The 144,179-nt window shown below is 34.0% G+C and overlaps 1 protein-coding gene across 3 annotated transcripts; it reads left to right on the top strand.

The window, feature by feature from the left end:
* The first annotated feature begins 60,260 nt into the window (after positions 1 to 60,260).
* LOC143232379 (cAMP-dependent protein kinase catalytic subunit 3-like) lies at positions 60,261 to 139,203 on the top strand. Of its 3 annotated transcripts, XR_013017513.1 has the most exons (9): positions 60,261 to 60,823; positions 119,689 to 119,857; positions 125,575 to 125,838; positions 127,237 to 127,356; positions 128,338 to 128,433; positions 128,887 to 128,944; positions 129,647 to 129,724; positions 134,706 to 134,888; positions 137,091 to 139,203. XR_013017513.1 is itself a non-coding variant. In XM_076467727.1 (8 exons), exons 1-8 carry the CDS (start codon positions 60,670 to 60,672, stop codon positions 137,217 to 137,219), a joined length of 1,068 nt encoding a protein of 355 aa, XP_076323842.1. In that variant the 5' UTR covers positions 60,261 to 60,669; the 3' UTR covers positions 137,220 to 139,203. The 3 variants fall into 3 exon arrangements, 2 of the variants coding, with proteins under 2 accessions (XP_076323842.1, XP_076323841.1); XM_076467727.1 differs by lacking the exon at positions 134,706 to 134,888; XM_076467726.1 differs by lacking the exon at positions 137,091 to 139,203 and having other exon boundaries at positions 134,706 to 136,439.
* The last annotated feature ends 4,976 nt before the right edge of the window (positions 139,204 to 144,179 follow it).

Genomic DNA, 144,179 nt, shown 5'->3' with positions numbered 1-144,179 from the left:
AGAGAACAGTCCGTGGAAATTTTTTATTTTGGAATTAATCAAAAAAGTAAAATAAATGTTTTATTGTTCGTATAAGGCCAGATGAAAATGACACCGAAACAAGTGTTTCTTAGATAGGATAAATGCACATTGATAAAACTGTAAGTTAAATACATTTTAACTTAGACTGTGTATTGTTAGTAAAACACTTAGTTTATTTCAAATACCTTTTTATTTTTTGATACTAATCAGACAGCTGAGCAACAGAAAAGTTACAGAAAGAAAAACGAAATACATGAAAAAATAAAAGTGAGAAACACAAACAACCGACGCACCGTTATTATACCACATCTACGCACTGTTATTATATCACACCGACGTACCGTTGTCATATCACACCGATGCACCGTTATTATATCACATCGACGCACCGTTATTATATCACACCGACGAACCGTTATTATACTACACCGACGTACCGTTATTATATCACACCAAAATACGTGTATACTGGATATTCCAAAATATTTCAAAGGAATCGCGGGAGAGACTACTGTACAAAAACAATGTATACAAATTGAATAGCATCACTTGATATTGATAATAAAATTTAGCAAAAGGTAAAGACGTTATTGTGAAAATAAAGAAAATAGAAAATCAAATTCCTGACCTCAGGTGATTCTATGGTAAGATAGCGAACTTATAAAACTAAAGTTTCTGGTTCGATGCTTGTTATAGACATAGCGCAATTAGCTTATTTTGCTGCTTTACACTTTACAACAAGCAAGCACGGAGAGTCATGAAAACGTAATTTCAGAGTAAGGAAAGAAACAAAATATAGAAAAAAAGACAAGTAAATAAAACGATGATAAATAAAATAAAAACACAAAACCAAAATAGCTTTGAAAATTTAAAAAAATGAAGCACATGGAAAGTTTAAAGGAAATAATAAAAGATGAATCAAGATCAAAGAATGCCGACAACATCTAAAGAGATGTACATGAAATGAATAGAAGGTAATAATAAATTAAGGGAAGAGAAAGTTAACAAAAATTGAACACATATGATAACTGAATAAACTCGGACGGAATTAGTAAAAGGCTTAAAAAAACCATGAAGAAGCATAATAGAAAAGCAGTTGACGTTAATAAAGGATATGGAAAGCTTAAAAGAATTCAAAACAAAAAAATTAATTTAAGATTAGTGGAAACTAAAGAAAAACAAAACTGCTAAGGAAAACTCCAATAATAATAGAAACTGAGAAAACTAGAAATAGGAACCCGATAAAAATGAACTGATTAATCACTTTATTACAATCATTCGCATAGTTAAGAAACATTCGCTTTATCTGTATGTAAAACTGGCTGATCAGCTAAGGTGTGAGGTGAAGGTGAAATGCCTATAAATACAGTTATACTCATACCATGTTCAGTTGATACAATGGATAAGAGCAAAGGAGTCTTTGGACTTCTAAGAGACATAATAATTGCTGCTCATGTAGCAAGAACTACCTCGTCAAAGATCGTTTATTTCAATAAGAAGAAAGTTGCTGCCAATCATTAGTGGCTCACCAGAAGTGAGGACAAGACTAACAACATACAACATACAAAAGATATATTCCAATTAATCAATGTTTTCAACTGTATTCAGAATTTGACTACCTTTAACCGTTACATGCATTACAGTCTTCATAAGATGGTCGATAACTGGCTCAAAGGTTGTTTATGAAAAATTGAGAAATTAACTTCACTTGTGATTGCAGCGCAAACTGTGGACAGTGAATGACTTGAAACTTGTAATGTGGACTGCCTAGTTATGTTTCATCCTCTTCTGTAGGTGAATAAGAATAAAATATACTGACAATTCCAAGAAAAGTCTGACACTATACGTGTTGTTCTGACGATGCAAATTGCAGAATATCGTGTTTGTTTGTTTAAGAATTCTCAAAAGTATTTGTTGTTTGTTATTAAGCCCAAAGCTATACAAAGGTCTATCACCATGGGCATAGAGACCTGGTTTCTAGCAGACATACTGCTGTGCCACTGGAGGAATTCCAAAACATGCACAAGGGCTACCTTTGTATAGCCATCATAAATTCAAAACCGAAAGACTAGAAACGAAGTATCAGCAAGAGCATGCACTCTCGTGTGTCCAAATAGTAGGGTTTGACAGTTAAACTTATAGCGCATCCGTAGCTCCAAAGTGCGGAGCGCGTGTCTACGGCAACTGGACAAGAACAATGAATCTTTGACTTCATTCATTTAATCACTAGGCCACGTTCGACTCACTTCAGGAGGTTTATGGCAATTTTAGTAACGTATATAAAAAAAAATTAAGCGCGAACCTACAAATAAGTTATCTGCGTTGTGCCCATCGTTAGTATCAAACCCCAAATTCTAACTTTACAAGTCGCCAAGCATATCGCTGAGTCACTCTGGAGCACACAAAAGACGAACGTGATATTAGTGGTTATGAGATCTTTGAAAATCTAAAATAACTGGAAAGAAAATCTTGATAGTGATGGAAAGCTTGGAAACGTGGAAAGTTTGCAGAGATCTGGTTAGAAGAACATGCGATGGATAGGAAGCTTACATAAAGAAACAAAGTTACATGAAACTTATAATTACTAATAAAGAGCAGAAAAGGTTGCTGAAAAGTTTATCATCGTCAACAAGAAGGTAAAATAAAAGTAAAATTTTTATAAATACATAAGATAATTATAAAACCCAGAAGAGTTGGAATGGAGCACAGAAGAATTCATGATAGCCTCACGAGAACGGAAGTTCTTCTGAAGATAACAACAACGGAAAGTCTCCAGCAACTGTGGAAAAGCACACGGACTAAATGTAAGGCTTATACTCATAAATTCTTGTAATTAGAAACACTGAAGACAGAATCACGACGAATATTGAAATTTTATTGAACCGAAAGATATCAAATACAAGAAGTGAAGAAAAGAACGCAGTAAAAACGCGAAGCTTGGAAGGGCAGTAAAGAAAGACATGAAGCTAACGGAGCGGTTATATTACCTCATGGAGTAGGTAACTCCAAACATTGTACAGTTGTTAGCACATACGATATATGTAGGACCATATGTAGCAGTTCACAATAAAATATGTTATGGTTTTGTTCTTTATATAACATACAAACTGAAAGAAAAATCTTTTGATTATTACACGAAAAATAACATTGAATACGACTAAACTTTTAGCAACAAACAGTCATATATTTGTACATATACAAAAGTCCCCTAGTGGCACAGCGGCATGAGTGCGGACTCACGCCGCTAGAAACCGCGTTTAGATACCCGTGGTGGGTAGAACACAGACAGCTCATTGTGTAGTTTTGTGCTTAATTCTAAACAAACAAACAAATACATAAAACATTAATATTAACTAAACAGAACACATTGTGAATGTTTTATATTTAAAAAGAAATGTTTATCACTTTAAAAAGGAATAAAGAAAATATTGTTGAATAGTAAGAACACCCTGAGCCAAGGATGACCAGGTATTTAAAGCACTCGACTTGTAATCTGAGGGTCGCGAGTTCAAATCCCCGTCACACCAGCTGTGAGGGGGTTATAATGTGACGGTCAATCCCCCTATTCGTTGGTAAAATAGTAGCCCAAGAGTTGACGGTGGGTGGTGTTGACTAGCTGCCTTCGTCTCACACTGTTAACTTAGGGACGACTACCGCAGATAACTCTCGTGTAGCTTTGCGCGAAATTCAAAATAACCGGCTCTTACATATCATTGTCGACCTCTGAATATTTATTGTGTGAAATCTATAACGTAATCCTAATTCTCAAGTAATTTAATAAGTCTTCTCCATATAACAGCAATAAAAACAGTAAGGCCGATGCTGACAAGATAAAAAAATACAAATATTATGAAATTAAAAAGTGCATACAAGTATAATAAATTAATATTCATTTCATTAAAGCTTAAAATAGCAGATGCTTTTATATCATATGCTGATCTTACGTTTGAAGCTGTGCTGCAGATTTTAGTTAAAACAACATCATTTGATTTTTCATGTTCACGTACCACATCTACCACTAGATTTAGGCTTAGAAACCTTCAAATAAAGCATTATATATATTTATGTCAATTTGTCCATACGACTACCTCTCTGATGATTTGAGGACTTCTTTCTTTCATTCTTTTTTGTCTGCCTATTTTTGTATGAGTAAGACGAGATATTTTATAGCGACAGAATTCTGTTCTGTTAGTATTTTACCTTATGGAACCTTACCTTCTGCTAAATTAGGGATGGCTAGCACAGATAGCCCTTGTGTAGTTTTGCGTTAAATTCAAACCAAACAAACAAACACTTCGTGCTATTGCGTTTCATAATTTGTCGTATCGTTTTCTTTTACTGAATATTGCGCTAGCCGTCTCTAATTTTGAAGTGACACACTAGTGACTAGAGGGAAGACAGCTAGTGGCCATCACCCAACTCCAACTCTTCGATTACTCTTTAACTAACGAATAACGGGTTTGACCGCTACATTGTAACAACGCCGTAGCTTAAAAGGCTAACATGTTCGGTGAGGGGATTCGAGCCTGTAACCCGCAGATTGCAAGTCGAGTGCTTTAAACACTAGGCTGCTAAGTAAGGCTGATTGTTATTTGAAATTAAAATATGTGTTTACGGATAAAATGTAAGGAAAACGAGAAAGAATTAAACTGCTTAAAAATTATTTTCTAGTAATGTTTTTTAATATTAACATGATTAACCGCTTCGTGTTATGACACCTGTTTGTTTTATTTTATTGTAAACTTACACATTGGGCTAGCTGTACGCCATCTTTCGCGGAAGGACAACAACATTGTAAAACTTTGAACTTAACGAGATACAAATATAGTTTAAGAATTTAGGATTTTTTGTTAAGTATGAAAAGCTACAGGATGATTTGTTAACACTGTGCTAACTGCTCATATCGATACCCAGTTTTTAGTATTATAAACTGTCAGACTTAGCAGCTTACCATCGATAGGTGAAACTATTATGATGTAATCTCAGAAACAATGATATGGAAAATAAATAAAACATTAGCTTAAGAAAAAGTATCCGACAGACACTAAACATTCCATTCTTATTTTTTTAATTTTGAGATTTAAAATAAACGGAAGGTTAATTTACTGTTGTGTACTTACTTGTTCGATATTTCAGAAGATAGGTGGAGTTAATGTTGAGGAATTATCTGATAATTTGAGTAGAAAACTTGACTTTTCTTTGGTGACGTGAAACCTCAATCATAGAACACTTGCATAGAAAAAGTTAAAGTTGTCCGTGATACTTATAGTTAAAATCTGTTTTGGGTTCGATATATTTTAAAAATCTGTTAACTAAGTTAAAAACAGATGTTTGCATCTTTCAAATCGCACAAGAATTGAGAATTCTATTTTTGCTGGTAGAACTGTTTGTACGATAATGTGTTCACGCAAATCGAGATGAAACTATTATTTTTACACTATGTTAAAACTCGCGGCTACTATCAATTCGTCTTTACAGTACGGAATCGCATGTAGTTCTGATGCACAAGCCTACGTAGGAAAATCATAGGCACGCGCCTCCTTGCGAAGAATAAAAGATCAATGACGACGTTCGTCTGTTCATGGCTGCATATGGTTCTTCAGCTTTTACCTTTCAAAGCAGATGCAAAAACAAGGTTTAGTACGAGAATACGTTGATAGCAAACATTTAAATTAAGTATATTAATAAAACAGCAGTATTAATTTCAATTTAACTTCCAAATTTCTGGCGCTCTTTTTAATTTGTTGCTTGTTTGTTTTTGAATTTTGCGCAAAGCTACTCGAGGGCTAGCCGTCTCTAATTTAGCAGTGTAAGACTAGAGGGAAGGCACTATCTAGTCATCACCACCAACCACCAGCTCTTGGGCTACTCTTTTACTAACGAATAGTGAGATTGACCGTAACATTATAACGCCCACACAGCTGAAAGGGCGAGCATGTTTGGTGCGACCGGGATTCGAACCCGCGACCCTCGGATTACGAGTCGAACGTTTTAACACGCTTGGCCATGCCAAGCCGCGCTATTTTTAAATCAGAAAGAAAAAGCTCATAATGGTTCCTTGCTAGCAGCTGATTTGATTTGTTGTAACAATTACCTGATGCAATTTTTTATTATTATTTGTATTAAGATTTGCACTTTGATTTCATCTGTGCCTTCTTATTTTATGCATACCTGTACATGAAGTATAAAATAATAAAATTAGGTTTTGACAGAGTGAATGGTTTTATAACACATATCTTAGACTGTTGATAAGTGAAATGAAATTTACTTAAAAAAATTCATAGATATTATTGAAAGGAAGTAACTTTCTGAATACATAATGTAGATCAAAGACCAAAGAGTGATGAAGTAAGTTGGTGAATACTTATCTTTCATCTTCGATTCATGAAATTTATGCGCATATCTATTAGATATATTCTAAAGCTCATCTGTTCTCATTAGTTAATAAAACTCAAAGCACAGGACTGGATTTTCCAACAGTTTTGTAAGCGTAGGTTATCTAAAAAGTTGGAATGATTAAGATAAAATACAATAAGAAGAAAACGTACTATTTTTTATCACGTGGATTGAAGACGCCGAGCCTAAACTGATATTTATTGGTTTTATAGCGCACTATCGCGTTAAAAAACAACAACTGATCAGTTGCTCTGGTCTTTGTTATTAGTAAAAAATGAACACAAACAAAAACCACTGTTTGAAAATTCATGTCATTGTCGAATAACTTTGATTTTAAGATTAGTGAAAAGTAAAAATAAAATATTTTCATATTTTGTTTCAAGCTACGAATAAATTAAATATATTTGTTACGTCATGTTATTCATAATAAATTTATGAAACTAGAAATAATTATATTCTTTATTTACATTTTAACTGTTACTGAAATGGTTATTAATGCACACGTATTCACATTTCAATTGCTACAAAACTAACTGATATTATAATACACGTTACACGCTAGTTAAAATAATCTTAATATAAATACGCACACGATAGTTATTTCTAATCAACATAAAACTGCTTATTCTTAGACAATACATTCATCTTTCAACTAACACAACATAAAACTGGTTATGATTGTGATTAACTAACATCTGTCAGTTAACACAAAACTGGTTATGATTATTCTTAAAATACATCTGACAGCTAAAAAAAACTGGTTATTATTATTTTAATATACATCTGGCAGTTTACATAAAACTGTTTATGATAAAAGGAAAACGTGACAGTTTATATAAAACTAATTAGAGTATAGCGAGCACTTAGCAGCTTACATAAAACTGATTATGCTACAATGGACACTTGGTAGTTAACATAAAACTGGTTCATGACACAATGAAAATTTGACAGATTACATAGAACTGGTTACAATAAAAGGAACAACTGATAGCTTACATAAGGATAGTTATGGTACAAAAAACATCTGGTACCTAACAAAATGTTTATGATACATAGAACAACTGGCAACTTATTTAAAATTAGTTATGATAAAATAAAAATCTTGCAACTTACATAAAACTAATTATTGTACAACAAATCCCTAGCAGTTAATAAAAATGGATATTACATAACGAATACCTTGCAAATAATATACAACTGATTATGATACGCTGAACACCTGGTATTTTTTATATAACTTGCTATGACTGGCCTAATGAACAACTGGCAGTAACATAAAACTAGTTACGATTGTGCTTAAAGAACACCAGGCAGTTAACACAAAATTGGTTATTGTAAAAGGAAAACATGGCAGCTTACATAAAAGTGATTATGGTATAACAAACATCTGACATCTAATAAAAACTGTTATGATACATCGAACAATTCGCAGCTTACATAATGAACAATGAACAAGTGGCAGTTATGATAAAAGGAGCACTTCACAGCTTGCATAAAACTGGTTATCATACAAGAAACACCTGGCATCTATTAAAAATGGATATTATATAATGAATACCTCGCAGATAACTTATATCTGGTTATGATACAGAAATATAGTTGATAGCTAACATAAAAATGACTATGAACAACGAACACCTTGTATAAAACCAGTTATGAACAACTGACAGCTCACATGAAACTGGTTATAATTCTACACCACACTTACTATCAAGCTAACAAAAAGTTTTACTATTGTAAAATTATATCTTATCAAACCTTTACTAAAATAATAATAAAAATTGTATCATTATTATGATTTTTAAAATTAATTTGTGGAAAAAATCACAAAAATGTTAATTTTACGTAAACTAACAATTTGATTCATGCATCTTTCACGAGGTAGCGTTACCTCACATTCTCACTTCTGGTCACATTGAGTGGTTGGTTGGTTGTTATTGAGTACAAGGTTACACAGTAAGCTCTCTGTTCTGTATTCATCACGGGTATCGAAACTTTGTTCTTTGTGTCGTAAGCTTACAGTTTTACCGCTGAACCACTTGCTTAAGTGTGTAATATTTCTGTAACATATTAAAACGAACTAAATAAATAAGCATTTCACACTGTAACTATCTGAGTTTAAATGCACAGAATAAACTTGAAAACATATTAACTTTAAACTATACATATATAAGAATATGTTTATAAATTGATTAAGCTTCAATTTAAGCTCAAGTTCTTTAAGATATAGATTACAAATGTATTAAGGTTTTACATGCAATATGCATAGTACTTGCTATTTGGGGTTTAGAATCTGTTATCCGTAATCACCAGTTGCAATGATATACAAACTGTACACTGGAATCATATCATTTCAACACAGGTGTGTTTTGGAATTTATTTAATATGACTGCCATTGAATAATGAGTGAATAGTCTAGCGTCTGCCATTACTGTTTCCAGCTCCACCTAGTTAAAATTTAGTTATTAGAATTAAAATAGATTTGCCTTTATAGATTACAACATAATGAATGTATAGAAAACTAATGTAAAGAAGCTGATTCCTCAAACTTGTTAAAGAAGATAAAAAAAATTGTAATTTAAAGAAGGTGGATATTACATTATCTGTAGTGTACTGGGTGTAACATTCTGTCATGTTGTGAATTTCACATGGTTAGTAGTTCACCAGATGTAAAAAAATCGTGTAGTGGTTTTTTACATAGTTTATTAATTTGCTGGGTGTGCAAGATGATTTCTGTTCTTTCTATGAGTGTATAATGCCACGTTTCGAACTTTACGTGATTTAGTAATTCTGATAGATCAAGGAAAACTGATAAAGGCCTGGCACAGTCAGGTGATTAGGGCGCTCTACTCGTAATAATAGAACTGCGGGTTTGAATCTCAGTCACACCAAACATGCTCGCTCTTTCATCCGTTTACTGTGTGGAATTTTCATCATTTAGTAGCTGTATGTGATGAATAATGTTACATTGTGTACTATCTGTGATTTACTAGTTCTATAGGTGTATAATGTCACATTCTGTACTTTCTGTGATTTAGTCGTTCTGTAGGTGTATAATGGTCACATTATGCGCTTTCTATGACTTAGTAATTCTATGGGTGAATAATATCACATTCTGTACTTTCTATGATTTACTGGTTCTATAGATAGATGTATAAAGTCACATTGTGTGCTTTCTATGATTTAGTTATTTAATGGGTGAATAATGTCACATTGTAGACAAAATATCCGAGTCACAACTGCCCCAGAATGACCAGGTGGTTGGGGCGCTTGAGTGGCAAGTCATAGTGAGTTCAGATTCTCCCTCCAAATAGCGCATATTCGACTCTCGTGATGTTATAATGGGAGTATTTGTTGGTAAAGGATTAGTCCACGCTGCTCTCTCTCTAATCATTCATTACTAAAGTATTAAGTAGCGATATTCAAACCATCCACACCTTGTGTTGACTAAGTCCTTTGGTTTTTATACAGAGAACTATTTGTCATGCAGTTGTAAATTTTCCCTCTAGTATGATCAAAGATATTACTCACAGTATATTATTTTATCTGATTTCTTTTCCTTTTAACTTTTTAACTATGTAAATTTCGCGCAAAGTTACACGAGCGCTATATGCGCTAGCCGTCTTTAATTTTGCAGTATAAGACTAGAGGGAAGGCAGCTAACCATCACCATCCACCGCCAACTCTTGGGCTACTCTTTTACCAACGAATAGTGGGATTGACCGTCACATTATAACGCTCCCATAGCTGAAAAGGCAAGCATGTTTGGAGTAATGAGGATTCGAACCCGTGACCCTCAGATTGCCTTAACTACCTGGCCATGCAGGGCCATGTAAATAAGTAAATGAGGAAAGCAGAAAAGCAAAGTAGGTAATCATAGTTACTGTTTTATGACTTGCATAGTATGCTCTGGACTTTATACTTATTTCCACCAGATGGCTACTGGTACCTTTAGCTTATTTTCTATATTACTAATATAAACATACACGGCTGCTTTTAGAAGTTTACGTGTTCGTTATGATTACATTATGAGAAAAAAAAACAGAAAATAAAGGTATGAAAATTGTTTATATATCTGAAATTAGCTACTCATTGTAACCTATTCCGTATCTGATTTAGAACGTAACGTTTTTGTGAAGTAAGTGAGAATGTTTTTGAAAGCTATATATTTACCATTTACGATATCCTTACTATTTTTAATATATAAATTTTTATATGTAAACTTATTTATGCAGCTAGTGGATTCATTTAGTTACTTACTGAGGAAAAAGGAATTTTCCAATACAAGAAGAAGTAGTATTCTAAGCTATGTTTTCGGCTCAGATCATAAAATTTATCAAAGTAGTCCTGGGATATCTAGAATGCTCTATACTTGACGTAAAGATTCTAATAAATTCAAGGAGTATTGAGGAACGAGAGTATATTATAAATGCGAGAATCGGTAAACCATTGAGTCAATTGTATAAGTTTCATGTAGCAATGAATACGTTTTGTTTTCAATGGTGGAGTGCCATTGAAGTATTTAGTTTTAATGAAGTACTTGGATTAGTGTCGTAACGTATTTCAGTTTAGCCTTGAAATTGTACTAGTGAATTTATGTTTACATCAGTAGTAGTTTGAACTTTATATGTTATCTCAGGATTACAAACTACAACAATTTACAGGTGAAGGGTAGAAACGATATAGAAGAAACAAATTACTTTATTTTTATTACTGACTGGATCACAAATGTTTTCACTAAATAATTTAAAATAACCAGCTCAATTAGAAACAATCTTTCAACAATATAATGCTCTACTTTGTAGTTACATCGAAGAACCAGTTATGAGAGTTCATAGCTGGTGTTACGAATTATAATTAATCTCGGACGAGTCTCTAATATATATACTATTACGTTTGTTAAGTATTACGATTTCAAATAAACTGAAAGTGAAATTTGAATTTAGAAAGATATGAACTGCATTATTCATACATTTTATGCGTCTGTAATTTAAAATCAGACCCCACAAAAATAACTACAAAGTGTGTAACTGACTATTGAGAAAAAGACTGCAGTTTTTCCGTATGTCATCAAACTTACTAAAGAGAAGTAATTACTTATATTTGATCTTATTTTAAAAATTGGTAAGAAAACAAACAGTACGTAGGACTTTTAGGACGTTTGATCACAAATCAGCGTCTTAGAATTTAACTGCTAAAATTTCAAGAGGTGGATAATATTAACTGCAGTGGACTATATTTGTTTCTTAACTTCCATAAATTGCTTAGAGATGGCGATACCATCCAATCGTATTACTATCAGTTACATTTTCCTCCAATGCAGGAGTATTTTTGTGTCGAACGATTATCTTGTGACTAATGTTGCTTATTTAGGCTAGTTTCTCTAGTAAACGTATCATTTACATAGAACACCATCTTACGAATAAGAGACGCGTTACTACACTTCCAAATATGCAAATTTACACTTCCTATTTTTTTTCTTTCAGAGTTTTATGAACACTCGCATATAAATCCCAAACTTTTCGACAACAATGAAACATTTTTTTAATACAAGAGGCACATTCTTTTTTAATTTACCTATCTATAATATATAAAAGCGTTAGATCTTAATTTTGAGTCTCATATTCGAGACATATTCCAAACATTAGGACTGTTAACATTTTCTTTTTATCCAGTGGCATCTGGAAATTAGAAAACATCAAGAACAAGGTTGCTGTCTAAATAATTCAAGCAAATATTGAACAACAAATACTCAAAATCATTGTTATGGGGAAATATACCTTCGTGATTGTTTAATAACTATCTTGCTTTTCGAATTGTTGAAGCAATAATGAAAAAGGAAAGGGCTCAAAACACAGTTGTCAGGAAATTTGGAAACATCAGTGTTAAGAACTAGCCTGTTGTCCCAATTATTGACAAACATAACGAACAACAGGGGCATACAAACAGGTTCCTGAGGGCGCCACTAGCCATAATATCCAGTATGAAAATTTTCCATTTGTCACTACAAATTAACTATGCCGTTTTTTGTTTTACAAGTTCCCTACGTAACTAGTTTAGTAGTTCAATTATTATCGAAGACTTATGAGAGTAAATATAATATCGTTAATAATGTACCCTTATAAATAAAATGAAGCACAAACCCTATCAGAAAACTCCAAGGAGTTAGTTGGTAAGAAAAAATAAACTAATGAGAATTGTTAATTAAATCCACACTTTCCAACTGCTTTTATGAATAAACTCATTGGAACGATCAGTAGCGCCTCTGCTGGTCATGCTTTAAACTGCATACCCTTAAACGAATGGAATATTTTAAACAAATATTTCATTGAATTTGAAAGTTATATTTTTAAGAGGTCACACGATGGGACAGTAATAACTCGATGAACGAACCACGCTAAATACGGAGTTCGAGTCTCTGTGACGGTTACAGAAGATGACCTTAAAACAAATGTTTAAAGGTTATTCATATGTTAGTCTATGAAAATGTCTTGGAGAAAATGGAACATAAGATGGACAATAAGAAAGGCAGTCGGAAAGTGCAACCCTTACCCCGCAATGTTTTTGACTTTGTAATAATTAACCTAATATATACATTGAACAATGTAGATTTAGGAATAAATATCTTTTTTTTAATATATTCTAGATTTTTGCCGTTTTTCTAAAACCCAGTTGCTAACATTACAACGAAAACATTTGTGGTTGGCTTTCAGTGGGATATAGATCTTTGAACTATATTCATTCAAATGTTATCAATTGTTGCTTGAGAACACTCAACATTTGTACCAAATTTGACTAAATCCAGATGAAATATTTTAGATTTATAGTGTTTATACGAACACATACAAGAGTAGAAACAACACACCCACCGAATAGGTTTGTTTTTCGGAACTAAGCACAAAGCTACACAATATAATATTTGTGTTCTGCCAACAACAGGTATCAAAATCCGATTTCTAGCGGTGGAGTCCGCAGGTATACCGCTGTGCCACTGGGGACCCCATTCAGATAGGAGTAACTAAACTACACTTTTGATTAGCTACTGTATCTCTGTTTTTCTTTTCTTTTTAAACGAAAAATATATAACTCTGGCAGAATAAAAGACTGTATTTAAAAATCTGTCCCCACTACAATGGGTTTACCAAAAGAGGTTTTACTGTATTGTGGTTGACTGAGTCAGCGAATAAAGGTCTCCCGCTGGTACAGCGGTGAGTCTACGAATGTACAACTCTATACTCAGCCGTTCGAACTCGGTGAACTCGGTAGATAGACCGATGTGGTGTTTCTATAAGAAAACACACCCACAGTGATCAAGAAAAATTACTAATAACTTCTCTATAATTTTGGTGATTGTGTAGAATATAACATAACAGAAGGATGGAGTGTAAAAACACGTGTATGACAGCACATATACACGTGTGCTTATTTATATATATATGTTTTAGTATGATTACTCAAAGAATAGGACTTTGGGATAGAAGGAAATAAGCAACCAGAGGTGAAGGTGACATTGGCCACTTCGAAATAACACAATCAAGATATTGTTAAATGCATACTTAATTAATAATTACTCTTGATACGTAAGTGATCGTCATCTCCACGTGTTCCTATGTTATTACGTAATCCTTTGGAACACAAGGGAGGTCGTTATAACTGGTTTTTCAGGGCATGTATCTCTCTACCTTCAAACGCTTGTGACATTTATAGGACGTAGAAATAGGTGGATTTTTCTACGGCTTGGATAATCCATAAATCATCTCGTCTATCAAATATCACACTTTAACAAATTCATTGTATCAACAATCAAGGTGATAAATATTAAAACATGTATTTGTAGTCTCTCATCAACTATTACTAATTATTAAGAAATGGAAATTTGTATGTAATAGATTCCTTGGCACATTAATTTCTGCGTGTCACTTCATGTGACACTTGAATATATTCGCGTACAAGTGAAGCATGTTAAAGATGTAGGTTATGAAAATTAAAACTGCAGGTGTGTCGCCCGCACGTGATGAAAGTAACCTAGAAACGTTTAGGACGTAAATGATTCCTATTCTTCTATGTTGACACGTGGAACATTCCAGAAAATATTTCTTAGTAGTGAGTTAATATTATTACCAGATATTTCACCCCTTCTACAACAGCTTTTGGTTTGCGATTGTTGTCATTTGATTTTATGTAACACTGGAAGAAATTTGATAAGGAAAATTGTGTATTACGCCATTAGTGGTATTTTAGTAGTGTGAAACAGGCTTTCTTAAGTTTATCAACTTCGACTGACGTCATATGTGTAAATGTGCCTTTCTTAACATGACTATAACAGATATTTACACTTTAGAGTCGAAAATAATGAAATGCAACAGAAAAAATCTCACAAAAATTGTTAATGTTTCATTCTCCTCATACAGTTAATAACAAACTTGTTTCACTTTACAATTACGGCATGAAGTTATGCAGATGTTCTGCTTATTAAATACGGTAAATTATGCAGATGTTCTGTTTATTAAATAGGTAAGTAATGCAGATGGAAGTTATATTCTATAAGCATGTTTGTGTTTTTTTTTTCACATAGCAAAGCCACATCAGGCTATCTACTGAGTCCACCGAGAGGAATCGAACCACTGATTTTAGCATTGTAAATCCGTAGATTTATCGTTGTACCAACGGAAGGCTGTATTTTATACGCATGATAAGTAATACAGATAATTAATTTTCCAGTAACAGTGAACTATACGTATCTTCCATTCTACAGGAGTGGTAAGTGAACCAGATATTTAATTTTTTAATGCTTGGCAAGTAATACTTATGTTTCATACTCCACACGCGTGTGGATGAGAAGGAAAGGGGATGTTTTGGTATCCTTAAATTGCATATTCTTATATGAATAAAACGTTTATTAGAATTAATGTATCTAAATAAAGAAGTGTGGCAACATATAGATTTTTGAGTACGTCATTATCATTCCAGAAAGAAACGGAAATTTATTATTATATTGCAAAACTTTCCAGATTATTCAATATAGATCTTCAAAACTACTATCTCTTCGTTAATCTTGATTATATGGTTCTAAATCGTTTTGTGTTATTGAATAACTAATAGTTTTGATGTTTTATATGACTTTGTTTCCATGACTATGTATATGTAGTTAAATATTAATCAGAATAAAAGCAGGACGAACGTAAAATCTTAATTATCGCATGACAATTGATCGTTCCTGATAGTATATGTTTCAATCAAATACAACTACACATGCATTCAAATCCTATGTATTTTCTAAAAAGCTTTCTATCATCAAATAACACAATGTAACTTTACGTTTCATGTCATGTTAGCAATATTTACAGCTGTGTTCTTGAACATGTTTCATATTTGTAGACAGTATAAAAATCCACTCTATAGCACTACTTCAGAAGCAGTCCTTCGTTTTCAATCTCGACTTTCTGGATGTCTGTTTAAAAGCAAGGAACTTAAGTGGATACACAATTTTTATCGGTATCCAACAAATGTTGGTTTAAGCATGTTTTGTCAACTGACTGTGTCTAATGTTTTCTTCAGAAACAAGGCGATCAGAGGAAAGAAAGCTAACCCAATTCTTTCTGTTCAAGTTTATTCAGGCCGAGGTTTCTGGGAACAAGATAGCCTATACCAGTCAGCGATGTCGTCATATTAAACATCTGGAGGCGGAAATAGAGCATTAGCTAGTAGAGGAACTACACCTTTCACGAAAAAAAAAGGTTTTGTTAAAGAAGTTTTAGGTTTTTATCATTATAAACAGGCACGTTCACTCGATAAATTTATACAACTGTAGTCTTAGTTATATCTTTAAACGCAGTGCTTCCTAACTGTTATATCTCCCGTCCTGTGAAAGTCTTAGCCTTATTTAAACGTAATTAAGTTCCTCAAAGTTTACAAGTTAAGTAACTGTCAAATTAGTATAGTTTTCTAGATATTTTTAAATCATGTAACTATCTATACGATATGAGTTACTTAATAGTAAGTAGTACAGAAGTATTTAATTAATGTGAAAGTATCAAAAATAGTGAATCAATTTGAAACTAACTGTTACGTGCTACACTTTATGTTTCAAGATTTTTAGAGAGCAGTGAATTATTTTACATTATTCTCTTGACTATCAACTTTGTTTATTCATAGCTATTTGTGTTCAGATAATATTAATAGTTAACTGTATGCACAGTATTTTTCCATATTGTTAGGATTAGTTTCCACGATAAAATTTCTAGCTTATTTATTTTTCCACAACGTTTATAAAAGATCAACACAAAACAAAACACTATCTTCTCACACTGGCGGAACAATCACATAAGAGAAAGACATCTCGATATTAATTCTTACCCAAGATACACTTATTTTCAAATATGTTTCTAGTTCAACGTATCGTTCAGTTATCCGTGAATGGAATCTACAACGCATTATTGAAATTACAATGATAGTTGTTAGAGTTTCAATATATTACAATTTACATATAATGACTAAAATGATTTCCATTAAATCACACAACTATCGGCTTATTATTATATATTATTATAAAGGTATAGAAGCTTACTAGAAGTCGAGAACAAGTACCAGATTTCGAATTTGTCTTTTTTTTTTTTTTAATAATGGAAACATATGGTAGCAAGCCTGTAGAAAGAGACGCAGATACTAATCTCAAATATTTTGTTAGGCAAGTGGTGTATGAGCTGAACAAATATTGTAAGTTAGACGAATGTTTTTCTTTTTGATAACGTTCAAGTTCTGCTTCCTCAAAGTAAAAAACAAAATATTTACATTGTACTTGACTGCTTTTAGTTCTGATTGATTATTTATAAAGTACTTTTTCTAAATTTGGTAATAATACGGAAACAAAAGGCTTTTAACAACAAAAGTATCTCGTGTTTAAGTACAGAATTATCGATGTATAGATTTATCAAGTATTGTTTAAAACAGAGACATGGGTGACAAACAACTAGCAACATCTATCACTACAACAGGTTTTTAGAGAGTGATGAGTTAATCTTTTGGTTTCAAAAATTACCTGTAGTGAGACAAAAACTTCCATATGAGAAACAGTCGGTGTAAAATAGTTGTTTTGATCGAACCCATAAATCAGCACACAGAGACTGGTTTTTATAAACTAATTAATTATTTTGCTCGCAATATACAGGGCATACGATGGTTGCTGCTCAATAAGAGTTTTTCTTAACCCACTTCTTAAAACGCATTAAATGTATTTACTGAGCTCAGAAAGAAAAACGTCTGTAACGGTCGGTGTTCAAAATGTGCCTTCAGTGACCAACCTTGGAAAATAAACTATGTAAAACAGTTGATGTTCAGAACGTACTGTTATCGAGATCACAAAATTAACCATATGTGATGGTTGATGCTAAGAACCTACTGTTATCAAGCTCAGTAAATTATTTATGATCAGAGGCTTGAACATAGGATCGCAGTTCATATATAGGACAGCTACACTGTGATAGTACCAGAGCAGACTGAGTTAGCTGTGGTATCAGCTAGCTTGTTCCCGTGAATACTGACGTGACCACATACCCAGAAAGACTAATAGAAACAAAAGATAAATAAAAATTGGCTAGTCGTATTTTAATATCGACGAGAACAGGGTAAGATTTCAGAACTAGCAGAAAGCTAAGAGAGACAGTACAAATAGTACAATTGGTGTATTGCATAGTTTTTACATGATCTATGGCACAAGAAATGACATATAACTCGGCAGTGAACACAGAAACTGTAGAGGGAAACCTGTGTATAACCACTCAACCACAACAAACCATGAAAGAGCAAAAAGAGTTACCTGATTTCAAACTATTAGTATAAATGAGAATAGAAGAATGGCTGAAAGATGTTGGGAAATAGAAGACAGCACTCAGATGATTCAACGAAAAGTCACAGGTGTGGATGATAAGCTATGTTGGGATGGGATGATTAATGGAAACAGCAACATTATTCAAGAACAGATCCATTTCAGCCAGCTGTGTGTGAACACGAAGGCCAAAAGGCAGACCATCTATTCCAAAAGAGTATAAACCCACTAAGGAAGGAAAACACAACTTTAAGTGGGATGCTATAGTAAGGATCAAAATTTAGGAACATACTCTAAAGAAAGTTGCAAGCATTGGAGATTAAGAGGAGGTTCGTAAGATTCGGCAGACATACTCTGGACTGAAAAAGTGCAGAAAGCCTCCGTGCAGAGCCAAGGCCCTACATGGGTAACTGGGTCCAATATCTTCATGATCGAGGTCCTGGCAGAATCATAGACAAAAAATCCATAGTTCAATTTTAGTTGAATGAGAGTCCAATAGATCTTGAGCATAGAAGATCAATCTGCTCTTCAAGAGGTGAAAGAGAGGACACGAAGGATGTTCAGTGTCCATGTACACTTGACACAAAACTGCTTGGTGTGTGGAATAAAGGACAACTTATGCTCAAAGATAAACCCCAAGAACTTTGCCTCAGAGGCCATAGGAAGAAGAACATCACGGAGACGTAGCTCATGATCAGGGTTAATACCCCATTGGCAGCAAAAGTGCAGGCAAACGGTTTTAGAGAAAAAAAGGTAAACTATTTGCTGTGGTACACTCCAACAAACGATTGAAGCCAGTCTGAAGGTGCTGCTCAATAACCTTACAATGACAAATTTAAAATTCTTTGACATACATCCTGTTTGCAACAGCAGGAAGAAGTTGTGCAGTGATAGCATTACTTTTTGACACGACCCTGAGGACTCTATGTTCCTGTGGAAGAAAAGAGTAAAGCGTCAAGCCCACACGAACTTGGAATCCCCAGTCTATTAAAAGTTCAGGATAACACATAATAAATGGCCACACAACCCACATAAGTGGAGGTCTCCCAAAATACCATACCAGCATGTAGTGCCATAAGCTTTCTTAAAGTTAAAGAATGTGAAAACAAGATATTCTTGCTTGAAAAAGCTTTCCTAATCAATGTTTCAATTTGAATCAGGTAGCCCATTATGGAGTGCTGTCGTCGAAATCCACAACAGTTGGGTAAAAGGGGGTTGTTTGATTTGAGGAACCAAATAAGACAAGCATTAACCATCCTCTCTGAGATCGTACAGATACAGCTAGTCAAAGTAGTTGAATGATAATTTGAAGGAATCTTGGGATCCTTTTCAGGCTTAGAGAAATGAAGGACAATAACCCAGTGCAAAGTATCAGGAAAAATATTCCGCTGCCAGATCTGGTTAGAAACAACCAGACGAATAGCAATAGAGGGTGAAGAGAGGTGGGATACCATCTCATAATGAATATCATCAGGTTCGACTGATGTGCTGCTAGACCAATCAAGGAAAAATTTGAGTTCCACCAATGTAAAGAGGCAATTATAGTCAAAGAAACGATCGATTCAAAAGGAAAGAAGTGATTTATCTGCAAGAGACTTGATGGCTAAGAAGGCTTTGTTTGTTTGTTTTGGAATTTCGCACAAAGCTACTCGAGGGCTATCTGTGCTAGCCGTCCATAATTTAGCAGTGTAAGACTAGAGGGAAGGCAGCTAGTCATTACCACCCACCGCCAACTCTTGGGCTACTCTTTTGCCAACGAATAGTGGGATTGACCGTCACATTATACGCCCTCACGGCTAGGAGGGCGAGCATGTTTAGCGCGACGCGGGCGCGAACCCGCGACCCTCGGATTACGAGTCGCACGCCTTACGCGCTTGGCCATGCCAGGCCCTGCTAAGAAGGCGAGGGATGAAACAGAAGAGCTAGAGGCACGAGCAAAGCTCTCGCCAAGAGCATTGTCCTTGGCATTAGCAACTTACTGGCCATCTCAGAGAAAGATCAAAAGGGGATGGGAACTATACTGCCCGCTGACTATCCAAATCTTATCCCATATGATTTTATTACTGGTGGTAGAAAAGATGTTAGTTGTAAGCTTAATTCAAGATTTCTTCTGGCTTTGATATCTTACCTGCCGAGCATTGACATGGGTCCGCTGGAAAACAGTGTGTTTCGTAAGTGTGAGATACCTATAAAAGGCTCGTTTTTGAGCTTGCCATGCGATTTGGGATGTAGGATTCCACCACAGATGACGATACCGTGGAAAATATGTTGAGGTTTTAGGAAGATGGACAATGCAGCCAGTTACTGCTGCCACGCAATCGTCTATTGATGGTATACAGATGACAGCAGGGCAAAGTTTTGTGAGAGCAGTAGAATAAAGCCAGTTGGCTTGGTCCAGTTTCCACTGAGGCATGCAGGTCGGGTGGGATTGACCTCGGCCAGTCTCCCTCAAAGTGATAGGAAAATGACTAGATGCATGAAATTAAGAATAAGAACCAGTGCTGAAAAGAGAAAGATTGTGATGCAAGAGCATATGTTCTTTGGAACGACCCCTCCCAACAATATCAGCACCACCCTAGAAGGGATTATGTCCATTAAAGTCCCCACGATTAAAAAGGGAGACGGTAATTGTTCAATGAGAGCGTCAAGTTCTAACTCTTTATAGATCTCTCCAGGAAACAGGTAGAGAGACAAACAGCAATAGTATGATCCAGGAAAACATGGATGGCTACAGCCTCCAAGGGTGTATCGAGTGGCAAGAGAAGGCAAGTATGTGTTGGCCGACTAGCAGTGTCATTCTTCCATGCACTCTTCCATCACACATGTCATTCTGGTATAAAATCTATCAAAAGCGTGACTGTATTTGCATGTTTCAGAAAGGATTCCTAATAGAAAAGACACACAGGATGATAGGAATCAATCAAGGCTTTTATATTGTCCAGATTAGAATGAAAACCTCCGCAAATCCCTTCCATCAATGTGGAAATTTTTTATTTAGGTGAAGGAGAGCTGGGTAGCGAACCCTTCAGTTTACGACACGTCATTTTTATTTGTTATAATGAGGTCTTTAAACCTCCATGGATTTTTGCCATGGATTGAGTAGACAGGTCACTGCCAGTATATGTAGATTCTAGCGTTCTGCATCTTGGGGCCAAAGAAAATGGACCCGAGCACAAGCCAGAAGTTGGGGCTGAAGAAGTGGACCCAAGCAGTCACTGGAAGGAATGGTGAGAATAGAGACAGAAGTAGACGTGGACTTGTTAACATGCTTATCCAAAGAGGGCAAAAGACTTTGCACATGGTTTAACAACGACTCTGTTGGAGGCACGGATAGATCTGTGTGCAATCCCACTGAAGCAGTGGGTAGAAAATATTTTTGCACACAAAAAGGAACGTTTTTTACTTTTAACCTTCATATATTCTTGTTCTTATGATATAATATTTTCTTTAAATTTGGTTTAATTTATAACTCATTGAAATGACTTATTCATGACTTTTCATATTTAAAGTTACATTTCTCAGTTTTTGTACTAAAAAACTTAATTATATATCTTCAAAGTCTCAGTTTTACATGTTGTAGTGTGTTTTACCCCGAACCGATTTCATTTGAATATATTTCATAATCATCAATCAGGCCTTCAGTTTAAAAAAATCGTATAAATTGTTTATTTGTTTTCAATTTCACGCAAAGCTACACGAGGGCTATCTGCGTTCCTAATTTAACAGTGTAAGACTAGAGTGAAGGCAGATAGTCATCACCACCCACCGCCAACTCTTGGGCTACAACGAATAGTAGGATTGACCGTCACATTATAACACCACCACGGCTGAAAGGGCGAGCACGTTTGGTGCGACGGGGATTCGAACCCTTGACCCTCAGATTTTTGCTGTACAATATTTGCTGTACAATACCTATCAATGCTATAAGTGTAGCTACCAGTTTGACCACCAATGTTGATTTTATTCATTTAAAGCGTACGTTAAATCTTTTCTTGACTGCACATTTGTTCACATTTAAGGCGTTTTAAATTAGATATCATGACTTTTTGTAAATACAAACCAAAAAACCACAGCAAGTGAGAAAGTGACACTCGATAATTAACCAACATTAGCTTTCGGATCACAACTCTATTATTGGGAACAGACCCTTACTTCACAGAACCAACCAGATTCTTTAAACTATTTGTTGGTACTTTCCTCTCCAAAACTGTATTGAAAGCTTCCTTTATACTAAAGCCATAGAAAAGAAATTAACAGATTCTTGTCATTACCATCATGCAAACTGTACAGCCATATCAAGCATCTTTAGTTGTGCTAATTACTCAAGCTACGTAACTTGATGTTGAATACCCTTTAATTAGGATTATTACATAAAATTTAGTAAACTTATGCTGAAAAGTTGGTAATGAATAATCAATATTAACGGCCCACCTATATGATTATTCTGAAAACTTGAGAAAGAAACTGCTAATCTAGTTTGCTTGGCCTATCCAATACTCATACATTTGCATGTTTTAACAGAATTACTGTTGTACATTTTTATATCTATGTTTGTTTCAGTATAATACATCAAATGTATATTGCTAAATGTGTATTGCGTAAGTCCTGCCTCTTCTCTAAATTTGTAGAAGATTCTTGAGAGTAAGTATCAACAATTTTTATCAATGTATCATTAATATATAAAAGGTTTTAATTAAAAATTGCCTGATGCTAATTTTTAATTCTCTAAGGAGAGAGGTGTAACAGATTCACTGTTGTAGTTTTATTTTAGTACCTACGCTTGTTTCATTACAATTTTCTTTTTTGCTTGTGATGTATATTGTCGGCTGTGTGTTGCACAGATCCCGCCTGTTCTCAAAATTTTTAGAAGATTCTTGAGAGTAAGAATAAAAATATTTGTTTTACAAAACTCTATCCTCTTTTAGAACAGTGCTGAAAGTTTGAGAAACTCTTGTGATTCACATAAAAGCGACCCAGTATGGCCAGGTGGTTAAGGAACGTCACTCGTAATCAGAGAGTCACGGGTTCGGATATCCGTCACACCAAACATGCTTGCCCTTTCAGCCGTGAGGGCGTTACAAAGTGACGGTCAATCCTACTATTCGTTGGTAAAAGAATAGACCAAGAGTTGGCGGTGGATTGTGATAACTAGTTGCCTTCCCTCTAGTTTTACATTGCTAAATTAGGGACGGCTACCGCAGATAGCCCTCGTGTAGCTTTGCTCGAAATTCAAAACAAACCAAACCATACAAAAGCAGCTTAGAAACTGAGAGACTAGAAGAAGATTGTTATTGGACAGTTTCAGTCAGTGTGCTATAAGTCTCAGAAGCTATAGTTGGTGATTAACGCCTATTAATCGAAAGACTCTAGAATATTACCGAGAACGTTTATAGATTTCAAACATCACAAACCGTTCAACTTCAGAAAATTAACTCAGACGTTACGATAACATTAAATATTGTCGTCAGTAAAAAACTTGCGTGTGTTTCAAGCCGTCAAGACAAGAGTACCTGCATATCGACATAGAATTAATTGGCTTTCCATGAACGTCGACAAGAGATTCAGTTCCCGATCAGACAGAAGACTCAGTATTCTTTGTGAGCTTGTAAAACTGTTGTATATAAACCATTATTTGTAATAAAACCGTTATTATAAATTGTATTCTTGTTTGTGTATTGACATATATTTGTGTTAATAAAGAAAACTGTGTATCAATCTTGTTCTTAAATATCATAAACTTAATGCATGTCGACATTCAATTAACTTCTAAATTCAGAGTTCCGGTTATTTGAAATCGTAATATGTAACGCAACGGATGTAATATAATAAATTTGAAACTCGTTCGAGATAAATTATAATGCATAACAATGTGCTTCCATTCTATAGTTTTGCTGTGCCAGATCAGTTGTCTTTAATCCGAATGACAGAAAATTAAAAGCAGTTCTCTCTTTACTCTTAGATGAATTGTAGCAAACATGTTTGACCGATAGCTCTCGAGACTTTTGTATAGGCGTGAGCAAAAATTTTCCTTTAATTTCAGCGGTTTTTTTTAATAACTTTGCACGTGTGAGTTATATTTACACGAAATAAGACTTAGAAAACAAAATCCATAAAAATTAAGTATGTTTTTCTATCAAATAAAGTTTCCATATTTTTGTGATAAGGAAGAAAAGAAGAGAAAAATATTCAATCAAAATTGGAGATATTATATTACGTGTTTTTCTTAATGGATTGTCTTAAAATTTCTTATGTGTAGTAATATTACAGTAAACTACATCCATTGAAAATATGTGATAGTTTAAATTATCACAGTTACAGCTATAGAAGGTCGAATATCTCTAAACTATCACTTCTGTTAACACACAGTGTATCCAACAGGTTGTTTTATTGGCTGGAAAACACAATACCGTGTGTCTTGAAACTAATGACATGTAGTATCAATTATACCAATATCCCAGATCAAGAGGATTTATTTTACAAGTTTCCAGATGGGACAGCGGTAAGTCTTCGGATTTATAACACCGAATTCGAGGATTCGATTCCCCTCGATGGACACAGCAGATAGTCCGATGTGACTTTGCTATAAGAAAACACGCACACATATATTTTAACAAAATATACGTCTGTTAATCCGAATGATGTCTTTTTTGTCAGCATTTAATTTAAAGAACTTACTAGTTAATTCTGAATTAACCTTAGATTTTTAACATTGCTGGTTTCTTTCAATGCAAAGTGGATCTTATAAATTTAATTATAAGGAATAATTACTTCGGATTAATCAACGATATTTATCTATAAATTAATTGTACAAAGAAGGTTCCGGTGTGTCTAAATGTTTATGGAAGGTTTAGTTGAAAAACTCAATAAAATTGGAGTTATTGTCTCTTAACTTTGTTGATTATAGGCACCACTTATTTGTTTTTGGATTAGGACTATTTCATGTTTTATAAACATTATTTATTGATGCAGATATACTCCTGTATTTTACCTGTCAATCTTTATCTACAGACATAAGTTTTTATTTAGGACTATTTCATGTTTTATAAACATCATTTGTTGATGCAGATATATTCCTGTATTTTATCTGTCAATCTTTATCCACAGACATAAATTTTTGTTTTTGGATTAGGACCATTTCGTGTTTTATAAACATTATTTGTTGATGCAGATATACTCCTGTATTTTACCTGTCAATCTTTATCTACAAACATACATTTTCTGGACGTGAAAGTTATCAATAAATACTAGCTATCGTCTACTCCACTGCACACGCAGTTTAGTTCTACGAATATTCTAGCGATCTACTTTTGATGCCAGATATAAAGAGCTCGAAAGACAACTCAGTGCAAACGGCTTTTCACACTGATGTTTTAATAAAAAAAAACAACAACTCTTGCAAAGTTTCGTACTAGAGTTAAGATATTACATCCACATGTATTCTTCATACGGAGAACTGTTTTACTTTAACCGGTAACGTTTTATCCAGCTTTACCCTTTACCTCAAAATAACACGAGGCATTCAGCCATCTCTCAATCTATGAGAGGCTTTTAAGGAGGCTTAAAAATTTGACTGTGATGTCCTTTTCGTCAGCACTCAGTTTAAAGAAATTACTAGTTCATTCTGAATTATCCTTAGATTTTAACATTCCTGGTTGCTTTCAATGCAAACGTCCATGTTGTGTTTTTTTTTCAATATATACACAACTCTTGTGCGTTAAAAGTCAGCACAATGGGAGAGTGTGTTAAGATTAAACAACAAATTACGCATGCGTATATAATCTAATATACTGTCTTGCACCTCCAAGTGGTACAGTGGTAAGTCTCAAGGTTTATAACTAAAAATCGGGTTACGATACTGATGGTGGGGACAAAGCACTGTGTAGCTTTGTTTTTAAGAAGAAACATGAAACAAACAAAATAAACGTTTCAATCTTTCTCTTCCAGGCAGTATTGGTGAGTTTTGAATTCTGTAAATCTAGTCTATTGTGTAGGTATAGCGAAACAAAGAATAGAGTAGTTCTTTATCTAAAAATTCTTTTCTTTCATCACATGTCCCCCCGTGGAACAGCAGTAGAAGCTGGGTTTCGATACCCGTGGTGAGCAGAGCACAAACAGCCCGTTGTGTAGCTTTGTACGTAATTCCAAACAAACAAACAAATCTTTTTGGTAAGTAAATAATATTAATATTTAATTTAGCTTTTGGGGTTTCTCGTACGTATTCATACGTATATTTATAAAAATATAAAATTGAATTGAATGAATTCTCAATAAACCTCTTACGTTTGACAATTTAGTGGTTATTTTGTCTTTAAGTCTATTCGTTTATTCTTTTTTATCCTGTCTTTTTCCACACATTGCTCTTGATTGGTCAGGCATAGCTAGGTAGTTACGGGAACTCGACTCGTAATCTGAGGGTCGCAGGTTCGAATCCCCGTCACACCGAACATGCTCATTCTTCCACCAGTGGGTGCGTTATAACGTGACTGCCAATCCGTCAATTCAAATAAAAGAGTAGCCGAAGGATTGGCAGTGGGTGTTGGTGACTAGTTCCTTTCACTCTGATCTTTCGCTGCTAAATTAGGGATGGCTAGTGCAGATAACCCTGGTGTAGCTTTGAGTGAAATTCAGAAAACAAACAAATAAATACTCTTGATCATATTGCTGTAGACGTTATTGTGGTGTTGTGGTGTGATCACCTTTTTTAAGCTGGTTAATTATTATTATAATTAGTTAGACTTATCATAAAACATTATAATTAAACCTATTATACTTTTATACACTGCATTCCTTATTCATTCTTTAAGGGTTTTAAAGGAGAAAAAAATAAATAATAGTATTTTAAACACACTAAGTACTCAATATCCATAGCCGGCGACGCATTTGACTCAATACAGAGCTCATTAGGATTGCTGAGAAACAATCAACACGGTAGTGGTCGGAACATTATTTATTTTAAGTCATTTGTTATAATAATAATTGTTACGGTTTGAAGTTTTATTCTAAGCTAGCAAGCCATAATCATAATTAGTTATACTTATAAAAAACACAGGTAATACGCCTATTATATTTTTAACTCTTAGTGTTATTGAGCGAAACGCGTCTTCGGTAGTGGGTATGGCGGACAATGGTGTGGCTTAAATACTATTTAAGCTTCCTGAAAAAAATCCCCAAAGGGACTAGCTAATTAATATAGTGTTAGAATACGGTAAGTTGAATACTGTTGTTTTGACTCTATTGTATATAACGTTCCATGAAATATTTTGATGCGAATAAAGTATGATCTGTTATGGTTAACTTTTAACAACTAACGTAAACAAATATCTAAGACCAATTTTGAACAGTCGTATATTATTTCGGTGGTTGTCTTTCGTCATCTGTTATGCTGTTTATCCCTGTACAATCAACGTTGTCATGAACGTAATTGCTCACTGCTCGATGAACAGACCAAATATAGGCATCCTCAGTTTGTTCTATAGGTGTAGGCTGCTAGAAATATTCGATCGAAAATATAAATGATTATTTCTTTGTTTTTTTAATTTCGCTCAAAGCTACACGAGGGCTATCTGCGCTAGCTTTCCCTAATTTAGCAGTGTAAGACTAGAGGGAAGGCATCTAGTCATCACCAACTCTTGGGCTACTCTTTTACCAACGAATAGTGGGACTGATCGTAACATTATAACGCCCCCACGCTGAAAGGGCGCGCATGTTTGATGCGACGGGCCGGTTAACTGATGAATAAACATCATTGGCATAAATGTCCTGAGGCTTCATAAGGTTTTATCATTTTATTATTACCATGTTTTGTTCAAGTGGTGCCACTGAAGGGTAATTTTCAGTTCATTTTTATTTCTCTTTTTTTTTTAAGACACTCATTATTAGGCTAACATGACCCACAACGCAAGTAAACTGAAACAGCATTCATACGTGCAAGTAAAAAGCAATTTGAATTTGCCCACAGGGTGTTTCAGAAACGAGTAGCCATTGACTGAATGTCTATAAATCTTTGTCCTTAAAAACGGTACAATATCGAAAACATTCAATCTGGATCGACTTCACAGATTTACAAAAAATAAAAAATAAAATATGAAAAAGAAGAAAAATGTACAATAAATTTTTAACTGCAGGTTAAAAGGTTAAAAGTTAAAGGGTTATATATGTGTAATGTATAACGAGTTAATAGTACCTGATTTAAAATAAGTTACTGGTTTTATTTGAAAATTGTATATTTGAGCTAACCATTAGTTGAAGTCGAACTTTCATTCTGTTTATATTCGACTTTGTGGATTCGATTTATTCAATAGTTAAATGACAGGTAGCTATTTTGTTTTTAAAATGTCAATTGAAGTTAAACACTGGTTAAAGATTGGATATCTATCCTTTTTAGAAGCTACAAACAACACCTAGAATTTGTTAAAGATTAGATGTTCTTTTCGTTTAGAAACTGTATACAAGAGTTAACCAGTGGTTAGAGGTCGAATATCTGGTCTATTTAGAAACTGCCGAGAAGAGTTTCTGTCACTTGAAGATTGCATCTCTTTATATTTAAAAACCTTAGATATGAGTCGACTAACAGTTAAAAGGCTATTCGTTTCTTCTGTTCAACTATAATCACTCAAGTTAACTAGTAGTTGTGTGTGGTCGGACCCTGATAGCCCACGCTATATACCCGGCCTTCACCTATACAGTGACGTAGATAATTTATAGCCTGGTTTTTATAAAGATTTGTTGCTAATAAAGTAAAAGTGGAGTGAATTGTAGAGTTTGTTCTGCTGATACGTATAAGTCAGCCAAAAACAGCAGGGAGTACATTTCGGTCAAGGAAGGAACAGATAATTTTCTCTATATTTAAAACAGTCTGACATACTAATGAGACAGGGATGATGTACATATCGCTTCGTTCTAGTCAAAGTGTCAAAACAAATCAATCACAGCTATTTATAAGAAGGAACAAACAAATGCTAATTGAGTCTAAACATTTACAAACAAGGTAATCACATTTTATAACAGAGATTAAATAATTTAATCTACATTCAGAGGATAACTGGTGAAAAGTAAATGACATAATAGATAGAAAGGGATCCAAACATTATACTGGTTTTCGTTTAGTAAATATTCAAACTACTTGAAACGTTAAAGAAGCACTCATTTTTTAATGCAAATATTTTATTAAAGAAAACAAATTCGGTTTGTCAGTTTTATTTATTTTAATTAGAAAAGCTCAGGTTGACTTTTATAGCTGGTAGAAAAGTGGTTCCATGAGGAGTCTCATTGGAGCGATAAAAATTACTTCTACACTACGAAATTTGGCAGAATAAAGTGATATTTATGATTTAAGTCGTTGTTAAAATTTATAAATCTTTGTTAACTGAGTTTCTCAATAAAAGCTACACTCAGAGTCTCTTTCTTTGTCGATAGAATCCTGGAAAATCCTAAGTATAGTGCCCTCCTCCCCAGTCGCATGTCTACGGGCGGACTCACACCGTTAGAAGCAGGGTTTCGATACTCGTTATGGGCAGGATACAGATAGCATATTGTGCAGCTTTATGGTTAAATTCAATAACAAACAAACACTGCGAACACTACAGTAGACCGTGGGTGTAAGACGTAATTTACAAATTAAAGAAAACTTCTTCAAAGGTCACGTGTTTTCAGAAATTGTGAAAGATTGTATAATTACCATAAGAAAATAAAAAAAATGATAACAAAGAACATGTTACGTAGATAACACCATGTGCTCAAGTATACTACGTCATGCCCATCGCTTACTGTAATTGGATGTGATAAAGACGACTGCTAATGTAAACCTACTATTATTTTTAGGCCTAAATTAAAAGAGTTTAGATTTTTGTGTTTTACTACATTTGTTTTTAAATTATTGCACAAAGATATTAGTTAATCAACACTTTAAAAAACAGGAATGTTTTATTGATCATCCAATTTTAAGGCTTGAGTTGAAAGGGTTATGATATAAATCACTTAAGAATTTAGACAAATCTAATATAATGTGTACCGAAAAAATCTGCTGAAATAGAACATGTACTTAATTAATTACTATATGTATTACGTTAAGGTTTAACAGTTTTTTTGTTCGTTTGCTCTTAAGCACAAAGTTACACTATCTTTGCTGCGCCATCTATGGGTATCAAAACCCTGCTTTAGATTTATCTCAGAGCCTACAGAGGGGAACTCGTTTAACAGATGATTAGTGTGTGTGCGTTTTTCGTATAGCAAAGCCACATCGGGCTATCTGCTGAGCCCACTGAGGGGAATCGAACCCCTCATTTTAGCGTTGTAAATCCTGAAACATACCGCTGTACTAGCGAGGGGCAACAGATGATTAGAGATCAATGATTATTAATTTTTCAAATCCATAGAAAGTAAATATTTATTAACTTTAACGAACGTGCAGAATAAAAAAAAAGTTTAAAATATTAAAGAATATAACACGGAGCGAATAGGCGTAAGCCGGCTGCTACTGTATAGTAGAATATTAATAAAATCAAAAATTTGGACTAAAATAAATTGGAGACATAATAAATCACGCTCTGGCTTTCAAAAAAAATATGATTTTGAGGTTAACTATCCGAAACTCTGACCAGAAATTATTATGTGCTACAAAGCATTGACTTATGTTTATATATATATATATAGATCCACACAACAAATTATTGAAACATTATTTTTATATTCTCACAAAGTTACACCTTTCTGAAGTTTAACTTGTATAAAGCCTTCAACGTTCTCGATTCAGCGTCAACTAAGACGTATCTTATGACGTTATACTTGTATCATACAAAACCATTTGCCTATATGGCCACATATATGTGTAAATAAAACACAAACAGTTAGAGTTTAAACGCTGAAAGTTGGCGAGGCAATAGAAACCAAATAGAAAAACACACAAATAAAATGATGTATATGTTAGTATTTATCATCTTATAATCAAACATTTAAGATTTTTTAGTAAAAGTGAGTAAAATAATGCGATTTTTTGAAGTTTATGATATTTATCCAATGTATAAAAAATCTGAGTACAGAAGGAAAATCATAAGCATAATTTATGATGTCTTTTATAGAACTAAATATTTATAGCTTTGAGTCGTAAATCTATAGTAGAAGTATGTGATTTTGTGACACTAGTTGGAATACTTGCATTGTGACTTTAGTTGGAATACATACCTTGTGACTGTGGTCATGGTGTCATAGCGAGGTTTCACTGCAATACACACTTTTTGTAACTCATTAGTCGACATACATATCACTGTACCAATGTAACTCAATTAATGCATCTTTAAAACTTGGCATTAAAACCACGTGTATCAAGATTCTTAATCAGAAACTTTTGTGACCTTTAGTTGAATTACATGCTTTTAATGCTCGTTACTGGCATAACTGTTTTGTGATTCTTAACTCATAGTATACATACATTTGAAACTCATTAGAAGAATCGTGTTTTTGTGAAAATGTTCACAAGTGCAGATAGTTTTGCTACTGGAGTCATTAGCAGAACTATCTGCCTTTGTGATTTTTTAAGGCAAAAAATGTATGCTCTTTAAATTGAATAGAAAAGCAAAATATATAAGGTCTTTTGTCTCATTAGGAGGATTATACCTTTTTTTAGCCAAATGATATTCAAGCTTTGTACTCACCAGTAGACCTATTAGTCTATGAGACATGTTTAGTCCAGTTTTTATATATTTCTGAGTTGCAGACAAACAACTTGTTTCTGTGAAACTGAATTTATAAAACGTCAAAATATCGAAAGACAGTTTACAAACAAAATACATTTTTAAATACTTTAGACTCAGTATAAAAGGGGTCCGGCATGGCCAGGTGGGTTAAGGCGTTCGACTCGTAATCTGAGGGTCGCAGGTTCGAATCCTGGTCGCACTAAACGTGCTTGCCCTTTCAACCGTGGGAGCATTATAATTTGACGGTCAATCCCACTATTCCTTGGTAAAAGAGTAGCCCAAGAGTTGGCGGTGGGTGGTGATGACTAGCTGCCTTCCCTCTAGTCTGACACTGCTAAATTACGGACGGCTAGCACAGATAGCCCTCGAGTAGCTTTGTGCGAAATTCAAACAAACAAACAAACAGTAAAAAGGTATATTTAAGGTTTAATAATAAAGGTTTACCAACGAAAAATAAGGACTTACTAGATACTTTTGTAACGTAGTGCACGAAAAGTAGCAGATGTTGAATTCCCAAAAATCTAAAAATCTGATTGTGAAGTTTACAGATACTCACCTTCTCAGATTTTGTTTTTCAACTGAGTATGACGATTAAAGTGCTTTAAAAATAACTCGTGCGTGTGTGTTTGTGTTTTCTTATAGCGAAGCCACATCGGGCTGTCTGCTGAGTCTACCAAGGGGAATCATTTTAGCGTTTTAAGTCCATAGACTTCATGTTGTACCAGCGGGGGACACATTACCCGTGTGATTGGGCTCTTGGGTTGAAAATATAAATGGAAATTCTGAAAACAATATACCATAAGATGATTAAAGAAATGGAAAAGAAATATATGTATAAATTGACCTGGATACTTTTGTTATTTTTAAATCATAATTATCGTTATAATATACTCTTCAAAAAAAGAAACACAAAAGGCAAAATATGAGACATTTTGTTAACAAGTTTATTCCTGGTAGTTCTGTATGACATGTGTGAAACTTTGCACATTCACTGCTGAACATCCAAAGTCTGCAAAGGCGAAGTCCACACTCACTGGGTGAAGTTTAACGTCACTCAACGTCAATAACGAGTATGCCCCTTGTGAGCATCAATAACTGCTTGGCATCTCCTGCCCATGGAAGCGATGAGATGACGAATCACATCCTGTGCTGTCCACTCAGCCTGCAAAGCTGTTGCAAGCTGAGGTAGAGTCTGCAGTTGAGGTTGTCGCCGTCGCAGACGTCGGTCCAACTCGTCCCAAGGATGTTCGATGGGGTTTAAATCTGGTGATCTGGAGGGCCAGGCAAGAACGTTGATGTTGTGGTGTCTCAAGAAGACGGTGGTGAGTCGGGCTGTGTGAGGACGGGCGTTGTCATGTTGAAAAACGTTGTTGACGTTTACCATGATGGGTTGCACATGGGGCCTAAGAATCTCGTCGACGGTTGCGTACGGTCTGATCGGAAATCCTACGCACCCCTGGTATGGTTGAGGCAGTAGACATCGCAGTGGTGGTCCTATCCCGAAGGTGATGTAACCGGATGTAGCGATCTTGTGCGGGCGTGGTCACACGAGGTCTGCCAGATCGTGGACGGTCACGAGTTGATCCATGTTGTTGGTGACGATTCCATAGCCTTGTTATGGTGCTTGGGTGGACATTCACAGCTCTGGCAACATCTGATCGAGATTCGCCTGCTTCCAATAACCAATGGCGTTGTTGCGTTGTGCTTCAGTCAGCCTTGGCGTAACTGTATTGCGTGTCAGTGGCTTAACACTGAGCTATGGAAACCGAGAACCCGTCACTTTTATGGGGATTTTGCACATATTGCACTTGCAGACCATGCAGATCTCTCAAACAAATTTATTGGACACGCATGCATATTGGCGAAAAATCCGATGTTTTCCTCCGTTTTCAAAGTGCACAACTTTTATTGTCATTTTGGTCTGACAATTAGTGCCTTAACACGTGTAACATCACATACTCTGAGCTTGTAACGTTATTACATATATTTCTCTTTAAAATAACAAAAATATCCCTTTTGCGTTTCTTGTTTTGAATAGTATATTATTTGATATTTATATTTAGCTTTTTCTCGTTTTATACTTCTTGAGATGTCAATTTATGGTGAGTTTAACAACTGGTGAAATTTCCCTTAAAGCAAGAAGAAAGTTTTTTAAATAAGCAGAGATTGTACTGCCACCTAATGGATTAGTTTCACTTCATAGAAAATGGGTCATACGTGAACAAAGAATTGAAATAGAAGAATCTACCTGTGTGGTATGGACATATTTGGATATACGAGAACTAGTTCAGATGACGTCATACTTACGTATATCATATGCCGAGAGAATGGTTTGAATCTTATAGTGGCTTCACGTGCAAATATCACATTCAGCTATAAATCGTTTTAGATTATAGGGGTGTTTTTAATTTTAGTATCATGAGGAACATATGCATAGGATGATCATAATTATGTACATATGAATTTATAATAATAATTATTTGTTTGTAGATAAGTGTTTGATTACAGACACGACCGGATATATGTTCTCTGCTCACTTCGTTTACGGAAACAACTTTTAGCTTTCTAGGTCCTCAAACTTGCCGCTGAGCCAACAGGTTGTATTTTGTGACGGAGAAACTTATGTGTAACTGTACATAGCTTTTTGTAAAGTTATTTTTAATTGGGAAAATTACTAAATTTAAGGAACTTAGAGTACTAAATGTTAACTTCAAATTGTTTTCGCACAAAACAAAGTCTCATATTTGCATGAACATGCTTAAAAACCGAAAAGTTTACCAAATATCCAGTTTAAATTCACTCTCATCAAATTTCGCCAAGTCACTCAAAACAGCTGAAATAATTACCGTTCCTGTTTGAATTTAAACTTTAATAGTGGTTTCTAAATCCTGATCCAAGTTTAGACAACAGATTTTTACAAAAATAGCTATCACGCGTTTCAAAACTACACGCCGATAGTTTTGTTCACTATCCATTTGCTTTCTCATTTCAAATTCAATACGACTGAAATTAGTATAACGCTTTGAAAGTTAGCAGACACGTGGTATGTAGATGTTTCTTGCTCAATCACTTGTTTGTGTGCATTCTTGCAGGCACCTGTAATCAGTTTACTTGAAAGGTTTAATTTGTTATCTAGGAATAATTTGCAAACTTAACAAAACACTTATTTGCTGTTAGTGCTAGAGACAAGTCATTTACGTTTTTCTTTTTCACCATTCGACTTTACACTATAAAGATGCTGTTCTTGCAAACTAATAGAATAACTTTCCTTGCAATCTTGATACTTACATCTTAGTTCTCTCATGATTCGAATATTTCTAAGTTTATTTATTATATAATAGTTAATAATTTTATTAGTAATTATATCTGGTCATAAAGCAATATCCGGAACTCAAACTTTTTGGAATCTACTGGAAAACTTTACATGAACCTTACATTAACGTTTTTTATTTGTTTGGAATTAAGCACAAAACTACACAATGTGCTATCTGTGTTCTGCCTATCACTAATATCGAAACCCGATTCCGTAGACATACCGCTGTACCATTGAGGAAGAGAGGAAAAATGTGATGTAAAAACTGGTAAATGAAATTTTCTGGACCTATTTTCAGAGGTGCATAATACTTAAGATAAAATAAATCATTTGTTATGTTTTAGTTCTGGAGAGGCGTAACAAGCGTGCATGTATCATGTATGATGCCTGTTTCTACACGAGGGCTATCTGCGCTAGGCGTCCATAATTTAGCAGTGTAAAACTAGAGGGAAGGAAGTTAATCAGCACCACCCACCGCCAACGTCTGAGCTACTTTTTTACCAACGTATGGTGGGATTGTTTGAAACATTATAGCGCCCAAACGGCTGAAAGAGCGAGCATGTTTGGTGTGATCATGCATAATGGGCAAGCTATGTAAACAATAAAGAAATACGTAAGATAATCTCTATTGTTATGTATATGTTTATACAAAAGCTTAGAAACTGACAAAAATGTTCTAAATAACCTAATTTAAGGGTATGAACCAGAGTGATTGGTGGTTTGGTGTTTATTTTGATGATTTATACAGACAGGATTATTAGCATAGAGTTGATATGGGACCACTAAGCCTTTCTTTGACATTCACTATGTTTTATTGCATGCATTCAAATATCAACGTATTGCATTTTCCTACGAACCAGTGTATTCTGCACCAGAACCTGGAGTTTTTAAGGCTGCATTTGACAACGAACTAAATCAAACCGGATTTGTATTTAATTAGGTTAAACAACAGCTAAGAACGGTACTGTATTTATATATTTAGTAATTTACATAAATACTGGTTATCAATTAACATTATTGCAGGAAATTGGCAAATAAGATGTTGATACGTAATTGTTTAACGATGATGCATCTGACAAATTTTAAATACAAATAAATGTAAAACTCTGGATATTAATGGTAAATTAATGAAAACGGATTCACTTTCTTGTGCAAATCATTAAACTTGGTCATGATTACTATCACTTTCAATTTTCATACTGGACCGTGCTGCACGAGGACATCCACATGCCCTAGTATAATACATCCACAAACACAATGTCTGGTGCTGCTCTGAGGGACAGCTCGTTTGTATTCCAAGTGTTAGTTCCAGGAACTTGACACGCGCTGGTTCCTTGATCATCACTTGATGGACAAGCTTTCCATCAACAATGGTGAAAGTAATTGCAGATGTTTTTACAACATATTGCTTCCATATGTGTGTTTGATAGTGAGCTATCTCGATAAGTAATAATAAAAACATTTCTGATGTTAGGATGTTAAGATTTGTTATGAGTCTACGAAACATTAAGAAGTAACCCAAATTAATAGAGCTGCACGATGTATTTAGGTTAAATAACTTGCAAAAAAGTGCTTAACTGACAAAAGTGTGTCAAGTCCAAGTACTTAATATTCATTCAACTCATGAAAAAGGTCAAAGTCTCGCTGAAACATTTTGCCGCGATGTATTTTGCTTAAGCCTATGAACTCGGTAGTTGTAATAAAGCCCTTGATTCCTGGTATGACAGTAGTTTATCTAGAAATTCCTTTGCCATTTTAATTTTGTGAACTATTAGATGGCATTATTTCTTTTCGAATCTTGCTTCCGTCTAGATTTCTTGACTTAGATATTGTGAAAATATACTTAATAACACAGGCACTTCAGTGTCAAGATAGTTCATGATAAGTTTCTGCTGCTATATAGCTGTTGAATTAGCTGCATATAAGAGCATCACAGTATCTGCTCTTTCGAACACAGCTCTAGTTGAATAACAACACGACCAACTGTTGGTATAGCCATTTCATAACATAATCTATTACAGTGAAAAACAGGCGAAATTTAGTTGTTAATTATATCTCATGAAAAATGTTACAAAACTTAATATTTAGAGATGGAAATTTGGATAGCGTACATCGTATAGAGTTGAAACATAATGTAAAAGAGGTTCTCTGCTTTTATATTTAGACGTGATCTGCCTTTAATACGTAGTTCTACCCTTTAAGCAAATTAGAAAAGGTTGCAATAGTTTTTCTTATTTTTTATTTTTTTTATTTTGACTTCTCTACCACCGCTGTGTTTGATAAATTTGATGGATATCTAGGCAAATGTTTCGGATAGTAACAAATATCGGTACTAAGTTTATATTAAAAGTAAACGAATTTTACTGATATCCAGAATCATTAGTACAATTAGTTATCATTAAATGTAATACATTGTCTGGAGAACCAGTTTAATGTATAAGCTGGTAAATTTTCTGTATAATTAAATACAATTATTCAATAGTTTATTGTTAAAATCGGTAGATTTTCGAAAAACTAAGATGTTGGTGCTGAACTTAAAGTTGGGGAACTTTGACAGATGACCTAAAGCATTGATTCAATGTTTATAAAATGTTTTATGTTTAGGAAATTTTACTTTATTTCTTGCAAAAATGGATACCTGTTTTCAGTTGTTTAAACTGAGTTGATAAACGTATAGTTACGGTGGACAAATTCCAGTTTAGATATATTAGTAGAGGAGCCACAGTATGATATAGTTTCACGGTGAATTCGCCATGTTTTGGTAATGGTGTAACAATTCTGGGAGTAGTAGTACATAATGGTGTTTTAGGTAACAGTCTGATGGTGAAGAGATAAGTTTATTTAATGTTCTAGTGATTTGAATTTGAAGAAATGACAGTGAGCAAGCGTTTGAGGGTGGACAGACATGTTTACTTAACGACGTTATAGAGGAGGAGTGGCATTATGTTGTAGTTTGATAATGAAGGTGTGACTTTATGTAAGGGTTTGATAACGTGTGGATAACATTACATTAATGTTTGATATTGGAGGAGAAATTCAACATCACTTGACTTAAAATATTGTTTTTAGTGAAAGAGTTCACTTACGTAATGCTTATATCAACAAGAATGGATGATAACTCTTGAATTCACAATCCAGTGCGTTAGTAACTGGATCACACCCAGCCATATATTTATGTAAGTAATTCTATATAAAGGTGTTTAAGTTAACACATGTCATAAGGCAAATTTGGGATTCGATTGCCGAAATAATACTTGACGAAAGTGTTAACAATAACAATGTTAACAATAAGAATTTCGCAGCATTTTTTTTAACAAAATATTAAGTATAGATGAAGATACGGATACATAAGTATTGACGTATCAACAAATATTAGCTGTGTATTAAAAACATTAGATCACTAGCACTAAATTTGTAAACAGTTTCATTTATAATGTGTTTACGATAGATAGTATCAAGATAAAACATCGGTTGGTGTACTGGGTTTTGATATGTATATTATACCAACGAATAGTGAGACTGGCCTTCACAGTATAAAGACAAGGCGGGTTAAAGGGCAAACATATGTTGTGGGACAGAGATCCAAAGCCGCGACCCTGAGGTTGCGAGTCAAGCGCCGTAAACATCTGGTCATGCCGAACCACATATATTAGGTAGTAACTGGTCTGCATTGTTAAGTAAGATACTAGGCATATTTTCTTTAGTACTAAAATGCTGAAGATAATTACATAATTTACTTTATGAATATAATTAAATGATTCAGTTTTATATGAATTTTGACTTGGTGGACTTCTTTTCAAAGAAGCTTCTATTCCGAAAACATTATTGATACAGTATACGTTTGGGAATTTTTTTCACTATCTTCAACTAAAGCCAAACGTCATTATCCATAAAATCCGTATCGAAATTTTCATCATGTGTAACATCATCATTGATAATCACAATAATGTAATTGTAATTAAGCCATAATCATTTTTTTTCTATCGTTTATTGCATCGTTAGTACTTGCCAATACATTTTTTGGCTGCTTTCTCCCACACGATTCAGTTTAGTAGAAGTTGGTCATCCACAAACTCACAGCCACAATGAAATCATGCGAAGCATTTCTAAAATCGAGGTATTTTACATTTGCAAGATAAACATTCCATATTAAACTTGAATTGCAGTTTCTTCAACCGCTCCTGAAGTAGTCGACAGCTATTTTGATTTGGAGCAGCCATTGGTTAACTGAAGCTAAAAATAGCCACATCATAGTTAATATTTAGCCAATGATGTTGTTAAAAGAAGTTTTTTCCTAATTTCGTGTAAAGCTACACGAGAACTATCTGCACTAGCCGTTCCTAATCTTGCAGTATACAACTAGTGGGAAGGCAGTTAGTCATCACCACCCACCGCCAATCCTTGAGCTACTCTTTTACCAACGAATAGTTGGATTGACCGTCACATTATAATTCAATCATGGTTAAGAGGGTGAACATGTTTGGTGTGACGGGGAGTCGATCGCCATAACCGCCTGGCCATGCCGGGCTATTCAAAAACAAAGAACAAGAAAAACAAAAAAATAACCATTTCAACAAAGGCTCGTTTTGTTTTTCTTCTGACCATCGTGAGCTTACCCAGTTTCATCTGGTCTCTGTTAATATTCATTTTAAATTTTCATATCGGTTTATTTCTGCTAATGTTTAAGTGAGATGTAGGTTATATGTTTCACAATTTGGTCTTATAATGAGTACAATGTTTACCCCCTCTTGCCCGTGGAGAATATGCGGTAGCTTAAATATTCTTATCTTAATTTATTTTGTTTGGAAAATAATATTAACACTTATCAGCTATACAAACTTACCAAAATAGGATTTTATATTCATTATTCAAAACTACTTAATACTTCTGGCGCCAGCCTAATGTGGACGTGATGGTCTTCAGTTTCACTTCATTACAAATGGGAAATAAGGTTTTTAGATCCTTTTTTCATTCTCGAGGTTTACACCCACGATAATCTATATCTAGTGATTCAGTGCGTTATGGATGAAAATATTTTATTTCATAGAAACATCTTTACAAGATTTATAGTTATTAATTAATAATTCTTGTGAATTTTGGGAAATATTTGTCGTATTTTTAATTTATTTTTTTGTATACTGAAGATCAAAACCGCACTTCACTCGTCAACTCTTACTCTTAAAATAACAGTGGAAAGAATATGTAAATTAAACAAATTTATAAAGTTTGGATAATAAAAACTACGTACAAATAATATTTGTTTTTCCACCTACTTTTACTATTCGTAAAAGAACACAGCTATTAAAAACAATATAACATGTTCAAAGTTTGAAGCAATACATTTAACAAAGTAAAGGGTCTCTTTCTACATTGTGAAACGTTCCTTTGTAATTCTCCTGAATAGCAGAGAAAGATATATCATTTAAAACAGTTAGACCATTTTTATATTTTACAACACATAATATGACAATTAATATTTGATAAGAAGTAAAAGAAACGTATAAAAATTTAATGCTAGAAGTTAAAAGAGGTTTATTTTTATATTCACCTTTGTTTTGTTTTCAGCGAGGAAACGTGCTGTCTGTATTTTAACATACTTTGAAAAAGGATCCAGACATAGAATAGTAATTACTTTACTTATGGGATTTATTACAGCGCTAAATAGTGAGATCTTTTTTCAAATTATATTGAAACTTAAGCTCGCAATACGAACACCATTATTGCACTGTACGGCTGAAGAACAACTAGTAAACTGTAGACACCATACTCAAATGAAATTAATTTTATACATGTAATAAATAGAAATATTCAATAAAACTTGCCATGAACTCTGCTTTATAAAAATGTTAGGAACAGCACTAGACTTTATACCTGTTATCACTACATACAAATCAAATCAGTCAGAACTTTGAAATGATGAAGAAATTTGCTAATTACTGTGCTTGAAGACAAGGCCTGGCATGGCCAGATGGTTAAGGCACTCGACTCGTAATCTGAGAGTCAAGGGTTTGAATCCCCGTCACACTAAACGTGTTTGCCCTTTCAGCCGTGGAGGCGTTATAACGTACGGTCAATCCCAGTATTCGTTGGTAAAAGAGTAGCCCAAGGGCTGGTGTGAGTGGTGAAGACTAGCTTCCTTACCTCTAGTCTTACACTGCTAAATTAGAGGCGGCTAGTGCAGATAGCCCTCGTGTAGCTTTGCGCGAAATTCATAAACAAACTAGCAAACAAAACCTTAAAGACAAGCTGAGAGACGACAGTACAAACTGAAGCGCAGCCACGAAATTATCAGAATTAAACAACTTAATTATTATACAAACCTCATCTCTTCTTGAACGTATTTTTCGTGTAATTTTGGCCAGCTAACAAATTTTTAATTTGTGTAAATTGACTGATAATTGGTATAATCAAAAAACAATATCGGACATAAATTTCTATAATATAGATATTCAGTTAGTTAATCTCCACAGCTGATCATACACTGAAATTAATTATGGTTATATATTTTACCGCTTAATAAGTTCATGCAGCAACATAATTAACCCTAAATCAAAAGATTAAGATTCAGACCGCTGTGCACTATTTTTCTCTTCTTTTCCTGGCCTTATTAAAAATTAACTTTCTGTCAGCTACTTTTATCAACAGATAAATGAACCGTAAAATTTAAAATTTCGGTCGTATTTCGAACACATATTTCGGTGTAAAATTAAGTATGTAGCTCACAAACCAAATCTGGATAAGAATTACAATTATCATGTGAGCAGAAAAGTTGTTAACCCTCTACTGAACGAAATATGAAAATGCATCGAAAAAGTTTTTCTTTTAATTTTTTATTTAAATATGTATATGCTGTACAAAAGATATTCTTTTGTGATATACAGTCATGTGAAAATGTTAGAACACCCTATGAAAGCCTGTGTATTTGTGTTACATTTTTGGATATATAGATATTTAATCTCAATTTCAACAATACTGAGCGATTATAGGAATATAACTAAACAATTAAAACTGAAGAAAATACTTCTCAAGATCTTCTGTAAATGTAATTCTACAAAAATGCTTATTGTAACTGAGGAAAAAGTTAGGACACCCTACCCCTAATAGCTAGTGTTATCCCCTTTGGTTGAAATAACTGCAGTGAGACGCTTCTTGTAGCCATCTACCAGTCTCTGACATTGGTCTGAAGAAAGTTTGTCCCACTCTTCAATGCAGAATTCTTTCAGCTGTGAGATGTTTGAGGAATTTCTGGCATGTACAGCCCGTTACAAGTCACCCCACAGCATCTCAATGGGATTAAGATCTGGGTTTTGACTCGGCCATTCCAGGATTCTCCATTTCTTAATTTCCAGCCAGTCCTTTGTGGATTTATTGGTATGTTTTGGGTCATTGTGGTGTTGCAGGGTCCAGTTCCGCTTCAGCTTTAGTTTTCGTACAATTGCTCTCACATGATCCTCAAGCACTCTCTGATACACAGTAGAATTCATGGTGGATTCTATGATTGTGAGCTGTCCAGGACCTGCTACAGCAAAGCAGCCCCAAACCATGACACTTCCACCTCCATGCTTCACAGTTGGTATGAAGTTCTTTTCCTGGAATGCTGTATTTGATTTACGCCAAACATGTCCTCTGTTCTGGTGTCCAAATAATTCAATTTTGGACTAATCTGTCCAAAGAACATTATTCCAGAAGTCCTGGTCTTTGTCTATATTCTCTTTGGCAAACTTCAGTCTGGCCTTTATGTTTCTCTTTGAGAGTAAAGGTTTCCTCCTTTCACGCCTCCCATGCAAGTTAAACTTGTACAGTCTCTTTCTGATTGTAGAGGCATGTACTTTCACATCAACAGTAGCCAGAGCCTGCTGTAGGTCCCGTGATGGCATTTTAGGGTGTTTGGAGACCTCTTTTAGCATCTTGCGGTCTGCTCTCAGGGTGAACTTGCTTGGACGACCAGACCTGAGGATGTTGGCAGTTGTTTTGAAAGCCCTCCACTTGTTGACTATTTTCCGGACAGTGGAATGGTTGATTTAAAAATCTTTTGGAATCTTTTTAAATCCCTTACCAGACTCATAAGCTGCTACAATTTTCTTTCTGAAGACCTAATCATGTGCACCTAGAGTGATACACCTGTTGTGAGATGAACCATTTTAAGTGGGAATAAATGTGGGGGTGTCCTAACTTTTTCCTCAGTTAGAACATTCATTTTTGTAGAATTACATTTACTGAATATCTTTTCTTATCTGAAGTCTTTTCTTCATGCTTAATTGTTTAGTTATATTCCTATAATCTCTCAGTATTGTTGGAATTGAGATTAAATATCTATATATCCAAAAATGTTACAAAAATACACAGGCTTTCATAGGGTGTCCTAAATTTTTCACATGGCTGCATATCTTGGCATGTTATAAATGTCTACGTTACCTACAGGTAACATTTGTGCACTTGAGAAACCAACGACAATATCTCCATGGTTTAGACTAACACCTGAAAGTAAGAGTATTCAGTTAGGGAACTGCAGCATTTGCATGCCTAATGAGTATCAAAGATAGGCTACCAATACGTTACAATGTGCAATGCAATAGAAGGTAAAGCACAAACGTATTAAGCAACAAAGATAGAACTGCCCCGCATGACCAGGTGTGTTAAGGCGTTCGACTCGTAATCTGAGGGTCGCAGGTTTGAATCTCTCTCGCACCAAACATGCTCGCCCTTTCAGCAGTGGGGACGTTATAATGTGTCGGTTAATCCCACCTTTCTTTGGTAAAAGAGTAGCCCATGAGTTAGCGATAGGTGGTGATGACTAACTGCCTTCCCTTTGGTCTTACACTGCTAAATTTAGGGACGGCTATTGCAGATAGCCCTCTCGAAGCTTTGCTCGAATGTCAAAAAACAAACAAACAAAGATAGGCTAGCAATAGGTTACAATGTTAAACAGAAAATGAAGCACATATGGTGAGGTGGTGACGATCGGTTATCATTCGTTGTCATATTTAGTTTATACTATTACTGAAGCCTAATTATTAATTGGATACTACGTGACGAAATATGTTCGTTATTAGTGCACTCAAACCATCTACAAAAGGTGGACAAAAATAAGTGTCCTCGTTAAAATATTCTCAATTTGTTATATCTTTTAGAACAAATTAGTGGGGGCGCAATAACCTGACGGTAAATCTCATTATTCGTTGGTAAAAGAGTAGCCCAAGAGTTGGCGGTGGGTGGTGATGACTAACTGCCTTTCCTCTAGTCTTACACTGCTATCTTAGGGATGGCTATTGCAGATAGCCCTCGTGTAGCTTTGCATGAAATTCAAAAACAAACCAAACCAAAAAACATGAAAAGTTCAGGTATTTACGAAAGCCATTGCTAAAATTAGAAATTGAGATCATATTTGAACAGATCTTGTCAATTGCGTTCTAAAAACATATAGTTTTACACATTTTTTTTGTTACCTAATTAACATATATAACAAATTAACAACATTTTCAGTGGGTGCCACTTTTTTGTCCAGCCTCTGTAATGGAGAACGAAAACACCATTAACAACATTTCTTGTGACAAATTAACATAGATGTTTGCATACCCACATACCCTTCATGAATGTATCCGTATATCCTTATGATATTGTAGGATATCGATATCTTTTGACGAAGCTGCATTAGAGAAATGTTGAGCTAATAGAGGTACATTCTGGCGACATAGGTCGTGCTTTTATTTACATTTATAGAAACATCTCATAATGAACTCCAGTTTGCGTTAAACAAAGTTAAGAATAATAGCAAAAGTATTCAATTCATAATTAGACTTAGGTTATCGTATAAGTTATTAACCACGACTGTATTAAGTATACTATCTCATATTATAAGTTTTTATTCGTGTTTTCAAAGCCGTGGATTGAGTTTGAAAGAAACTAATCTTATAATGTAAGCTTGTTTGAATTAATCCAGTAGAGTTGATAAAGAAAGAGACATAACTTCATCAGAGTCTACTAACTTTGATTGATATGTTCTTCCATTAATAAGTATACTGAAACTAGAGGCTTCTTACGTCTCCCTTTATCTATTTTCATAACCAGCCATCGTCAGTCTTCCCATCCGAATTTCTTCGTGATTTCTTCGTCGTTTCGTATTATTTCTTCGGAAAAAGGAAAAAAAATCCTCGTCAAAGTTTATAACATTTATTCTCTTAATATTGATTCTAACTTTATTATAGCCAAGAATTTAATCTATATGAATATAATAGTACTGTCATATAATTACTTTACTTTACTTTAAAGGATATGAATGAATATTCACTAAAAGCAGTATGGAGGTTCATTAGGTCCATTTGGGGTTTCATACGAATTTCCAGGGTTGTATTTTGTATTTTGCGGTTTTTATGGGCGTCTTTTATAACTACGTTTTAGGGAAGTAACTTTTCATATCGTGAAATAAACCTTTCATTTAACACGAATTTACAAAACTTCCGTTCAAGGTACGGGTGGGTACTCCAGCTAGTAATGTAATAAGTTAACATTACTTATGACTTTTTCATTGTTTATAATATTCTAATGAGTTTATTTCTTTGTTTGGAATCAAACATGAAGTTACAAAATGGGCTATCTGTGCTCTGCCCATCACTGGTATCGAAACCCGGTTTCTCACGTTGTGAGTCCGCATACACACAAATGTGTCACTTGGAGGAATGCTATGACTTAATCATATTTCTTCTGTCTATTTTCCCTCAATTCGTAACATTATAATATCTTCATAATATTGTAACAATGTAATAGTATTTCTGATCAAGTTTATAATATTCTAATGACAGAGACTATTTCTGACTCTATTCCTGCGAAAGATTATTAAATTGTAATGTTCATATTTATAACAACTTTTATTATATTGTACTGGTTTAGTATTATTTCTGATCATATTCTTGTCAAAGTTTTTAGTGTAATGACTTAATGCCGTTTCTTAGGAGCTCGTGATTAAACTTTATCAGTAACACAGGTTTTCGTATTCGCTGCAAAAAGCGTAATAGTTTAACTACAGTAACTAAACTATATCATAACAAAATTGCAGTAACTTAACTATATAATAACGTAAATACAGTAACGTAACTACCATAACTTAACTATATAATAACCTAACTACAGTCACTTATCTGTATAACTAGTACAGTAAGTTAACTATATAATAACCTAACTACAGCAACTTAACTATACAATAACGTAACTATAATAACTTAACTGTATAATAACTTAACTATATAATAACTTAACTACAGTAAGTTAACTATATAATAACATTACTATAGTAACTTAACCAAATAATAATGCAACTATAGTCACTTAACTGTATAATAACTTATATACAGTAAGTTAACTATATGATAATATAATTATAGTAACTTAACATAATAATAATGTAATTATGTTTAACCACAGTAAGTTAGTTATATAATAACAAAACTACAGTAACTTAAGTATATAATAACATAACTATAGTAATTTAACCAAATAATAATGTAATTATAGTAACTTAACTACATAATAACTCGACTACATAATAGCATAACTATAGTAATTTAACCAAATAATAATGTATTATAATTAACACATAATAACTACATAGTAACTTAGTAATTTAACCAAATAATAATGTAATTATAGTAACTTAACTACGTAATAACTTGACTACATAATAGCATAACTATAGTAATTTAACCAAATAATAATGTAATTATAGTAACATAATAACTTGCATAACTATAATAATTTAACCAAATAATAATGTAATTATAGTAACTTAACTACGTAATAACTTGACTACATAATAACATAACTATAGTAACTTAACTAACTAAATAGTACTGTAACTATCGTAACTACACTATATAATAACTTAACTACAGTAAGTTAATTATATAATAACGAAACTACAGTAGCTTAACTACACAATAACTACACTATATAATAACGTAACTATAGTGACTTAACTATGTAATAATTTAGGTAAAGTCATTTACCTACATAATAATGATTATAAATTACGATTCGAGCGCCCTAACCACCTGGCCAGGTCGGGTCCATCAGCAAGTGTTTAGAATTCATACGTAACAGTGTTGTCACCGAAAATGTTATCTTTAGAAAGTATCGTGACGTTTTCTTTGTGTTGACGATGTGAAAAACGTTTAACTAATAATTTTCGAAAATAATTAAAACACATTATATATGGTTATTTACTGTTGAAAAAACAAGAAATTTGATCTCAACGTAAATATGGGACCGATTAATTATAACATAATTAGATATTGTAAAATGTTGCTACATGTGCTTGTCCTTTAAAGTCAGCTTAATAGACTTAATATTACACGTAAACTTTCCATTAAAAACAGATAAAAGTCAGTAAAGTGAAACACAAACCTATTACAGAAAAACAATCCAAAAACCGGAAACAAATAACAACAACGTGGTGTTCTTCTTTACAAGTTTCTCACATAGTGTCTTATAACTTTAAGAAAATCGAACAATAAAGTGAGAACAAAATCATATATTAAACGTGTTAATTGTTCTGTCAAAATGTGTTTGGATATCAGTTGGTTTTTCATCTCATAAGTAATAAAATGTTCAGTTGCTCAATAGTCGCTTAGAACATTAAATATATTTGAAACGCTTCTATCTTTACTTCATACATTTGGATGTGTGTATGTTTTTCTTATAGCAAAGCCACATAGGTTATCTGCTGAACCCACCGAGGGGAACCGAACCACTGATTTTAGCGTTGTAAATCCGTAGATATACCGCTGTACTAGCGGGGGGTGTATACATTTAGGATATTATTGGGATTTAGTGCAAAATATTCCATAAGAATTTTCACAGAATTCTATATGAATTCGCACAAAACTTATTTACGTATAGCTTGTTTTGTAATCAGACAACTAGCAGACTTACATAGCTTTTAAAGTTACAATTTTAAAGTATAATAACAAATAGTAATATTCTTACAACTCCACTCGTAGATGAGTCATTTGATTTGGTTACAAACTAAACTTGAAATAACTGCTTTATATATAATCGGGTTAGCATCAGGATGTAGTATATGTCCACTTTACTCACAAAAAAGATAAGTAGGTCAAGCAGTCCTTATGGAAGTAACACCTATACTGTGGGGTCGAAGAAAGGTTGCGAACGTAATAGCAATGGTAGTTTGTAGTATGTAAACATATTCCACCACTCAAATAGCGTTAAATTACTTGTGACGTGATACCCTAGTTGGTTAATAATGCTACAGCGAAGTAAACGGAGTCGCGGGTTTAGAAATCCTGTAGAAAATTGTTTACACGATACAAAGCAATTTGAGAACTGAAATTTCAAGTCGATGATACTTAACATAATTTGACTTTGGAGATGTAGAAAATAATTTAATGTAGATTTTATATGTGTATATACTCAAATATTTTATTCCCCCCCAACAAAAAGGAACCAGCTGTGACGCTATTAATATTACTCTCAAATTTTTATTGAAATTTTAGTTAAATGTGTGTTTCTTACAGCAAAGCCTCATCGGGCTATCTAGTATATCCACAGAAAGAAATGTAACCCCCTGATTTTAGCATTGTAAATCCGAAAACTTACCGCTTTCCAGAAGGCTGAGCTGTAATATGAAAAACACATTATCACGAACATAAGTTTGAAGCATTATTAGCTCATTTTCACCTAGAAAAAGAAAAAAAGGAGTCACTTTCACCTTTCATTCGATCTTTGACCTCCACAGTCAGTGCTAATATTGACCATAACCTTCACGTACGTAAAATTTATTCCTGAACTTCTCTTGTGAACGTACTAAACTCCATGTGTATGACTTGTTGACACTAGCCGCTAGGGGTGTTGTTGTTAGGTGATTAAATGAAGGAGATCATGGATGGTAGAACTTTTATAACAAATATTTTTCTAGTGCTCTCTCCGACTAAAGTGAAGCTTAAACCGTGAAGATGGGGCAAGCCGGTCATTATAAGTTAACTGTGTTGTTTGTTATATACCTAAAAACGGCTGGTATGGATAGAGAAGGCACTAATAGAGGAGCAAACAACGTTTTGACCTTCTTCGGTTATCGTCAGGTTCACAAAGAAAGAAAGGGTAACTGACCGGTAGCTGACCATTGTTGGAACGTTATGTAGTAAGGTAAGAAATTCAGAAGAGGTTTCTACAACCCTATGTGCCATTTTTTCTCTCTGCGATTGAAACAGCGATATATAATAATTTGTCATCTGATTGTTAAGGCAAGGACAAGTTCTTGACTTTTAGAGTTAACATACATTCTTTGATTTCGAAAAATTTCGTGCAAAATATGGCCCTGAAACAATGTCAATGTTATACAACGATAACCCTATGGAAACTGTTGAAGAACATGGTGTAGGTTACATCGTAAATAACAATTATAATATTGTTACGTATTATAATTTATCTCGGACGAGTCTCCGATTTATTATTTTACGTACGTTAGATATTACAATTTCAAATAATCAGAAATTTAAATTTAAAAGTTAATTGAATTCCGATATGTATCAGATTTACGATAGTTGACTACAAGCAATTTTCTTTTTTGACACAAATATATTTTAATGTACAAACAACAATAAAATTTGTAATAATGGTTATTACAAAATATGGTTTATATACAACAGTTTTACAAACCTACTAACTATACTGAGTCTTTTATCTGGTTTAGAACTGAATATTTTATCGGCGATTCTGGTCCACGACGAGCAAATTAATTCTGAGTTGATACTGTTACACTTCGCTTAAGCTAGTTTGTTTGGTTGGCCTCGCACCGCTTATCAGCTGATTTTTTTTACCGACAAAGATATTTAATGTCATTGTAGAAATAGTAACGTCCAAAGTTAATTCGTTAAAGTTTGTATTGCTCGAAATCTATAAATGTTCCTGGTCAAATATCTGTAGTTTCCAGATTAATAAGGGTTTGTCAGAATTATAGCTTCCGACACTTATAAGTATACTTACTGCAGCAATATTATTCTACCACTGTAGCTCGGCTAGCGCTTATACCAATTATGCAAAATTCTCTAATGTTGAACGATATTCGAAAATATCCTAGTGTTTCCGTAAACCCATATTGTTGATTCTTGCTCTCGAGAATTTTCTACAAATTTTGCGCAATACAAATCCAACAATATACGTCACATACATCAAACTGAAACAAAGGTAAGCGTTAAAATAAATGTACAGCAGTAAATCTGTTACATCTCCCTCCTTTGGTGAAATCAGTGGTAATCAATGGTACTGATAATTGTGATGTAATGTGTAATAAGCAATATATTGTATATATTTAAATGTGGGACTGCATTGAGGATTCCCCAACTTACTGATTTTAAGAATACACGTGCTTTTAATTGTAAGAAGTACACTGTTATCAAATATAAAATATTTAGAAAATGGCTATAGAATAGGAGATTAACTGGTTGTTTTTTGTTCTTTCTGTTTTTTGTTCTTTTTGTTTTTTTAAAATTTCATTCAAAGCTTCACGAGGGCTATCTGCTCTAGCCGTCCCTAATTTTGCAGTGAAAAACTAGAGGGAAAGCAAATAGTCAACCACCCACCGTCAATCGGCGAGCATGTTTGGTGCGACGGGGATTCGAACCCGCAACCCTCGGATTATGAGTCTTAACCCATCGGGCCATGCCGGGTCCTAACTGGTTTGTGAACAAAGCTTTTGTGAAGCATAAATGTATCGGAAAATATGGGTTTCATAACTGAAATGATAACAATTTACTCAAAACAGGGGCACAAACAGCATCTACTTGAAAACAATCCATACCAGAATGATGACCAAAGCCAGATGACTTTTTGAGTTCACGAATGAGAGAAATTAAAATGGAGAGTCACAGACAAATTTGTATCTAATTTGCAAGCACTCTAAATTGAAGATTTTGCTATTTTGGCTAAAACTGAAGATAAAAAAGGAAAGGAATGCACATAAAAAAGCCATAATTTTCATCCCGATCAAAAGCTAGCCTCTGAGCTGTGTGGCTTCGTTAAATTTTAGCTGCACTGCTTAACTTCCCTTTATCGTTTTGTAGGACTACCTTTGTGATTCAACTGTTGTTGACATTTAATAACTGAAACAGGCAAAGTATTATGCTCTGGAACATATCTCGGGCATTACAGGTTCGCAATGCCAAGTCTCAAACATGATGATAGTCACTTACAGATCAAACTATAATGACGGCATACGGCTACAGTTCCTTTATGATTCAGTATAGGCTTGTTATCCAATATTTGAGTGGTATTGACAATACTATCGACAAGGAAAGGTTAGTGAGTTGTTATTCTTTTGTTGTATCATATTTTATGATACTTATGTATTCAAGAGGAATTGATAATGGGTTGATGTTCTCATGTCATATTGTAGCTATGTGTTTAAAAAGAAATAATAATGCATTGCTGTGATCATAATACATAATGTTTATGGTACCAATGTGTCGAAGAAGGAAATACAGTGGATTACTGTGGTCATGTTATTGCATTTATGTGTAACAGACGAAAGAACAATCGGTTGACATGCTCATGTTAAATTTATGACATCTAAATGTCAACGCCATCTGGACACATCTGTGCTCCTTCCAGTACCATAAGATGAGCATGTATTTGATGGTTAAGCACGTGATAAAATAACCAGTTAACAATAGCGTAGAATAACACAGTGCTAGGTAGATTACATAACGCTAAAGTTTATTTCAAATGAATGTCATTTAAAGCAGAGACAACACATACTGACCATTCTATCTGTCCTTGCTCTATTGTCGTATGTGTCGCGATAACAAATTATTATGACATAAATTCCTTCACTTATGACGTCTTATCGGTTAATAACCATTGTATAACTAATTAACACAAAAATACATTGATTAAGATATATGTTTATCTACATTTGTGGCCATAATTTTGATAATTGTGATGTAGAACGCATATATGTCTAATAAGCAATATGTTATACATGTTTCAGTGTTTGAAGAAATTCGGATTTGAATAGGACTGTTTTACGTCATTATTTATATTTCTTGTCTTTGAATTATGAGACACACGAGGTAAACATCAAGGTCAAAGACCTCGCGGTTCAATTATAGCTATTCCTAATTTAGAACTTCCACCAGAAGGAGCAGAACAAGTTAGCAGTATCCACCGCCTATGCGTCTCTTCTTATCTGTAAAACATAATAGTGCAGTTATAACGCCCCACAGCTGAAAATACGATGCGTGTTTAGTTCAAAACTTGGATTTTCAGTTCCATAACACAGTACATTAAGAATTATGCCACGCGCTTTTATTATTTTAAATTTAGTGTAATCCTATACATAATATTTTCGTGTTACAAAGTATTGTCGATAACAATAATTCTTTTGGTTTTTAGAATGCAAGAGAATTTTGGCTATTAAAAGACAAGAATTAATAAAATATCTTTAAAATCTTTGAAAGCTGTTTGTAAAATATGTTATAATATGTTTAGGGCTCAGAGACGTTGCTCGTGATACAGACCATATCACAACGTGACGAAATTTTTGATAAGGTCCGTCACTATAGTAACTTAGATTATTATGAAATATGCAGAAAATTGAATTAGCAGTTGGTTTCATTGAACGCATCTTTACAACTCATTGTATCATGTATTTTTGATAATACCCACAACTTTGATGGTGATACTACCACTTTCTATGTATTTTCTACTGGACATGAACTTTTGTACGTATTTTAGTAATTGTGATATCGAAGAGAAATAATTTGGAATTTCACGCATTAACTACAAGAAAGGTTCTAGATAAGGTTTTTTAGTAGGAATTGATATGAATTATTTCAAATAATTTGTAACGATTATGATACTTTATTGATATTCATAGATCTAGTTGTTTTTAAAAGCATTTCATAATCAGTTTTTAAAAATATTTTATACGTTGTTAAGTTAATTGAAATTACACTTAAAGTAAACAAGGAATTAACCTTGTGTATGGTTTATTTTCATAAGCAGTTTACTTTACCTTTGAGATATTATTTACTTCCGTCTGTTTAAACAGCCTCCTGGTGAGAGAGCGATAAGTCTTCAGTTTTACAATGCTGAAATCAAAGGTTTCATATCGGTCGGTGAACACAGCAGTTAACCCGATGTGGCTTTTATATAAGGAAACACACACTCACATATTTACACAAATTTTTCAGAAAAAGAACGTTTTCCATTTTTATGATAGTTGAAATGCTAAAGAAGTCGAGTGTGTTGTATTGAAAACAAGCAAAAGTATCCGTCCTCACCAAAGGTAAAGGTCTAAGTAGTTAATCTATCAGTTTAAATTATTTCATGAACTTTAAAAACTATAATTATGTTGCACTTTTGATTTCATCCAGATCCAAATCTCTGAACTACTTATATTGCGAAAGTAATTGCTGAGCATATCAGTCATGTCAAGAACCGCTCATCAATAATATACGGTAAATCTCTATTTGTATTATTTAAGTTACGTAACATTTTGATTTTGTTAATGATACAACATTTAGTGTAAAATATCCTGCTTGCGAATTAAAATATTGCATAAATATTATTCATGTCTAGCCCCTTAGTGGCTCAGCGGTATGTCTGTGGACTTACAACGCTAAAAACCGGGTTTCGATATCCGTGGTGGGCAGAGCACAGATATCCCTTTGTATAGCTTTATGTTTAATTAAAAAAAGATATTCATGCCTATGCTCTCCTAATTTCAAAAGTGAATGTTGAGCTTCGTCTGTGTGCACAGCTTTTCAGACGAGCGCTAGGACAGACAGACACCACAGTTCGCAATATGCATAAGATACTTTGGAGTTTCAACATGTCGTTGACACTAAGTCCGACCATGCTCTGTCTAGTGTCCATGCGATTTAACAGTCACTCTGAAATGTAATTTTAATTCACAAAGCTCCATCGTAAGTATTCCATGCTAAAAGAATGTTCCTCTTCCCTACATATTTTCCATAATCAATCTAGTGTACGAGAAGAGCGGGTTTTTAATGGCCCATTTCAACAGTTTGATTGCACAAACATTTATAGGTGTTGCGTTTGGAGACTTGATCAGTATATCTTCGAATTAACTAGCATTTCATTCTCCAGTTGCTTCAAGTATGTGAAGGTTGAACGAGTATTTCTTGAAAACATCTGATTTACACCAAACGTGTTGTTTTTACACACGGAACTCCTTTTTGATTATGTTGCGCACTATTGCCTCAATAAAGTCTGTAAACAGCTTTTGTTGCTGATTTCGTAGTTCGTGGATTCCGTTACAAGTCACTATTCTTTGCAACGACTGGAGTACAACTTTCTGTAGGTCTCTTTATGCACGGTCTGAATTCAACAGGTACATCTATATTCCTTTATTTTTCGACGATAATAAGTGTAAAAAAAAAGGATGTATGTGTATGTATGTATGTTTTGGAATTTCGCGCAAAGCTACTCGAGGGCTATCTGTGCTAGCCGTCCCTAATTTAGCAGTGTAAGATTAGAGGGAAGGCAGCTAGTCATCACCACCCACCGCCAACTCTTGGGCTACTTTTTTACCAACGAAAAGTGGGATTGACCGTACATTATAACGCCCCCACGGCTGGGAGGGCGAGCATGTTTAGCGCAACTCGGGCGCGAACCCGCGACCCTCAGATTACGAAGCGCACGCCGTAACGCGCTAGGCTATGCCAGGCCCCCCCCCAAAAAAAAAAAAGAAAGAAAAAAGGAATAACCATGTTTTGAAATTCTAAATCTCAATGTGAACACATCTTTATGATTTGAGTGTACGAATACTTTGAGTGGACAAGAATGGTTACATATCTTTCTCCAAATCGTCCAGTTTTCAGTGGTATCACACTATTTACAAAATATTAAACAATGTAAAACTGAAGTTGTAATACATGCTGTTCCACTACTATGACTTTTACTTAACGTGATGATCTGCAGTTTGAAGCCGTGTGAATTAGATTTTTTAAATTAACTTGTTCGAAACTTAAGCACGTTATTACCAATTGTTTTGTACCAGTACGATAGTTAAACTTACTATAATTTGTCTTCAAAGCAAACTGTACATGTCATGAACCCCCAATAAAAAAACAAAAAAACATTATTGTATAATAATAGTAGCAGAAAGTATATCGCTGTCGTAAAATCTTAATTAATACAAAAAGAAAGTTTAAGCTTACTGTTAGTTTCAGAAATGTAATAAAAGTTTCATGACTAACTTCAACCAAGTCCCACAAACCACACGTCCTGAAGTGACAAAGCAGTTTCATAATTAGTTTGAAAAACAAAATTAAAACGAAAGCTACTTTGAACATTAATCGATTATACTATGTAACAGAAATTTTGTTCCTGGATAGTATTTGTTATTTCTTAATTGTTTATGTTGTAAAAGTGCAGAAAATGGCCATTATTCCCTTCAAACTTTGCTTTTGTGACCTGAATAATGAAATTTAGAAATTAACCTATTTTCTATGTAAAAACGGGCAAATTTGCGCATTTCCATTTACATAACATCTGAATAAAACACACATGAATCAAGATTTACATGTATTTATACTAAAGTTATACAAAAATGAACAAAAATGTTTATAAGTGAGTAGTTTTTTGAGATTTGCGACTCTAATGTAAATCACTTTCACGTATCAGCTCCCAAAAATAGTTTCCTATCATGTTTTCGTTATACGCTTCTTGGTAGCGACGTTCAAAGTTCAATATATCTTGGTGGAAGCGCTCGCCATGCTCCTCTGAGTATGCCCCCATGTTCTTCTTGAATTTATCAAGATGAGCCTCAAGGATATGGGCTTTTAGAGACATCCTGCAGCTCATTTTGCCGTAGTTCTTCACCAGAGCATCAAGCAATTCCACATAATTTTCGGCTTTGTGATTGCCCAAGAAGCCCCGAACCACTGCGACAAAGCTGCCCCAAGCTTTTTTTCCCTTCCTACTGAGCTTCTTGGGAAATTCTGTGCACTCCAGCATCTTCTTTATTTGTGGTCCAACGGAAACACCAACTTTGACCTTTGCCTCAGATAACTTAGGAAAGAAGTCTCGAATGTACTTGAAGGTTGCAGACTTCTTATCAAGAACTGTGAGAAATTGTTTCATAAAACTCAATTTTATGTGCAATGGTGGGAATAACACCTTCTGGAGGTCCACTAGTGGCTCACTGTTGACATTGTGCCTCCCCACAGAGAATTCGGTCAGTTGTGGCCAGCGCTTCCTGTTGTAAGCCGCTGCGGTGTCCCTGCTTTTCCAGAGGAAAAGATAACAGGGAAACTTGGTAAAGCCTCCTCGAAGACCCATCAGGAATGCCACCATTTTGAAGTTTCCGGTAATCTTTCAGCCATACTCATCATACTTCAAGACTTCTAGTAAGGTCTTGATGCTGTTGTATTCCTCTTTGAGGTGCACCGAATGAGCCAGGGGAAGAGACGGATACTTATTCCCGTTATGAAACAGCACAGCTTTGAGGCTTCTGGATGAACTATCAATGATGAGTTGCCACTCGTTTGGGTTACAGGCAATTCCAATTGCTTCGCAGAGACCGGATGCATTGTGGCAGAAGCAGAACCCATCTGGACGAGAGAAGAAGCTTGAAAATGTCAGTGATGCTTCCTCTGACTTGCAACTTGCACACTTTCATCTAACAAATCCTACTCCTTGAGCCTAGATGTCAAAAGCTCGACATTCGACTTTGTTAGATCAAGATCTCTGATCAAGTTATTGAGGTTTCTCTCACCAGCTGGACCTCTGAAATTATAATCTGGATCTTTAACGCCTACCTCCTCTTCTACAACATTCTAGAAAGTTCTTAAATATTTTGTAAGTTCGAGAAAATTCTCTATCAGCTTTTTAGCACTGAATCTATCTGGAATGTTCTGGAAAATAGGTAAATTTGAACATTTCGTTACCCAAGTCACAAAAGCAAAGTTTAAAGAGAAAACTAGATCTTTTCCATTTACTTTAGGTATAAGCAATTGGGAAATAACACTTTCTGGCCAGGAACAAGAAAAAAGTAATTTTTTTTTTTTTTTACATAGTGTTATTATTTTAAGAAATTCGAAATATGCATAATGTTTATTTTCAATAGCACCACTGATAAGGCTACCAATAAAAGGTCTATGACTCATGATTGTATTAAAACACACTAGGCTACTGAATGAGAAAATCAACCATGAGTAAACTGTAACGAAGTTAATATAAAAAAACGATTGCAAGACGATTTAGACTCCAGTAGGAAATGAAAACACACAGATGTGATAATGTTATTTAGTAAAATAACCTGTTACTTCTGTTAGATCGGTACAACAATTTTAATGTAGAAAGTGTATGTATATATATTAATAAAAGTCCAATATATTAAGGAATTGCAACAGTCTTTTGTATAGATACTGTATCTTTTGCCGTTACTTTCAAAACGTGTTAAAAGATGGCGCTAACCAATGTTTTCTAAAGAAACGTTTTGTGACAGATTTGGCAAGCTTCCTTGGATCGTAAAATAACTAATTTAGGAAAGCGTGTAAGAAAACTGTTTTGCCCTTCTTCACCCCAATAAAAAAAGAAGGAAAAATGAAGCACAAAGCTCATTAGAAAATATTCTAGTAATTCTTCTGAGAACAAGTTTTAATAATGATAAAGAAGTGAAAAAAATGATACTAATAAAACAAGAAGTCGGCACAATAAAATATAATTACCCTTTTTAAATTTTGTATGGCACAAAAAGAAGAGTGGCTTAACGACAGAAAACCTAAAACAATAAACGTCTTTTGGCATGCAACTTGCACTTTCCTAGACAGTGAAAAACAATCGTATTCAGTTTTATGTTGAACAAAACATATGATTTTAAATAACCATAGTAAGGAGAAAGATCCCAAAGGGGGTATCAACTGCTTCATAGTCCAATAAAAGCTCTATAACACTATGAAATGTTATTTGCCAGTTAATCCGGTGTTCATAAGATTTGAAATATATTTTACGTAGTATATCAACGAATCGTAAGAAAAACAACGTATACTAAGTACTTATGCATTTAAACCTGACGTGGCCAGGTAGTTAAGGCAGTGGACTCCTAATCCGAGGGGCGCAGGTTCGAATCTCCGTAATACCTACCATGCTCGCTCTTTCAGTCGTGGGGGCGTTATAATGTGACGGCCAGTCCCACTATTTGTTGGTGAAAGAGCAGCCAAATAGTTGGTAGTGGGTGGGGATGACGAGCTGCCTTCCCTCTAGTCTAGGGACGGCTAGCACAGATAGCCCTCGAGTAGCTTTGCGCGAAATTCAGAAAACAAACAACGTTATGCATTTGAAAAATATCTAAACTTTTAGATACTAATATGTTTACACATGAGAAAGATCTCAGTCATTACTTCACAACGATAGAAATAAAATAATTCAAACAAGTAAGTTGCTGAATGGTTCAAGTTTCATTACTTAATAAGCCAACTACTCTTAACATCCTTTATTGTGTATGCTTAGACGATACTGTTTATCCTCTAATTTAGTTTATTCAATCTGACCACAATAAGTATCCCCTTGTGACTAAGTTTATAAAACAACAAAAAAGAACGTTACATTTTCTATACTCTATGGGATAAGAAATTATACAGAGTTTTTTGTAACATTTTAGGCCTTGTATTTAACTTCTATATAACTGAAGAGGCTTATTATGTTATTATTTTTATACGCTGGTTGTTTGTTTGTCTCTTTTTATATTGCTAATCATCTTGAATACACTTACAGCTTTCAGTAAAAGTTCTGGTATTATGTTGTTAATAAATTTACAAAGTATAAGTTTGTTCTGAAGCTGGAAAGAAAACATTAAACCGACAGTTAATTTAGTTTAGCAAGGACGTATTCGTGATCACATATCTGTTGTGTTTATACTTCACAATACGAGTTTGTTTGTTTGTAATTAAGCACAAAGCTACACAAGAGTTATCTGTGCTGTGTCCACCATGGGTATCAAAACTTGATTGTTAGCGATGGAATATCGTAAAATTGTTGCTATTCTAACAGGGAACAATACACTTCTACACTGGCTGGCCACTTTAACAAGGCTATCATATATATATATATTTTGTTGATGGTCAAAACAAATTAAGCTGTGATGTATAAATACCAACATCTCAGAAGTCAGAAAATAATATTTACATATTAGAATCAAGGGCCCGGCATGGCCAGGTGGTTAGGCACTCGACTCGCAATCTGAGAGTCACGGGTTTCAATACCCATCATACCAAACATGCTTACCCTTTCAAATGTGGGATCGTTATAATGTGACAGTCAATACCGATATTCGTCGGTAAAAGAGTAGCCCAAGAGTTGGTGGTGGGCGTTGATGATTATCTGCCTTCCCTCTAGTTTTACACTGCTAAATTAAGGACGGCTAGCGCAGATAGCCCTTGTGTACTTTTGCATGAAATTTAAAAAACAAACAGTTAGAATTACAACACATTACAAGTAAATTATAGTTCCAGAGATAAACAACCAGAAAATGCAACGATACATAATTGCATTAATATTATCTTATCAAAATCTGAAATCGATTTTTATATTGGAGACTCGTTATAGTTTGTAATGATTTATATATGTACTATATTTCACAGTTTTTAGAAATTTCTGATCTTAAAACTAGTGGAAACATTTGGACAGTTTGATAACTAAACCCTGTTACATCACTCATCCATCTAAACACCTCGTATTAACTACAGTGGAATAAGAGCTAACTGTGATTTTTCATTTTTGAAAACGTTCTATTTTGCTAGAAGACGTTTTTAGGTGAGGTGTGACCTAGTAAGATTTAGTTGGCTCTGTTTTCTTTATCCCAATCCAAAAATAAATGAATGTGTTTCAACATATTACTCTCACACAACTATGAATTTTCAACTGCCACCCCAGCAGGCTACCCCACGCACTACCTACCTTTTTCGCTCGCGTCCTATTTCCTTCCGAGTAGATTACGGATGACTACGACACAGAAACTGACAAGTGAGGGCGCTGACGTCAAGAAACAGCCAATAGCCAGATTCTTCAGACGAGAGACATGGTCTGTAAAAACACCGGTCTGCAGACGTCACTGTTACAATAACCTCTATCGTTATACTTCAGTGTGTTGTGGTATAGTGATATAGTACTTCTTTTACCATGATCAGCATGTAAAAGGTATCATGCACGTAGTCGTTACCTGCGAACAATATCACAATAAACGGTGAACGTTTTAGGTTAAAAGATAAGATATATGCGTTGTATTGGTGTCGTCTGTTAGCTGTTTGTGAGACGCAAACCTGCGCTATTTGCATACTCCAAGGTGTTTTGTTTGGTGTTGTTTTAAGACGAAATGAGTTGATTTATTTGAAGCTTTCAAGGAAAAATTCGGTTGAGAAGTAGTTGAGATCTTAATTCTCTTTTAATGTATGGCAACCAACCCTGACAGCTTGGAAACACTTGATACAGATAGTTTAAGTAAGTTGACGGCAGGATTGGAAATGAAGGAGCCTCCAATAACAACGTCAACCAACGGAGACAGGAATTATCGCCTGGAAGACTTTGAAAAAAAGAAGACAATAGGTTTGAAAATGATCGTTTTTCATTTTAATATTGAAATTTCTGAGTATTTACTCTATTGTAAAGTAAAACTAGCTAAAACATGTATGCAAGCAATAATTTAATAACGAGTTTAATTCGCTAGTGATATCTTTTGTTTTTTATAAACAACTTGCATATTGCTTTCACAATTTACTGTAGATACAAGCGGTGTATTTAAATCAATAACTCGTAAGATATCGTAAGACGAATCGTGTATATGAATTATTCAAACACGACCTTTTTGTAAGTTTTGTCACACGTACATAACGTGTTTAGGTCTTTCTCCGCAATTTATTCGAGATATAAACATGTTCGTTTGCAGTAATCAAATTTCGATATGTGATGATTTTGGAGCTTTATCTATATTTCTTTTATCCTTTTTAGCTATTACAAGCTACTTTTATTTTTTTTTTTATGAGTAACATAATTATTGATGAAATTTTGTAGAATGGACAGTAACTGCCTGTCGTGGAGACATAAGTGTAGAGGAAGACGTTTCGAAAGTCTTCCGTTTTTCGTCTAATTATTTTCAAATTTTAAATAAAACTCTAAAAATACAAACTCTTTCAGGGTAAAGTATCAGCCTTTTTAAATCGGGTTTTTAAAATTAATTTTTGGATTAATTTCAATTCACTTGCACATAGCACCATAGGCAAATGTAATGATGTTTCATATTTTCTTAAATAACTTTGAGTGACAAAGTAAATGAGATACAAAGCTGAAAATTTGTTTTGCCACATCAGTGCAGTTTTTAATATTTTTTAGTGTCTGTTATATCATAATACACTTCTATTGTCTGTTTTAGAGCAAAGTCACATTGTGCTATCTGCTGGGTTCACCACTGATAATCGAATTCCTAATTTCAGGCTTGGAATATCGTAAACTTGTTGCTATTCCAACGATGAACAATGCACTTCTATACTGGCTGACCTTTTTAATAAGGCCATCGTATATGTCCTTTTTTTTTTTTTTCGATGGTCAAAACAAACTAAACCTGTGACGTATTAAGAGCCCTATAAACGCCGACTTGTGGTTGTATTCTGGTTAGTTAGCAACATAATGGATGAGAGTAAGTTTATTTTTTGTTCAGGTTTAAAAGAGGTTAGGGCATTCGGTGTGACAGGGACGTTTTTCATCAATTATCATTAATTTAAACAGCCTTTTCTTCAAAAAATCTGAGCAATCTATAAGAAATATATCTTCCAATAGGAAACTAAAGCTTTCAACAGATTATGAGAGACTGAAAGAAGACAACTGGAGTATCCGTAAGGTGCAATAAATTGCATGATTTATCCCAGTTGGCCAATTTCTTTTGAAGTTAAACAGGATTTGATTATTTCCAATGATACCGTTCCAAGAATATTTTAAAGCTGTCATAAAAACATGCGGATCTCGAAGTTAGCGAGTTTCATTTGAGTTTAGTAAAACTTATAGAAGTCTATGATTGGGTCAGAGTTGCATTTTACACTTTATTTTATATTTGATAGAGAGCAACTTTCGAATTAAACCATATGAAATGATTAACTTTGCTTACGGAACTTTCTGAGGTGATGTGATGGTGTGGGAAAAACTCAGTAGCGCTTCATAAAACGATTTTTTTTAAAAGGAAGAAAACATTCTTATCGGTTATGCCTTTTAATACTGGTTCCAATCCTTGTGGACAGTAATATTTTTTTCTTTCACTGATTAAATGCAACACGTCATTGCTCTCGTTTTGTTTGAAATTGGTTTCAGACCCAATCACATGTATATATTTCAGTAAATTCACCCTACCACAATCCGATTGAGTATCTTTGAAAATGAATGTGACATGTGTAAATCAAGTTTATAGTTTTACTCTTTGTAAGAATGAGCTATAACCTAATTTAAATATTCTAAGCATCTTATGAAGTTGGTTACATACCACGTCATAGCTATTAACTTAAAATGTGTCTCGGTTTGATAATGTGGATCTTATACCAGTTAGTAAGTATATTGGTAGATAAATTAATGTCCAGCAACATTATCACAAAGCTTTCTACTGTCAAATACCTCACTTTAAATATTGTTTTTATGAAGTTTCGGAGTATTTGCATGTCCTTTCTTCAGTACAGCGAAATTAGTTGTTTGTTTTTTGTTTTCGAATTTCGCACATAGCTACATGAGGGCTATTTGTACTAGCCATTCCTAATTTAGCAGTGTAAGACTAGAGGAAAGGCAGCTAGTTATAACACTTTAATGATAAGCATAGAACTGTGACCAACTATCTGTGTAACGAACAAAGAATGCGACCAATTATGACTGTAACGAACATGTAGCGCAACGAATTTTGAATGAGAAGAACTAGGTATAAGGAATACGGATGCGACGAATTACCCGGATACCATTTACATTTTGATAAACAATGTTAGAAAAACTACCTCTATACCAAAGATATGTGTTTTTTTCTATTTTAACCGACGTTTTGCCTTTGCGACACTGTATATTAACTCTGATAAAGCTGCGAAGGTGAAACATTGGTAAAAAAATTTGTATTTGGAGTGTAAATGTCGTTTTTTTTCTAAAGTTATCACGTTTTCAGCTATCAATTGAACTAGCTGTTTGAATTGTTTTCTGGAAATGTAATTCTTTTTTTCAAAGACAAGAAAATAAGCCTAAAGAATTCTCGTTAGTAAGCTTGACATCTGTTAGTGAGGCTCATCTTATTACAAGGGGAGTGAGAAAAAAATCAAACTGTGATTTATTAAATTATTTGTCAACAATGGACAATTTTTATCTGGAGTCTTAGCAAACGATAACTTTCATTTTCTGTATAGCATTTAGTTAATTTGTAGCACTGTTTTACTTGAATATTAGTCGAAATTAATTTTGGTATTCGCTTGCTTATAACGTTTATTGTTTCGAATATATGAATACAATGAGTTAAAATTATACTAATATATTAATAAAAAAGTATTTCTTTTCTCGACAAATTTGGCCCGGCATTGCCAGGTGGGTTAAGGCGTTTGACTCGTAATATGAGGGTCGCGGGTTCGAATCCCCGTCCTACCGTACATACTCGCCCTTTCAACCGTAGGAGTGTTATAATATGATAGTCAATCCCACTATTCGCTAGTAAAAGAGTAGCCCAAGAGTTTGCGATGGGTGGTGATGACTAGCTGCCTTCCCTCTAGTCTTACACCTATAAATTAGGGATAACTAGCACAGATAGCCCTCGAGTAACTTTGCGCGAAATTCAAAAAACAAAACAAACTCACTGAATTACTTGCACCAACGAGATGAGAGGGGAAGAGAAAGAGGTTACAGCGCTTTCATAATACCCTTCCATGTAAGGTGTTGGAGATCATAACACTTAAAACACATCAGTGAAACGAAGTTAATGAACATATGTTAGTTAATGATTAATTAAGTCATCCTCATTTAATTTGGTCAGTAAAAGTTAAAATCATGAGTTTGGAAGAGTTGTTATTACGATTTATCGGATATATTTATTTTTGTATATCTTACTAGGAAGTCTTGATATCTCTGTTGTATTATAATATGCGTCTAAGTGTAATAAGTTAAATCAGCTTATGCACGTGCATTTAGAACTTAAACAGCTGTAGCTACATTCAACGAGAACAACATGCAAACAGAATTCCCATTCCACCTTGAGCTGTCTTCCAGTTGAACGAACAATGACGGCTCGTGACATGTTCAGAGATGTTGGAGCAAAAAAATTGCGAAAAAGAAATACTAGCAAACATACTTATTCGTTACTTGAAGCGAAAATGCTCATATTTTCAACAAAGGACTTTATTTCATGGGCAACAGTTAAACCTCGAGACCTTTAACTTGTTCTATCACTGTAGTACAAAATAAACGCAACAACATTAACACGTGTCGAATGGAGGAGATATAGAACAAGAAAAACTAAACGGATACAAAGATTTATATTATTAGGAAAGGCGGGTGAAAAACTTGGTTTATGAGCCATTTTGGTGAGTGAGAAAGACTCCAGTGTGAGATTTACAAAACGTCTTGAACATGCATGGCGGACGTTAGTCCAAAATAGGGCTACAAAAACATGGACACGAAGAACTATTAATAAGCACCTTGTTTTATGCATTATTATCTCTCGAAGAGATAAGGAAACCTATGGTAAATAAATGTTTCAGTGGGAGCGTGAGTCTTTATCTATTGTGTCATATCTGTTATAATATATACTTTGAGTTGTTGGAAAGAACTCTAAGAATAATGCTTCAAAAACAAAAAGAAACAACTTAAAGTATTACCTTCTAAAAGGAGGCGAACCTTTATTTAACGGTTAAGAGTGTATGTTTTCTTATAGAAAAGCCACATCGGGCTATCTGCCTGAATCCACCGAGGAGAATACTTAGTGGTTACACTGGTTAAGAAAGATTGATTCCGATGGTATAAAAAGATTAAAGGAAATATATTTGATTTCTTTGTACCACATAATTTTAAAGACTTATGCTCCTACAGCTGTGCGTCTGTATAAGGTAAATTACTTATCTATTATAATTCATGTACACGTGGTATTGACGTTATAACCAGTAAGAAATTGATAACCAAACGTATACTTCTGTGAAACGGTAAAATATCTCGTTTCTTTGAAAGAGAGCAGAAAACCATCTGCGAGAGTTAATTGTTTTAACCACCTGCACTTCTTTACAGTTTTGTCAGTCAGTCGGAGACAGTTTATATTGTACTGACAACAGTGAAACGTGCGCATGCCACGAATCACGAAAATAATTATGCACTCTGTAGGCTACAACAGAGGATGACATATAAACTTCAAAAGCAACAAATAAAGTATTTGGTATTTTTAATTTTGCTTTAATTTACTCTTGCAACAGAACTCTTTCCTCGATCCTTCACAAGTACATCTAATCATGAATATGTAAGGTATTAATTATATATACATAGATTGCTCCTTCTATATGTAGGCCAGGCATGGCCAGGTGCGTTAAGGCGTTCGACTCGTTATCCGAGGGTCGTGGGTGTGAATCCTCTTCACACCAAACATGCTCGCCCTTTCAGCCGTGAGGGCGTTATAATGTAACGGTCAATCCCACTTTGTTCATAAGAGTAGCCCAAGAGTTGGCGGTGGATGGTGATGACTACCTGCCTTCTCTCTAGTCTTACACTGCTAAATTAGAGGCGGCTAGCGCAGATAGCCCTCGTGTAGCTTTGCGTGAAATTCAGAAACAAACGAAAAGAACCTTCTACATGTACATGCCTCACTACACACTGTAAAAATAGTAAATGTACTGTTCAAACTGTGTTGTTTTTGCTTTACTTTTAATATAATCAATACATTTGTTTGTAAAGCTGTTTGTAATTTTATTTCAATGTAATCATGATAGCCCATCCAAATAGCTTCCTACATCGACAAAACTAAATGTCTGCTCTGGGAATTCCAAGTAACAGAAGACTTTTAGGTTTTTAAATTCAGATTTACAATCTTTTGTAAAGGACAGAACAAAAATAATAATTTTTATATAAAACTCAACATTCTATTATTGGATATCTAGAAGACAGACTGACTTGTGTCCCTTCTGATGTTATGTCCACCTTCATCTAAAATATCATGCCACGTTTATATAAAATAAATTTGGTTTACTGAGAACTGATACTGATTCACTGATTGGTATAAAACCAATAGGAAATGAACTGCTACTGAAACTCTAACGTTAATACTTAATGTTTTTAAACAGTAAAAAGTTCCAACTAATTCTTCACTCCTTTCTCAGTCGTTATGGGGTCACGTTTATGTATGAGAGCAACCTCACTTTATACTTTCTATTTGGAAGTACTGCAGTGTTGCAAAGGTTTTACACCACGACCACATCTTGAGGATTGAATAAGATTCGTAACATTGAAACACTTGATATTTAGGTGTTTTGTAGTTGTATTAAGCGTTGAATGTGTAACCTTTTGTCGACAGTGCTGAACTTTTATTCAACACATCTCGCTATTATCATGCTTTATTCGGTAGATTGGAATAAGTGACACACGTATGCGTGGACTTATTCCTAAATCGCGTAACTTTTCAAACGATTTATTATTTAAAATGATTGAACAGTCGAAGATAAAAATGGGATAGTTCTACAATGCTAACACCATTTTCACTTTTGATGGATCTAAAGTTATTATAAATATTGTAACACTACATTCGATCCTCTAGTCCATTCATCGATCATATCTGAGAAAACAGTTACAAGTTCGAATTCTTATTGTTTGAAGCAACCATGGGTAATTATTAGTCATCATAAATCATGTACAGATTCCCTTATATAATCTCACTGACAAATAAATGAGGAAAATGTTTTAAAATAATGTGACGATTGTATGTATCACACTTAGTTATTTAAACAGTCAAAATTAATTTATTCTAATGGTATGTACAAAATATTATCCATCAATCGAAGTCTCATAACAAATATCTCAGAAGTATATTTGTAAGACAACGCTAAAATTAAGATAACTTTCAAGTATATAATCACATAGCTGTCTTCTATAGGGTATGAAAGAACACAGCAATTTTTCAATGTCATCAGAATGCCTACTTCCATATTGCCAAAATCCCCGGAGATTTCTTTAAATCGTCTAGGAATCAGAATGACTTATCATTTTCTCCCGGTTCACATGCCGCTCAGCTAATATGTTCTGAAAGAAAACCGTTCATTAAATGTTACTCACACTACAATAGATCAAAGTCCATCCATTCTTTATACTGATGTTGGTTCGTTACGGGAAAAAAAAAATGAGAATGAATGGAAACGTGACACCTCACGATCGTTTACCGCTGTAAGTTTTGCAACATTATTCATCAGAGTTAAGATAACTGGAAGATCTATGCAGAGCTAAGCGAATCATTTCAGAAACATTGTTTGTATCCTTTAATTTCATTTTCTCTTATTCTTTGATAGATGAAACTTTGTAGAATGGACGGCATCTGCCTGTTGTGGAGACACAAGTGTAGAGGACGACGTTTCGTAGGTCTTCCGCTTATCGTCTTAAGGTTGGAAAATTTTCGAAACATCGTCCTCTACACTTGTACATTAACGTCAGGCAGTTGCCGTCAGTTCTACAAAGTACATTTTTACTTGTCTTCGATACCCATAAATATCTCTACCATACAATCCGCTGACTTTATCAAACACAGTGTACAAGATGAAACTTGTTTTCTTTTACTAATCTGTGGGTAAGAAAGAATAAGTTTTTTTTTTTTAAATTTATATACCACATCGTATGGCTGAAGATCGGTATAGACTCTAAGTGAAATGTTCATGTTGGTCGCGTTCCAAAGCTGACCTTGTATGATGCAAACGCTACATTTTCTCTCTGCCAATTACGGTTCGTCATGACAGGTGATTAGGGATGCTCGACTCGCAATTTGAGGGTCGCGGGATCGAATCCCAGTCATGCCAAACACGATTGTACTTTCAGCCATGAGGGCATTTTAATGTTCGGTCAATATCACTATTCGTTGATAAGCGTAGTCTTAGAGTAGGCGGTGGGTAGTGATGACTAGCTGCCTTCCTTCTCGTCTTCCACTGCTAAATTAAGGATGGCTAGTACAGAGGTCCCTCGTGTACCTTTGCTTGAAATTCAAAAACAAATTACCATTTGCAACACTAATAATAACAATATTTTGCATGTATTTTAGTAATCTTCAGTTCGATGAAACGGAAAGAAAGACCCATAACTCTAATCCATTTTACTGCAATTCTACGGATTTACAACAAACAAATCCATTACTTTTCATACAAAGATGAAGTCTACAGAATTAAAATGTGGAGCTCCAACATGTACATTACGTTTATTGTTTCTCTACCTATTAAGAATGTAGTCATGAAGAAGCAACGAAACCCATTTGCTACAATTACTTTTTCCTTGTTTTATCTTTCTCAGTATAGCAGCATTTGTTAAATCTTTATACTTGCATATATTTGGTTTTTATCTCTTGTATAATAAACCTGGGCTAATTTAACCTATTACATTTCCAGTATGTAGGAATGTAAAATATTTAAAACTGTGTTTTAGTTTATTTTATAACTTTAGTTTATTGAACTAAAATGGCAATACAACATCTCTTGTTTAGAATCAGAGATATACAAATGTTGGTGTGTTTTTTCATTGCATGTTATATAGTCTACTTCTAGAATACCGTACAAAGTTCCAATATGATTTATTCTATAAGTAACATTTAAGTTGCATAAAATAAAATGAAACTCTTGAACAAGCAGCTTTCTCTTCAGCTGATTGAAGTATACCTTTAAGCCAATACTAGTAAAAGGGGTTTATTTCAAATGAAATATCTTAAACAAACGTGCCATTCTCATCCAGTTTATTCTTGTTTTAATTGATGTTTTGAGTGAGGATTCAAAATATCATTGATTTAGGTTGTTTAGATTCTGTCCATGCAGAAAGAAGAGCAGATATACAGTTAGGACGCTAACTAAAGTCGCGGGTTCGAATCCCCGTTACATCAAACATGCCTAGCTGCCACCCCTCTAGTCTTTCACTGCTAAATTAGAGACGGCTAGCGCAGATAGCTCTGGTGTAGCTTCGCTCGAAATTCACAAGAAACCACGCTTCTTCCTGCCGTTATCATCTGTGATCTAAACAAGTTTCAAGTCATATCTATAAAACAGCTCAAAGCCTATGTTAGAGCTAATACCGAGATAAATGAATTTTTTTTCTATTAGATATCACTGTACACGCCTTATTGACTTCACGGAATTATCCAGCAGTGAAACTTGGAAAATTTAAATTAATTTACTAGTTTTCGCGTCTTCTGTATATCACATATCCTCGTGTAGAATTCTTGTATTGTTTTCAATCTTCAAGTCGTACTGCGTCCAATGAATACTCCTATGTGTCACTGCATTTCAACATTTCTAGTTGGGGTAAAGAAATAATTAATTTTAGTACACGCTTTTAAATTCTAGTTTCATCAATTTAACATTAATGCCATCCAATTACAAGGATTAGGAACCGATTAGAAGCTCTGTTTTTGAGCTTGCAATGAAATATCTGATTTTAAGGTAAATGATTAAACTACTTGCTAGAAAAGTTATGATGAAACAAATAAGATAATGAGGACATACGAACCTCAGTATTATCGTTTGACTTATTAATGAAAATAAAACTTTATACAAAATTTGGGTAAATAGGTAAACGAGCAGAAGAGCTACTAATCAATCCAAATAAATTAAGTAAAATAGCAATGTGTGAATTATTAATGAAGTTAAAAATTTGTAGGATGAATGTGAGAAGTGGAAGTATGATCATGGTTTCTTGTACAGAAGTTGAAACGCCATCTTTTAAACACTCAGTTGCAGACCATTACAGTTTTTAAACTTGTGCATATTCTGCGTACAAATCCACTGAAACAACATGATGTATTGATGATGAAGTAAACAATGAGAGTGTATACGAGTGTAGAAAATGAAGCAATGAGTAATTGAGAGTGTAACTCGCTGGAAAGTTTGTTTGTTTGTTTGTTTGTTTTGGAATTTCACACAAAGCTACTCGAGGGCTATCTGTGCTAGCCGTCCCTAATTTAGCAGTGTAAGACTAGAGGGAAGGCAGCTAGTCATCACCACCCACCGCCAACTCTTGGGCTACTCTTTTACCAACGAATAGTGGGATTGACCGTAACTTTATAACGCCCCCACGGCTGGGAGGGCGAGCATGTTTGGCGCGACTCGGGCGCGAACCCGCGACCCTCAGATTACGAAGCGCACGCCTTAACGCGCTAGGCCATGCCAGGCCCTCGCTGGAAAGAATGGGTCGATAAGACAAAACAAGCCAAGTGAAGCATATTTGTAAGAAAGATAACTGGGGAACATGATGTGAGCTTCAGAAACAACAAATTATTAACATCGATGTTGCAATATTAGTTTTTGTAGTATAATTATTTGGTTAAGCTTATACTTAAAATAAATTTAAATAGACAAATAATATTTTCTTTCTACATTGAGTCATTCAATTGCTTTACTGCGTCTTTAATAAAATGCAAACAACATAAATGACTTGTGAGAATTTTCACACTCGCGCGCGCGCGTTATTATTATGCAGTAATATCCAATTAAGGAAATGAGAAAAATGCTGGAGATTCGAGTAACACAACAAATGATTCGTAAACGGTTACGTAAACAAACTTGATATAACTATCGCTTCTGTTCTCGCACTATATAAATTATCTAAATCATAATATTCACATTAAGCTTAAAACAAAATAGTAATGTATATGTAACAACAAAGAATACAAACAAGAATATAGGGATGATACAATTATACATAGATAATCCCTACATGACTTTGAATATTATAATTTAATGTTACACTGTAAGATGTATACTTTATCTTACAGCTGCAGTAATATTATATTCTTGACTTTGGTATGCAGTTTCGTTATCGTAATATCATTGCCAAGTCAGAGTAAACATCAATGTAATATAATAAACAGGTAAGGACTTTCGTACAAGGAAAACGAAGCTGAATAAAAACGTGTCTTGATTATTACACTCACGCTACGAATCAAATTGGCCGAGTTCGTAACCATTTAGTACTCATGTATTCTACAATGCAACATTAAATTTTAATATTAAGTCATGTAGAGATGGTCTATAAATAACTGTCATTTCCATATCTTTGTTTGTATTCTTTTTCATCCCTACATCACTTTACATTTAAAAAATATTTTGTCACTTGCTACTGATTATGAATTACAGATATTTAGAAACTGGTTTTGGTTCTAACTCGCATATGTTCCTTTCTTTGCTTCATCCAGAATTCCATCGTTAACTTCTGCCTTTTTATACTCCTTTCTTGACCCACGTTTTCTGCCTATCTTGCTTCTGTTTCTTGTATATAGTACTATTATAACGTTTCGTTGAACTAAGAAACGTACCTGCTATACTTGCTCACTTCAATAGCTTTATAATTACTTTAGATACTGCAATCCCTTGACCACTTATATAATAACAAAAGGCTGGCCACTTCTTCACTTATTTTAACCGATATTACATTATTCCTAACTTCGTAATAAATATGGATTACATGGCAGTTATTGATTTATTATTTAAAAGTTATTTGGCATATCAATTTAATAAGACTATTTTAACAGACAAAATATGCAACAGTTTGAAGGAGTGAGACAGTTCACAGAATGTTCTAATAACACTGGTCCCCACAACAAAACTTGTTACTTGAATACCAAGTTTACTTATTACAGTATACTACTTCTATTGTGAAGAGATTTACACTTACATTAGTTTTGTTGAACACTTGTTGAAACAAATCTAGCTTAGCCTGACCAACATGCAAAGAGAAGTGTTCATTACTTACTGTTAATTATTATGTTTGTCGGATTTGGTTACACTATAAGAAAGACATAAACTTGATTCGCGTCTGGTGGACACTCGTATTAGGGGATGCTTGTTTTTTCATCGCCTTCTTTGATGGCAAGCTATACAATTTCCCATTTGTTACAAACTCGTTGTGTTAAGTTTTATATTGTTGTATCGACTTGGCAATACAAAATGAAACTTCTAAACGTTCCCTGACGCAAAACAATTTATTCTTCTTTAATATTGCCACAAAGGTACACTGAATATACTGGTGTTTAGTTGAGATAAACTTAGTATAACTCAAATAGACAGGTGAAAACAGATGGTTCCCATCGCTACGTGTTGTTTTACGGCAGTAAAAAGATGTATCTGTTTACTTCGTAAGCTAGATGAGTATTTTATTGGAAAGACTTTGAAAGCTCTCGGAGATGGGTAGATTGATTTTCGGGGGCGTTCCGAATTAAGAAAGTATCTTTTGGGATATATTAATGCTTTGGCAAAGTGTTTTTTCTTATAACAAAGCAACAGTGGGATATCTGAGTACACCGAGGGGAACGGAACCCCTGATTTTAGCACAAGAGTATGTCTAACTGCATATTTAATTTTTTGCCTTAGATGCTTATTTTATTTGCAAAAAACAAACCTCACAAATTATTTAGCGAGTTTGAGAAGAAAGCAATTGAATTATTTCAAATTGTTAAAACTTTCTATGACAAATTAAAACGAGTGCAACTCCGGTTATTGGCGAGTCGCTACATCCACAAATTTGTGCAGTTTTTAGGCAGTAATTTTGATAATTATCATATGTTCGCCTGTTTTTTGTTGAAGTGAGCTTTATATTAACTTATTTCGTGTCTGTGTAATTTGTGGACAACTTACTATCCTGTAACAGAGCCTGAGTTGATTTATCAATAAAACTTTAAACCGTTTTCATCACATCACTAGATGTGATTTTTGTTCACTTGTATAATACTTAACATATTAGTGGCATATTGAAACACTATTACGTGGCATTAGAATATACGTGTTGTTCTGTGAGACTATATATTATGCATATTATGCAACTTTCAGATAGACGTACACGTAACCTGACCTCCTGAACAACTAAACAAAATTGGCCTCAAGTAGTGCATTCCAATATCATTTCTACAAAAATAAAAATGCCTCCAAATTATACCAAACTACTTTGCAGCTGTAATAGCGAAATGACGTGTTTCTACATCGTATGACTTTTGAAAAAGGTGTTTTCAATTGGATATTATTTCTTGACGTTCAAAAACACAAGATGAATATTTGAAATTGATGTATTGTAGAAAGGAATCAAATATTTGAAAGGGTAAAATGTAAGGTTCGGACACAAAATTTGTCTTTGGGATTAACGAAACTATTTTGTTTAGTAAGTGACTGTTTATTTATTTCGATAAACCAGAAAGTATTTCTTTTAGCGAACGTTCGGTAATTATATAATCAAAATAGTACCTACAAATATGTGTTATTTCAAGTGACACCAAAACGTACAGCTTTATCCTACCTAATAACAACAAGGTCTAGTGGTTAGGACGCTGGACTCGTATTGTGAAGGTTGCGGGTTCAAATACCGGTCATCAAACATGCTCATCCTCTCAGCCGTGGGGGTGTTATAATGTGGCTGTCAGTCCCATTTTGTTTGTAAAAAAAGATCAGGCCGAAGGTTAAGGTTGGGTGGTGTTGACAAATCTTCTCCACCTAGTCAGTCACGATCAAATCGGGGATAGCTACTATAGGTATCCCTCGCGTAGCTTTGCGCGTAATTCAAACCAAAATCAATGGTGTAAAGTAAAATTCAGTGTAACAACTGATTTGAAGAATGTAATAATAGAATTATAAATACTTTAAACACTTAACCAGCTTTATTGTGGTAGTTTGTTATTAACTGTAACCATAAGTAAGGATATGCATCATTTTATGTGACTCTGACTCTAGTTATCCTGAAACGTTTGTATTCTGTTTGGAACGTTTAACGTTATCTTTTTAGCTTTCGTCCGGTAAATTTATGAAATATGAAAGTACATTTAAAACCTGAAGTTCACTGTAGGAAACGTCTGTAGCGACTAGAAAGTAAAATCTCCACAAATTTTCCTTGTTTGAAAATCGTCCAAATTTCTAGCTTAAAGTTCATCCTTTGGTGGCTTAAATGTAGAAAAAAAATAACATCTGCTAAAATTAAATAAGATTATGATAAGTCTGAAAAATGAAATGGATGTACATCAACAGATCTATCGATGCATGTTCTTATAGAACACATCACTCACACGTAGTTCTGATTTGCCGTTGGAACCGCGCCTGGCATGGCCAGGTGGTTAAGGCACCCGACTCATAATCCGAGGGTCGCGGGTTCGAATTCCAATCACACAAAACATGCTCGCCTTTTCAGCCGTGGGGACATTATAATGTGACGATCAATCCCACTATTCGTTAGTAAAAGAGTAGCCAAAGAGTTGGCGGTGAGTGGTGATGACGAGCTGCCTTCTCTCTATTCTTACACTGCTAAATTATGGACGGTAACCGCAGATAGCTCTTATGCAGCTTTGCGCGAAATTCAAAACAAGCCAAACCGTTGGAACCGAAAATCTATACAAGTGAGTGTGCGTTTAATAATAAATATAATTAATAATAAAAAACGCTGTAATTGGCAGCTATTTGACGCGCAGAAATGTTCATCAAGTAATCAGCAAGTAGAGATACAGAAACTACTATAGTAAGAAAAAAAATCAAAACAATTGTAGTACGTTTCTCCTTTTAAAGTGTTTCCCGTATTTTATTATAAACACATTTATCTCTTTAATAAAACCTTAGATAATTTCGCCAATAGCAGCAAAATAAATTATTTCTTACACGCAGTGTCATTTTTTACAAGTATCACTGGAAACAAGGTTAATCACCTGGTGAGGATAATGGTAAACAGTTTAACTACCGTAAGTACTCGTTATGATAAATAACTGTAACGATAAATATAATGGTTTGCTAGATAAAAGCAGTAAATATGTATGGCCGTAAATTAGTTAATTTAAAATACAAAATTGTGTAGACTTAATCGCCACGAAAGTTCCTATAACTGATGCTAGCATAAGATGACAAGGAATGATGTAAGCATTGCAGACAACTTAGTTATAAAAAAAAATCTAACCTTTACTGTTAAAAAGCATGTTAAGTATACTTGCCAGATGTTATGATATATATATCTTGGCTAAATCACGATACTGATTAGGTTTTGTGAATTTTTCTTTAAAAAAAAAAAAGTGCGTAGAAAATGAGTATACTTCCGAAAAAGCTGGTTTTACTCAGACCTGTTTTACATTGTGTACAAAATAATGAACATAGTGTGCTGATACAAACATTATAGCGTACGATTTGAAAGAAGCCAAATTACACAAATGTACATACGCGTGGTAACCTAGGTACGTGGTGACACAGAAAACACCATTTAATTTTTGAAAATATTATAAGTGTTAGAAAGGTACTTAAAGAACTGTGGTTTATACTAAATCGTATTAATATTTTTTTACATAAAGAAAAAAAAATTCTGCTCCCAAAAATTGGCACCACTTGTGCTGTACTTGGTCGAAATAAGTGTTTTGCAAATTGACTTGTATTTGATAAATTGTTTTCGTACTAACACTTATATACCAAACTATCTGTACGTTATGAATAGCATCATGTAAACACGTATACACGCAGTCGTTATGTGGGATGAAAACGTGTAAAACTGTCTTTCACTCTCGCGCGCAAATCTATGAAAATAAACTAAAACGAGGCACGTCCAGTTGAAGAGAATCTTGTTGAACGCCCTGTATACTACTGGTCTGTAAAAAGTCTGCTAAATTGTCTTGTTTCATCATGTGCTAGCTGCAGTAGTTACAAACGAACGACCCGCTTTAGAATTGAAGTGATATATCATTGACGTCTGGTGCTTATTAGAATACGTGTGGTGGCAGTTATTTTTTATGTTACTGCAAAAATGTTATTGTTGGATAAGTGTAATTGAAACTGAATGTTACCGGATTCTACAACGGACAATACTAACGTTCTTGGCACACCCTGATGTATAGTGTCATTAGCTGTATATACGTGCACGTGCACAGTATACACCTGCCTTTACGCCCACGTTATACTCTTCTCGGGACGTTCACCTTCAAAATTGTGCCTTGCTTGAGGCAGTTTACGTTCTACCACGAAGTTAAGAGGAAATTTGGGGCTTGTGCAGGGTTATACACTGTATTCCGGCATCTATGTACACTATCCTTCTGTCGTTATGCTAGCTTTAAAAATCAGTGTATTACAAAGGAATGTCTTCCTTGCCACATCTTGAATGTTTATGGTCATCTGTAATCCCCCATCCCCACCGCCCATGTAAACACCTATCAGATAACTGTCAACTCACTTGTAGAATACTCACATTCTTAGAGAATTTCAGTATGTTGTATTTGACTATATAATGTTTTCCTTATAGCAAAGTCCCATCTAGGTATCTCTTGTGTCCATTAAGGGAAATCAAACTCCTAATTTTAGCATTGCAATTTTAAAACTGACCACTGTCCCACCGGGGGAACATATTAGAAAAATGTTCCTCTTAGTTCCATTAAAAACACGTAAATTTACCAACATTTATCTTTTAGTGCTCCTTATTTAATTGAGTATATCTAGAGAATTGTTATAAAACCAGTCCTAATGATTAACATACCTTTCAAGTTACTGTACTTGTTTGTAACGGTTATAGATCAATGTGTATGAGAAACTTTATGATGTTACAAAATATGTACATTCAAGAAGTCTTGACAGAAATGAATAAAAATGTGGACCTTTCGAAATCGCTAGGGTTAGGAGGCTTTTATTCATTACTATGAGAAACTTTAAGTTTTCTTCTGAGAAAGCCTATTAATAAAATGATTACAAGATAAAATAGTTTATTTGTTATTCAGTTAGAAAAATGACGTACTTGTAGGTTCACGACCGGTTAATCTGATGTTATTTTGCTGACAGTGAATGTGATAGATGTGGTATTGTTAATTTGTATGTGATGACTATTTTAGACACTTTATTTCACTAAGTTTGTCAGAACAAGTAGCCACGAAAGTTCTTTCCAACCTACGTTGGTTCTTGGAGATTTAAAAAACTAAGTTTAATTTATTTTATTAATTTTAAATATTGTTCTTAATGTTCTAATTATAGAACTGCAAAAAGAATGATTTGAAACAATGATTTAAAGATAGTTTATAACCAATTAATACTACACATTCACCCTGCCTTTAAGAAAGTCAAACATTGACCAAAGATACGTAACCGCAATGCTCTCTTATTGGAAGAGTAAGGTTGAAATAAATGTTCAGGTTTTGTTTTCAGTAGGAATAGACTGTTTTAAATGGTTTAAGCTCATTACAACAAGTTAACGACTCGTATATTCTAAAAAAAGTAGGCGCTGAAAACTGTAATCAAATGTACGATTGAAATTAAGTTCAGTTTTTGTTTACTTAACGGATTCTCTCCGTAGTATGAAAGTTTCCCATGTGTAACTTATGCATGATCCTTACGAGTACAGATGTTATTTACTGTGTGTGCTTTCTAGTGTTAGCAGTCAACTTGTGCTAATTAACCTTAGCACGTTAAGGTCATTTGTTTGAATACATTCGATTAAAAAACAAATGCAACGAGACTCGCTCAACAAAATCAATAGTCATTTTACAGCAGCAATAATAGCTGTCAGAAGTATTGGATAAGCTGTTTCTAACAAAAGGCCACAGCTTGTTATCAGAGCTTAAAAAGGAAACTAAAATCTCTGGAAACGAGGCTATTGAAATGCCTAATTATAGGATGATTCACTGTTTTTATTTTTAGTTGATTAATTTTCTTCTCATAGGCTGAATTACATTGTTAGAACATTTCATGTTTCTTTAATAATAGGGTTATTGAATACTAGTCTCATCTCACAAAGTGAGAACATCGAAGGTTAATATTAACATCCCGTGACTGGATATTTAGAAGAACAAATTTTAAGATACGAGTAAAAGTATTAGAAACTTAAACTAAGATCGTTATTATTATTATTATTTCTTAAAAAAGTCAACTTTATCTACATTATTAAAAACTATTTGTATTTCTCAAAGGTTTTTCAAACACAATCTTTAATTTTACTTATGGAGTATTAAATGTTTATTTATATAAGACGTAACTTTCGTATTTTATCTATATAATATAGACATTTATGCAACTATAATTTGCTTTTTAGGACAGTAAACCTTCACAAAGTTATAAAGAGAACGTAAAATAGGTCACTGATATTTTTTTATTACCAACTAAAACTACATTGCAACCATTATGACATTTTGTGAATATAATAAACACGTTCAAGGAAACAATCGCAGATAGTTTGAATATCAAAATATGGCTGTCTTATCCATCAACTGTATTGTAGTATTTTTAAAACAAGATTCACTACATTATCTATTAGCATATTTAACACTGTTCAGGTTTTGGTGTGTTTAATAAACTTCAGACTTATTTGTTCTCTCAAGAAACACTGTATTTTAGTAATCATTATATAAGTCACGACTAAACAGACGATATTTCGGTGATGTAATTATGGGGGGGGGGTGATTTAATATACCACATCGTGATTATTTTGTCTTGTTTCTACTCAGCCTGTTCCCCAGTAGAACAGTGACAAGTTTTAAAGGCTCTGAAACAAACAAATCCTCCCAAGCCAGGAAGGAATCTCGTAGCTAAAAGCGAGGGGGGGGGATTGTGTGGGGGAGGACGTTGTTATAAGGTTTTGTTATAATGAATACATTGAATGAACAGTTATTTTTTCATGTAAGTATTTTAATCTTTATAAAGCAATCGTTAGTACTTTCTATCCACTTAAAACTGCCTTTTAAAACAGATTAATAATTCCTTATTGACTGAAGGAACTTTGTTCCATTAAAATGAAAATGTAATATAATATTTTTAAATAGAATGTAAAACAAAGAATATTTATTGACTGGGATATTAATTTGACCATGGCACAAGTCACTCACATTTAACATAATTTACATGGAATATAGGAATATTCATTTTGGTGACGCACGCGCGCACACATCAATAGCACAATGAGAGAAATCGTATTTAACGTAATATGACCTGGGGGTTTCCTAACTATAGTTCTGTTTTTGCATTCGTTTAATAAGATAATGCACCTGATATAAAGTCAAATAATGATAAAATACATGAAATACCTTTTAACGTAGTTTACATAATACAAGAAGCAGACAGAATGGTTCTGTCGATGTTTTAAAATTTGTCTTTCTTTGGTTTCGTCATTCTCTGTTAATCTGTTCCGTCCTCGTAAAAATGGCAGAAATTCGATTAAGATGTTAATTTACAGACAATCAAAGGTATTTTACAACTTGCTTTACTTTAATTTCTTTTAAAATGCTCAAGATCGGGACAAATCAAGTGACCTTAAAATTCATAACTACACTGGAAATTAATATATGAACTTCACAATATGTATATATACACATAATATAATATTTACAAGATATACGGTAAATATGTAACCTAAAATATTGAGTGTTTTTGTTACCATTATGTTTTTACACGTTGTTAGGTGACATTTTGTCTCAGTACAACATCTAACTCGTTATGTTGTTTGACCATTAACGATAAATGTGACTTTTTACACAGAATATAAGAATATTAGTTTTGATAACATTGGTTTATTTTGTACATTATACATACTAACATTAAATATTTTAAAGAAGTCTTACCAATGAAAATTTATCAAAATAAATAGTAAAAACCATAATCTTGCAACATTAGCTATTAGTGAATGTTTATAAATCGATACCTTCCATTCCCTGGTGGGTAAACATTACTTTTTACGTTTTTACAACGCTAGAATCCGGGATCCGATTTCCTGCGATGGAAATTAGTTCAGATAACCCATTGTGTAGCTCTGCTCTAAATAAATAAATTAATAAAACATAAGCTCCAAATTATAACAATTTGTACGGCACTAATTCGTCTTTACTGTGTTCCGGTATAATATATTACAAACAGTCCAGTTATATTTTTCTTTATTCAGTCATTGTGGTTTTAAGAAGAGCAGTGTATGACAGTATATCAAACACACTGCTCTCCATAACAGTCGCTCATGTAACAGTAGCTTATATGAAGTGTTTCCTACTACTGCTGTGCTTGTTGTATTTCGGATATTCTAATAAGCTCTGTATTGAGCTGAACGCGTCCTCAACAATGGACACTGTAGACATGGTGTGGTGGGAAATACTGTTATACACTGTTTGGAAAACCCATAAATGACAAGATTTTAATACTTGGAAAAGCCATTCACACCATACCTAAAAAGACGACAAAAAACACCAAAAACACAAAAATTTTGATTTTCTTTTTCTACCCGAACCGTAGTAGCCAAAATTTGTAATACCAAAATTCTCCTCAAGTTTCCCTTACGGTCAGTCCACTATTCGTTGGTAAAAGAGTAGCCTAAGAGTTAGTGGTGGATGGTGATGACTAGACTGTCTTCCTCTAGTCTTTTCATTGCTAAATTAGGGACGGCCAGCACACAGTCCTCGTAGAGCTTTGCGTAAAATTCCAAACAAAGAAATAATACGCGTAAATAGATCGTGTTTAGTGTACTGCTGTAAGAGATTGAAAACGACTGTGAAGGGAAAACAGAATAATTCATGTAGATAAGAATTGATTATTGACTGATAGGGAACAAATTTAAAATAGCATAACGATATTACAAATCAAATGTTTTGTTAGAATTATAATGGCATTATTTTATTATAATATTTTTCTGTTGCATATAGTTTGACAAAAAAAAAAAAAATGAATACACATGTTTCTGCCAGTAAATTAACCGCAACGTTTGAATAGGTTCTACTCTAATAGTATACGCACTTTATTAAAATCATGTTTGTACAAACCGTTTCCAGTCAATCTACTCAAGATTTGGGTAGTTATTACAATTGTAACTTCAATATATTGTTTAAGTTAGAAGCATTAGAAACTAATAGGCTTAAAACTTCTGCAGATTTATTTTTACACATTCATTTTAATTTGTCCATTGCGGAATTTTGATTTTGAATTAGCACTGAATACACTAAGAGGGATGTGGGGAAAGAGCACCTGCATTTAACATGATCTATATAACAAATTTTAGGCCGTTTTGTTTATAAGGCTTCTCCAGGTTGCGGCACTTAAGCCGTAACTTAAAACGTTATACTGCATACATAAACAGTTTCAAAGAATCCTGACTCATTATTCTACCTAACTGAGTTCTGGTATTATATAGAATATTTCTTGGGCAGTGACTTGTGATGGACGAAAGGTAGATCTGAAATACTGTTTTAACACTGCTCTGGTTATAATAAATGTGTGAAAACTGGCTAATACGATTTTATTAATGTTACAAAGACGTTCATTTGAATCGATATATATGAAATCATTTTAGAATGATAACAGACACAGCTGATCCAACTACTCTGTTAATGACATTTTGTCACCCAGTATACGGGTAACAAAAAAGAACGTACATTAACGAATACTGAGTGAGAAGCCGTTTCATTTCTCACCAGGGGTTATGTTATGTACTTTAGTGGATTTCTCTGTTCAGGTAGGAGGTTACTGTTTTCTTTCTCTTATATTTCATATGCACATATCTTATCTGGAGTATAAGACCTAGTTTCAGCTGACACGTAGTAATACTTTATGCATTTCTGCTGGTTCTTCGTGTCTTGATAGTATACATGAGTAACCATAAGAACTTTAATATCCTTTTTTAGCAGTGTTTATTCTATTCTTTTCTGTTTCGAGGGGCATACAATTCAGTTTTGTTTTATACTTTTGGCTGGTCGTAGTTAACAACAACAAATTTATTAAGATAGATTTGTGTATGATGACCCAACTAAATTAACACATGCCATTTGAAACGCACTATTTTTTTATCGAGAAAACGTGAGATAACAAGGTGTACTATCTGTATCATGGTGATCTGCTGTGTAACTACTTTAATTCTTTGGATGGATTATAATGATTATTTCTTGTTAGCAGAAGGTTCCGGTTACACAGTATTACAGGGAAACTCTTGTGTCACTAAGCAACAAATGGATGCCAGGTCAATGCTCTCAGAAGATCGAATTAAATTACAAACTTGTTGGAACAAACGATAAAAAAAAGCGACAAAATTCGGCACGTTTCAGTTCAGCGAACAAAGAATCTCATTATGCTTTAGTTTGCCAGAATCCATGAGTGTAATGTGGATATGCATGATAGTTATCTCACTGTTAATCCCGTATTAGTAAAAAAGTTCTATAACTTCTCTACGTACTTTCTTTAAGATATTGTACGATTACTTTATTACTATTCAAGAACGTAGATTGTTTTTTTTTTTATATTCACATCGAAGAGATGTTACTCGTTATTAGTTGATTGTTATAATTTATTTACTTAGTTCCATAAGTGTGCGTTTTCTTCTCAAACAGGATATGACGTCAATACTAAGAACAACTATTCAGTGGCGCTACCTGCTGTATTTAATTTCGGTTTTTTGTTTGTTTGTTTGGAATTAAGCACAAAGTTACGCAATGGGTTATCTGTGCTCTGTCCGTCAGGGGTATAGAAACTCGGTTTCTAGCAGTGCGAGTCCGCAGGCATACAGCTATGTCACTGGAGGGGGTCTTTCGTTTACCATGCCAATTATTTAAGCCTCATTAAATCAAATTGTTTTACATTATTAGGTTTAGAAATAATCTTAATGTGTTGTATAGGTTCACTGGTTAATCACGCTTATTTAATGAATAATTTTGTACTTCAACTATTTAAATATCCCCAAATTCTGATCTCTTGAAGTTCTTTATTGTAGGTCCAATATCCCTTGCACCTCATCCAGAACATTCATATGAATAAATAGCTTTGTAGTTCTATAATTTTGCAATATTAGTGTTTTAGCTCGAATAATTTAAGCACACTTTACTAAAACAACAAAATCTACTGAACTCGTAACTAAATCACTATCAGAAAATTCCTTTACTTTGCTCGTGGCCCTTTTATTATCTACCCTATTCGAAGTTAATCTAGTTTTTATTTTCTCCTAACTTTATCAATTGTAAGTGAGAACCCAGTTTATTGAATCACTTAGAAACTAAGATATCTGGAATAAATATTTTGAAGTATGAGTCCGTGGATGTCTTTATGTGATAATTTAGTGGTTAAACAAACGTATTTTGTAAAAACGCCCTTGAGAAATCTACAGACCCATTCTGTTGTCCCGCAATTTTAATAGAAAGGTTAAGTGTTTTTCCATGTTTGTCAGTAAATAAAGGTTTTATATCGAAACTAGCACAATGTACTTTTATTTTCAATTATCAAGCTCTCGACGTTTTGAAAACTCGCAGCAATCTACAATAAGGTATTCATTGTAACTTGAGTCTAATAGTTGGATCATTATTTAATTTTCCAAACTTTCCAGTATATTTTCTTATATACCTGTGTATGTCTATTATAGAATAACTATATTGCTTCCCTCATCCAATTTGTTTTCCTGTTTTTAATTTGTTTAAGCTCTTTTTACGATTCTCCTCACTTACATGTATTTCATAGTTTTAATTTTCGCGTTAAAGGAACATTGTGTAAAACTCGTAATCTGCGATTTGATACATTAAAACGATTCTTTACTATTTTGCTAAACAATCTACATATTTAATTTTTGCAGGTTAAGTTCTTAATGCACTTACTTTTACGACAGTTTTCTTTGGTTGGTTTGGCAAATTTTTAGAGGTTCACACAATATTCTCTTTTCCCCATAATTTAAGATGCAACCTGATCCACTAACAATAAGTTGATCAAGGCAACCTATGAAGTTTTTACATTTGTATTTGTTAATTGTTTAATCCTGCTTGAGATAGTTTTATCATTTTATACGGATATCCAGTTCACAAATGTACATAATCAGTTTTCACGTATGTGTATTGGTTTTGATGATATTTTTGTACGATCTTTATTTTGTGTTATTTCAAACCTCTTTTATTTTCTGGAACTCTTAAGTATGAAAGTGATACTTTAAACCATAGGAATGTAGGTATAACTTTTCATTTTAACGTCTTCTTAAGAAAAGATTAAATGTAGAATAATTTTATAATACTTTGTTTGTTTTTTGCTAAACATTAAGTTTACTCTTGTCATACATATTTGTTATAATAAATGCTGTTGATTTATTTACCTTTCGGGTTTCTAATAAATGTAGATTTTAAAACCACTTCTAAAGATTTAATAAGAAAAAAACAAACTATATTTTGACATTTTCATATTTAGGCCTCTTTTCTTATGCAAATGAGCACTTTCAAAGCTAACCAAGCATAAACTAATCAATAAACATACCATACTAATATACACCATGCACTGGCCGGGGTTATGCAGGTAAACAAAGTCACGTGAATGTAACAATCTTCATTTGTTTCTAAAAATAATGATAACCACCACAGAAACTTCACTATAACAGACAGAAGTTTAAAACTTCATACCACCTTCAAACTTCCAACAATTTAAACTCTATCCCGGCAGTTATTACGTATTATACTTTACATATTACTTTCTCGAATAACCTGAAATTTGAACTTGACTTAGTAGTTACTTAAGTGTTAATATGTATTAAATTTGTTATTTACCAACATGATTGATATGCACAATTTTCTTTTTTCTAAAAACACAAATGTATATTTTAATATACAAACATAGAAACAATGCAACTTATAACTGTTATTACTAATAGTTGCTACAAATGATGGTTTATATACAAGAGTTGTACAAACGTTCAAATATACTAAGTATTATACCCGGTCTAGAACTGAATATTTTATGCTACTATTTATGAACCTCTTGGTTAGTCTCACATCGGTAAGAAGTTCGTTTTACCGAAAGAGATATTAAACGTCCGAATGAATACGCTGTAGTTGAACGGTTTGTAATATTCGAAATCTATAATTTTCCTGGTCAAATTCTGTAGTCTTCCGATTAATAGATGTTTAATCACAAATTTTAGCTTCCTAGACCGATAGAGTATCGGCTGTAGCTGCCCAATCATATTTTCTTTTTCCGTCTCTCCCTTAGCCGCTTTTTATAGGAATTATGCCAGTTTGTAGAAATTTCGACACTATTCTCACGCGCTTTCGTCACAGAAGTATTGTTGATTTTTACGCATACAAACATTCTACAGTTTTCGAGGACACGTGGGACTTGCACAATACACAGTTAAGAATATACGTCACATGCAAAGAGAACTATACAGAAACAAGCGTAGACATTTAAAATAAATGTATAACGGTAAATCTGTTGCACAGTGATGTTTCAGTTACATAGTCTTCCAGACAGTTTACTGGCTAAGACGCCATTACAATAAAACTCTAAACGTTGTTATGGTAGAGTTGAAGACCTAACACTTACTGTTGCAGCCATAGTGGTTTTATTATTCTCTATGAAGAAGCTTCATGGGTATTTTCAATGTTAGCACTTGGTTTGTTTTGGAATATAATTTTACCATCGATGTGAGAAACTTCATTCTCGTGACTACAAGTCTTTTCACTTGGGATACTTGATGGAATGTTGGTATTTAATCCTAATTTTGGACCTTTCTCCTTGTTTTGATGGAACTGAAGCCAATGGTGTGTACAGGCTTTATTGCAAACAAGTGGGATTTCACAACATTCTAGAAAATGATTGCAACCAGCTTTAAAATTGAAGGCATCACAGTTGTGGTCGTCTCTAAGTGGCTTCAGTAGTCGGGCACCTCAGAATATCTGGATATTTGAGGTATTAGCTTGCAACAGATTCTTGGCTACTCTTCAGCCACTGTAAGGGTCAGAGTAGTCTATGGGTGTTTGGGTAGCTGCGAGATAATCCTATGATATTCAAAGTTGCCGTAAATATGATAATTTTCCATGATAGTTTAGGATCACGAAACAAGCAAATATTTCAAACTTCAAGTTGGTTGGGATGAAAAGCAAGATATTCTGAATAAACAAATTTGTCATAAAAATATTCAGTACTGAAGACACAAAACACTTGTATGCCTGGGAGATAAAAATGTGTTCCCATCTCGAATTTATATTTTTTGAACTTGATAATAACGTTTTCGTTTTGTTTTTTTTTTGAAATTTTGCGCAAAGCTACACAAGGACTATCTGCGTTAGCCCTTTCCTAATTTAGCAGCTTAAGACTAGAGAGAAGACAGCTAGTCATCACCACCCACCGCCAACTCTTGGACTACTCTTTTACCAACGAATAGTGTGATTGACCGTTACTTTATAACGCCCTCATGGCTGAAAGAGCGAGCATGTTTGATGCGACGGGAATTCGGATTCGAACCAGCGACCCTCAAATTACGAGTCGAATTCCTTAACTCACCTGGCCATGCTGGGCCATTGATAATAATGTAAAACAAAAAATATGAATCTAGAACTATCTAGAAAGAGACGTGCAACAAGTCGTACCCTAGGTGTAGTAGGCTAAGTGCGAAGTCTTGTGATGAGTGAGAACCTACCAACATAATGGCTGCTGGCTAAAGTTATTCACATGCTCCAAGTACAACATGCAACATACTACAAAGAGCTGGGTATTTATTTTTCTTTTCTCTTATGTTTTCTTTTTTTTTCTACTGTTAAATTGTTGATCAGAATGCGGAAAAAACCGTAGTCTTTGTACTCTGAGTACATTATGGAAAGAATGCTTTTGAAATTGCGATCTTACGGCTATGTATTCGTAAGCAGAGTTCACATTGCAGAGCAATTGGCAAAATTCACAGTCGTCAGATAGAACACTACAAAGATTACTTTAGCAACTTCTTGAAGATGTTTGTTACGGATATACATTTAATCTGGAAAAAATGCCAAGTTATACTTTTGAAACAATAAATTATTTTCTTATAAAGAGTTTAGCCTTAAAACACACACGCACAAACTGACGTACGCCAAGTTGAGAGAAACGACAACCTTGATCCACACTAAGAAAATACACACAGCTGCAGAAGCTGTTTGAGTCAACAAGGTCGCTTCAATTATTTCTTCTAATTTGGCTTGTCTATTGGATTACTATTTTACATGACTAAACGCTGTCTCTTATACAATATTTATTTATAACTTGATTTTTTTTTTGCATTGCAAATGTTTCTTATTCATGTATTAACTTCTTTCACATACAGCTTCACTAGTTTTACTTATTTGCAAAACCCTAGGTTTGATTTGAATTTCACGCAAAGCTACATGATGGCTATCTGCGCTGGCCCATTCTTAATTTAGCAGAGTAAGACTAGAGGGAAGGCAGCTAGTCATCACCACCCACCGCCAAATCTTGGGCTACTCTTTTATCAACGAACAGTGGGATTGACCATCACATTTATAACTCCCCCACGGCTAAAAGGGCCGGAATATTTGGAGTAACGAGGATTCGAACCTGCCACCCTTAGATTACGGTTAATTTTGATTTTTCCTTCTAAATATAACCACATTATGCAGCTGACCAAGTCCATGTTTATAAGCATATGTTTCGTATCTAACCTGACTGAAACCTCGGCCTCAGTTTTACAGTTTCGATCCTACAATAGTACAATTTTTTTTCCTTTTTTTGCGAGCGAATACTCCTTTCTAAAATGAAATGTAGCTAAAATAAAAGTAGATACATTTTTTTATCTTTATTCGCCGTTTCTAATTATCGGTATTTAGAACCCTTGTAGTACCTGGAGGGTCTGTTACAATCTTGGTGTCTTCCTCCCGCATTTATGCTTTTATGTTTGGCTGACAACTGTTAAATGTTGAACGCAACATAAAATAAGATACTACTTTCACAAGTTCGTGTGTATGAATTGAAACAAAGTGTGGGAAAATTATGTTTATACTTCACTTTGGTTGTTTATGGTTCTTGGTGTATGATGTATATTTAGTTAGTTTTTCTCACTTTACGTTATTTCAAACTGCATATTAATAGCAGAAATGTGACTGATTGTGGTTTAGGTCCTCTGAGACAGAACTATTCATGGTGTGTATAGAAATATTATAGATGGTTCTCGGCAAACTTTATATATAATTTCGCTGTCAGAACTACCACTTCTCGAGATATTTAAAACCTAAGACATAAATTTAATGTTTTTTCAAGGTTCAAAGTATACTCGTTAAGTTATAAACGTACCTAGTATGGTGCATGTAGATGTTTAGTTAATAAATAGTATACTTGCTTCTGGTGTAAAGAACAGGTTAACTGTGACGTAACACAACTTCTCAAATAAATTAGTTTGCAATGTAGTCTTTTTTGCTGCTTGCTTGTTTAAATATTTATACCAGCTAGTCTGTGTTGGTGTGAAGGAAGAACTTTATACATTGTATCGTTTCTCACTTTACTGAGCAGTCTTGTTCTAACTCACCTATTTATTCATTTAGTACTTTGTTTGAGTTTTTGTTTATTGTTAAGCACAAAGACAAGCGATAAATAAGTTGTGTGCCAACCGCAAGTATCGAAACCAGAATTTTAAAGTGACGTAATTTTTTAGTTTTAAATCTCAGTTTATCTGTAAAGTATCCGATGTGAAATAATCCTAATTAAAACGCTTCATTAGTCTTAAGCGATGTTAATTTAATAATCGTTCTTGAACAATACTGTTTTAATAATACTCCTGGTGGGTTCGTGATGTGTGTTATGACTTAACGACAAATAAACTGAGATAACTACGTCACTTTTGGTTTCCCTTTAAATGCCTTAATTATAATTATTTCATCAACTTGATTTGATTTTGTTATGTGGGTTGATTGTGTATCCACTTGGAATTTTAAGTTCTTAACAATAAGTACAGTAGTAATGCTAGCGTTAAATAATCAATACTTTACTTACCTGAAGACATTTTGTCTTTATATGCTGATGGTTTCACATATTTAGTCCGCTATAACACTTCAGGCAGCTGAAGCATTTTAAGTTTCAATGCTAGTGCTACCAAGTTTGCCGAAACCAGTACTTACCAAAATGTTGCTCTTCTCTTTAGTCTAACTATGTAAAGTGACTTTATGTGTAATAAAAAAAAAAAAAAATGGATGTTAACATTTGGTTACATTAATTTTGTTTACGCTATGATAAAGTATCTATGATACTTTGGAACTGACGTGCTTTACACACCTACTGATACGCTCGGTCATCTACCATCGAACAAACTTTTTTTGTGGTACCTAGAATGATGTAAAAGCGAATAGGTTTCAGACTTTTTTTGTATAAAATTTATTCAAACTTCGATGAAAATTATTTTTATTTCTGGAATTCCTTTTTGTTTTTTCTCATTCGTACATGCAAGCGCACATGGACAGGAAACTGGAAAGAAGGAGTGTAAGTTACTTGAGGGAATACATTAGAGATAAGGAAACCTACCGATTCTATGCCTATAAGGAGATCAAAAATCAACAATATGTGGTTCAAGAAAATACTAGCGTGTCTTCGAACATTTTTGAATGTTCGAGAATTTTACATGATTGGTGTATAAAAGCAAGCCATCACAAGATGCCAAAAGACAGTATACTATAAGCCTCAGAAGCTACACTTGTGATTTTAACTCTTATTGATCAGAAAACTACAGAATCTGACCAGGAACGTTTATAGATTTCAAACATTAAGAACCTTTCAGCTGCAGTGAATTACTCTTAATGTTGATATTTCTAGGACATTATCTATCTTCCCCTGAAAAGTAATCCTTAGACCACGTTAAGCCAAACAAGAAAAAAGCTGCTAGGCATTCCCGTAAAGTTAAGTCTACCTTTGTATCAACATGAAAGTAATTTGCGCCTTGTGAACCTGGACTATCGATAAAATATTCAGTTCCAGACCAAACAGAAGACTGAATATTGTTTAAGTTTGTATCATTTTTGCAAATAAATAATTATGTGTAATAATTATTATAAATTGTTTGTATATTAAAATATATTTGTGTTAAAAATGATACACTCGATTTTCTATGTTGGCAAATATAAATTTGATACATATAGACATTTAACTTCTATATTAAATAATTTAAAGGTACTTAAAATCGTAATACGTAGCGTACGTAATATAATAAATCGAAGACTCGTCCGAAATAAATTATACGTAACAAACACTTCACAGACCGGTTTATAATACAATGTGTATTGAATATAGCATCATGTGAAAGTCCTTTCGGCAATGCATATACTAAGGTTCTAGATAGACTCCAATGCGTACAAAAGACATTTTTGTTTTTAAAAGCGGGTAAGAAAATTTCCGTAACAGAACTAGGTGATAAAATTGTAGAATTATTTAATTATACACGTTTGTAGTTAGTTAAAAAAGAAACAAAATGGTTGTTAGTGTTATTTAAACTTCCTGTCTTTGATAATATCGTTAATAAACGCCTTTCACTTTTACAAACAAAAGGGCGGTAGCTCTTCAGAAGTAATACAATAAAATAAAAACTAGCTTGTGGTTGCTGCTGCTGGTGTGACAAAAGATTGACGTCAACTACCCGTCCCCCAGCGGGTACAAAGTGTGGTAATCTTGAAGTGTAAATAGCACGTACAAGCTATAAATAGAGAATTGCAATTTAAATTTAGCTCGTGGCAAAGGTGCAGAGAGAAAACGAGAGACGTTTACATGAAATCTAATTTTTGTCTTAAATTTCCTGAAATAGCCTTATTTTATTTTTTTGCTTTAAGAGGTTGTAGCAAACACACTGATACAACTTATCTTTATCCTTCATTGTGGATCCAGTTGGGCACTATTTCTGATCATTAACTGGTTTAAAAAAATCATGCTAAACAAGTAATACATTTTGGATATGAGATAATTTATTCTCATCGGGAGATTTATACTTGGACTGAAACTAAAAAATCATTATAGCTAAATAAATATACGATTCTTACGTATGTACTTACTAAAATGCATTGTTTCATTATTTCGTTGTTAATATCTTTTGATGTAAATCTAATGTTTCACATGGTCCAGCCGGCGTAGAACATTTGAAGACTCGTCTAGTGGTCTCAAGGACAAATTCTATGTTAACAGTGCAAACCAATCTTTATTTTAAAAAATATAATAATGAATAACGAAAGTAATTGTACTCCATGTAATAATTAGTATAACTAATATTCAGGCCCGCCCTGGCCAGGTGGGTTAAGGCGTTCGACTCGTACTCTAAGAGTCGCGGGTTCGAATCCCTGTCATAACAAACATTCTCATCCTTTCATCCCTGGAGGCGTTATAATGTTACAGCCAATCCCACTATTTGTTGGTAAGAGTAGCTCAAGAGTTGGCGGTTGGTGGTGATGACTAGTTGCCTTCCCTTTAGTCTTATATAGATGACATTTATATATAGACTCCTAGTGGTACAGACGGCCCTGCATGGCCAGGTGGTTAAGGCATTCGACTTGTAATCCGAGGGTCGCGGGTTCACATCCCCGTCGCACCAAACATGTTCGCCTTTTCAGCCGTAGGGGCTTTATTATGTGACGGTGAATCCCACTATTCGTTGTTAAAGGAGTAGCTCAAGAGTTGGCGATGGGTGGTAATGACTAGCTGCCTTCCCTGTAGTCTTACACTTCTAAATTAGAGACAACTAGCGAAGATTGCCCTCGAAATTCAAAAACAAATTTTCAGATAACGAAAGTACGGCACTATGTTTTTATTTACGAAAATAACCACAACCAGTAGTGAACTATTTAGATATTTATATTTTGAGTTTAAAGACGAACTTATTTCCTATTGTGGTCTTGTACTAACATCTAGTCTTAAAGTACGCTTGAACTCATTCACGATACAATTCAATCTTGCGCGCAGATCCTTGTGGAAAATTTAGAATGTGTTTATCTCTGGAATAACTTTAGCTGTATTTTAGTTATACGCACTTGTTTGTACTATACAGAGTTGTTTGACTGCATGCCGGTGCAGAAAACAGCAGCAAAATTGTTTTACTTGCGTATGCTGGTTTGTTCATACCCTATCTCGGAAATTATTCAAGTTTTTTTTTATAGCGTTTTACTCTTAGCAATTTGTTTTAGTGCTTTTGACAATCCTATAGATAAATAAATCCATGTAAAAACACAAACAAACAAACAAACAAAAACAACCCTTAAACTCGCAGTTCACCTCAAACTAACACTTTCTAACGTTTCGTTAGGACTGATCTATATTTTTGCGTAACGTAACTTCAACTTTATGCAATTTACTGTAATGAACAGCGTATTACGAATACATTAGAGGCAAATCGGTTTACGGAAATGCACCACAAAGCGAAAGACAAAAATGTCTTATCTTTTAAAGATGATTTTCAACCACAATTACAATGCTAGAAAAATGTGCAGCTTAAATGATAAAATATTTCACCATCTTGTAAACACGTTTTACGTTCTCGGTAGTTAAATATTTATATGCTATTTAAAATCACCCGGCGATTGACGTAGACCTACATAAACCAACGTCAAAGAGTGTATAAATATATGAGCATGCGTCACTACAGATTGCGATTTCAAGTTGCTGGAAAATTGTATATTATCTGATACATGGACAAGTAGGTGATAGCTAGCACTGGGTAACCGTCCTTGAATGTGTAACTTGTTTAAAGACCGTTTACGTACACTCCTCGCGACTAATGAGTTCTGACGTCGGGAATGCTGTACTTGTGCGAAAAGAGGCGTTTGAAGTTGACTTCCAGAGAAGAATGGAAATTATACTGAGCGAGTACATTTTGATGTCACAGTGCACATGGTTATTGATTCGATTGTTCTTTATCATAATTTTATTATGCTTGTTCTGGAACACATTCCAAGCATTCAACGAACGTTTATTATATTTAATTACTTCCCAATGTATTTGTACTTCGCTTCATTTTAAACAAACAAACTTGTGTCCTTAACACGTCAATCAGTCGCGAAATGTCTCTTAATTTGTATGAATATAGTGTGACTCGTGATTTCTCAAAGCCTGGTTACGAAATCTGTTTCGTATTTTCAACTTGAACGAGTTATTAAGCAACAGATAAGCTAAACGATCAAATTGGTTTGTAGTTGTGAATAGCGACAATCAAGCTAAACGATTATCAGTGCTTTGCCTACTATGGGTATCGAAACCTGATATTAAAGTTGACCACTCACAATTACTATTGAGCCACTGGGAAGCAGAAGGTTAGAGATTTCAAGGTAGATTCGGGCATAGCTATATTTCATTTTGAAATACTGAATGCAGTAGAACCTGCCATTTACGTAGCTATTCTTAATTTAACATTATAGTTAACAGTCGCAGTTGATTCTTGCACAGCTGAAAAGACGGAACGTGTTTAGCGGGATATTGTGGCTGGAGTCTTCGACTTACCTATCTGCAGTTCATATTGGTAACTACTAAACCACGCCCGTTCGAATTCTGTTTAATTTCAATAAAATGACTGTGTGTGTTTTTTTCTTATAGCAAAGCCACATCGGGCTATCTGCTGATCCCACCGAGGGGAATCGAACCCCTGATTTTAGCGTTGTAAATCCGTAGATATACCGCTGTACTAGCGGGAGCGTCCAATAAAATGACTAATATACACTTCTCATGTAAACATTATAGGCTACACAGACTATAACAAATATGATTGAATATCTCTGGTTAACAAGACTATTTTAACATAAGGTACAAACAGCAAGAGACATTTGGTCCTTAAGTCTGTTTTTGTATATTCACTTTGAGAAGAGAAAATTAAAACACGTCCTTTCTTAAGCTCCTATGAAATGCTAGCCTGCACCACTGCTGATGGCAACTATTTCCACAAGCTAGTCACTCTGTTAGAAAACTAAAACTGCCTTTAAAAGTAGCCTAGCCTGCCTGTCTTCTTTTCCAGTTCTTAAAACAGTGGCTGTACACGAAGTAGTGTTTAATGTGTCTAAGATGTTCTGGTTGACTTTCTGTTGTCGTTTCCTCCTTATAAGAAATCTCGTTTCGTCCCATGGACCAGGGGGAGGGTGCAATGTAAGAGCGACGGTCAAATCGTATCGTTCGTTTTGGGAAGAGTTGTATTTTGAATATAACAAAAAGAGGACAACAGAAAACCAAGTTATTGAGTTGCATCGTTGCAACATTTTTGTTCATATATTTGTCCACCTCCATCGAAGGACATCACCAAATGGCAACAGTTATACGGACATTAATGGACTATATTTTGTATTTCAAGACTGTCTCTGAACAGTAGAGGAAAAAAATCAAACAAACTTAACACCCTTTTATTTTCAAGAAAATAATCGATTTCCTTCTTAAACTCCCGTGAACTACCGCCCTCCATTACTAGCTGCAACAACTCATTCCATTAACTATTACTTTGTTATAAAATTAACTATATACTTAAATGGTCTTTTTCAAATGTCAGGCTTAATTTACTTTCTTTGGACCTATGGTTTTCCTAATACATCAGAAATAAATATGATTTTTTTTTCATGCTGATTCCGTAAACAATCACGCAGGCTTCAATAATACTGAATAACTATCGAAACAGGTAATCACAGATAATTGTAATTTCAGAAATTACGTGAGGAAATTTTAGCGTTTCCTTGAACCCCTTTCCAATAAGTATCGTTTTATAGGTCAGCGGAAGAAATCTGTGTACGGCATTTCAAGTGAGAACTAACTAGTGATTTTGTGTAATGAATTATATTTTTTGATCATCGATCAATAAATACGTATGAGTGTATTTTAAACTTGAAGCAAGGCTGTAAATACAATAGCTTGAGTGACTTATCTACCACTATACCAAAAACCATTTCTTTAGTCATTTAATCCCCAACTGTGATTATACATTGTTTATCATGTTTTATTTTGTGCTAAGTACAGCACTTTGAAAGAAATAAAGAAAAGTAGTAACTGAATATGAAAGTAGAAAAAAAACGACAATTTAGAAGCGCAGAAGAATAAGCAGTCATAATCAAACAACTAAACTACTTTTAAAGGAATCGAAATAGGGGTGAAACGTTTAATAAATAGGATTGCGAACTGAACTAACTTGTCTGCTTGTTTTCTCAAATAAGTATGTACTTTAAAACTTCACTTGAGAGCTGAATTCGAGCTACCACATTTTTCTAGTATTTAAATATTTTTAGAACACTAGTGTTGTCAAAAAAAATTTTGTGAAGATATGATAAGAATACTAGAACACAGAATAGTGAATTCTGACTTACAATTCACTGGAATTATAAACAGACACTTTTCCATCACCATTTTAATTTTAAGAGTAGTACAAAAGCCCATTTGAGATCTGCTTTTATGAGTGTGAACACACGTATCTTGATAACCTACTGAATATTGTAGGGGAAATTTAAATTTATTTTCAAATGTAAAGATGATAATAAAGATACATTTTATAACTTACGTATTTCATGCAAAGATTATGCGTTATACAGTTTGTCTTTCAAAAATAACGTAACTCATGGTATTACCTGTGTGATGGATTTTAAAGACTTAGATAAATGTATCTAATTTGTGTATAGAAAAGGGACAAATAATGTTTTACGGAGTTAACTCTAATATTTGTTTTTAATTCTGCCAATAACTTAAGTGAAGATAATTCTTTTTGAAATATAGAAAAACTTTGGAATTAGCCGAAGTTGGCAAAACGTAGAACTCAATGTGACATGTCGATACGAACTATAGAAATGTCTCTACAAAGAAACAAATATTTTGTAAATTCACACGACTGAACATAGATTTTTTTATCTGTTTGTTGTCTTTCCCACAGGAATAGTTTGATCTATATCTAATAGTGATTAATTTACCTGGGAATATGTTTTTTTTTTTAAATATTCATCATGTATATCTACTTGAAACAAAGAAAATGTACAAGAAAAAAACATTTAAGTTTGGGTTCATGTGATTTATCATTGTTTTTTGAAGCACATTTAAAATATTTTTCGTTCAAACTATTCACCTGCTGTGTTATATTCATCATTTTAATATTAAAAAACCGCATCATGTACCAAGTATGTTTGTTTTTACATTTAAAATCATCCAAAAATATTAATACTATAAAAAGTATTTTTTTAAATGTAACACGTTTAAACTATTGCAACTTGTACCATGTGCTGTGCTAATTTTTGTTGAAATTGTAGGTACGGACTTGAAATTTAATACCACTTTAATTCCACGTTTTAAAACACAAGTTGTAAAATATATCGAAGGATGAAGCAAAAGAAATGCTTTTAAGAATATTTCAGTCAAATATCACTCTTTCTTTGTGTTATGTTTTCTATTTTATTTTTATCTTATTGACGTATAAAAGTTTGTAGCCTCTAAAAGTTAAAATAAGCAGCTTTCAGTTTTCAAGTACAACAGCTGTAAAACGCGATCTTGTTTCAACGTCGCTGTGTACAAGATTTCTACAAAGTGTTAACGTGTTAAACAGCACGTGGAATGAGGGCCTAAAGAAAAATCAACCACGAGTATGGAGACCTGAAGTTCTCCAGTCTCTACAATAAAATCCGTAGAAAACGTTTGTCAACGAACGTTTTCATTGCAGTTTTATATACTGTTATCGAAACCTTGTGGGTTTAGGGATTTTTCAGAGTAGGTTCATATGGCAGTTTGAAACATGTATTTTTAATACTGAAGTTTATTGAACTGCTACAAAAGTTTAGAATTTAAATGGAGTTTTTTTTCCTGTTGTGTTTGCTTCATTAGGTCAGATACGTTCAATTACTTAGTAATGACAATCGTGTTTCTGAAAAAGGTTGCAGTAGTATAAGAAACAGGGGGGAGGCTTACTTGCCTACTTTCCATTCTGTCCCTATAAAAAAAATCTATTAAACTTACGAAATTTCCTCTCGGGAAAAGCAGGAAATATACATAAAATTTAACACAGAACTCAAGAGCTTTCAGGACAAATTCCTTTGCTTCTCTCATTAAATAAACTTTGTTCCTTTTTTTAATTTGATTTCTACATGACTGGATTGATTGACTGGGCTGGTTGGTTAATTGGAGTTTTAATGGTGCAGAGCACCAGGGGTATTGACACAAAACAGGTAGTATAAAGTGATAAACTGATATATATTAAAAATACAATCAAGTTGGAAGGTGTCACCATTATTGCCAATGGCACTGCCTAACATCAGAACTAAACCTGTAGAAAGTACATGTATAAAATAGTACCGCCGCTAACAGTCAAAACGACGACACGACAGTTAAACGCGGGTTATTGTGACTTCAGTTACAAAGACTACAGATTACATGAGTCCCAGATAAAATAAAACGATGAGTTAAAATTTACCAATGCATAACCTAGCCAAGACAACTTCCTCTTTCCAGTCTTGATGAGAACCAGAGGGCCAAAGAACAACATTACGTTTAATCTGGAAACGCTTGTTAAAACGTTATTTACTTCAAATCAACTGTTAAATGGCGCTAAGCCGACACTTGAACATAAGATCGTAGTTCATATATGTGACAGGTGCGATTGTAGTACCAGAGCAGACAGACATAGCCGTAGTGTCAGCTAGCTCGTTGTCGTGAATACCGACACAATGAAGTTTCCAGAAAAACTGGATAGAAACAGAAGATAAGTTAAAATGGCCCAGTCGGATTGGAATATCGACGAGAACAGGGTAAAAACTAATGTGAAGCGACTCTAGTGCCACCAGAAACTTAAAAGTTGATGTAAATAATCCTATCAGTGTAATGCATAGTTTTTACGTGATACAAGGCATACAACTTGGGACTTAATCTTCAGTTACAGACTGATACTCGCGCACGAACACGCGTACAAATGTTGCATCCCCAGTCTTTGTTGCTACACAACGTTGTCTAAGCTGTTTATAAAGTAAAAGGCCGGTCTGTTACATAGTTTGTGAGAAGGCTATCCAATGGAGCTTCTATATCTGAGTGTATTGATTTTAAAGGTATGACTTTTAAAATTTCTTAAACATCAATGTTTATAGAGCGTTCTATAATCATTGTTGACGACAGTTTGTTTTATAGGTTTTAACTCAATTTCATTATCTTCAGATGACAAGGTTAAGGTAACAAACTATGGAACATGGTAAGACTGAGAAATATTAGATGTTTTGAAGAACCATATATAATAGTATCATTACAAGTCAGTTTTCTGAAACTTTTGAAGGAATGTATGCCGTAATTTATGTCAATATTTCAGTACAAAAAAAATGTATTTGAGAAACGTACAATTGTTCGAAAATTCTGTGAGTTTCACCAAGTACAAGTAACGACGGTTTCAGGTATCAACTATATATTAATTAGTTTTTCTTCACCCCTAATGTAGCTTAGCGGACTGAGAGCTTATAACACCAAAAATGATGGTTTGATATATGCGGTGGAAAGGTAGCTCTTGGTGTAACTTTGTGCTTAACAGTAAGAAGGCAGACGCTAGTTCATCATATGGTTAAATATTAACTAATTTAATGACAAATGCTTTTGATAGAAACGTAAACAGAAACTACCTGCACGAACATTACAAAGTGTTATACCGACTATTTTACAACCATTTGTTATTTTATTTTATTAAGCTAAATACCAATAGACATATTAAGCACAACACACAATCCTTTATATAGATTTACAAACTTTTCATGCTTAAATAAATCCGTTATCTTGTTCCCTGAAACACCCTTGGTAAAAATATAAACTTCCAAAGAGATCTGTTTATAGTAAAATAGTTAAATATACTCCATCTTTAGTTTGCTTTATTAGAATTTTAAAAAAATATAAAGAAATGACTTCTAACAAGATTGTTTAACCAACGGCTTTACGGGGAGTTAAGTGGGGAATGTTGCGAGATCTGTTTTGTTTGTTTTGGATTTCGCGCAAAGCTACTCAAGGGCTATCTGCGCTAGCCGTCCCTAATTTAGCAGTGTAAGACTAGAGGGAAGGCAGCTAGTCATCACTACTCACCACCAACTATTGGGCTACTCTTTTACCAACGAATAGTGGGATTGCTCATCACATTATAACGCCCCCACAGCTGAAAGGGCGAGCATGTTTGGTGACGGGATTCGAACCAGCGACCTTCAGATTGAGTCGAGCGCGTTAACCCACCTGGCCATGCCGGGCCGCTGTGATATCTAACTTATTCTGTGACAAGTATTTCTGTTCGTGCTCTGATACTGCTAAGGAAAGGATGTACCAAAATAAATAAAAGAAAAACATTCAGATTTAGTCCATACTATAGAAAATTACTTCAGCTACTCGTGTTTCTAAAAATCCTTGTTTCATAGAGTAATAATATCAAGACCCACTTTAAACCATGTATTAAGCTCAACAGACTTTCTCTTCGCTCATTCAGAGGGTTTTTCTTCAGCTGAGTGTTTCTGAACTTAGGTACTTAGTGGGCCACTTTCAGACTAGTTACCTATAATAATCAAAATCCGTAAATGGTCAGTAGGAACTTTTTCAGTATATCTAGTTCGGTCGGTGCTTTTTTCTACCTGTGATGCATTATATTTTGGGATTGAAGGTTATTTAAGCCCTCCCGCTTGGAAGCCAATCCCTTGTAATGCCACATGGTTTGAACACAGGCACCGATATGAAAATTAAGCAGGTGCACTCGCCTTTTAAAACATTAATCATAAATATTGCAGAGGAAATCGCCATGAGGTAATTACACCGCTTAAATACAGGAAAAGGAAGCAGTGAGCTTTAAAAGTCGTTAAGTTTTTATGTTCTGTGTAGGTTGTGAAAGTGGGTTCTTAACTCTATGCATTGTCCGTACATAATACGTTAAATACATTTGTATACAACATTCTGGGTGAAGGACTGGAAGGGGGGAAGAAAAGAGCTCATAGAACTATGTTAACAACTGAGATCTTAAAGCAAAAAATTTAAGCCTGAAAATAAAATTTCATTCTCCTAAATTAACTGGGAGTCATGTTAGCTTTCACATAAGAAGACTTTACGTCTTCCGGTTATTATGTATTTTTACCTCTAATGCAGAAATTTTAACGCACATCTGGAAAATTAATTTTAAGAACACAAGTTATATATTAAATATTCTAACACGTGAGAAACATCACTTGCCATCCAATTTCAGATTTCTAAAATTACGAGAAACCTGTTTGAAATAGAAATGTATCTCAGAACGACTGTTATGGGTATTAACACTTTTACTGAAAACAGAGAACAACGTTTCGACATTCCTAGGTCATCTTCAGGAAAGTTTGCAACTGACCGTTGCCAACCACACGTCTTAAGGATGAGAGTGTAAACGGATAAGGGATTGTAGGGGGCGTAGCGGTTAGATCTTAGGTTATTAATTAGCGTAGGTATAAAGGTGTTCCTTTATATTGGTTTAGTATTGACTGTTAATTAGTATAGGTATAAAGATGTTCTTTTATATTGGTTTAATAACCTAACATCTAACTGCAACGCTCCCTTCAAGGCCGTACCCGTTTACACTCTCGTCCTACTGACATGTGGCCTGTAACGGTCAGTTTCTTAACCTGAAGATGACCTAGGAAGATTGAAACGTTGGTCTCTGCTTTATTAGTAAAAATGTTTAATTCTACCAGTCGTTCTGAGATAATTTGAGCCGACTTGATTTAAGTCCTCTGACTGGTGGAAAATTTCGGTTGTTTATAATCACACTGGATATTCTTGAAAAACTGAAACTTCTGTTTCTTGCAATGGTGAACTATCGACGTTTTCAAGTTATTAGTTTACCACAACAGGTTTAAAATAGGTTGCTTTAATATAATTACCAGTCGTTCTTTACATCTAAACCGACATCTATTGTTCATTGTTACAATACTGTTCGAGAGGGAAAAAAATAATAAATCAGTTTTAACTTACAACTTGTATATTATGTATTCAGTTATTTTAAATATTTATCATATTTGTCCCACCACCTGGTAGGTCTATTTCTTAAGGGCTTGTAACACTAAAACTCCGATTTCAAATCTTGCGATGGGTAGAGCATGATATAGCCCAGTGTAGCTTTGTGTTTAATTAACTATATTGAATTATGGTTTTTCAATGCATTTCAGTGGTTTATATAATTGTCAAATGTTTCAAAATACAATAGACTTTTGAAGATTATTATTTCACGTGCTTTGTAGTTATTGATCACGGTTAACATGCATTGTTATGTGCAATAAACAATCGAAAGCTGTCTCTAATATGCAATAATAGTGGAGTTAGTTGTTTTGGCGTTTTATTGCGCATAGTAACATTGTTATGCACTTTATTTTAATTAAAGTTTTAATACCCATACCAGCAGTCTTAAGGATACATTTTTACTTCAAGTGGGTTTTTCGCCTTTACGAATAACTGGTGAACACTTCTGCGCTTATTCCTTGATAAAGGTAATTAGCACTCATCATAAATTTGGCTTGACATAGCCAAGTGGTTAGGGCTCTAGACTACCAATCAGACAGTCGCGGATTCGAGTCCCCGTTCTATCAAACATACTCGCCCTTATAGTAAATCTCAATATTTATTGGTAAAAGAGCTGCCCAAGAGTTGACGGTGAGTGGTTCAGACTGCCTCCCGTCTGGTCTTTCACTGCTAAATTAGAAACAGCTAGCGCAGATAGCTCTCGTGTAACTTTGCGCAAAATTCAAAACAAGTTAATTATCATTAATACAAAACATTCTGAGAATCATTTCTGCGCTTAACATGTGTAACTTATGCCTATTGTCTTAATATCAGTAAAACAACCTGAAGATCTCTCCAATGTACGCGAAAATTAAGGTAATTAACTTAAAGCAACATGCATTGTTGCTAAATGGAAAATATGAAATGTTACGAGTTTTTCAACACTATGCATGTCTATCATAGCAGATTGTATTTACATCAGCATAATTCCTACTTAAGTCAGAACTGTTTTGCATTTTTATGATTACACTTGAAAATCGGAGCTATCAAACTGCTAACAATGCTAGGTTTCAGTGTTCAGTTTTGCTTATCAATCTACAATTATTCCACTGCATGATACCAACACGCGATCGTTCGCAGTTTTTATTCAGTTGTGAACTTAGTGCAACATATATAGGTTTTAAAAATATTATTCCATTGTAAACGATCTTTTATAATGCAGACTATCGAAGCAAAGTTTTTTGCTTAAAACAAATTTTGTAGAAATTATCGTTAAGAGTTTGTATTAAATGCTAGTTTCAGTATCCTGTGTAACGGATTTAATATTATACATCTTTCCTCATGTGTTTCATTTTAATAAATGCATGTAACTTTCGAGAACCTTGCCTAATGTTCATAAATCGAGTCGCGTATAAACAGAATCATTCGTCTGCTATAGTCAGTATATTATAAACCTTGTAAGCTATAACTGTGATAAATGCTGATTAACCAGAAAACAACAGATATTTGACCAGAAATGCTTATAGAGTTCGAAGCTTACAAACGGCCTAACTTCAGTGAATTAACATTGGACGTTAGTATTTATTTATACGAGAACATTTATATATTTTTCTTTGGGAGAAAACTCGCGTGTGGATAAGTTAACTAGCTTCTAGTCAAGTGATGTATATTTGTGTATCAACATTTGTATATGAATCATCATCTGTAATAAATATTTGTAATGACCATTATTATAAAATGTATTGTTTATATATTAAAATATATTCGTGTTAAAGAAATTCGTATAAATCTTGTTGGCAAATAACAAATTTTAATACATATTGACATTCATTTAATTTCTAAATTTCAGTTACAAGTTAACTCAGTTTCAGGCTATTTCAATCGTAATACATAACGTAATAAATTATAACACGCAACATAATAAACTGGGGAAGAGGGTCGTCCGGAGTGCATCTGAATCGGAGACAAAATTCAATCTAATTTAACATATAAAATTTAAATCTTAATTCAGTTTATATTTGTTAGTGCCAACAATATCTGATCATGTCTGATTCTCAAACGTCTTTGATTTCACAAAAGTTACTTTTTTTGCCAAACTTGCAGTAAGATTGGCTATTTTAAGTCTCTCAAAAACACCACGTGACACACAAATGTACTTCTCGGGTGTTACTGTAAATAACTATCATTCAACATAATCTGTCAGATGTTGGAACTTAAGACATTCATTTCACCATTCGCTGAAAGTTGCCTGAATTTTTCATCCGATACGGCATTACATTGAACTGTTGTAATCAATCGGGAGTGAAAGAAAAAAAAAAAGCAGATATTTCTTGTTGTATCAATTAGAACAGCCCCGTATCTTTTCAGGTCTCATTTTGTGATTATATCTGGCTTTTCCACTACTTTCAATACAATCCTCCATTCTTGGAGTGAAATAATTTTTTTTTTTCAAAGCATTCCCTTTGCAAAAGTCTATGCAAAATCTAACCAAACTATCAGAGTTAGGAACCAGTACATAAGGCAAAGACCAATCACTTTTACTGGGTTCTGTGATGCCATTCTTCAGCATATAAGATATTTCTTTTACGCCTTTTATCAGCCTTGATTGAATTCACACCATAGGGATGTTGTTTCGTTGGAGAAAGATTACCTGTATCTACATCATGAACAATAATGTTAGTTTGATTAGGAAAGTCTATAAATATACATTTATATTTAGTCGATAAACGAGCAAATTGATTTTTCTCTTGAGGAGGCAAGTGATTAAATTTTGCATTAAGATAGGTCATAATTACTCAGTTTCTTGTTGCATTCATTTCTAATATTTCCAAATTTATGAGGGTCTGAGTTAAAGACACTGTCAGCATTATCAGGAGAACACATGACAGCTAAAATGTTTTCAGATGCATCTTAGATGCGATAAGACTTCAACATATTGTTATGACAGAGCTAGGTAGCCTTTTCGACCCTCGGCGTTTTTACAACATAGCCTATCGCAATCACTTTCCAAACAATTTCATCAGGTGAATCAGATCCCTCACGTTTATCATTGTCACTCACCAATGAATTATCGGTAGGACAATTATTCACAAGATTTCTGTCAGATGCAGAAAATGTTTGATACAAATCTATAGTGTCGTCCACTGAACACGAGTCGCAGCAGACGAGGGGAAGACGTCTGGATTCTCCTCAAAAAAATCATTATCTTTTAGATAAAACTGTGGCCTGCTCACTAATCAGGTTGGGTTCGGTAACAACTTTCCCCAGCTAAATCGTTTCCAAACAATAATGATATACCCTTAATTAGCAGCGTAGATCTTACTTCAAACGTAAATGGTCCCAAAACTTATTATGATGCCAAATGAATGTTATGAAGGGGAAGATTAAACAAATCCACCCTCAATACCCTTAGGAATAACAGACCAACAAGCGGCAAAACTCGAATATAAAGGCAATATACCTGCTAACAACAACGATTAAGTCACTCCAGTATCACGTAAAATACATATGGTTATGGGATTAATAAGGTCATTTGCAATGACTCAGAACCAGCAGATACAAAAAAAATCTAAATTTCTCCATAGCTAAATACACACACACACACACACACACACACACACACGTTGGGTGTTGCCTCTTTTACTTTTTATTTTTCAAGTTTCAGCAATTTTACATGACATGAGGTTTGTTTGTTTTTTTTTTACAAAATTGGCAGTCTGTGATCGAGTGCAAAGTTGTCATCTTTCTTTCCTTGGTCGATCAGATTTAAGTCAAGTTCCCATTTCTATCAGCTTAATTTCATTCTGGGCTTTGATACCGCCTTCTTCAGTCTCCAGACGTTAACTTTCACTTTCCTCTTCGATACAGGCTCGTTCAAGCTCGATCTGTTTGAGTTTTAACTGGTTTTTATCTAATTTTTAGTTGTGATATTAGAGTATTCTTCTAATGCTTTTGTAGACAATAAATCATCAACTAATATTTTAATAATACCTTTTTAGTTAATTTCGAATTCTGAAATTAATATTTTTGAAATTTCGAGCAATTCACTCTGTTATAACTTTTTAGTTGTTCGAGGAAGGGTGATTTACAAAAAATCTTCATAATCAGACATGATCAAATCTTATTGACACTGATAAATACAAATCGTTTTATGGTTTAAAGTTTAATATCTAACGCTGTCTCTGATTCAGATCTCGGACATGGGCATGCAATTTATTATGTTACGTATTATAATTTACTTGGACGAGTCTCCAATTTATTGTTTTTGTGTGTATGTTAGCTCGTAGCCAAGCCACATGGAGCTACGTGCTGAGTCCACCACCAATTTATTATTTTGCTTACGTCAAGTATTACGATTTCAAATAGCTAAATATTTGAAGTTGAATTTAGAAGTTAATTGGATGTCGTTATGTATCATATTTATGATATTTGCGAACAAGATCGATACATACAATTTTCTTACCAAAAATATATTTTTAATATATTTTCATCTGGTCTAAAACTGAATCTTTTATCGATGGTTCAAGGAGAGTAAATTAATTCTAATTTATATGCAAAAGGTTTACAATCTCGCAAACAATATTCGGTCCCCTACCCAGTCTGGAACTGAACACTTTGTCGACGGTTCAGAAGGCGCAAATTACTTTTATGTTGATACACAAGTATGCTTCACTCGACGGGAATGCTAACTAGCTCTTTTCTTGGTTGGCTTAACGCAGTTCAAGGATTACTTTTTTACAGAAGTAGATAGTTAATGTCCCCCTAGAAATACTAACGTTGAGATTAATTCTGTGCAGTTGAACGGTTCTTAATGTTCGAAATCTATAAACTTCCCTGGTCAGATATCTTTAGTTTTCTGGTTAATTCGTGTTTATCACAGTTATAGCTTCCGAGGTTAATAGTATACTAATTTCAGCAAACGAACAATATTGTTTCTCCACGTGTCGATTTATAAATTTTAAGGCGATGTTCTCGAAAGTTCTGTTGGCTACAAATTTAAAACATATTGTTAATTATTATTCTCGAGAATCTTTTCGAAATTTATAAAATAGGCGGGACTCTCGCACTACACATCTAACAATATAAATTACACGCATCCATAAATATATATTTAACTAAATATCAATGTCAAAATAAATATACATTAGTAAATCCGTTACATTCTAAATTTAAAAATTTTCGGCTATGTGGAATCGTAATATGTAAATTAGTATGTGGGAGACTCGTCCGAGATTTAATAATACGTATCTAGTGTACTTTAAACCTAATGCATTAAACTTACCACATTATAAAACATTTTGCTGTTTCGCCTCACGTTTGCCATAAATTTTTTTAACACTTTTAGTTTTTGTTTGAACTTCGCGCAAAGCTACACGAGGGCTATCTGCGCTAGTCGTCCCTATTTTTGCAGTATAAGACTTGAGGGAAGGCAGCTAGTCATCCACCGCCAACTCTTGGGCTACTCTTTTACCAATGAATAGGGGATTGATCGTAACATTATAATGCCCTAACACAGCTGAAAGGGCGAGCATGTTTGGTGGGACGAGGATTCGAATCCGCGACCCTCTGATTAGGAGTTGAATGCCTTAACCCCCCTGGCTATGCCGGGCTAATACTTTAACAGGTATGCTTTAATACTGAATATTGTTAATTGTATTAAGTTGCTGGCTTCAAATAATGTGTTATATTTCACTTTATTAACAATAATTGCAGCAGCATTCATGGTGTTTAAATTATTTCGTAACAACTGACTTTGTTATTCGTCACGTTTTAATATTTGTATCACTTCTTCAACACAGAAAATCAAGTTACGTATTATGAAAGTGAATACAAGCAATTGTTTGGTCAGTAGTTCAAAATTTGGGACTGCAACATATTGACCTGATAAAGCCTTTTAACTTGGCCGTTTCAAACATAACACTTATGGATTATTAATATTTTCAAACCAAACGTTTTGTGCACTATTTTTAAAGAGAGAAAGAGAGTGAAAATTGTTTGCATTTCATTTTTTCGCTATGACTCCTCGCTCCGCCAATTCAACGTTAAATCTGTCCTGTAACGATAAAAATCGGATTTCTATACAGAAATGTTTGTAACAAAAAATGTTCTATGCTTGTACGTTAATGTTATAATTGAATACTTATTTTCAATTGAAAAAAGAAGATATGTAACTAAAAAAACTCAAAGGAAATACAAAGACTTGAATATGCTATATTTAAGCGATTTTTAAAATATGCGAATCGCCAAGTTACATGAAAAACCATGACCACATATAAATATATTGAACGGTGTTTTCAGGGTATTGTATCACCAAAGATAGATCTCTTTTGGGAAAAGTATTGGGTTGAGGAATAATTCGTGAGCGTTTTTTCAAGTTAAAAAAATATATTCATAAATGAAACGCTTTCGCAAAATATTTCATGTCATTTGGTAGATAATTTTTTGCTCTAATAGATGGTGTGTTTGATTTTCATATGTCTTTAATTTTTGCTTTCATTTTCAGCTCATAAATGGAATGTTAAGTGGACAAAATCGAGCATTTTCGACACCATCTGCTTTTCGCATTTAATTTCTTGCAATTTCGTTTAAAACAATGCATACTATACACCTAGGTATTACATGAAATAAAGTATCATAATAAATGTTTTGGGTGTAATGTGTTCATGCATTGAAGTATTGTATAGTCTTGCATGTAATGCTTGAATGAAATTATTTAAAAACGCTCACGAATTATTCCTCAACCTAATACATAACATATTTTCCAACGCAAATTTTTCATATCCGGACATGGCGAAATTAAGCGTGACAAAGTGGTGAAGCCCAAGTTTGTTTAATTACACAATCTCTATAATTCATATGCTAATAACACAACACAAATAACTTTCCAATAAAACGCAGTTATTTTTGACCTATGAACGTAATTATAATGTTACTAATGTTTCATATACTTCAACTTTTCCCAGTGGCGAAGTAACCTCCTGGCCAAAATATATTTCCAAAACTTTGTTATTACTCTAGTATTAAGTTTGAAATGTTTGCAGGTTTTGAGGTAATTTTGTATCTACTCAATATTAAATGACAGCACAAAATTTTGGCAATCGCGAATCGCATTGAGGAAGATTTAATAAAGTCTTTTTCACCGACTCGTTTTTGCTACACATCTGTACTAAGATGCATCTCGACAACCGATCATTAGCTTTGTTGGTTTATAAACTGAGTGAGAACTTTCGACCTGCATGAATCAGGGTAGTTAATGATAGGGCTCTATTTAAATGTTATGCTTGTGCAACTCGTGACTAAGCTGCATAAAAGTTAAAGCCATGGAAATGTAATACCACGAACCTTCCTTGTATGTTAAGTGTATGGAAATTGACGCAAAGCGAAAAGAATAAGGACCATGTTTATATACATAATCCATGGAGAGGCTCTTCAAACTCTACGTTACGGTTGTAGAAACGGCGGAAATAAGGCAGTGTGTGTTTCAAACATAAAACTACGTGAAGCTAACTACACTAAATGCTTTATCCAGTATTTGCCACACGTGGGTAGTGTCAAATAAGCTAAAATACCGGGTACGGAAGAGTTGCCTTAATATATTTTAGAGTAAATTTTTAACTGCTTATTAACGTTATAAAGTACAATATTTTACACCACTTATAAGTATCATACTTTAAATGTAAATCGTAATAAAGACAGCTATAGCTGAGGCTTGTCTTTGTTAAAAAACCTAAACAAAGCCACAGCAGCGTCACTAAGATACGATGACCATCTTAAATTCGAGATATTGAAAGTTCTGGTTGCAAGAACCTTCCGGATAAGATGCTACATAACAGAGATTTTATTGTATCAGTCATTTCTGTGTTACGCATGCAGTAGTGGAGACATAGCTTGAAAAAAAAAAGAGCAACCACTTCTGTGTGCTACGCATGCAGTAACCGGGACATAGCTTGGAGAATAAGCAACCATTTCTGTGTGCTACGCATGCAGTAACAACGGTGATTATCTAGACTGATGGCATTCGGTTTTATCATTTCAGTTTCATATAATTTTTTGTTTTTCAGCACACGTGTTACTTTTTTATTTAATGTCGGCTATTTCTTATGTACAATGCATCAATAGACTAACAGAAATGAACGCTTTGTTATTCAGATGCGGATATTATGGAACACATCTCTTCTTACTGCATATTGAACGTTTTGATTTTTATAATAGAGCGACTTAGTTATTGTTTAGAGTCTGCTACTTTCTTCTTGGTCACCGTATCTAACCAGAGCATTTTTTTTTAACGACCAGAGCCCAAGCGTATATTCCATCAGTGCTAAAAATCAAAATATTCTTATTGTTCTAGTACACAGATTCGTGAAGTGATTAAAGCCCTTTCATGATATATACTAGTGCTACTTAAATATCTTTTTGTCCCTCTGCCGGATAATCTTCGGATTTACAAAGCTAAAATCAGGGATTCGATTCCTCTCAGTGGACACAGCAGATAGCCCGCAAACATAAATACCATTTTAATAAATACTCACAAACACTAAGTATATATACAAGTATTAAGTACAAAACACCGTTTAATACACAGAATAAATGATAATTCAGTTACGATTTTTCACAAGTTTGTGAAACGTATTAAATGTTACTTTAATTGATTTATATAAGCTATTCTTGCTATCGACTATTTGTCTAACCATGTAATATATGCACGGTTGCTACTGAGCTGAGTGTTTTAGTTAAAAGTTTAGTGTGTGGTTGGCGCAACTGTTCATTCTATTTCTCAGAATCTTATAATATCATGTTTCCTAATCCATTATTGTACGATCGAGTATACAGTACATGTCTTGAATTAATATTGACAGTGTTGATTAAGAGCAGTAGATTTTAAGTGTGTTTAAACGTTAGTTATTAATTTGTGAAAACCATCCAAAAAATAGTGTCAACTTGCTTAGTTCTTAAGTGATTACCAATGATGCTATGTCCTTGGTTTTCACATACATGCTGTTACAAATGCAGTGTGTTCCCAAAATTGTTGGTGTCTCATTTTAGTAGACTAACACGCCTAACGATACATTTGTAGCCTTGGTTTACGAACTTTTCATAAAGGTTCACGAGAAGATGAGAAATTTAAAGCCGTGGAACTAATTAGGTTATACTTTACTATAAAAAATGTGAAAATGTTATCACCACCTAAATACATACATGGCCCGGCATGGCCAAGCGCGTAATGCGCGCGACTCGTAATCCGAGGGTCGCGGGTTCGCACCCGCGTCGCGCTAAACATGCTCACTCTCCCAGCCGTGGGGGCGTTATAATGTGACGGTCAATCCCACTATTCGTTGGTAAAAGAGTAGCCCAAGAGTTGGCGGTGGGTGGTGATGACTAGCTGCCTTCCCTCTAGTCTTACACTGCTAAATTAGGGACGGCTAGCACAGATAGCCCTCGAGTAGCTTTGTGCGAAATTCCAAAAAAAAAAAAAAAAAAATACATACATTTTGTAGCTTGTATAAACTTTATTACACTCGTGTGTAAAACAAATAATTTGATAGATAAACATTATTTAAAATAACCAGCAAAATTTTGTTGATCTAATTTTATTTAAGTCGTGTGATCACAGATGATATACGAAAAAAAAAACACACTTTGTCGAAGGTAAGACTTGTTGGTTAGATATAAGAAGCTATGGAACCGGCCTTGGCGGGATATTTTAAAGAATAGTTTTTAAGTGACGTAAACATTTTTTTCTAGTTCTACACAAGTTGAACGTGAACTTCCTACTTAGAGAAAAACTCGGCAAAGAGCTCGAACCAACCTTGACCCGTTGAAAGTGCAAACAACCACCCGCTGACTGTGATTTCTCTTGAATCTTAAACCATATACTTCATTTGTTTTTTACATCTACACCTACCGCGGCTTCAACATGACTGTTTGGTGCCAGACGAGGTGAAAAATTGCAACGTAACTGATTGATATGTTAATGTTCTGACTACAGCATCTGTTTGTATTTCTAAACAGGTTCAACTCGTCAGAAGTCAACTAGCCACTAAAGATGGTTTATATGAACTCAAACCCTCTTCTTTGATGATTAATTTTCTTTAAAGATAATTTGAGAAAAAAGCATTTAAGTAGTTATCAGATATGTAATGTAAAATAAACTGACACTTAGTTTATTCTCGATCACATTTTAATTTAATTTAAACCCGTTTTAGAATACAGCATTTGTGTTTTTGTAAAACTGTCAACACGCACTGTAATGACTAACTACTTATTTAGTATTGCCTCCTGCTAGTAGGGCTGTGACGATTACACGATTAACCGGTTACGGTTCGGTTACTGCTCTTAACCGGTTAATCTAAGATATTTTTCCGAGAAAAATAAATGAGGGAAAACAATACGATTATCGACATTTGCGTGTAAATATTCCATTATTTGACCTTGACATTGGTATGCTTGCCTATCGCGATTTTACGAACTGCTTGCCTTTTTGTTTGGTTGAATTTTCGTTGTTGTTGTTGTTGAAAGCCTTTACAGTTTTTGTTAACGTTCGGTGCGGCCGTCACGCGCAAATTCCTAGGTCTGTGACGATTTCACGATTAACTGGCTGCGGTTCGGTTACGAGGCAAAGATTAACCGGTTACAAAAGTCCGTAATCGTCGCAGCCCTACCTGCTGGTACAGAGGTAAGTCTTCGGATTTACAACATTAAAATCAGGGGCTCGATTGCCTTCGGTGGGCTCAGCAGATACCTCGGTGTAGCTTTACTATAAGAAAAACACACAAACACACACATTTAGTATTGTACCTGTTTTATCTACGATAAAAAAAGTGCTTTATATACGACAACCATTATTTAAGATCCTTAAAATTTGGCATGTGTGTTTAATTTCAGTCAACATATTTTTCTCTGAAATGCGATAGGTATTACAATTAAATTATTTTGATCTTCTTTTTTTTCTGATAACTGATATCTTTATCTGATAACTAAACATTTGAACTTAGTTTCCTGTGGCCGACAGTGGAGGTCTTTAAATGATGTGTTCTTGATTGGTACATAGACGAGTTAAACAGATGTTTAGTATGTTATAATAATAGTTTTGGAGTCTTGCCATCGATCTGTCACAGCGTATGGTCGTGCTCTGACATCTTAATATATTTGCAGCTTAGTTTCCATTGCAGAAGACTCTGTATAAGATTATCATGTTCAAGTCACAACAGTCCTCTCTGCTTGCTTTTCATAAGCCATGTAATGTATGGGAATGATAGTTTCCCAATGCTTTTGTCATCAATCAGACCGCACAGAAATTCAAAGACCCTCTTCTTGCAAATTAATTGTTATTTCGTATAAAAAATCTGAAGGATATATCGTAGAAATAATCTAGGAACACACAACTTGCATCGTTTTACAATTATGTTGCATACTGCTGTGCGTAAAGTACGTCGCTGGCTTTTGTCACCGACCCCCTGCGTTTGTGGATTCTCACCTGTAATGTTATGTTTTTCACGACTGGGAAACAACTTGTTGTAGATCACTTTCTGGATGGTACTGGGTCCCAAAGCTGTTCCTCTTTTGTTGATTCTTTGATGCCATTAACTACAAAACAATACTCCAACTCTCCGAAATGAGCACAACTTTATCCATGTTCGTGAATAGTTCGTTGAAAAGTACTGCTGTAGAAATTGCTCAATTTTTAATATCGCACGAATGCCATTCAACCATTTTGGTTTTCACGTAAGTAGCTGATTTTGTATCAAAATCGTTTTAATATTTTATTAACTCCTCCCTATAGACATACGTATGAAGGTGTAGTATATATTTAGATGAAATTTATCCATAAATTTAGTTTGTTTAAAATTAAACACAAAGCTACAGAATAGGCTATCTGTTCTTTATCGGGTATCAAAAACCGGTTTCTAGAGTTGTAAGTCAGCAGATATCCCACTGCATCACTGTTTGTTTGTTTTTTAGAATTTCGCACATAGCTACACGAGGTGATCTGCGCTAGCCGTCTCTAATTTAGCAGTGTAAGACTAGAGGAAAGGCAGCTAGTCATCACCGCCAACTCTTGGGCTACTCTTTACCAAAGAATAGTGGGATTGACTGTAATATTATAACGCCCCCACGGCTGAAAAGACTTGCATGTTTGGAAATAATGTATTTATTAGTGGTTTACAATTTAAGATGATGTATTTATACGAGGGGTAAGAATGTTTTGTAGTAGGCATATGGGTGATGTTTGTGTAACGTAGATGCTTTATGGAGTTGCATAGATGTATTTGAGGTCAGTATATAAATAATTCATTTGTTTCGTGTTTGTGTATCATGTATTTGGTACGTATATAGAAGATATGAAAAAGTTATAAATAGAAACGTACAAAACTTACTATTTATGAGAGAAAGGAAGACTACAGTTTTTTGTCTCAAAACGAAATTTAAAAAATGATTTCTATCGGTTATATTGCAGCGAATAGAGAAATATTTGCTTCGTCTGATAAGTATATTGACAGAATTTTCATAGAGGTTTTTCTACTCCAAAATTTGCCTCCAAATAAGAGTAGGAAAATACAAAACGTATATCTCACAATGTTATTAATTTGATTTAGTATTTGTTATTAAAACTTTTTTTGGTGAAAACATTTAGTTTGAAACTCGAGACTTTATTCTTACCTCACATCACAAGAATAAACTTTGTTTACAGACATCATTGTCAGACTTAAATGAAGGTGACACGGATGACATTGACGTGATCAGAATGGTAGTTGGTGTTCCATTACTACGGATGTGCTAACATAATGGCTGTTAAACTACACTAGTCTTTCTGACAAAAGTAGTTCAAAAGCTGGAGATGGGTGTTGTTGACTGTTTGCAATCCCATTAGTATATTAGTCCAGTGTTAAGGACGTCTGTATGCAGTAGCCCTTAACAATCTTTACACGAATACTTACATAACAAAATAAAAAGAAATGTCAATTTTCCTAATTTGGGAATTAATACTTGTTTTAAAGTGATAAGTAAAAGAGATGAATGGAGAAAACAAATTATAAGAAATAATATCTATATCAAGTTAAAGTTAAATATTTCATGGAATATCAGATGTTAGAGAAGGGTCTGTTGTGAAGCAGGAGTTATTAACTTGATTTCAATTTTCATTTTAATAATTTGAAGTTCATTTGTCAAACAAGTATCTGATTTAGACTTCATTATGTAATAGGTTTTAACTTTCATATTACACGAATAAATGAATGGATGAGTGACCTCATGATATAAGTTTAAAATATAGAGAAGAAAACGTCTTGTACTATTTTATGTTTCAAAGCAAAGATTTTAAGGTAATTTATTTTATCTTAAATATACCAAAGATTATATATAGGACAAGACAACGAATAGAATTGTAACGTCTCTACTGCGACATTAAAAAGACAAACAAAAAATACTATTTGACACTGATTTGTTTCTGCAGATATCCGTCACTAAGGTCGATAACTTGTCGCCATTATAGCTTGAGTACGGATAGTTCTTTTTCTTTTTTGTAACAGCTAGTTATTTGACTCTAAAGGAAAAATGGAGTTTTTTGCTATGTTAAGAAAATTTATTCCTTACTAAAAAAAATATTCACGTTGAAAAAGTGCAACTTGCTAATTTTTGGTCGTTCATCAAAACTTTCTGAACTTAGTCTTTGAGAGACAGAGTAATTTGTTCATCATAAGCTCAAACCATTAAAATTATCATTATTTATTAATTCAAGGAAAGTAGTGGAAGTGAAATTCAGGGAGTTAATGAAAATTAACATTTAAATGTGTTTTAAATTAAGTATTAAGATTACACTCAACATAATCATTTAATATATCGAGCTGAATGTTCTTTTTTTTGGTTAACAGTTTAGTATGTAGTTGCTATGATGGTTCACTCTATATTCGGTCGTGAGAAAATAAAACAGGATACTTGATGTTGAACGTTGAAGAAATAAAGTACGTATCGTGAATTAATATTGACAGTGTTGTTTAAGAGCAGTAGGTTGTAAGTAGGTTTAAACGTTAGTTATTAACTTGTGTTTTCTTATAGCAAAGCCACATTGAGCTATCTGTTGAGTACACCGAGGGGAATCTAACCCTTGATTTTAGCGTTGTAAATCCAAAGACTTACCACTGTACTAGCGGGGGACAATTAATTTGTGAAAACCATCTAAAAATAGTGTCTACCTACTTAGTACTTAAGTGTTTACCTATGATGCTATTTCCTTGGTTTTCACAAATGCATTCTGTGTTCCCAAAGTTGTTGGTGTATTATTGTAGTCCTGGAACTAATTACCAAAATATACTCTACTATACAGAGTGAGAAGGTCCGGCATGACCAGGTGGTTAAGGCACTCGACTGCTAAATTAGCGCAGATAACCCTCGCGATTTCGTTTGATTCTTAAACAGTGTGCTCTACCATTACTTCTAATCATATTCTTTCAGAATTAACACATGTAATCCAACATATGATTTAACTGCGTTATTTACTACTATACAACTTCATGACTTAGTAATGGTTAGAAGTTCCTTTAATAGATCTGTTTTATAGTTCTACCAATAAAAATAGAAAAACTTAACAACAACAAAAACGCTTTTAATTTATAATATTCTTACCACAAATGTAAATTTTCCAAATCCGGAATTAACATCCATAACAAAGATATATTGACGAGTTAATTAATGTTAACAATCTAATTGTAGGTAGGTTTTATCCTACGAATCAAGAACTTTTCTATATCAACGAAGCACACGAATTAGGTATAAGATAAATATAGTAATAATAATATTTATGATGAATGACTTCACATTTCAATTATATGAACTTTTCTCGCAAAATAGTAACGTTCCAAGAATTCTCGTGCAAGGTATCATAAATTCATATCTTAGGTATTGTAAAATGTGTAGCAATGAGCAGTTCTTAATATATTAGCACAAACTAATTTTAATGACTTTGAGGAAATTAATTAGGTATTTTAAGTTATTTTACAATAATTACAAAAAAGTATTTAGATAAATATAAAAATTTGATTTAGACAAAATTATAACATACACAATATTTTTTTAAAATTTATTCTTGGTGAAAGAATTGTAAATATATATTTGGACATTTCATATGTTATACAGTGGGATTAATGTAAGTAATGGTCGTTTTTTCAGCCATAGGGGTGTTAGAACGTTACGGTCAATCCCACTATTCCTTGGTAAAAGAATATCCCAAGAATTAGTGGTGGGCGGTGATAACTAGCTGCGTTCCCTCGAGTCTTACACTGCTAAGTTAAAGAAGACTAGTGCAGTTAGTCCTCGTGTAGCCTTGCGCGAAATTCAAAAACAAACAATATATTCCCAACATCATATTGTACTGTTAACTTCTAAGTCAGCTCTACTGTCTCCCCATCAATGTCTTGTCCTACTTATATTTTCTTCTTATTGTTTTTGTGTTTATGTAATGTGATAAACCGCCTTCCCCTATTTGGCTGCACGCAGCAAAATGTGATTAAGATGTGGGTTATTGTGGGTTAGAGCATCGATATCTCCTCCTGGTTTTTCTTTCTTTCAATTACTAAGCATGTGAAGCCAGAGGGTTTGAGGTTAAATTAAATACTGTTCACCTCTAACGTAACAGGGTCTCTTACCTTTGCCAATACCTCAGAACATCAAAGCACATTTACATAACCACCAACCTTTTAAGTTGTACGTCTAGTTATTTCATATTAGATTTTTAAGTGCTGCGTCAGGTTCATGCTATCCTTCCTTTTGGTGTAATATGTTTTATAAATATTTTTGTAGCTTTCTTAAATAATATATAATGTATGCGCGTGTTTCTGTGATGCAAGCTTCGACTTTATTTCAGTATATACATTTTAAAAATATTTTGGTTTGAAATTAATAATACATGTCTTACATACACACCAGAAACTGTTTTTTTCACATTACTACAACGAAAGAATTTATACATGGTTATATTTCACGTTATATTGAGCTACAGTGTAACAAAATATTTTTTAACGTTTTTGTTTCATGTTAACTGAGTAATATTTTTCGCTACTATGAACGAGTAGTATTATTCGCATGGTTATAAGGTACCAAAACGTTTATCTCTTTAAACGTGTTACAATAGTATATGCTGTGAAAGCTTTTATCCTGACACTACGTCTTTAAATAAGTGATTTTAAAATATTCTAGAGTGAGAAACAACCAGTATATTGCTAATATATTTTGCATATATAGCTGGAGTAGATCAATATTTCAGACTGCAATGCGCTTACTCTAGGTCCTTTTTTTTTTTTTTTTCCTATGACAACGCAGTAACATTCCAGGGGATCGAGACAGAGTGTACATTATATAGAAGGCAGGTCGAATGGAGTCGTTGTGTGGGTTGAAAGAATTCCGGCTTGAATAAGTAATTATTATGCGCAGAAAGGCAGTAATAAGATATTCTATTGAAAGGGAAACTTCGAACGACATAACCTAGCGTCATATTTCTCTGTCCACTGTTAAATTTTGATACATCATGCTCGTAAGTACGGTGACGTCTGGTGGTGGGTGTGTGTATACGTATATAATATCGTCAGCTTTTCTGTATACATGAATCATTCTATGTCAACTCACCCAGATAAAAGAACTTATCCCAGTCCATGCCATAGATTTTCTTGGAAAAAAAATCAAACAAGAACTCTTCATTTTGATTTTAGCCATGCAAAATCTTACAGCTGTAATCCAAATAGTTTTAAAAAATGATTTTTTTTTAAAGATCACCCCTCTCAAGCGAAAATCTGACCTTTTTTATTGCAGATCTGTGCATTTCGGGCCTTTTTATAAAACAATAATTGTTACCATCAAATCTATGAATACTGTTCTTTTGTAAGTAGGCCTAGAAATATGCTCCATACCCGTAAGTGTTTAATCAACACTTAATTATTCCTGCAGCTTGTAGTGAGTGTCTTAAAATGGCTACGAAGCTCATTTTCTAATTTTTTTTTCTGAAATAGCACGTTAAAGTTTGACTTTAACTGCTTGCAGAATTCTAGAATCTGAACGTATTGAGTTGAGATTTTTACTGGTTTTAAATAAAACTCTAAATGGTCCTTCTTGTAATTAACTGATTTTCATGCCAATAAAATTGTATTACAAGTTGATTCGATGGATGGTATCCATTTTTCTTATTCGAGTGTGAAATCGCTCATTTTTAAAATTTAATATTTTGGTCTTTTTTTTTACATTTTGAAACAAAAAATTGAATTATTATCACAGTTGTAACAAACCTGCAAGTTGTACCTTTATGCATGTAATATTCAAAGCTATTATCCGACTTGAATATGGCTTCAGAATGGACAGTTTTGTTTCCTAGGGTTTATTAACTCTACAGTATTCCGCGCTAAGCTATACGAAGATTATCTGCTCTAGTAGTCCATATTTTAGTAGCTTAAGACTGGAGGAAAGGTAGCTGGTCCTCACCACCCACTGTCAATTCTTGGGCTATTCTTTTACCAACGAATAGTGGGACTGACTGCCACATAACGTCTCCAAGCAAGGGAAAGCATATTTGGTGTGACATGGATTTGAACCCGTGACCCTCACATTGCAAGTCAAGCATCCTAACCACCTGGACGTGTTGTGTCTTATCAAATACTTCTTCAAAACATGGGTAGTAGTTTTCTTCTCTAAAGCAGCATTAACAACATCCTTTATGCTAACGCTATGGGATTTTAAGTTTCTTTTCATCATCCTCATGCCATAGGTACAGCCATATCAAGCATAATTATTTATGCTAATTATTTAAGCTAATATTACACGACGCTAAACGCTATTTAATCAGGATAATCTGATAAATTAAGTAAATGTGTGTGCCCCCCGCTAGTACAGCGGTATGTCTCCGGATTTACAACGCTAAAATCAGGGGTTCGATTTCCCTTCGGTGGGCTGAGCAGATAGCCCTTTGTGTGGTTTTGCTATACGAAAAACACACACACAGTAAATGTGTGCTAAAAAGTTGGCAGTAAATAATTAATAATAATCATCCAGCCTGTCTTTTGAAGACATGAAAAAGAAACTGCTAATCTAGTTTGTTGGTTTAATTATCTTCATACTATTTCACTTAATAATTTTTCTGCTCTGAATCAACCGTCTATATTTCAAATGGGGAAAAGCTAAAAACTGTTCTTTTACTCTCGGTTGAAGCTGTAGCAAGTGTTAGACCGATAGCTTACATATTTTACATAAGAGTACGCTAAAATGGATGTTTTTGTGTTAAATAACTTTGCACATATTAACATATGCTCCTAACAGTAGATTGTAAAGATCTAGCAATGTAATAACTTTAAAATTTATAACATTGTTTTTTTATAATATATCAAGGTTTTCGTAATTTTGGTGCAACAAAAAATGAGAAAATATTCAATCAAAATTAGAGATGTTATATCTCATGTATTTCTTAATGTATTACTTTGAAATTTAGTATGTGAAGTAAGAGTTTAATAGAGAACATCCACAGTCTGAGCTACGGTAGGTGGATTTTGCTAAACTATTACTCTTGTTATTAGCACACAATGTGTCCTGCTGGTTGTTTTTTGGTTGCATTGTGACTTGATTTGATTCATTATGATTCTTTATTATAATACATGATGCTGATATCATATTTCTTATTAGGCACAGGAACGTTTGGAAGAGTGTGTTTGTGTCGAGATAAACTGTCTGGCAGCTACTATGCTATGAAAATCCTGGAAATGGTTGATATTATTCGATTGAAGCAGGTGGAGCACGTGAAGAACGAGAAATCAATTCTTCAAGAAGTTACTCATCCATTCATCATTAATATGTAAGATGGGTAAAATATATTTAAAAATGATGCAAAACTTTAAATATTGATCAAATAATTTACATAATCTAATAACATTATACAACCGCTTGTACTGTGAAAAGTTAGTTGAGTTATTGATGCCTATACCGTTCAAAAAATAAATTTTCATTGATTAAATGTAAAATCTTTAAGGCGTTCGATATGTTGGTTTTTGTTTTGAATAAATAACATCCGTAAAGTCGTTCGACACCATTATTCTTTAGGTAACGTTCTTTGATTATGCAAATTTTTTTTGTTTTGTTTCTACTTAAGTTTTGTTTTTATGTAACTGAAGAATAAAAACAAACTAGGACTAACTTGTATAACTTAAGGTAATCGCTCTTCACAAGAATGGTGTTTAGGCCTCCTGTTGTTTTAGGAACAACTTTCTGCATCGTCGTTCGTAATGTCTTAGGGCCATGATTACACACCACTGTGTGTACATCAACTGTTCCATCGTATTAAGCCTATGTAAAAATGATAAGGTCAGGCTTTACGTAGACAGTTTCTCTGTATGAAAAATGAAGTTTACGAGGTCACATTAAGTAGATCAAACTATGGAGATCTATGTAGGAAGTTGAAGAAATCTATATTAGAAGTTGAATGAGATCACTGGGATTTTGGTTCATTCGTGACAGCAGTCGTTAATGTCAGGTGTGAGTGGAAGGTTGTGATTTTCGAGAGCGTCATATTTCTGGTAACTATCATGATAACGGAACATGCACAACTTTTATTACAATGATACTTTGTATTACAAGCTTCGCTTGGTGGACGACGGTGTTACTGAAGATCGATATAGATTTTTATGGTCGTTGTCCTAACAACTTGCCCGTGTTATTCTGTTTCCATAGAGAATAATTGTGGTTCCATTTGATAACACGTTCTTTGGGCTCTATATCCTTTAACACTCCCTCGGTGGGGGCCACCCCAAGGCCCCCCATGAGTCAATCGGCTGGTCCATTTGGGCTAGGATGTGCCAAGTACCAGTGTTGAATGTTCTCAAAAGGTGTTGTGGACATTGTATCTAATGCTGATGTTTGGGTATAGTGCTCAAGAAACCCTGGCGATGCTGCAGTGTCCTTGTTTGGCATTTTAGTGCGTCCCCTCGTAAGGCTCCATGGTGAGTGGGGTCAGTGGGCACCAAAATATTCATTTTATTATGGATCCTCCAAATAAAAACTTAAATAAAATAGTAAAAAAAAAACAGTACATAGGTAAACGACCAAGTCGTGAAGATTCTGAGCAGCAATCTTCAACATCCGTAACACTTGTTACCTCATTTTCTTGTACTGCATTCTCTTTCAGACAAACCTTTAAGGCAAATGTCTCATTCATAAGGGACTAGAGTGACTTGCTGGCTCCCCAAAGTCAGTAAAGAAGCTTCACTCTGGTGACATTGGTGGAAACATCCACATCTCAACACAGTGAACTCCTCTTGCATTCAAAGACGATTGGGGATATACCTATTGTGGTTACACCACATGCTACTTTGAATTCATCACGAAGAGTTATTGTTGAGAGGAATTTGGAGAACATCTCCAAGTTGAATATTCTTGTTGGTTTCTTCACCCAAGGAGTTTCTGCAGTGAGGCGTATCTCAACTTGCAAATATGAAATTATGATGCTGACGAATGTCCTCATTATGACATTTACATCACCACGTCCATCTGCCGCCATCAAGGCAGGTTATCTTAATTGCAGGGTACGGCCATACATTCCACATCCTCTCAGATCTTTCCAGTGTCAGCGATTCTCTCACTCGAAGACGTCTTGTGGTTTATTGACGTGTGCTCGTTGCGGCGGCAAGGACCAAGATGTCTATGAATGTGAAACGGACCCTCACTGCATCAATTTCAATGACTCTCACTCGTCCTACTTTCGTTCTTGCTATAAATGGTTAGAAGAAGAGGTGCTGTGTTTGAAAACGATTCATAACATTAATTATCCTGGGGCTCAAAAGTTGCTGTCAACCAATTCCTTTCACTATTACAGTCGGAATGCAGACGGATCTCTCTGTGCCTCCAAAAGAATCCTTTTTAAAAGAAATTAAAAGTCTTTTGACCTCCATAGATAAAAATGTTGATGAATCAGTTTCAACACCAATCTCTGTCCCTAACATGCATTCCAGCAAATCCCAAGATCCACTTCCTATGGTTCCTGGTAGAGGCATTTCCTCGGGTACATCTTCTCCCACTCCAACATGCAAAATGATCATTCGTTGACGTCCACAGTTGTTGGTATCCTCTTACAACAGTAAAGACCTGCCCAATCGATCAGAAGCAGGATTTATGGAGGTCGACAATTCTCCTTCGAATAAAGACAATAAAAAAAAAAAAGACGTGGTCGTAAGCAGAAGGGTTCTCCATCCAATTCGCCTACATAAATAAAAATGGCCACCTTGATAAAATGGAACAGTTTAGGTTATAAGTTTCAGCATTTCTGAAACTTGCCGATTCAGTCACCTTTCGGCGAATTTATTTGTTCAGAAATGACAGGGTGTGTGTTGGACGAGTGTATGGAGAAGTGATACTGTTAGTTGATCAGCATGTGTGCACCCTGTCTTTGCCACTTGACACACCCTTGGAGGTCATAGCCATCCGTGTTTCCTTGGGTCTTACCATCACTGTTTGTTCTCTCTACCTCTCGCCTTGAGAGACCTATGATCAATCAGACCTTGATGCTCTGTCCTGTGGGACTTTAATGGATATCTCATCTGGGGAAGTGCTGATATTGATGGGAGGGGTCGCTCCATAGCACATATGCTCTCTGATCACAACCTCTCTCTTTTCACAAGCGGTTTCTCTATTTATTTTTATGTACCCAGTCAGTCCTTTATTGCTATCGATCTCTCATTTTGTTCCCCTTCGTTATTATTCTACGTCTCATGGAGGGTTGACAATAACCCACGAGGCAGTGATCATTTTTCTATAATTTTCAGAGAGACTGGCAGTGATTGCTCCGATGGAAACTGGTTCAAGCAAACTGGCCCTCTTTCATTGCTCTCGCAGAACTTGATCCTGCCATCGTCTGTAAGCCATCAATAGACGACTGTGTGGCAGCAGTAACAGACTATATTATGCAGGCAGCTACTCAATGTATTCCTGAAACCTCTACACGTTTTCCAAGATATCCTCGTCCGTGGTGGAATCCTGCATGTCACATGGCACGGAAGGTTAAAAAACGGGTCTGGGAAACTTTTCGTAGGTATCTCACACTCTCACACCGCATCGCTTTCCAGCAGGCTCGTGCACGTGCTTGGTTGGTAAGACGTGAAAACCAGAAGAAATCTTGGATTAAGTTTACAACCAGCATATCTTCTACCACCATTTCCAAAGTAATATGGGACAAGATTCGAAAGGTCAGTGGGCAATATAATTCTGTCCCTCTCTTTATCTTGTTCTCTGATGGCCAGGAAGTAGCTGATACTCGGAGCGTTGCCGATAATCTAGGTGAAAGCTTTTGCTGAGTATTTAGTGCTTCTGCTTCTTCTTCCACCTTCTTAGCCATTAAAACTCGGGCAGAGCGATCACCTTTTTCCTTTCAAGCTGGTTGTCTCTTGACTAATCGTCATTTTATACTGGTGGAACTCAAATTGGCCCTTCATTGGTCTGGCAGTACGTCGGTCAGATCTGATGATGTACATTATGAAATTCTGCACCATCTGTCTCCTGCTTCTCTTATGATTGTTTTTAACCATATCTGGCAGAAGAACGTTTTTCCTGAAGCCTGGCGCCAGGCTATTGCCCTACCTTTCTCTAAGCCTGGGAAGAATCCCAAGATTCCTTCAAACTACCGTCCAATAGCTTTGACGAGCTGTCCGTGTAAGACCTAAGAGAGGATGGTTAATGCTCGTCTTGTTTGGTTACTCAAATCTAAAAACCTCCTCTCGAGAACCCAGTGTGAGTTTCGACGACCGCACTCCACCGTGAACCACTTGATTCGACTTGAAACGTCAATCCGAGAAGCCTTTCTCAAACGACATCTTGTATCAACATTCTTTGACATTGAGAAGGCTTACGATACAACATGGAGGAATGGCATTTTCCGATACCTCCATACGTATCGGTTACGTGGACATTTGCCCACTTTTATTAAAAAATTTTAATGGACAGGAGATTCCAAGTTCGTGTGGTTTCGACACTTTCCCGTTCTTTTCTACAGGAACTTTGAGTCCATCAGGGCTGTGTTTTGAGTGTCGTACTTTTCAGTATAAAAAATTAATGCCATCACTGAACAACTCCCTCTTACTGTTGCAAACAGATTCTATGTTGACGACTTTCGTATTTCATGTCAATCGTCGAACATGAGTTATATTGAGCAGCAGCTACAGACTCTCCTCAATCGTTTACTGAAGTAGACCACATCAAACGGTTTTAACTTTTCTCTCGCTAAAACCGTTTGCATGCACTTTTGCCGCCAACAGTCCTGTATTCAAGGCTCGGTTCCGTGCCAGTTGGAAGTTGACTTGGAGTGAGAACATGAAAACAAGCTTTTCGAAATAAAACCCTCTATTGGACTTTGGCCAACTTGCTACCGTAAGGATCGGAACAAGGAAGTTGTTCTAAGTAGACTACACATTGGTCACAGTTTAACTCATCGTTTCCTTTTATCTGGGACTGATGCACCATTGTGTAGTCTGTGTGATACTCAGCTCACAATAAGCCATATTTTTTACTGTCTTGCTGTCGTTATAACTCTGTCCAATGTTTTGTCCATAACGTTGGAGAGTGTTATTGGCGATGGCGACACTGTCCACCTTGGATATGTTTTTAGTTTTCTTTAAAGGCCATTAACCTTTTTAATGATATTTAAGTTTTAATTTATACATTAAACCTTTTTTAACGTGATTCCCTTTTAAGAATCACGGTCCAACTTGTTTGATTTGAATTAAAAATGAACTTAAAGTCAAATAACTCTGAACCAGGACTGGAAAGGACAATTTCAGGGGACTAACGCTGCTGTTTGAACTACTCGTTAGTCATCCTGGCGAGTTATTAATATTTTGCTACAAGATTTTCAAAACTTTCATTACTTTACTTCCTGAAAATGGCCATAACATCAAGTAACCCGGAACCAGGACAGGGAAGGCCAACTTCAGGAGATTAACGGTTGTTTTTTAACTTGCCTACCAATCTTTCTGTCGAATTATAATTACAATTATGCTACAAAAAGTCCGTAATAACTTGTATTACTGTCGTTTTTCTCTTACCGCTGTAGACTAGATGTAAATATTGGTTTTAATGCTGTTTTTTTAAATTTTGTTTTGTTTTACCTTAATTTTCTTTTCTGAATATTACTAAATTTGTTTTAATTTTAACTTTAAAGGGTGTGTGGCCCAGACAGCCTAGTTGTTTTGTGCCATAATACACCAAATCAACCAATCCTTTAACAGTCTCATTGTATGTAAAGTTTTAATAAAAGTACTTTTGCGACTGGGGGAACACATGTCTTACGCTAGTAGCATTTTATATTTTTTGTGGTGATAAGTCTTGCATATGCTTCGGCAATGTTTCATTAGCGTTCTATAAAAATATTAGTTTTAATTAGTTGTTGTGGTAAACTAATAGACTAAACTTTTCACGATCAATTATTCAATAAAAGGTTCTAGATTATAGTGTTACGATTATTGTGATAAAAATTTGCTTAAGTGTCGATTTCATCAAATTTGTACTAAAAGCGTCTAACTTTTATTGAAGGATTTGGACAACGCATGACGACAGTTCGCTCTACATGTTATTTGAGTACGTTTGTGGTGGAGAGTTATTCACTTACTTGCGAAACGCCGGTAGATTTAGTAGCACTACGGGAGCTTTCTATGCTGCAGAAATAGTCCTAGCTCTGGAATATCTCCACAAACAGCAAGTCGTGTACAGAGATTTGAAACCTGAGAACCTACTGCTGGACAGAGATGGTCATCTTAAGATCACAGACTTTGGTTTTGCAAAGAAATTAACCGACAGGTAACAAAAAGGGTTCTTTTGAAAAGTCAAAAGTTTATATAAAGTGTGTAAACCTATTCGTTAGGATCCAGTTTACGAAGTAGAACATACAAAGGTTCAGAAAATGCTTACTCCGTGTTTATGTTGACGTATGACTCCTCGAATACAACTTCAGATCTATAAGCTGGTCTTAGAAATCGCTAACATAAATATCTAAGAAATACAATTTTCAGTGGTGAAACGGTTTCGAGTACTTGTGTTTTCTGAGAAGTTATTTTGAGTAGTTAAACAGTGTTTATAAACAAAATGTTACTTTTAACTATCGCAACGATAAACCGACGAGTTTTAATTCAGCTTAGGTTTCAAGATGTGTTATTATTAATTACTGTGTGCAAAACCTAATTCGATTTGGCCTTAACTCCAAAATGAATGAAATTAAAACTTTCGTGATTTATTTCTTACATTCTTTTCAGAATAGTTTTGTTTCAAGTAAACTTAATAATAGAGGTATTAGAATCAATAAATTAGCATAAACATAGCATGAAATATTACGACAGGTAGCTTTAAACTAATAAGAAAACGCGTTAACTTATCAGTTGCATGTCCCCACTGTTAACGGTGGTAGTATTGTTTATTTTAGTTGTAGCACTTTTTGGTGTAGTGTATAGTGTAGCACTATACACGAAGACAATTTCAATACGATATGCCAAGCATGAGAGAAATGGAACTTAAATATCTTAAGTCAACCACCTACCTAAGAAATCTTGTAGATTATTATTAAAGAAATTGCCGAACTAAAACATCTTTAGTAATTTTTTCATATTTAAGCTAGGTGACACTGATTCTAGATTGTTTCAACATGCTCGATAAGCATTAGTAATTTTACTTAATGTTCATAGTAATATTTAACTTTAATAGAAGTGTCAGTCAATAGAATTTGAAATAATTTATTATACTGGTCATAAAACATTAATATCAGTTCTATCATACTTTTAAGCACTATTTCTTTTTGTGTAGCTTCTTAAGAATTTTCAAAAATGAATGAATAATGATAGTATTCCATTCGCACTTTATTCGCCGTATCCACGAAACGTTTCGGTTGATTCTGAGATCCTTAGACCGACTGGGATACGTTATTTATTAAACTCTTATTTAGTCCTATGGGGATTTAAGAATTAAAAACTGTAGTAATTGAATATGACAAGTATAGCTGATCATAATCATGCTTTGCCAGCTTGAAAAAGGTGTTTACACCTTGAAAATATGGAATAGTCGTATACGCACAATTATTCAATGATAAATCGCAAATTTCTAAAAGCGATGTCATCTTAACATAATCCAAACACAGTTATAAATAATTGAACAAATGCAAATATCACCAATTTACAGTACGTGTTTCACATTAGTATTTATTTTTAGGACTTGGACTTTATGTGGAACACCAGAATATTTAGCTCCAGAAATCATTCAGAGCAAGGGTCACAACAAGGCTGTTGACTGGTGGGCTCTGGGCATACTAATCTACGAAATGTTAGTTGGGTAAGTAAAGTATCCAGTATCCTATTCGTGTGAGACTGCCAACGTCAGACGAATGTACTATTTCATTGTGGAAGGTAATTGATTTATCTAGTGAAAACAAAAATATTTAAAAGTCGCCTCCACAGACGAAGATACTTATATACACGTCTCAAGTCTGCCCTAACAGTCAAGGTACTAAATACACGTCTGTATCACCTGTCCTAACGGCGACGGTACTAAATACACGTCTGTATCGCCTGTCCTAACGGCGACGGTACTAAATACACGTCTGTATCGCCTGTCCTAACGGCGACGGTACTAAATACACGTCTGTATCGCCTGTCCTAACGGCGACGGTACTAAATACACGTCTGTATCGCCTGTCCTAACGGCGACGGTACTAAATACACGTCTGTATCGCCTGTCCTAACGGCGACGGTACTAAATACACGTCTGTATCGCCTGTCCTAACGGCGACGGTACTAAATACACGTCTGTATCGCCTGTCCTAACGGCGACGGTACTAAATACACGTCTGTATCGCCTGCCCTAACGGCGACGGTACTAAATACACGTCTGTATCGCCTGCCCTAACGGCGACGGTACTAAATACACGTCTGTATAGCCTGCCCTAACGGCGACGGTACTATAAACATAGCTACTAAAACATCTTTCCAGACGTTAGTTTCACGCTTTCTTAATTGCGACATTTGTACAGTGTTAAAAACAAATTATTTATATGTAGTTCAACTTAACTCGGAGCCCTAAAAATTGTAATTAAATCGAAGATTATGTAATATTTGGAAGAAAGTTTCAGTACTAAGTACTTACAGAAAATATAAAAACATAAACCTGAACACATATTTAAACCTAACGGAAAATGAAGTGTATTCAACAATTAAATTACTTTAACTACACCGACACTTTCAAAGATAACAAGCTGAAAAAAAGGAACAGAAATCATCCTTACGTGATTTCATCTCGACTTCCTTTATCTCATAGATACCCTCCTTTTTTTGATGACAATCCATTTGCTATCTACGAGAAGATCCTAGCCGGGAAACTAGACTGGCCTAGACATATTGACCCGGTAGCGAAGTAAGAAGTTTTTGATATTGGCTTAGTTTTAATGTCTTGAACTTCCAGCTCTTTATCTCCAATAATAATAATAATAATAATAAACTTTAATGACCAGTACATTTTACTGGGTTTGAAATATTTGTGAAAGATATGTGAAGCCCGATAACCTGTTTGTAAGTTGCTTATTTTTCCGAATTCTACATTTCATTAGTAAACATGAAAAAGGGCTAAAGAAATATTTAGAACATTAATCTTCAATGGTGAACTATAGTTTTTCTTGTTTAGTTTTTAAATGCTTATATAGTCTCTCCATTTGGCTTATCTCTGATAGGAAAAGAACAGCAAGTACGCTATACACAAATATTTCATTGTTTAATAAGTACGACGATCGGTATTTTTATATTGTTTGTATAAATACTTTATTTCATAGCGTTAAAGGCATAGCGATTATTTATTTTTTTTCATATACAGGGATCTAATAAAGAAGTTCCTTGTTCAAGATCGTACAAAACGATTAGGAAGTATGAAGGTAAATATCTCGTAGATTGGCTTCTAAAGACGTTGTAGAACTACAAATATTTCTTGTTAATCATTAAAATGTGTGTACGAAACAAAAGCTATTTCCATTAATAAAGTTTTTGTTTATAGAAAAGAATAAAAGGTTTTAGAGCTCAGTCATCTAGTTGCACATTAACAGTAGATCAGTGATTTAAATTAAATGTGCATTTAGTTGCAGATTTTTAGAATATTGTATATTTTAATATCTATCTATCATTGTGACCATTGTATAATTTATCGAGTTACTATAGAAACCCTTAGTTTCATTTAACAAAATAGCAAAACATTTTCTCCCAAATGATCCTCGCGCCACAAATAATTCCAAGTTGAACCGTCACGTGGAGTTGATGTTTTTATGTACAAACAAACTATCCTGCTCCCTTTAGCACTGGGAATAAGCAGTAGGCACTACAGAGTGTTCTTAAAGTTTGACCATTTTACTATTATTAATATCACTGATACCTTTAAGTTCCCTGAACGTTTATCGTTATGTACACGGATATGCACTTTTATGTTTTTTGAATTGCATGTCGATAAAAAAAAATACATTTTACACATTACCTCATGTTTTAGAATTACTTATGTTACACCGTGTAGAAAATGTAGTTTTATTTACCTGAATTTTAAATAGAAGATATCGGAAAAATAGAGAATTAACTTTTATTTATTTCAGAACGGCGCTGACGATGTTAAAAGACATCGATGGTTCAAAGGCATTAACTGGGACGATGTTTTAAACAGAAGGGTCAAGGTAAATTTACAAGTTTCTAAAATTGCAGGTTTATTGAAATGTGATAGGTAATTTACATGAGGGACTAACCAAAGTCTCATTAAATTGTTTGGTATTCCCTAATTAAACACTGACTAACACTCATCTCTCTCTTGCCTGCTTTTTCATAAGTTCGAACATTTAAATCGAACTACATGAAGTTTAACATTTTGTTTTAGTAGCTAAACAAAAACGCAATCCCTTAAAGACAAGAATACGTTTAAACAAAGTTTGACGAAACTAAAGTCGTTCAACAAAATGTTACGTGTTCAGATTACTAGTCTTGTGTTATTGGGAGTCTATTTCAATTTGAAGTACATACAGAGTGTACTGACGATGTCACTAGTATCCTGTTCACTGAAACTGTTTTTAACCATCTACCTCTGTATAAATATTGCATCTTTTTTTACACATTTATGGACGCTAAAGGCAGATAAATATGAATACGTGAAATACATGCCATACGTTATACAGGTAAAACATAAACTTTATTCCAGTAATGTAGTTAATTTGAAATATTTATCATTCAAAGAAACATGCATTGTAAATAAGTGAAAAATACACTTAAGTTCGTCCATCCTTGGATAAGCTGACAGTATTAGACTATACAAAGAAGTAACATTACAACGTCTAAACCTTTTGTAAACTTCTTGGTCCGCCAACTATTTGTCTTTACTATATGAAGATGAGAAAAAAAAACGCTTAGGAAAGCTTACTATTCTTACATTTCTTTAATATTTAAAAACAAACCATACTGACAAGTGTATAGTATGAATGTGTATATTAATTAATATCTTCAGTAAACTGGATTAACATCGTAAGTGTGAATGTTTCTACTTCTTGTGTAGAGGAAAACAGGGTTAAGATCCATTGTATAAATGTACGTATTTAGAAGACTTGATTAGGATTTATATTTATACTTTCATTTGTAATACAGAAACTGGCTAACCTTCACTCTGAAAATTGCTATCTTGGTTAGCAGTCTATAAGAAAAGTCTCATTAACTTATTCACTTTAATTTTGTTGTTGTTAATTAGTTTCCGTCATGCATTTTCTCTACGAATTTTGTTCTATTTTTAGAAAAGTCTAGAAAGACTGTTATTTGCTTATGTTTTCAGAGAGATCTATGATATAGTTGGGTACGTGTATGTAACTTGTTTCCTGCATATTCATTGTTTCTTTTCTTTATTTTTACGTATGTTAAGGAGGGTTTTAGTGACGCAAATTTCCTTCTTCGTAGATTTCTCTGTATTTCAAACCTTTTTCATTTTGGAGAACAAGCAATCTATGACGTTCGTCTTTTTTTTGTTGAAGTACAAAAAGGCGGATATAACTCAAACTGAGTGACGTCCTGCATGGGCAGGTGGTTAAAGCGCTTGACTCGTAATCTGAGAATCGCGGGTTTGAATCCCCGTCACACCAAACATGCTCGCCCTTTCACCCGTGTGGGTGCTATAATGTGACGTTCAATTCTACTATTTATTGGTAAAAGAGTAACCCAAGAGTTGGCGGTGGGTGGTGATGACTAGCTGCCTTTTCTCTAGTCTTTAAATTATGGACGGCTATCGCAGGTAGCTCTCGTGAAGCTTTGCGCGAAATTCAAAAACAACCAACCAAACAACAACCAAATTGTAAAACCCTGTGGTGTGTCAGCTGTCTTGGCAATAGTTGCGTCTTGAAGCAAAAGTTTGTGACCTTCTATTTTCGGTTAAGATAACTGTGTTTGTAAGCTACCTAATCTGTAGTATATTTGTAATACAAGTGTTTGAGATGAATCACAGGTCTCACAATGGCCGTTTTGAGAGCATTGTGTCAGGAATGTTCCATGTGGAAGTTTGGTAGAAGTAACCACAGGGCTAATTCAGCCTTGTTGGTGTCACGTCGAATGTGAGTATTGACTCAGAAAGTTGTGATATTTATTTTGTGGGAGATTTATATATGGATATGTTATATGAGGGGCCTATCCTGTTGAACTATACCAAAGGATCTTTCCCAAATTGGAAGAGTATTCAAAAGTCACAATATAGTACACAATGAACTATCTAGAGACCTAATGGATAGGGAAAACATCATTTATAATATATAGTGAACTACAATATACCAGAAGAACAAACAAAGTCAGTATGATCGACACTGATTTGTAATCCGATCTGTAATAGTCTATGTAGAAGAATGTTATAGGGTGAAACTTTAATACCAAACGGAATGTTTGTTTTTTGAATTTCGCGCAGAGTTACACCAGGGCTATCTGCGCTAACCATCGCTAATTTAACAGTCTAAGACTAGAGGGAAACCAGCTAGTAATCACCACCGACTCATGAGCTACTCTTTTACCAACGAATAGTGGGATTGATCATAATATTATAACACCCTCACGGCTGAAAGGACGAGAATGTTTGGTGCGACGAGGATTCGAACCCGCGACCCTCGCATTACGAGTCGAGTGTCTTAACCACTAAATGTGATGTGAACCACTAAAATGAGAAAAGGAAATATAAATAATCCTCTACGTTCAATTAACTGAAAACATTTAACACACAAATCAGTAACACTTGTATATCCCACCTGTAAACGATGATTTGTTCATTCGAGTTCTTATCCGTGTGAGGAAAGGTATCGATAATAAATAGCATTTATTTTTTTACAAGAAAAATCAGAATAGAAACCTGGTTTCTGCTTTCTCACAATCTTTCTCGGGACTTCTTTTAAAACAGTTGAAGATAGTAGTCGAAACGGAGAGTACAAACTAATTAATAATATCTAGTGATAACACACTAACAAGTATTATCTAATGAGTAAATAATATTTAAGTGAATATTTCAAGGCTAATGACCTTTACCACAAGTTCCGAAGTAAGGTATTCAAATTAATTAGAATATATAACAAAAGACGTAGATATTGATCATAGCGCTTGAAAACTTGAGCATTTGGTTTTGGGTTTAATGACGTTACAAAGAGGCTCTCCAGAAATTGTATTACATATTATCTATAAATACATACGAGTATATTTGTTTGCGTTAGGGTAATATTTTCGCTTACTAGTCGGTTCTAATAGCGCTTAAAATTTGCTTCTTATATTGAAAGTGTACTAACAGAAGCCGATAGCACGAGCTTTTTAGGGATGGTTTGGATGGTCATCGAAATGGTATTTTCAAAAATCTTCAATAATTCATCAGAACTTTACAATATAATGCAGTGTTTTCTTTTATAACAATATCTATGTAGCTACAGAGTCACAAGCTTTGGGAACGTCTGTGAATGTCAGAGTAAAAGTTTGAATTTCTTGTTTATCCTGTTTTTGTCTGTTAATATTCTACTACTCTGTATGTTTGTGTTGTAAGGATGATGCAAAAGTCATTCTTATTATTATGTTTGGATTATTTGTGGAGGTTTGATATTGGTCATCCCTGCACGTATTTCATTTCACTTCTTCGTTGTTTTTGTTTCAATGTAGTGTTTCAATAGACATAGAAAAGCTGTATTTATAATGTAGAAGAGAACTCAGTATAACGCGTACCTCTGTCCCGCAACGTTTATCATATTAGAACCCATCCTCCCCCAAAAAAGTGTTTGTATACCAACGGATAAGGACCATTTTTGACACGACAACGAGGAATAATATTTCACATATGTCTACCAAGGTTTATCAAATTGTATTTACTTTGATTCAGTTAAAAGCAAAATGAATGTGGAAAAACGATCAATGTTAACAGATAAGGATTTTTTTTTTATATTCGTGACTTTGGTTATGCTCTTGACTCTCAAAACTCTTCATTTTTAAGTTGAGTCACAGATCAATTGTATTCGGAGAAATCGTGCCCATACTCACTCCCCCCTCCAACACCTACAGAGGTGAAAACATATTCTACGTCCAAGGTAATTAAACGCGGTTGTGATTTAAATATATACGTATTGCTATGTATTAAATCCTTGCCTGTCCAAATGCCATCCCTACGATCTTGTTTGCTTTCTTTATGAAAGATGGATATTAGCCATCTCTAAATTTAAATTTGTTGTTCTTACTTGTTTAGGTTAATAGCGAACTATGTATAAGATTATAGCTAGACCCACTTTATTTCGCTCGCATTTCTTAATCCCGTGATGTTTTCCTTGCAAAACAAAACCAAAAACTGTATCCCCGACCAATAAGTTCTTAGAGTATAAGCATTTCATTTGCTGAAATTCAGAAGAATATGTGCAATAACTGATATCATAAACGTATTTGAGCCTTTGCTAAGAAACATGAGTGAAGTTGTAGATTCAAGGATATTTTTGTTGACATTTTGGAACATTTAAAGAACATCTTACAATCAATACGTCTCTATAAAAAGGGACTTTACACAAAATCTAATGTTTTGTGTAATGTCAGTAAATTGATTATACTTCAACTTTCTAGTTATTATGCTTCAATTTTTTTTATTAAAGTAACTTTATTCGTACAAATACACATGTCAAAATTTGGAACGTGGAAACATAAGGGTTTTGTAAAGAAGTTGTCGTTTGCAGTATAAGTAAGACTACTTTTAAGTTTAGAGGCTTTGTCAAATTCACGTTAATTTTTCTTTGCTATCCAATCTTCTAAAAAGTGAACCACATATTGAGATATATAAATTAAAATTTAAGATATTACATACGGTTTAGTTTATCTCTGAAAAATGACAAATAAGGATGCCCTAGATAGATGTATCGTTTTATTGACATTATACACCGATTACACTTAGAGTTAATATTTCCTAGTTGTTTTTTGTATTAAAATTTTAAGCCTCAGAATAGGGAAACTGTATAAAGTTCAAGACGTTCACTGGAAGATCCAAATCATAACCAGTTTATAGGTACATTGAGCTTACCTGTATAATTCTTAATATTTTCTTAAACTGTGATTCATACGTTTGGTGATGGGCTTCTAACAGTTCTTTTTTTCTTTCTATCCCGCTTTCTTTCGCTACGCTAACCCTCTCTCCAGCCTCCCAGTGTCCCTAAGGTGAAATCTGACGGAGACACGGGTAACTTTGATGATTATCCGGAAGAAGAGAATTACAAGGGAGCTTCACTTCTTACTGACAAGGAAATAAAAATGTTCGAGGAATTTTAGCTGAAGATGAAAACTTAGTGTAACCAAACAATTGGATCATATCAAAGTGTTGAAGTAAAGATTACATATTGTATTGTGAAAGTTTTAGCCATAGATGCAGTTATAAAATGTGTTAATGGGATGCATCTATTAAGTTGTAAGATTTATCGTTATTGTAACGCGTATTGATGCACTATAATCATAGTCTAGAAAGAAAATATTAAAACACAACAAATTGTAGTGTGTTTAATCCTGTACAATCATTTAACCAAGTCTATTTAAACACAATACCAATATACGTGTGTGTATTTATTAAGACGAAATGTTTTTTGAGTTGTAAAGGCATTTTTGTTTTTCAAACCACCTTTCTTCGATTTCAGAGTAGTAGGCTAACCTAAGAATTTAAAGACATTTTATTTAAGCGTCTTAATGAGTAATGGTGTAAAGGGGAGAATATTAATACATTATGTCAATCTGATTATATAAAAATATAAATGTTAGTTTTTAGTATTAAATATTTTCACTGCCTTTTAAGAAAATAGGCTTATTCAATTTGGCCTCTGAGGAGCTAAATAATGGTGTATGTAGGTTGAATTGAAAGTAGTAACATATCGACATCTTGACTCGTGTACCGTGTTACGTATTTTTGCTTTGCTATTTTTTGAAAAACGCTTAGTGATTCATCAGAAAACACTTCAGTTTTTAAACTCCAACGTTTTTTCTTCGTGAGAAAAATAAAACTTATGTTTGCTAAGCAAAAGAAAAGAAGAAATGACTTATTCGTTAATGAACTATCTATTTGATAAACCTCTAAAGATATTTAAATTTTCAAAACATGCTGTATTGTAACTGTACTTCTGAAAGAACGTTTTTCTAGAACATTGTAAAAATCAATGTACGTTACCCTAAAATATGTTCCATTAATGTTTTTTGTGTCTTTAATTATTTATTATTTAAATTTTGTTGCTATATTTAAAAAAACTACCACCATTATTCCCACAATCGATATAAAATATGCGTTAAAGATGATATTAAATATGTTATTGTTAGTGGATATTCTAGATTTCGAAGTGTTTCAAAGTGTTTATAACTTGTTACCATTTGGGATTTTAGTATATAAATTTATCTCTACTTTTTCACCGAAAATTTGATCTCGGTTAACTTAGAAAATAAAACGTCATAGATTTTTGTATGCGAATAAATTTGTTGATTCTTGTTTCACAAATTTATTAGATAATGTAAAAAAAATAATCTGTTAGCCTAGGTACATAATGTTGATACGTGACAGCATATGTGTGTGTTTATGGATATGTAACTATTTTTTTTTGCATAAGTATTGATTGCTTATATATAATTCAAATAAGGTACCAAAATATAAAGATTAATGAAATGCAATTTGATTGTGATGAATGTGCCAAATCGTTTTAATAGCAACTTGTGATTTTATAAAATAATTTTATCTGTAATTAATGTTAATGTTTTAAAATTTATTAAGAAAATCGTTGTATATCTAAATAGTGTTAAATATCATTATTAGTGTAATAACTTTGTACAAGGAGTATCTATTTGTTTGTTGTATATATTAGGAAAGATTAATAAAACCTAAGTTCATGTTGATGTAATAAAGTTCACTAGCACAAAGTTTTAAAATACAAATAATAATTACATGAAATATGATAAGAATAATTCTAATTAGCTTTATTACTCTTAATATAAAGCGTTGTAAAGTATCAGTAATAGGAATTTTATTGTACGTCTTTGAGAATTATCAGTTTCTAGATTTTCGTTTCAAAGTCAAGTGAAAATGGTTCAGAAGAAAAGGAAAACTTGTATGTTTAAATTTGCGTATGTGTTTGGAACTAAAAGTAAACTATTCGTATATTACATATATTAATGATGTAATAATAAACAAATTACATTTAGATTAACCCGCCTGGATGTACTTTTGGAATACAAATACAACTTTTTCTTGCGCGTATAAACATCTTGAACAAGAGAAACGTTTCAAACCGTCATATTATATTTTTATTCGACAAGGAGGAAGTATCTTGAATTTTAGAAACGATAGAAGTCAAGTGTTTTGTTCTGGTTAAATCAACCATAAAATAATTTTGTGTTGAGATTACCTTCATATCAAATAACTTTGTTTTATCGCCCCATTATAAATATCATATCAGTTTTGCTCAGCATTAAATATAAGTGCCTAATATTTTCTCTAATCCTTGATGCTGTGAAATAACGCCATTTTTGTTATTAACATGTTATATATTTCCGCAGCCTCCAATAATTCCTCGTGTAAACCACAGCGGGGACACTCGCTACTTTGACCGATTTCCTGAGAGGAAATGGAATCCCACCACAGCTAAAATGTCAGGACAAGAACTTGCTTTTTTCTTGGATTTTTGAAACATACTAGTCTTATTACTTCTCAAAGTTTGTTATATGAAGCTTAAGACCTGAAACTATTAAATTTTTGTTGTTTTAATAATTTCCCTCAAACTGTAAAATATTAAGATATCTACTGAACGTTTTTGATATACACCAAGTACACGATACGTAATTAAATGTAAGGTGGGGATACTGTAGTAAGATTAATTATATATTTCAAACTTTTGAATATGTGTCTCATACACAATTTTTTTCAGCTCAAGGTGTTTACTATATATTGTTTGTGCGTTTTCACGCTAGAAACAGGATTTAGGTTGTATCATTTATTTATGGAAAATGCACAAATTAACAGTCTATAATAAGCATGTTATATACAGTTAGATTCATCTGTGTTTACCACGTTTAACGTGCATGGACTTTATTTTCTCTTATTCTGTTTTTTGGATTTAAGAAATAGGCTAGTTTGACAAATTATAATCAAGAAAACAAAAATTTGTTTTCAAATAAATTCTCCAATATTTAAGGGTGAGCCTTGCAAAACTAAAAGTTTCGCCTATTAAAATTTTTAAACATATTTCAAAAATAAATATCTATTGATTTGTATTGTATATTATGCTAATAAAATGCATCACAACTTTAATGTATTTCACAACAAAACTAATAAAAAAAACAAACAAACAAACCCCAAGCCCTTTTGGAGTTTTTTGCATGTGTTCATGATGATAAAGGAGTTGCAATAACAGACAACTTGTTTACTTGAATAAATGCATTCGCATAAAATATTTTTATGATTTGCGTAATTATCCAACATTTTACGCCTTCTACATCTGCAAAATAAAATTTTAACAATTAATTTCTATAATATGCGGAGAAAACTTTATTTAGAATGATACTGTAGTTTTCATAGTTTCCGAGAATTCTCTAATACTTATTATTCTTAACTTTGTTAACGCAAACTGGAGTTTGTTACGAGAAGTTTTTTATAAACGTGAATAGAATCACTGGATTAGTGAGGTTGTACGAGATCGACAGCTTCTAATAAAGCTTTAATAGTGAAATAATGAAGTTACAATCTGGAGATATAGGTCATGACTTTATTTATTTATAGAAACTTATGGCAACTAACAAATGGGTGTCCAGTTAAAGCCGATTCATTAACTTTATTACTTAACTCTAAATATTTAATTACTTCATATCTGACTAGTGCAATTTAAATCACAGTTAGATAAAATTTTATAGATACCAAATTCGTCATTTTATTCTAATTTTAACGATAGTTTTAAAATTTATAACGAGAATAAAGTTATCCTACAATTTATTTAAAAAAACATATTAACCCTTTTTATAGAAATGCCTTGAGCATGTGACACATATCGCCACTGGTATTGTATTTTCATACCTTTAACATATTACCTATCTGTTATAAATCCTGTGAAAAAATGATTGCATGTAAATTACCTGTTAGTTTCAAAATTCATTTCAAATTTTAAATCGTTCTGATACATTTAGATTTCTCCCCCCAAAAAAATCCTACGAAAGCAGACACGTTTTGTGATAAAGAGCAACACTATTCTGTGTGACAGGACAATCGAGAACCCATTTTTAACAGTATTCTCCAAAATTCAAACAGCCTTACTTCCTCTTAATTTTTAATGTGAACTGAATCTCAATGCTGGACGAATTGACAGCTTGTAAAATTCGTTAATACATCACTACCGTACTGCCTTTCCATAAACGTTCAATAAGCATACCTTAAATACACATCTGGATCAAATACAGCGATATATAAAGCACGAGTTTTACGATCGTAGATAGAAAGTTCGCGCAGAAGCTCGAACACGCAGGATCTTGTAGTTAAGCCCTCAATGTGCTAGTAAACCCTTCCCAGGTTTTAAAATGCGTATTAAAAACACAGCATCAAAAATTTCTGATAAAGAAAAGCTAGATATTCAATAATAACCGATATTGGAAGCAACTTGATACATAAGCTACAAAAAAAATGGTGAAAGAAAAACTGCATCAAATAGATGCAACTGATCAATTGGTTCAAAAATTTTTTCTTGTAAAGTTTAAAGACTGCCTCTTACCCATATACTTGAGATTTAGTTTAAAAAAACACATTTTAGTACTGAATTTATCAACAGAGTGGGAAAAAAAACCAATAATGTCTCCAATCTGGCAGAAAGAAATACCAATTCTATCAGTTTTTGGATGGACATAAAACCAACCCAATATAAACCTCGTGGGTATAAGATATTTCCTTTAATTTGTAGCAAAAGTGATATTAATAAAAAAAATTAGTTTTAGCCTAATATGAAGTATTAATTTAAGTTCGTTACACGAACCATCTTTTAATAATTCCTTGATGTTGTTGGTATAAATATTGTCTAAATATTAATTTGGCTAAACTTATCAGACTTAGCGACTAAACTTTTATTCATCAAATACAAACTTGTTTTAAGTAAATATTACTTACATTTAAGCTTAAAAGGTACAAGATGATAGGTTGTTGGACACTTTCTGTTCTTAATAATTTCGTCAATTTTCAGTTGTTTTAAGCAAATTGGAGAACATTAACTCTTCCTCAATCGATAAGTAATTAGTAATAGAAAAATTCCAAACTAACTTCAAACGTTAGTGTTTTTAACTGTGCTCAACGGATACCCAAATTCTATCTGTGTTAGTCATCCTGTCCCTAATTTAGAAGTGGTGGCAAGAAGACATGCACTGTCAGTTTTTGAGCTTCTTTAATCTATTGTACGTTACAATGTCCTGAAAGAGTGACAGGATCAAACTCGCTAACCACTATATAATACCAGGTTGCCTTGATTTATCAAGAAAATAAGCGTTAATTTTTTTCATTGTGGAGACAGTAGCGCTGCATATCGAAGGATGACTCGAACTGCTTGGAGAAATGTCATTTTAAACATTTCTTCAGTAGTTCATTAGAACTTTTCAATACTATACAATGTTTCCTTTTATAATAACTTCTATGTACTAACTGAGTCATAAGTTTTAGAATGTTCGTAATAAAAGATTTCTTGTTCTTCTTTCTTCTGCTGCTTTTCATTACATAATTAAAAAAACAGATTTAACCAAGTTCACCCTTTTTCTCCCCCAAGTGGTGGGCAGACCACAGATAGCCCTCTCTACATTTGTGCTTAACAACGTTCAACTATATATTTAACCAGTTTTACTGAGGTGACACAGTATCAAACCCAGTATTCTCTTTTACAGGTATTATTAATAACCAATAGTTATTATAAAGTTACAATTATAGGTTGTAAATGATGTTATCATTATCCAACTTAGCTTTCTTTCATTAGACAACCAGTAATAGATAAACAATAACTATCGCAGATGGAATCTCAGTGTATTAAGAACTTTATTATAAATAGAACCTTATTGTGACTATTGAAACATTGCATCAAGAAACAAGGAGACAAGTGAAGGAGAAACGTTTAAAAAGAAAGGAGTTAATGGAGGGAGAGCTAACATCAATCCATCAAAAACAATATGAATAAGATAGTAGGGAAGGCACACGCATCATCTATACATAATATTAGAGACAGGAATAGACATAAAACTATATATAACTATCTGATCACAATTAAGTTTAATTAAATTATCTTATTTTTGTCTGTTAACATTTTCCTACACTGTGTACCTATGTTGTCATACAGGGATGATATAAAAACGATCCCAGCTATCTTTTTGTGTTGTTTTCGAGGATTGATATCAGACATCCCTGCATTTATTTTCTTTAGTGAAAAGTTTTTTCTTTATTTCTATTAAATGTTTTGTTACTGAAATTGATTTAAGTAAAAATAAACACGAATTTTTTTTATTTATCTAATCAGTTTCTCGGTTTAGAAAAATACTTCGGAATATTTTTTTCACCATAATTACAAATAATTCTGATCCTTACACAGAAGTTATGATAGCCAGTGGTATGTAACACTTTTAAACACATACTTACACTAATCAGCAGCAAAATTTCTGATAATTAACAGCGGTAAGTCTAGGTGTTTACAACGCTAAAATTAGGGGTTCGATTCCCCTTGATGGGCTCAACAGATAGCCTCATGTGGCTTTGCTATAAGAAAACAAACATTTAGGCCCGGCATGGCCAAGCGTGTTAAGGCGTGCGACTCGTAATCTGAGGGTCGCGGGTTCGCATCCCCCTCGCGCCAAACATGCTCACCCTTTCAGCCGTAGGGGCGTTATAATGTGACGGTAAATCCCATTATTCGTTGGTAAAAAAGTAGCCCAAGAGTTGGCAGTGGGTGGTGATGACTAGCTGCCTTCCCTCTAGTCTTACACTGCTAAATTAGGGACGGCTAGCACAGATAGCCCTGAGTAGCTTTGTGCGAAATTCAAAACAAACAAACAAACAGCTTTGCTCGAAATTCAAAACAAACAAACAGAACACTGCATGTGTTATTTTTTAACATGACACACTGATAAATTAGTTATTCAATGACAAAAAAACAAGGATATAATTGGTGAGTTTGCTATACTAATTACAATTAAAGCTTGTGGCTAGGTAGTGCTTGATGCATCAACTTGCTTCAAAAATCATACTAATAATAAAGTTTGCAAGGAAATTAAAGATTCTTTATTTCTCTTCCAGCTTTAAAGGCAAAAATTTCATGATATATTTAAAAGCCTTGTATGGCATATGTTACGATTCATTCATTACAGAATGAAAGATGCAACTATAACATGCTACACCTGTACATACAACCTTGACACTAGGTATGTTCTTCCATTCATGCCTCTCACTTCTCTATAGCCTTGGCAACATCTGCGTTCTTTCTTTGAAGCTACACCTCCGTCTATAGCTCTGACACTAGGTGTGTCCATCTTTTCATGTTTCGCTTGTATTTACAGCCTTAACACTAGGTGTGATCTTCCTTCTGTGCTTCACCTGTATCTACAGTCTTGACACTAAGTGTGTTTCCTTTTGAGGTTTAAAGCTTGAATTATGTTGTTAAGCACAAAACTACACAATGCGCTGCCTGTATTTTGCCCACCATTAATATCAAACCCCGGTGTTTAGCTAAACCACTGCATGATATCTTGAATTAAACTCTACAAAGATGACAAAAGGACAATAAATAAAACTATTCGATACATATAGGTAATGTATGCATAAGTCAGTCTATCAATCAAACACATTTTATCTCCGTGAAAAATTGAGTTAATTGTTCCAGAAAGTCAACTTAAAAGCTGCTATTGTCAAACAACTCCACAAAAGCATTGGGATAATTGAAAATTAGTGATCTCCAAAACGTGCGAAGTTTTTGAAATGTTACTTTAAACAGTTACAAGTGGACAGTTAACATCCAATTAAAGTATAAAAATCTTGTCGTTAGGCGTAGTTTGATATTTAAATACGTCACTATCTGCCGTCGAAACCTTGGCTTTAAACAATTTAGCAAATATATATGATTGACACAAATGTGTAATTTTCAAGTAATCTTTGTTTTGTGTGTGTAGATAATTTGTCACATGATTAAACATTAACCTCATGTTTGCTATTCATATTTTATACAACAGTGGAACTTACCAGTGATTAAAGTCAAAACCATGATCAGTAATATTTGGATGTCACAAAAACGATTCGTATCCTTGGCGTTTCTAGTTTTCGAATGATTTGTCTTTCGAACGTTTGTATATAAACACTCAAGTAGCTCTAACTAACTTTTGGTCATGCTACTCCAAATTATTAATTACTACTCATCAGTAACACAACTTTAGTTATCAATTTGTTTGTTTGTTTTTGAATTTCGCACAAAGCTACTCGAGGGCTATCTGTGCTAGCCGTCCCTAATTTAGCAGTATAAAACTAGAGGGAAGGCAGCTAGTCATCACCACCCACCGCCAACTCTTGGGCTACTCTTTTACCAACGAATAGTGAGATTGACCGTAACATTATAACGACCCTACGGCTGAAAGGGCGAGCATGTTTGGCGCGACCGGGATGCAAACCCGCGACCCTCAGTATTACGAGTCGCACGCCTTAACACGCTTGGCCATGCCGGGCCCTCGAGCAAAGCTACATGAAGATTAATTATCTGGGCTAGACGTCCTTAAGTTAGCAATGCAAGACTAAAGGGACGCAGCTAGTCATCACTACTCATCACCAACCTTTGGGCTACTCTTTTACCAACGAATAGTGGGATTGACCATCCCATTATAACGAGGAGCATGTTTGGTGTGAGAAGGATTCGAACTCGCGCCGCTCACATTACAAGTCGAGCGCTCTAACCCCATGATTGTGCTATGCATAGTGTTCTTAAGAACGCCTATAATAAAAATAATACTCAACTTTAGAATTTTCAAAGATGATAATTCACAGTAAAATATATTTTATAATGCATGCCAACCTTTCTAATTCTGTTCATTAACTCGCATAATTAAGTGGTGTTTTGAAATGTGAACAGTTGCATACATAAATAGTATTTCCAAGAATAACCCATCCCTGATAAGCGTATAGTTTGTTCACTCTCTGGAGAATAAAAATAGTCAGATGCAAATATAAATAAATGGATCAAAAGGCACAAATTATTAATAGGTACGGTAGTTATTTAACAAGAAGCATTTATAATATACGTCAATGTGAGTGAAAAAACATGGAATTGAGATCAAAAATACCTTTTGAAGATTAACAGATGATGAGAGATGTAACTTTGAAAGAAAATATAAAATACAGAGGAACAAAAATATTCCAGCAATATGAGGACACTTGGAGCAACTTTCACACAAACTTTCATTCCCGTAACTGAGCATATTCTCTGCAAAACTAAGAACTTACACTTCTAGCAACAATGAACAAACCAATAAAAAGAGTAGCCGTTAGACGTAGGGCATATTGGATTCTGTGTTATGACAACATATCTATATTACATAAAGAACTGCTTCCAGGTAAAGGTGATTACCTTCCACACAAAAATAGACAAAGCATAAATACAT

The sequence above is a fragment of the Tachypleus tridentatus genome, chromosome 11 (genome assembly GCF_004210375.1).
Source record: "Tachypleus tridentatus isolate NWPU-2018 chromosome 11, ASM421037v1, whole genome shotgun sequence".
Classification (NCBI taxonomy): Eukaryota; Metazoa; Arthropoda; class Merostomata; order Xiphosura; family Limulidae; genus Tachypleus; species Tachypleus tridentatus.
Note: the sequence above shows the minus strand (reverse complement) of the source record. Positions and strands in the feature narration are given on the sequence as shown.

What these genes read in the sequence shown, in the direction of transcription:
- LOC143232379 (XM_076467727.1), top strand. Translation starts at nt 60,670, where the DNA reads ATGGCAACCAACCCTGACAGCTTGGAAACACTTGATACAGATAGTTTA. An exon ending in CATCCATTCATCATTAATAT is followed by an intron (nt 119,858 to 125,574) that starts GTAAGATGGGTA and finishes CTTTTATTGAAG; the next exon opens with GATTTGGACAACGCATGACG. An exon ending in GCAAAGAAATTAACCGACAG is followed by an intron (nt 125,839 to 127,236) that starts GTAACAAAAAGG and finishes ATTTATTTTTAG; the next exon opens with GACTTGGACTTTATGTGGAA.